The sequence below is a fragment of the Petromyzon marinus genome, chromosome 60 (genome assembly GCF_048934315.1).
Source record: "Petromyzon marinus isolate PM22_M1 ecotype Great Lakes invasive population chromosome 60, UKy_Petmar_22M1.pri1.0, whole genome shotgun sequence".
In the NCBI taxonomy this organism is placed as follows: domain Eukaryota; kingdom Metazoa; phylum Chordata; class Hyperoartia; order Petromyzontiformes; family Petromyzontidae; genus Petromyzon; species Petromyzon marinus.
Window position 1 is genome coordinate 1,755,869 of NC_133726.1, and position 120,117 is coordinate 1,875,985.

General features: G+C 49.9%; 1 protein-coding gene across 3 annotated transcripts; it reads right to left on the reverse strand.

The window, feature by feature from the left end:
• Window positions 1-20,026: 20,026 nt before the first annotated feature.
• Window positions 20,027-74,175, reverse strand: SCMH1 (Scm polycomb group protein homolog 1). 3 transcript variants are annotated; one of them, XM_032976720.2, is made up of 16 exons: window positions 74,057-74,175; window positions 65,975-66,030; window positions 65,485-65,562; window positions 62,774-62,844; window positions 61,654-61,888; window positions 61,201-61,289; window positions 58,894-59,137; window positions 55,584-56,161; window positions 54,440-54,617; window positions 53,310-53,510; window positions 52,166-52,321; window positions 50,576-50,686; window positions 49,002-49,355; window positions 47,768-47,881; window positions 46,984-47,120; window positions 20,027-22,345 (listed from the first exon to the last, which is right to left on the reverse strand). In XM_032976720.2, exons 2-16 carry the CDS (start codon window positions 65,994-65,996, stop codon window positions 22,220-22,222), a joined length of 2,694 nt encoding a protein of 897 aa, XP_032832611.2. In that variant the 5' UTR covers window positions 65,997-66,030; window positions 74,057-74,175; the 3' UTR covers window positions 20,027-22,219. The 3 variants fall into 3 exon arrangements, with proteins under 3 accessions (XP_032832611.2, XP_075909365.1, XP_075909366.1); XM_076053250.1 differs by lacking the exon at window positions 74,057-74,175 and adding an exon at window positions 73,878-74,050; XM_076053251.1 differs by lacking the exon at window positions 74,057-74,175 and adding an exon at window positions 73,759-73,880.
• Window positions 74,176-120,117: the final 45,942 nt, after the last annotated feature.

A 120,117-nucleotide genomic window follows, 5' to 3' on the forward strand; every position in this document is an offset into this window, starting at 1 on the left:
CTGGGGGTCAAAGATTGAATTGTCGTTCTTTCCCTTAAGGCGAGGCACTGCAAGCTACTTTTCGATGGAATTAAATAGTGATTTGTGATTGCGGGCTAATGAGGCAGATTCTATCTCCTCAGCAAACCGCTCCCACCACTCATCCTTAGAGCACCGCACGGCTTTCCGAATCTCTGAGCGAAGGCTGCGGTAAGCCTCCTCATTCTCCGATGTTGGATATTGTAGACGACATGAGTGGGCCTGTCGTCTCTCAACCAGCCGGAACACCTCCTCCTTCAGCTAGGGTCTCTGCAGCCGTTGCAGCTGCATGAGCCGCAGTCCTGAACCTCACCCATTTCCCCTCGGCATCAGGAGGAGGGGGCACGAAGCCAACCCCCAGCTGCAAGCGATGATGAAATTCTCGCCTGCAACTTCCATCAGCTAGCTGAGACCAGGCCACCTTAGGTTGGAATGGGGTCCTGGGTGTACACCCACCACCGGAGCGGAAGAATGGCAGGCGCATCTTACAGATGACAAGTCGATGGTCAGTGGGCAGATCAGCTCCACGGTAGGTCCTGGTGTCAAGGACATGGGCCTGCATTCGCTGGTCCGTAATCATATAGTCCAGCAGATGTTCATGCTTGGACCTGGCGTGCATCCATGATGTTGTGTGGATGCACTGATGCTGGAACAGCGTGTTTGTAATTACAAGCCCACGGGCTGCACAAAAGTCTAGCAGCCTCCTTCCGTTATTATTGAGCTGATCTGGCCCATGCCTTCCAATCACTATAGACCAGGTGCCAGCATCATGACCCACTCGGGCATTAAAGTCAGTCACCGAACAGGATTACTCGACCCCGAGGGGCCACTTTAGCTAGCACCTGGGACAGGAGGTTATAGAAGGCGTCTGACTCATCGGCCTTGCCTGTGTAATGAGAGAGCGCACCGACGGGCGACGGAGGGCTGCATAGGCACTGCTCAATCAGTCATAGCCAATCAGAGCTCACGGTTCCATCTGGCCCAAAGTTAATGGGCGGAGCTCGTTGGTACATGCGGGAACCATCGGGAAGGTTCTGAGGGGGGCGTGGTTAGAGGCGGACCTTGGCTCCGCCGAGAGGGATATAAGGAGAGGCAACGGGAGGACTTGGGGTCGGTGTGGGAGCCTGGAGTCCGGACTGCAGCTCCGCCATCTCGTCACGCCATCGGCCACGTGGCAGCCTCCAGGGCCGAAGCTCTCCCCACTCCCTGAGCGCCGTCAACCAGCGGTGTGCGGGGGAGAGAGCAAGGGAAGCCGCGCGGGAACGGAGGAGCAGTGAGCACGCGCATGCGGCGAGAGAGAGAGAGGGTGACCATCCAGAAAGGGAGTGCGGAGCCGAGCAGTCATCACTAAATAAAGGACGTGAGTCTCAACCTGGAGTCAGAAGTGGTTCTTTTTGAGACAAGAAAATACAACAGAGTGCGAAGATGTCCAAGCATCTCAAGAAGGAGAACCCACCTGTGGCGTCTTCCGACGACGACGACTCAGTCACCCAGGACCTGCCGACCCCGGGTTCCGTGGACCCGGTTACTGGAACCTCGGCTGGTGTGGTCATCGCGCCAGAAATGGCACGGCGGCGGCATCTTCGTCTCCACGTGCGGACGACGGCTGGCAGCGCGTTGCTGAGCAGCTGGACTCGCTCCGCACTGTTTTTGTTCAGCTGGTGTCACTGGTCGCGTCGTCTGCGGTGACGGGACAGCCACAAAAAGTGTCGCCGAGGGGTGACGAGCAGAGGCCTCTACGGGGGACCTCGGAGGGACCCCCTTTGGAATCGACGGCCGCCATTGCGGTCGCGGGAGGACTGTCCGCCATTGCATTCGCTGCGGACGCCACGCGGCAGGAGGCCTCCATCTTGGGCGAGGCTGTTGAGGCACGGTCGGAGCCCGCCATTTCCGCGGAGCCGCGTGGCGAGCCGCCATGCGAGGCTGCTGCTGTCGGATGCAGCGGAGTGGGGCGCAGCCACCGTCTTCCTCACGTCAAGGAATTCATCGCGGCGGGCGGCGATTGGAGCGCTTTCACATGGCACTTTGAGGCGGCATTCCGTTCGGTGCGGTGGTCGGAAGAAGAAGCCTTGGGTGCTTTACCTACCGTGCTTGACAATGATGCACTGGCGGTGTTACGTTCGATTCCTCCAGACAAAAAGAAGACGTTGAAAGACGTGTATGCCAAAATGGCAGAGGTTTATGAGCCGCCTTCGGATACCCAACGGAAGTCCGTGCATCGTAGGCGCGGGAGTTCTGAGTCTCCCCTGGCCTGCCGCAGTGCTTTGCTGGCGGTGGCCGTGGCTGCTTATCCCGACGTCAAGCCTGAAATACTCGACCCGCTCATCTTGGGTAGGATGCTGGCGTTGGCAAAGGACATGGGTGTTACGCTGCCTGTTTGCGGTCACGAGCCGCTGACGTCCCGGTGGGCCGCCAAGTGCCTGAACGCGCGAGACAACTTACAACGTTGGTCCCAGATTGGCTGCTTGGACAGGGGACCCGGCTCGTGACGGTGAGCCTAAAGGATGGTCGCCATCGAAGGTCGTCTACATTCCGGACGATGCGCCGGGGGAAGGGGATCTGGCAGCCGCCGCTCCTCGTTGGGACCCGCGGCGGGGGGCTGATAAACGTTGCCGAGGGTCCTACGGCCCGCGCCGGGGTGACGAGGGGTCTGCTCGGCGGGCAGCTGTTACGTGCTTCAAGTGTGGCCGCTTGGGCCACTTCGCCCGGGATTACCGGAGTCGCCCTCATTCTCCAACGCCTCCTGCAGCGCCAGCTCCTCCGTCAATGGGCCGGCATCCTTCCGTGCAGGCAAGTCGGTACACATCAGACACCCGGCCTCGGTTGTCACCTCAGGCATCTCTTGTCACGCATCGGGTTCCGTAGCATCACGATTCGGATACTGTGGTTGGGGATTGGCCTCTCTCGATAACGCAATGGAGGAAGCAAGCGCGCCGCATTGTTGCTGCAGCGGCGGGATCTTCGACGGTGCCCGGCTCCATATAGCGTGTGGATGTTCGGGTTTTGGTAGACACTGGCGCATCCGCCACTATTATCTCCGGTGCGATTTTCCAGCTCCTATCTATTCCCGTTTCACGGGTCCATCCAGCTTTTGATGCATGCGTTGCTGCCAATGGTGGAAGTATGGGCATCATCGGTCAGGTGGATGCCCATATTGCTATTGGGAATGTCGCTGCGTCAGGGCCGGTCTTGATTTCGAGATCCTTGGCGGTGCCCTGCTTGTTGGGCACTGATTTTCTCAGGAGAATACCTTTTGAAATTCTCGTCGATCAAGAGTGTCTTGAGATGCCTTCCGGACGTAAATAGTTTTTTTGTGCTATCCCCGCTCTTTCGTTCGCCGCCGTGCGCTGCCATCCAGGCGCTGGCGGATGTTACGGTCGAAATTCCTCCGGGGTCCAAGATGCTCGTTCCATTGCGGTATGAAAAAGGGTTCTGCGGCGCGGATACGGTGGCTGGAATCCTTTTGGCTCCCTCGAAAACTGCTACCAAGGGTCTTTCTCTTGTGGGCGCTCAAACGATTGTCCGTTCCGGGCAGGCCCCATTCTTGCAGGTTCTAAATGGCGGCCCGGAAGGGGTTTTGGTCCCTGTTGGTACGGTACTGGCTCGTGCCACTACCACTTTTACGGACCACAACGAGGACGTATCCGGCCGGTTGGTGGGGGCGACTCGTCCGGGTTCATTGTCAAACGACCGTTGGATCGCCGAGCTATGCCGTAAGAATTTATCGTTGGCCGCCGATCAACGCGGGGAGCTGCGCGCGCTGCTGACCGAGTTTTCTGACGTCTTTAGCAAAGATGATTTCGATTTGGGTCGCACGTCGCTTTTGTCCCACCACATTGATACCGGGGTGGCCAGCCCTATTCGGCAGAATTCCCACCGCTTGAGCCCCACGGAAAAGGAACGGGTGCAGAGCGCGGTGAATGATATGCTGGCCGCCGACATAATTTCCCCGTCTAACAGCCCGTGGGGGGCACCGGTTGTTCTTGTCAAAAAGAATGATGGCAATCTCAGATTTTGTGTCGATTTCCGCAAACTTAATAAGGTGTCCGTGGCCGATGCATACCCTCTGCCACGGATGGATGACTCCCTCGATGCGCTGTCGGGAGTGCGGTATTTCTCGACTCTCGACTTGTCTTCCGGGTTTTGGCAGTTGCCCCTGGACGATTCTTCGAAGCCGAAAACCGCGTTCCGCACGCCTCAGGAGCTCTTTCAATTCAACTGTCTTCCCATGGGACTAAATTCCACTCCCGCCACGTTCCAACGCTTGATGGAGCTCGTTTTGGCTGGATTGCAATGGGACACGTGCCTCATATATTTGGATGACATTATTGTGTTCAGTCGCACGTTCGAGGAACACCTTCGACAGTTGCGGGCCGTTTTTGACAGGATGCGCTCCGCTAACCTCAAATTTAAACCCCAATAAATGTCATCTATTGCAACGTTCCGTGTGTTACTTGGGCCACATTGTGAGCTCGGACGGTATCGCCACGGAACCCGAACAAGACGTCTTGTGTTCGTGACTGGGCGACCCCTACTTGCGTTGGGGATGTGCGGAGTTTTGTCTGGTTCGTGTAGTACTACCGTCGGTTCGTCCCACAGTTTGCTACGATCGCTAAACCTCTGCACGTCCTCACTGCTAAAAATCAGAGATTTAAATGGGGACCCGAGGAAGAGGCTGCGTTCGTGGCCATTCGCGATCGCTTGGCTGCTGCACCGACGCTCGATTAGCCTGATTTTTCCATGTCGTTTATATCAGACACCGATGCCAGCGATACGGTTCCCATTGCGGGAACCGTGTGACAATCTGAGCTTGGCTGTGTTTCACTCCTGTGCTGTCCTCGAGACAGTCTGGTCCCTTCACCTGATGAAGGCCGCTTGTGTTGTGGCCGAAACGTCGTGATTTTTGTTTTATTTTTTACCTACGTGACTTTACCGAATAGAACCAAAGAGTATGGATCCTTGCAGTCACGAAAGCTTCAAATATAGAATCCCGTTGCGCATGTTCGTCGGGCACCAATCGATGCACACTAGTCCCTCCGCCTCCCCAACCTGTCATGTCCGCTGTGGCTGATTCCTTGGCGCATGCCAGTCAAGGGGCAGCTGATGGCGTCTTGCTACCACGCTCGGTATGGGTGCGCGAGCAACTGCTGGATGACTCCTTGGTTTCCTTGCAGTGTCGTTCTGACCGCTCACGACTCTTCTGTGTTGGACGATGCAGGACGAGTGGCGTTGCAGGACGGCCTTTTGATATTGAGGGAGGATATGGTTGGCCGATGGTGTGTTGTGGTTCCCGTTGCACTCCGAATTGGTGTGGCTGCTGCATGCTGACAAGTTGTTGCACCGGGGCGTGCAGAAAACCTTGCTCACGCTGCAACGGGATTACTGGCATGACGGCCGAGATCGCTAATGTTATCCGTGCCTGCCCTGACTGCGCTCGGCGGAAACCTCCGCGGAAAAGATATATTCCGCCTTTACGGTCTATTTCAGTTACACGAATTAACGAGCTTGTGGCCCTTGATATCCTGGGCCCATTTCCACCCACCCCCCGGGGCAATACATTCATTTTGGTGGGGGTAGAATATTTTTCCCGATGGCCAATGGCGTGGCCGTTGCCGGATCAATCGGCATCCTCCATTACCGAGGCGTTTTTGAATGTTTATGTTATGGACAAAGGTGCCCCTGAACAATTGCTCACTGATCAGGGCCGTAATTTCTCTTCCAAATTACTGTGCGAGGTTTGTGACGCTTTGGGCACTAGAAAGATCAGAACATCGCCCTACCATCCTCAGACTGATGGGATAGTCGAGCGACTAAATCGCACCTTGACCGCCATGCTTTGCCACACTGTCAGTGAGAAACAGGCCGATTGGGACTTGTATATTCCCATCGGATGGCCCCACATGCTTCCACCAAATACTCTCCATTTTTTCTCATGTATGGACGGGAGAATGTGCCGCCCATTGGTGCGCAATTGGGGACACCCGTGAAGGGCCCTAAACAGACCCTTCCTGACCACGTCCGGGACTCCATACGCCGCATTGCTGAGGCGCGGGAAGCGGCGCGGATTAGCACGGCCAAAACTCAAGCTCGCAATAAGTGTTGTGCACGGAGGTTTGGCCGCGAAATACCGTGGTCTGTGGGTGATCGGGCCTGGCTTCATTGCCCTCAGGTGCCTGTGGGAACCTCTCCCAAATTGCACAGGCCATGGCGGGGGCCTGTGGAGGTGGTTGAGATTCGGCATCCCCAGTGTGTGCGCATCCGGACGGGATCCCGTCGTTGGTTCGTCCACTCGTCCCGGTTGAAACCATTCTTTCCTCCGCTCGTCGTTTCGTCATCTCCAAAGATTGGCTTGCCGGGGTCTGGTGCGTCCGACTCGCCAACCCAGTTGCCGGTTGATCTCCCGAAGAACTCTGTTTTGCAGCCCCACAGCCGCCCAGCAACTGATGACTTCTGCTGCGGACGACTCCGCTCGAGCCAGCCCTACATCGGCTGCATCCGCCGCTGCACTGCTGGCACTTCTACCTCCTGCTGCGTCGGAGCCTGCGAGGCCGCATGTTGATGCTGGGGACGGTCCGGCGTCGCGGACCCATTCCAAGTCGAGCCGATTTCGTTAATCGTTCCTATTCCATGCTGGTTCTTCCGTGTTGTGTTCAATTTTTTATGCATTGTATATTATTGTTGTTATTCTCGTCGGGTTCTGCGGTGTCGCTCCCCCATTATCTGGGTTAACCTCGTTCCTAGCCGGGACCGCTAGTCTTTTTATCCGGGGGGGTGATGTAATGAGAGAGCGCACCAACGGGCGACGGAGGGCTGCATAGGCACTGCTCAATCAGTCATAGCCAATCAGAGCTCACGGTTCCATCTGGCCCAAAGTTAATGGGCGGAGCTCGTTGGTACATGCGGGAACCATCGGGAAGGTTCTGCGGGGGGCGTGGTTAGAGGCGGGGCTTGGCTCTGCCGAGAGGGATATAAGGAGAGGCAAGGGGAGGACTCGGGGTCGGTGTGGGAGCCTGGAGTCCGGACTGCATCTCTGCCATCTCGTCACGCCATCGGCCACGTGGCAGCCTTGAGGGCCGAAGCTCTCCCCACTCCCTGCGCGCCGTCAACCAGCGGTGTGCGGGGGAGAGAGAGCGAGGGAAGCCGCGCGGGAACGGAGGAGCAGTGAGCACGCGCATGCAGCGAGAGAGAGGGTGAGCATCCAGAAAGGGAGAGCGGAGCCGAGCAGTCATCACTAAATAAAGGACGCGAGTCTCAACCTGTCATGGAAGTCGTTTATTACAACTACATCCCTCCACTGATGTTCATCTTCGGTGGGGGTGTAAGCAACCACCACCACCACCATTTCTCGCCTCGTGTTGATGGGGAGGTGAGCCCACAGTAGCCTGGGGCTTAGAGCTTCCCAAACCTCACTGCCACGCTTCCACACCCCCCTTCATTCTTTTGTTCAAAAGAAGTGCCACTCCTTGCTGTTTGGTAGTTTCCTGCCCTGAATGGAGAACTGTCCCACCCCTCATGATGACGGGAGCCAGAACCAGTCCACCAGACCTCCTCTATTCCACAATAGAGGAGTCCATCTCCCGACAGACACAGACTCACAGAGCAATAGACTCACAGAGCAATAGACTCACACAGACACATAGACTCAGAGCAATCGACTCATACGGAGACCCATAGACTCATACGGAGACCCATAGATTCACACGGAGAACCAGACTCACATGGTGACCCAGACTCACACGGAGACCCAGCCTCACAGATTCACAGACACTCATACGCACAATGGCACGGACAAAGTAACAGACTTTTGGGGCAAGGGCTGTTATCACACGGCACACGAGGGACTCGATAGCCAGCACCATGCCCGGCCGTCTTTGTCTCCCTAGTGGCGATGGTTATCACACACCGCACCATGTACTCATTTGAGGGTGAGTCGACCTAGGGAAGGCCCAGGACCGGTTCAGATACTCGTCACTGGTGTTGGCCGTGAGCGGGAATCGAACCTGGGTCGCCAGGTTCGTAGCGCAGTGCACTGACCGCTACACACCATCGCTCCCCCCACCAGGCATACACTCACACACACACTGTCTACTGTTACACGCGAGAGACGCGCCATGTGTTGATAAACACGCTCACACGTGCACATTCCGACATTGGCTTTAAAGGTGAGAGCAGGTGAGCACCTCCTGCAGGAATGATGCCCCCCGATGACAGCTCCGGTGTGCGTGCGCGTGTCTGTGTGTGTCAGTGTTTCTGTGTGTGTCAGTGTGCGTGTCAGTGTTTGTGTGTCTGTCAGTGTGCGTGTCTGTGCTTGTGTCTGTGTGTGTGGGGAGTGTAGTGGTTAGCGCGCTGCACTACGAACCCGGCGACCCGAGTTTGATTCCCGCTCACGGCCAACACCCCAGTGACGATTATCTGAAGCGGTCCGGGGTCTTCCCCCTAGGTAGACTCAGCCTTAAATGAGTACCTGGTGCGGTGTGGAAACATTTCCACTGGGGAGACAAAGGCGGCCGGGCGTGGTGTTGGTCACCCATCCCCTCGCGTGTGCTACAGTGTCGGCCTTCATAGGTGCTACTCGCTAACAGCACTTGGCCTAACAATCTGTTCAATCTTGATTTGAAGCTTTCGTGACTGCAGGAATCCACACTCTTTGGTTCTTTCGGTAAAGTCACGTGGCTATAAAATAAATCACGACGTTTCGGGCGCAACACAAGCGTCCATCATCAGGTGGGAAAGGCTATACGGGGGATCTTTATCTTTGTCAGTGTGTGTGTCTGTGTGCGTGCGTGTTTCTTGCACGCAAAAACGTAAGGGTGTGCACGCACGGTTGTACGTGCATAATGAGTGTGTGTGTGTGTGCATCGCCCATGTGCATTCACATCATGCACCTTCATTATGAATCACCCAACCGGTGATGGTTATCCATTGTGATTTATATTACTACACGAACCCCCTCCCTCCCTCTGGCTTTCGCACCTGATTGGCTCACAAGTAGCGACATCACATTTACCCCCCACCCCACCCCCCGCCGTTAATTTAAGATCGAAACAGGAAGAAGATTTCTCAACAATTCTCTGGCTGTCACCTGACGATGCTGGTTGTTGCTGTTGTAATTACTGGCGAAACGTCACGGTAATTTATTTGTAAATGGAGTGGGTTTACTCTCCAGCACACAACTGGTTAGGGCTGTACTAGTGTACTACACTATAACTGTTGTAGTGGGTTTACTCTCCAACACACAACCGGTTAGGGATGTACTAGTATACTACACTATACACTACACTATCATTGTAAATGTAGTGGGTTTACGCTCCAACACACAACCGATTAGTGCTGAACCAGTAACGAATTGGCACGTTTTATTTCCGTGACAAACTTTACTAATTGGCAGTGTCACGTGGCGGGTTTAACGACATTTATATTTACGCGATATAACCCAAAAACCTCTTATGCCTGTGTATGTCGGTCATAGGTGCTTGCTAACAGCACTTGTCCCAACATTCTGTTAAGGCTATACAGGTGACCTTTGTCTTCATGAGTTATCGGTGCGACTTGTTAATAGCACTTGCCCGAACAGTCTGTCAAGGCTATTGGGGGGATCTTTGTGTAATGAGAGAGTAGACCGACGGACGCCGACCGGCTGGATAGGCTTCGCTGCATCAGTCATAAGCCAATCAGGATAAGTGGGTTAATCTGGGCCAAAGTTCATGGGCGGAGCTCAAGGGTGCTCGTGGGGAACTATCGGGAAGGTTCTAGAGGGGGCGTGGCTAGAGGCGGGGCTTGGCTCCGCGTGAGAGGGATGTAAGAGGAAGCAGGAAGAGGCTCGTGGTCAGTGTGGGAAGTCTGAAAGCGGGACGACGTCTCGCCCCTCGGAACACCAGCGGCCACGTGCCGGTTCGAGGGTCGTCTCCTTGCGCGTCGCCAACCAGCGGTGCGCAGGAGCGGAGAGCGTGAGCGAGCCGTGCGCGGGAAGGAGTCAACACATGCTGCGCAGAGAAGAAAAAGAGCGGTTACCATCAGAGAAGAAGCGCGCAGCTGTACAGCCAACATAGCAATAAATAAAGACGCAAGTCAACGTTCGTCGTCGAAGTGTTTTATTACAACTGGTGCCAGAAGTGGTTCTTGGAACAGGACAACGCGACGTACTGCAAGGATGTCCAAGCATCTCAAGAAAACGAACCCCCCTGCGACGTCTTCCGACGACGATGACGACTCGCTCACTCAAGACCTGCCGACCCCGGGTGCCGTGGATCCGGTTACTGTAACCATGGCTGGCGCGACCATAGCGCCGAGGAAGGACGCCGGGGCAGAGCCGTCTTCGTCTCAGTGTGCGGATGACGGCTGGCGGCGTGTTGCAGAGCAGATCGACTCTCTCCGCACGGTTCTGCTCCACCTCGTGACGCTGGTCGCGTCGTCTGCGGCGCCGGGACGGCCACAGGACGTGCTGCCGAGTGGTGACGAGCAGGGCTCTCTTCGGGGGGCCTCGGAGGGTCCCCTCGTGCAGTTCACGGCCGCCATCACGCCCGCGGAGGGGCCGGCCGCCATTACGACCGCGGTGTGCGCCACGTGGCGGGAGGCCGCCATCTTGGGCGCGGCTGCAGAGGCGCAGTGGGAGCCCGCCATTTTGCCGGAGCCGTGTGGCGCGCTGACGGGCGTGACGGAGCCCGCCGTTTTGCCGGAGCCGTGTGGCGCGCTGACGGGCGTGACGGAGCCCGCCGGTGACGGCGGAGTGGGGCGCAGTCGTCTTCCCCACATCAAGGAATTTGTCGCGGGCGGCGACTGGAGTGCTTTTACATGGCGTTTCGAGTCGGCATTCCGTTCGGTGCGGTGGACGGAGGAGGCGGCTTTGGGGGCTCTACCTACCCTTCTCGACGAAGTGTCGCTAGCAGTATTCTGCTCTATTCCTTCTGACAGGAAGAAGACGTTGAAGGACGCGTTTACCGAGATGGCGGAAGTTTACGAGCCACCTTCAGACACTAAGTGGAAGTTTATGCATCGTAGGCGAGGGAGTAATGAATCTCCCCTTGCCTACCGGGGTGCTCTGTTGGCGCTCGCGATGGTCGCTCACCCCGACGCCAGACCTGATGTGCTCGACCCTCTCACCTTGGCCAAGATGCTTGAGCTGGCGAAGGATATGGGCATTACGTTGCCAGTGTGTGGTCATGAGCCGCTGACGTGCCGATGGGCCGCTAGATCTGGGTCGCACGTCACTCTTGTCCCACCACATTGATACCGGGGAGGCGAGCCCTATCTGACTGAATTCTCACCAGTTGAGCCCCACGGAGAGGGAATGGGTGCGGAGCGCGGTGGATGAGATGCTGGCCGCTGACATTATCTCGCCGTCTAATAGCCCCTGGGGAGCACCTGTTGTTCTTGTTAAGAAAAAGGATGGTAACCTCAGATTGTGTGTCTAAGCCTAATAAGGTATCCATGGCAGATGCGTACCCTCTGCCACGGATGGACGATTCCCTCGATGCTTTGTCGGGTGCGCAATACTTTTCCACTCTCGATCTGTCTTCCGGGTTCTGGCAGCTGCCCCTGGACGACTCTTCGAAGCCGAAAACCACATTCCGCACGCCTCAGGGATTTTTCCAATTTAACTGTCTTCCAATGGGTCTAAATTCCGCTCCCACCAAATTGAAACCTAAGAAATGTCATCTGTTACAACGTTCCGTGCGTTACTTAGGACACATTGTTTGTGACTGGCCGACCCCTACTTCTGTGGGGGTCGTGCGTAGTTTTGTCGGGTTCGCTTCCTACTACCGTCGGTTCGTCCCACATTTTGCTACCATCGCCAAGCCTCTGCACGTCCTTACGGCGAAGAATCAGAGATTTAAATGGGGACCTGAGGAAGAGGCGTTTAAGGATCCTTCGTGACCGCTTGGCGACCGCGCCGACGCTCGATTACCTTGACTTTTCCTTGCCGTTTATCCTGGACACCGATACCGGCGATACACGCATTGGCGCCGTCTTGTCCCAGAATGCCGTGGAGAGGGTTGTTGCGTATGGCAGCCGTGTCCTCTCACCGGCTGAGAGCCGCTATTGTGTGATGAGGAGGGAACTATTGGTCGATCGTCCACTTCGTACGTCAATATCGACCCTACCTGTACGGCCAGGAAATTCGTTGTGCGTACTGACCATGCTGCCCTCCAGTACTCCTTGAAAATCGAACCATCTGGCCAGCTGTCTCGAGACGTTACAGGAATTAACTTACGAGGTCAATTACCATAAGGGTTCTCGGCACAGTAACGCGGATGCGCTCTCCAGATCGGCGCAAGGATCCCCTTTGCGCATGTGCATCAGGCACCAATCGTTGCACACGTCTCCCTCAGCCCCCTCGACCTGTCACTACCGCGGTGGCCGATTCCGCGGAGCGTGCCAGCCCGGGGACAGCTGATGATGCGTTGCACCCGCCGCGCTCGGTATGGGTGCGCGAGCAACTACTGGACGACTCTTTAGTTCCCTTGCGGTATCGGGCATGACGGCTCGCGTGCGTCCTCGGCGGCGGACAACTCGCCGCAAGCGGCGTTCCAAGACGGTCTGTTGATGTGGAGGGAAGATTTGTTGGGCCGTTGGCGTGTGGTGGTTCCCGTCACGCTTCGGCACGAACTGATTCGGGTGTTACATGCTGAGATATCGTTACACCTGGGCGTGCAGAAAACTTTGCTCACGCTACAGAGAGATTATTTTTGGTCTGGCATGACGGCCGATGTCGCTAAGGCTATCCGAGCCTACACCGAATGCGCTCGACGGGAACCGCCGCGCCAGAAATATATTCCACCCTTGAAGTCTATTCAGGTTACACGGATTAACGAGTTGGTGGCCCTTGATATCCTCGGTCCTTTTCCTCCTACGGCCCGAGGCAATAAATTCCTGTTGGTGGGGGTGGAATATTTTTCAAGGCGGCCGATGGCATGGCTTTTGCCCGATCAATCGGCGTCTTCCATTACGGGAGCATTTTTGGATGGTTATATTACGGACAAAGGTGCCCCGGAACAATTGCTTACAGATCAGGGTCGGAATTTTTCGTCATAATTACTACGCAATGTTTGTGATGCGTTGGGCACTAAAAAGATACGGACTTCACCCTACCACCCACAAACGGATGGGATGGTTGAGCGATTGAACCATACCTTGTCCGCCATGCTCTGCCACACAGTGAGACAGGCCGATTGGGACCTACACGTTCCTCGCTTGCTCTCCGCCTATCGTATGGCCCCACATGCTTCCACCGGGTACTCGCCGTCTTTCCTCATGTATGGACGGGAAAACGTACCGATTGGCGTGCAGCTGGGAACGCCCATGAAAGGGCCCAAACAGACCCTTTCCGAACACGTCCGCGACTCCGTACGCCGTGTGGCGGAAGCGCGGGAGGCGCCGCGAATCAGCACGGCCAAGACCCAGGCTCGTAACGAGCGGTGTGCTCGCTGGTCGAATCGCGACATGCCGTGGGTCTGTGGGTGACCGGGCCTGGCTTCATTGCCCCCAGGTGCCGGTGGGTACCTCTCCCAAATTGCACAGACCGTGGGCAGGGGCCTGTGGAATCGATAGAAATTCGACATCCTCAATGTGTGCATATCCGGGCAGGTCCGCGCCATTGGTACGTCCACACGTCCCGGTCGAAATCCTTCTTTCCTCCACGCGTCGATCCGTCATCCCTGCTGGTGTCTGATGCGTCCGACGCGCCACCCCAGTTGCCGGTTGATCCCCCGAAGGGGCCCGTTTTGCCGCCCACAGACGCACGGTCCCCAAGGACTCCTTCTGTTGCTGGCGACCCCGCTCGGGCCAGCCCTTCACCGGCCACGTCCGACGCCGAACCGTCCGCACTCCTGCCTTCCACTGTGTCGAAGCCAGCGGGGCCTCGCGTGAATGCCGGAGATGGTACGGCGTCGCGGACCCGTTCAAAATCGTTCCAATTTCGTTAATTCTTGTTACCTGTCGCCTGTTGTTACGCTCGATGCGTCCGTTTTGTAGATCCTGTTCTTGTTATCCTGTTCGTGATTCGCGGTGTCTCTCGCATTACCTGGGTTACCTCGTTCCTAGCCGGGACGGCTAGTTTTTTACACCGGGGGGGGGGGGGGGGGGGGTGATGTAATGAGAGAGTAGACCGACGGACGCCGACCGGCTGGCTAGGCTCCGCTGCATCAGTCATAATCCAATCAGGATAAGTGGGTTAATCTGGGCCAAAGTTCATGGGCGGAGCTCAAGGGTGCTCGTGGGTAACCATCGGGAAGGTTCTAGAGGGGGCGTGGCTAGAGGCGGGGCTTGGCTCTGCGTGAGAGGGATATAAGGGGAAGCAGGAAGAGGCTCGGGGTCAGTGTGGGAAGTCTGGAAGCGGGACTACGTCTCGCCCCTCGGAACGCCAGCGGATATAAGGGAACGAGGAAAGGGGTTCAGGGCTGTCGTGGGGGGTCGGAGTCCTGGTCGTCGTCACTGTCGTCTTTTGTCATCGCTACGTCATCATCATCGCTACGTCATCATCATCGCTAGTCAGCCAGTGATTGAGTCAAGTCGGCGTCGTCCTAACTACTGTCAGCGTTATATTCCGTGCTACCGGGTCGTAGCCGTGTGAGGAAATAAAGAAGCCTCGACAGTTCATGTCTCCAGTCGTTACGCTACACTTATGTAAAACACTGGTTAGCGGTGGCGCAGTGGTTAATGAGCTGCACTAAACTACTTTTTAAACTATTTATTTTACCAGGTAAGGCCCCGCTGAGCTACGTAGTTCTTTTTCAGAAGCGACCTGGCCACAAATGATAGGTCAACGAAGTGGCTTATCACGTGGTAATTTATGGCAGCCAAATACTCTAAACGCGTGTTTTTAAAGCAGAGGACCCGGAGAAAAATCCCCGCGACCAGAGACACGCAAACTCCAAATTTACAGCAGGCGTCATGGTCGGTATCGAGCCCACAACCACCCTGTATACCAGGCGAGGTATTTATCATCTCCTAGCCACCGTGATGACGATAATGAGAGAGATACATGCAAACTCCGAATATACAGGCAGCAGCAGGCATCAGCGTCGGGATCCAATCCACGACCTCCTGCATACCAGGCGAGGTAAGTAACAGCTCCGAGCCACCGTGATGATGAGAGAGACACGCAAACTCCACATATACAGCAGCAGGCATCAGGGTCGGGATCGAACCCAACACCCTCCTGTATACAAGGCGAGGTAGTTAACATCTCCTAGCCACCGTGATGATGACGATGAGAGAGAGGCATAAACTCCAAATTAACAGCAGCAGACGGGAGCCCAAACACGTGTTAGTGGTGTCAAAACATTCAGCACTCGACATTTCGTTTTTGTTTTTATTGTTTACTCATCTGCTCTGCTTAATCTAACCTCGTCCACCTAACCACCACCCCCCCAGCCCCCCCTATTTCCTCGACTCTCACAACAGTGGAGGGGGGGGGTACCCCCCATCTCTCCCCCGCCATCACCACGGCGGTGACACTAGAATAATACTGAAAAACGAAACAGAACCTCCTTTTAAATATTAAAAAAACGACAGGCACGCTTTGAACTTACAAAACATAAACACCCCCCCCCCCCAAAAAAAAAAAAGTATCCACATTTACAGAACATAACGGACCGAGCTTAATGCATAATTGTGTTTTGACGACCGTCCGGTTATAGCAAAACTTAACCTAGATTTAAAAAAACCCAACAACACAAACGGACGTTAACGCATGTGGGTCATTACAAAAAAACTAACGAAGATAAAACATCGAGAAACGCACGCAGATAGCGAAAGCTGTGTCACAATCTAAGTGTGTCACAATTTAAGTGTCACAATCTAAGTGTGTCACAATCTAAGTGTGTCACAATCTAAGTGTGTCACAATTTAAGTGTGTCACAATCTAAGTGTGTCACAATCTAAGTGTGTCACAATTTAAGTGTGTCACAATCTAAGTGTGTCACAATCTAAGTGTGTCACGGTGGCGGTTTAAGGAACAGCAGCAGCAGCAGCCCGGCAGTGTGATTGTTGTGTACAAAGACGTCGCTCCCCCTCAGTCTAGCCTGTAACAGACTGTCGGGGCAAGTGCTGTTAGCGAGCGCCTATGAAGGCCGGAACGATGGCACACGATGGGGGGGGGGGGGTGGCCAACACCACGTGCGGCCGCCTTTGTCTCCCCAGTGGCGAAGTTTGCACATCGCTCCGGGTACTCGTCTGAGGCCGAGTCGACCTGTTGCGAACACAGACACGTGGTGGTGGTGGTGGTGGTAACGACTTTGCGTCACCCCCGTCTCCCCCCCCGCCCCGCCAGCTACGTACGGTGCGAAAGAAGTTCAACACACACCGTCTGTCTCTAGATCTCTCTCGTGACGCAAGGACAAATAAACAGACAATCAAATGGTATAAAACGACAACATTCGACTAAGGAGCCGTCAACACGCCCTCTTTGCTACTTGCCGCGTGGAACGGCGGCTTTGTTCGATCCCCGCTCCGCGTTCTGTAGTGTCTACTTCAGCCGCAACATGAACGTCACGGGTTTTCCATTGTGTGTTGCTGCTGCTGCTGCTGCAATAGCAGCAGCAGCAGCAGCAACACACAACTTGGTCGCCAGCTCTGTTGACCAAACGGAGCCAGGGCGGGTTGGTGGTGATCGTGGCTGTCTCGGACACGAACACCGATCACGTCATGATCCTCATCTTGCTCCACTCCCCTGCCTCTCCCCTCTCATCGCACTCCTCTACCTCGCCCCTCTCACTCCCCTACCTCATCTCACTACTCTCCTACCTCGCCCCTCTCATCTCACTCCCCTCCAATCGCTTTCCGAATTGAGCCAATCGGTGAACTCGGTAAACCTGTGTACACACATGACAAAGATCCTCCCCGTATGGCCTTTACAGCCATTTGGGGCAAGTGCTGTTGGTGAGCATCTGTTAAGGCCGGCACGACACACGAGGGGACTGGGTGGCCAGCACCACGCCCGGCCGCCTTTGTCTCCCCCATGCTGATATTTACACACCGCACCAGGTATTCATTCGTGTCGGCTGAGTCAATCTGGGAGGGGAGGGGAATTCCGGTACATGTTCAGATAATCGTCGATGGCCTTGGTGGCGGCCGTGAGCGGGATTCGAACTCGAGTCTCCGGATTCCCCCACCAGTTACACACGGACACACACAGACACACAGGCCACAATCAATCAGTGTGTGTGGTCCTCCCTCGCTGCACTGGAGGTGTCCCCCCCCCCCCCCGCCGAAACGTCGCGTGGCCATCTGGGGTGTGCCTCTTCATTCAAACTCATCAACTTCGTCTGGTGAGTCGGGTCTCGCTTTGGTCGCGGTGATGATGATGGTGGTCGCGGTGATGATGATGGTGGTCGCGGTGATGATGGTGGTGGTCGCGGTGATGATGGTGGTGGTCGCGGTGATGATGGTGGTGGTCGTGGTGATGATGGTGGTCGTGGTGATGATGGTGGTGGTCGTGGTGATGATGGTGGTGGTCGTGGTGATGATGGTGGTGGTCGCGGTGATGATGGTGGTGGTCGCGGTGATGATGATGGTGGTCGCGGTGATGATGGTGGTGGTCGTGGTGATGATGGTGGTGGTAGTAGCTGCGATGGTGGTGGTCGTGGTGGTAGCTGTGATGGTGGTCGTGATGAGGACGATGCCGTTGTTGACGACGGTGGTCGTGGGCAGCCCTCGTCACTCTCGCGCGCGATCACCAAGTTCGTCACCGCCGACTCGTAACGAGAACATCGAGGAGAAGGAGCGGCGGCGTCTCCATCGTCTCCGCTATCTGTGGTAGCGACGCGAACCACGGTGGACGCCTCACCAGGCGGCTCCACTCCACTCACCCCTACTCCACTCCACCCCATGCCACTCTACTCCGCTCCCCACCTGCGACAGGTTCTCAGCTCGAATGACGCTCGGCGCAGAGATGGAAAGCGTCGCAACAAATCGTCCATCGCCACCGCCGCACGGATCGACGTTCCCAGAGCCTCGTCTCGTCTCAGACGACCGTGATGAGCGGCAGCATGCCGTAGCGCGCAAAGTTTCTGGGAAACCGGTCGCGTTAAAGTTGCTTCGAAGCCGGCCGCGAGCAAAGTTGCTCGGAAAACGATCACGCGCAAAGTTGCTACGAAAACGATCGCGCTCGAAGTTGCTACAAAGCCGGTCACGATCAAAGTTGCTGCAGTAACCAGTCGCAAGTTGCTACGAGTTGCACGCGATCGATCACCCACGTTTAGCGTGGCGCCTCATCGCTAGGGGGGTGGGGTCACGGAACCCCTTGGGCTTTAGGAACCTCGTCTGGCGAACGACTCCGGGCTCGCGGAGTCGTCACGCGGGGATGGCGCGGCACGCACCGCCATCGGCGATAACTGGAAACGCGTTTGCCAAGACGCTTCGTGAAGTTTAAGGGAGGTGGTGGGGGGGGGGCGGTCAGCGCAGGAGCATTTTTTTTCTTTTCCGATTTCGGTAGAGAAACGAAAAAAACCGCACAAACAACGGCAGCGGCTCGATACTTCGAGAGCCGCAATGCACCGTGGGGGGAATTTGGAGACGCAGGTTTGCCGCGAGCCCCCCCCCGCCGCCCCCTCCCCGGTTGGGCGTCGGCGCGCGCGTCACGATCCGGCCAAAGGCGTTGCGTCATCGTGTTGCCCTCCGCCACCTGACACGGCCAAAACTTAGTAAGCGGCACGCGTGGCAACGGGCGGTTTCACCGGTGCGGGGCCGCCGCCGCCGCTGCCGCCGCCACCTCCGACCGTCTCGGACTCGCACGGTGGAGCTGAAGGTCGCGGGCCCCTTGCGGCCGACGTTCGGCGAAGTTGCAAACCCACCAACTGGATACAACTCCCTTTTTCCCCCGTTCCCATGTACGTACACATACTCACGTGAGCGTACACTCATGTACGTACGCACACTCACGTGAACGTACACTCATGTACGTACACACACTCACGTGAGCGTACACTCATGTACGTACACTCACGCACGTACACGAGTGGACGACCTGCAGAGGGCAGCTCTCCGGCAAACCGGCCGCAGTAACGACGACGCCAGCGATGACGATAACGTGGAGGTGCTCGGTACGCGCGCACAGGCGGCGGCGGGAGAGTGGGGCGATGGGGGTGATGATGATGGTGGCGGTGATGATGGTGGCGATGGTGGGAGAGTGGGGCGATGGCGGTGTCGGTGATGGTGGCGATGGTGGCGATGGTGGGCGGCGATGGTGGGCGGCGATCGATGGCGGTGGTGGTCACCTGCAGCTGTGAACACACAACAGCGACAACAACGCCGTCACGGCCGCCAACTTCATCTGTAAACAACGTAATGGGTGGGGGACGCAGCAGCAGGAAGAACAGAAATTAGTGGCAAACGCGGTTCCTAACACTGCACCGCTGGCACGTGGCGTCCGCAAACAAACCGCGCGGTTCACAATGGCCGTGTCCGAGACAACCAACCGAACCAGCACTGCTGAGATGTTTGGGTTCCAGGACCTCAGTCTCGCGGCGTCAACTGAGCGCAGCGAATCCGGAGGTGCGCGCATCATTCGAAGGCATCTCAGAGGTAGCTCTGAGATATCCGCTTCCCGCGAGCCGTCGTGTCTGGACCAGAGTGCCATTTAGAAGAAGGCACATCAGATGTAGCTCTGCGATATCCGCTTCCATGCGAACCTGATCTCTAACAATTACATCGTCCGAGTGCACTACTTTTGATAACGCAAGGTTTTTAGTAACTTTTAAAGCTCTTTAGAACCATCTTCTAAAAGTTTGATTGTTAAAAAAACAAATCCAACTGACCCGTTGAAAACTCCACATTCCCATGGCGGAAGCCCCCGTTTTACATTAACCTTCCCTTGGAAATGACCACCCGCTACCAATCCCCGGCGCACGTCCGGGACCCGGCACGCAACAGCTCGCCCACTGTCGGACTTTACACGGTCCAATGGCCGTGTCCAAGTAACGTTCTAAAATTAAGAACACAACAGCTATAAAAAAACACATCCACCGCTGTGATTACCAACGGTGTACAAGGCCACGGCCCCCCCCTCCCATCCCCCGCTCCCCCCACCCTCCCCATGCACAGCGCCTGTGCCATGGTGACTCTGAGGCCACGTGAGGTGTCGAAGGCTCGCTGACAGGAGGTGGTCTCGGGACAAACCCAGCAGGTGCCATGGGTTGGCTGCGATGACCGGTAGATGCACACCAGCTGTGCCCCCTACTGTGCCAACTTGCTGCATTTTAGCCACCCGGCACTCTGCTCATTGTTGTGAGCATCGCTCCTCTGCCCTCCGTTGTTGCTGGAGGGCGACTGCCTCGAATTGCCGAGTAGCAGCGTCCTTCACGAGCCTCCTCCATAGAGGCCGATCCTGACACCGCTGGTACCAGTCTCTGGCAAGTCCACTCAGCTCAACGTCCTCCTGTACTGCAGAAGTCCATCACTTCTCCAGCCCATGTCGTGCCCGTTTAGCCCCCTCTAAACGGGCAAACAGAAGCTGCTTGGGCATGCGGTAGCTGGGTATGTGGGCTACATTACCCAGCCAATGCAGCCTCGCCTGCAGGAGGAGTTCACTGATAGGACTGTGTCCAGATCTTTCAAGGATCTGTGTACTTCTTACACAATCAAGCTTGGTTAAACCCAGGATGGATCGTAGGCAGGTTAACCTGGATGTTTAAAACTGGCTCCGATGTTCCTCCATTAGTGGGGTCCACATCTCGCAAGCAGAGAGCAGCGAGGGCATTACTGTGGCCGAGAACACCCGAAGCTTCATGTGGAGCAACAGACCAGGTAGGTTCCACACAGCGTTACGCAGCCAATGAAAAGATAATGCTGCCCGAACTCTGCTGTAAAAAAACGGAGCTGGTCATAAGCACACTGCCTAGGTATGGGAGGGAAACTGTCCAAAACTGCTCCATCATGCCCTCCACCACCACCTCCACCACGACCTCCACCACGGCCACCACCACCACCACGGCCACCATCACGCTACCAAAGGTCTCTCCACCCACCCTCCCGCAAGATCCTGCAAGTGGTGCGACAGCCTCGTCGCAACCACTTGCTCTTAAGACTCGCACGGACACGCGGACTTACACAGAGACTCATAGGCCTGCACGGAGACACACAGAGATCCGCAGACATACACAGAGATCAGCAGAGACCGACAGGCTCACGTGGAGACGCACGAGTCTGCCCTGGCAGTCTTCCGCCAGCGTGTGCTCACAGGCCTTCAACCCCCCCACCCCTTCCCCCCCTGGATTCTCGCCGGACTTGTGAAGTCCGCTGCTGCAACGCCACTCTAGAAAAGTATCGCAATGTCACTGCTGCTGCTGCTGCTGCCGTTACAGGGGGCCAGGGTTCGCAATGGCCAGCTTCGTCCATGACGTGCCGTCTCCCGAGTGCCGACGGCACGGAAACGTGAGAACCGTACAAAAATAAAAAATAACAATAAAAAGGCGAGCGCGGGGCGGGCAGAGAGAGCGAGAGTCTGTTTTTGTTTGCAGATTTTTTGTTTGTCACAGGCGCCGTTGATTGACCTTTGAACCCCTTCCGGGAAAGGGGGGAGCAGGTGGGGGAGGTGTGGGGGGGCTTGGAAATAGGGGCCGTGATGCGTGGTGGGTGGTGGAAGCGAGCGTCTGTGTTTGTGCCGTGTGGCTACGGTGAGGTTCCCACCAAACGTCACCGCAGGAGGAGCAGGAGGTGGTGGTGGTGGGGCAGGGGGGACGGATTCTAACCGCTCCCTTCCGTAGCTCGTGACGTCACTCTGACGTGGTTCCGACGCCGTTCCGACGCCGTTCCGACGCCGTTCCAACGCCGTTCCAACGTCGTTCCAACGTCGTTCCGACGCCGTTCCAACGCCGTTCCAACGCCGTTCCAACGCCGTTCCAACGTCAACTTCCGCAGCCGGTGATGCCGCCGCCCTTAAGCAGCCGCTTGCGCACGGACGGGCGATGCCACGGACGACGCGATCCATCTCACCCCCCCCACCTCACCTCCACCTGCACCTCACCCCGCCACCTCACCTCAACCTCCACTTCACCCCTACCACCACCTCACCCCAACCACAGATCCCAGCCACCGCACGGTAAACGTCTTTAAGTAAACGACCGCCGTGAAGTAGTAACGATAGCAGAACAGAAATAACGACGGCTAATTCGTTCGTCGAGACGAGGAGAGAGGAGAGAGAGAGGAGAGAGAGGAGAGAGAATCGCAGAGCAGAGAGAGAGGCGAGGTTGAGCGGTTGTGTGGTTCAGCGCTTGCCCTGCCGCAAGCGGTCGATGTGGTAGGCCAGCTTGAGCGCCGGGCCCAACTTGAGGCCCATGTACTTCATCATCATCTCGCTCTTGAGCAGCAGCAGAGCCCGGCCATCAATCTCCTGTCGTGGGGTCAGGTGGTCAAAGGGGTCAGAGGGGTCAGAGGGGTCAGACGTTGCCCGAGGGGGGTTCTTGGGGGTCGGTGTGGTGGAGATGCAATGAGATGAGACAGAAACAACGGCAGCTGTCGGGGCACGATGATGACGATGATGATGATCATAACGACGCTGAGGATGACGACGATGACGTCGACGACAACGTTGACAATGACAACGACAATGATGACAACGACAATGACGACGAGGACAATAACGACGAGGACAACGACAATGATGACAACGACGACAATGGCAATGATGACAACGACAATGACAACGACAATGACGACGACAATGACGACGACAATAACAATGACGACAATGATGACAACGACGACAATGACAACGATGACAATGACAATGACGACAATGACAACGACAATAACAATGACGACAATGACAACGATGACAACGACGACAATGACAATGACGACAATGACAATGACGACGACAATGACAATGACAACGACGACAATCACAACGACGACAATGACAACGACAATGACGACGACAACAATGACAATGACGACAATGACAACGACGACAATGACAACGACGACAATGACAACGACAATTATGACAACGACGACAATGACAACAGTGACAACAATGATGACAACGACGACAATGACAACAATGACAACGACAATGACAACGACAATGACAATGACGACAATGACAACGCGACAATGACAACGACGAGAAAGACAACGACAATGATGACAACTACAATGACAACGACAATGACGACAATGACAACGACAATGATGACAACGATAATGACAACGACGACAATGACAATGACGACAATGACAATGACAATGATGACAACGACGACAATGACAACGACAATGATGACAACGACAATGACAACGACGACAATGACAATGACGACAATGACAACGACAATGATGACAACGACGACAATGACAACGACAATGATGACAACGACAATGACAACGACGACAATGACAATGACGACAATGACAACGACAATGATGACGACGACAATGACAACGACGACAATGACAACGACGACAATGACAACGACGACAATGACAACGACAATGATGACAACGACGACAATGACAAAAATGACAACGACAATGATAACGACGACAATGACAACGACGACAATGACGACAATGATGACATCAACAATGATGACAACGACAACGACAATGACAACGACAACGACAATGATGACAACGACAATGACAACGACGACAACGACAATGACAACGACAATGATGACAACGACAACAATGACAACGACGACGATGACAATGATGACAATAACAACGACGACAACGACAATGACAACGACGACAATGACAACGACGACAATGACAATGACGACAATGACAACGACGACAATAACAATGATGACAATGACAACGACGACGATGACAATGATGACAACGACAATGACGACAATGACCACGACAATGACGATAACGACGATGACATTGACGACGATGACAATGACGACAAGGACAATGACGATAACGACAATTACGACGGTGACGACGACAATGACAATGACGACAATGACAACGACGACAATGACAAAGACAATGATGACAACGACAATGACAACGACGACAATGACAACGACAATGACAACGACAACGACGACAATAACAATGACGACAATGACAACGACGACAATGCAACGATGACAATGACGACAATGACAAGGACAATAACAATGACGACAATGACAACGACAATGATGACAACGACAATGACGACGAGGACAATGACAATGATGACAACGACGATAATGACAACGATGACAATGACAACGATGACAACGACGACGGTGACAATGATGACAACGACAATGACGACAATGACAACGACAATGACGATAACGACAATGACAACAACGACAATGACGAAAATGATGACAAAGACAATGACAATGACAACAACGACAATGACAATGATGACAACGACAATGATGACGACAATGACAACGACAATGATGACAACGACAATGACAATGACAACAACGACAATGACAACGACAATGATGACAACGACAATGACAATGACAACAACGACAATGACAATGACAATGATGACAACGACGACAATGACGACAATGTCAATGATGACAATGACGACGATGACAATGACGACAACGACAATGACGACAATGACAACGACAATGACGATAACGACGATGACAATGACGACGATGACAAGGACGACAAGGACAATGACGATAACGACAATTACGACGGTGATGACGACAATGACAACAATGACGACAATGACAACGACAATGACGACAATGACAATGACGACAATGACAACGACGACAATGACAACGACGACAATGACAAAGACAATGATGACAACGACAACGACGACAATGACAACGACAATGACGACAATGACAATGATGACAACGACGACAATAACAATGACGACAATGACAACGACGACAATGCAACGACGACAATGACAACGACAATGACAACGACGACAATGACAACGACGACAATGACAATGACAATGATGACAATGACAACGACGACAATGACAATGATGACAACGACGACAATGACAACGACGACAATGACAATGACAATGATGACAACGACAATGACAACGACGACAATGACGACGACAATGACAACGACGACAATGACAATGACGACAATGACAACGACGACAATAACAATGACGATAATAACAATGACGACAATAACAATGACGACAATGACAACAACGACAATGATGACAATGACAACAATGACAACGATGACAATGACGACAATAACAATGACGACAATGACAACGACAATGATGACAACGACAATGACGACGAGGACAATGACAATGACGACAACGACGACAATGACAATGATGACAACGACAATGATGACAACGACAATGACGACGACAATGATGACAACGACGACAATGACAACGATGACAATGACGACAATAACAATGACGACAATGACAACGACAATGATGACAACGACGACAATGACAATGACGATAATGACAATGACAATGATGACAAAGACAATGATGACAACGACAATGACAACGACGACAATGACAACGACGACAACGACAATGATGACGACGACAATGACAATGACGACAATGATGACAACGACAATGATGACAACGACAATGACAACGACAATGACAACGACAATGACAACGACAATGATGACAACGACGACAATGACAACGACGACAATGACAACAACGACAATGACAACAACGACAATGACGACAATGACAACGACAATGATGACAACGACAATGACAACGACGACAACGACAATGACAACGACAATGATGACAACGACAACAATGACAACGACGACAATGACAATGATGACAATGACAACGACAATGATGACAATGATGACAATGACAACGACGACGATGACAATGATGACAATGACAACGACGACGATGACAATGATGACAATGACAACTACGACAACGACAATGACAACGACGACAATGACAACGACGACAATGACAACGACGACAATGACAACGACGACAATGACAATGATGACAATGACAAGGACGACGATGACAATGATGACAACGACAATGACGACAATGACCACGACAATGACGATAACGACAATTACGACGGTGTCGACGACAACAACAACGACGACAATGACAAAGACAATGATGACAACGACAATGACAACGACGACAATGACAACGACGACAATGACAACGACAATGACGACAATGACAATGATGAGAACGACGACAATAACAATGACGACAATGACAACGACGACAATGATGACAACGACGACAATGCAACGATGACAATGACGACGATGACAACGACAATAACAATGACGACAATGACGACGACAATGATGACAACGACAATGACGATGAGGACAATGACAATGATGACAACGACGATAATGACAACGATGACAATGACAACGATGACAACGACGACGGTGACAATGATGACAACGACAATGACGACAATGACAATGACGAAAATGATGACAATGACAATGACAACAACGACAATGACAATGATGACAACGACAATGACGACGACAATGACAACGACAATGATGACAACGACAATGACAATGACAACAACGACAATGACAACGACAATGATGACAACGACAATGACAATGACAACAACGACAATGACAATGACAACGATGACAACGACGACGATGACAATGACGACAACGACAATGACGACAATGACAACGACAATGACGATAACGACGATGACAATGACGACGATGACAATGACGACAAGGACACTGACGATAACGACAATTACGACGGAGATGACGACAATGACAACAATGAGGACAATGACAACGACAACGACGACAATGACAATGACGACAATGACAACGATGACAATGACAAAGACAATGATGACAATGACAACGACGACAATGACAACGACAACGACGACAATGACAATGATGACAAGGACGATAATAACAATGACGACAATGACAACGACGACAATGCCACGACGACAATGACAACGACAACGACGACAATGACAACGACGACAATGACAATGATGACAATGACAATGACAACGACAATGACAACGACGACAATGACAATGATGACAACGACGACAATGACAACGACGACAAAGACAATGACAATGATGACAACGACAATGACAACGACGACAATGACGACGACAATGACGACGTCAATGACAACGACGACAATGACAACGACAATGACGACAATGACAATGATGACAACGACGACAATAACAATGACGACAATAACAATGACGACAATGACAACAACGACAATGATGACAATGACAACAACGACAATGATGACAACGACGACAATGACGACATTAACAATGACGACAATGACAACGACAATGATGGCAACGACAATTTACGACGAGGACAATGACAATGACGACAATGACGACAATGACAATGATGACAACGACAATGATGACAACGACAATGACGACGGCAATGATGACAACGACGACAATGACAACGATGACAATGACGACAATAACAATGACGACAATGACAACGACAATGATGACAACGACGACAATGACAACGACGATAATGACAACGACAATGATGACAAAGACAATGATGACAATGACAATGACAACGACGACAATGACAACGACGACAACGACAATGATGACGACGACAATGACAACGACGACAATGACGACAATGATGACAACGACAATGATGACAACGACAATGACAACGACAATGACAACGACAATGACAACGACAATGATGACAACAACGACAATGACAACGACGACAATGACAACAACGACAATGACAACGATGACAATGACGACAATGACAACGACAATGATGACAACGACAACGACGACAATGACAACGACAATGACGACAATGACAATGATGACAACGACGACAATAACAATGACGACAATGACAACGACGACAATGCAACGATGACAATGACGACAATGACAAGGACAATAACAATGACGACAATGACAACGACAATGATGACAACGACAATGACGACGAGGACAATGACAATGATGACAACGACGATAATGACAACGATGAAATGACAACGATGACAACGACGACGGTGACAATGATGACAACGACAATGACGACAATGACAACGACAATGACGATAACGACAATGACAACAACAACAATGACAATGATGACAACGACAATGACGACGACAATGACAACGACAATGATGACAACGACAATGACAATGACAACAACGACAATGACAACGACAATGATGACAACGACAATGACAACAAAAACAATGACAATGACAATGATGACAACGACGACAATGACAACAACGACAATGACAATGATGACAATGACGACGATGACAATGACGACAACGACAATGACGACAATGACAACGACAATAACGATAACGACGATGACAATGACGACGATGACAAGGACGACAAGGACAATGACGATAACGACAATTACGACGGTGATGACGACAATGACAACAATGACGACAATGACAACGACAATGACAATGACGACAATGACAACGACGACAATGACAACGACGACAATGACAAAGACAATGATGACAACGACAACGACGACAATGACAACGACAATGACGACAATGACAATGATGACAATGATGACAATAACAATGACGACAATGACAACGACGACAATGCAACGACGACAATGACAACGACAATGACAATGACGACAATGACAACGACGACAATGACAATGACAATGATGACAATGACAATGACAACGACAATGACAACGACGACAATGACAATGATGACAACGACGACAATGACAACGACGACAATGACAATGACAATGATGACAACGACAATGACAACGACGACAATGACGACGACAATGACAACGACGACAATGACAATGACGACAATGACGACAATGACAATGACGACAATGACGACAATGACGACAATGACAACTACGACAATAACAATGACGACAATAACAATGACGACAATGACAACAACGACAATGATTACAACGACGACAATGACAACAAAGACAATGACGACAATAACAATGACGACAATGACAACGACAATGATGACAACGACAATGACGACGAGGACAATGACAATGATGACAACGACAATGATGACAACGACAATGACGACGACAATGATGACAACGACGACAATGACAATGATGACAATGACGACAATAACAATGACGACAATGACAACGACAATGATGACAACGACGACAATGACAACGACGATAATGACAACGACAATGATGACAAAGACAATGATGACAACGACAATGACAACGACGACAATGACAACTACGACAATAACAATGACGACAATAACAATGACGACAATGACAACAACGACAATGATTACAACGACGACAATGACAACAAAGACAATGACGACAATAACAATGACGACAATGACAACGACAATGATGACAACGACAATGACGACGAGGACAATGACAATGATGACAACGACAATGATGACAACGACAATGACGACGACAATGATGACAACGACGACAATGACAATGATGACAATGACGACAATAACAATGACGACAATGACAACGACAATGATGACAACGACGACAATGACAACGACGATAATGACAACGACAATGATGACAAAGACAATGATGACAACGACAATGACAACGACGACAATGACAACGACGACAACGACAATGATGACGATGACAATGACAACGACGACGACGACAATGACGACAATGATGACAACGACAATGATGACAACGACAATGACAACGACAATGACAACGACAATGACAACGACAATGATGACAACGACAACAATGACAACGACGACAATGACAACAACGACAATGACAACGACGACAATGACGACAATGACAACGACAATGATGACAACGACAATGACAACGACGACAACGACAATGACAACGACAATGATGACAACGACGACAATGACAATGATGACAATGACAACGACAATGATGACAATGGTGACAATGACAACGACGACGATGACAATGATGACAATGACAACGACGACAACGACAATGACAACGACAATGACAACGACGACAATGACAACGACGACAATGACAACGACGACAATGACAATGATGACAATGACAACGACGACGATGACAATGATGACAACGACAATGACGACAATGACGACAATGACCACGACAATGACGATAACGACAATTACGACGGTGACGACGACAACGACAACGACGACAATGACAACGACGACAATGACAAAGACAATGATGACAACGACAATGACAACGACGACAATGACAACGACAATGACGACAATGACAATGATGACAACGACGACAATAACAATGACAACAATGACAACGACGACAATGATGACAACGACGACAATGCAACGATGACAATGACGATGATGACAACGACAATAACAATGACGACAATGACGACGACAATGATGACAACGACAATGACAATGATGACAATGACGATAATGACAACGATGACAATGACAACGACGACGGTGACAATGATGACAACGACAATGACGACAATGACGACAATGACAACGACAATGACGATAACGACACAATGACGAAAATGATGACAACGACAATGACAATGACAACAACGACAATGACAATGACGACAATGACAACGACAATGACGACAATGACAATGACAATGATGACAATGACAATGACAACGACAATGACAACGACGACAATGACAACGACGACAATGACAATGACAATGATGACAACGACAATGACAATGACGACAATGACGACGACAATGACAACGACGACAATGACAATGACGACAATGACGACAATGACAACGACGACAATAACAATGACGACAATAACAATGCCGACAATGACAACAACGACAATGATGACAACGACGACAATGACAACGATGGCAATGACGACAATAACAATGACGACAATGACAACGACAATGATGACAACGACAATGACGACGAGGACAATGACAATGATGACAACGACAATGATGACAACGACAATGACAACGACAATGACGATAACGACACAATGACGAAAATGATGACAACGACAATGACAATGACAACAACGACAATGACAACGACGACAATGACAACGACAATGACGACAATGACAATGACAATGATGACAATGACAATGACAACGACAATGACAACGACGACAATGACAACGACGACAATGACAATGACAATGATGACAACGACAATGACAATGACGACAATGACGACGACAATGACAACGACGACAATGACAATGACGACAATGACGACAATGACAACGACGACAATAACAATGACGACAATAACAATGCCGACAATGACAACAACGACAATGATGACAACGACGACAATGACAACGATGGCAATGACGACAATAACAATGACGACAATGACAACGACAATGATGACAACGACAATGACGACGAGGACAATGACAATGATGACAACGACAATGATGACAACGACAATGACGACGACAATGATGACAACGACGACAATGACAATGATGACAATGACGACAATAACAATGACGACAATGACAACGACAATGATGACAACGACGACAATGACAACGACGATAATGACAACGACAATGATGACAAAGACAATGATGACAACGACAATGACAACGACGACAATGACGACGACGACAATGACAACGACGACAATGACGACAATGATGACAACGACAATGATGACAACGACAATGACAACGACAATGACAACGACAATGACAACGACAATGATGACAATGACGACAATGACAACGACGACAATGACAACAACGTCAATGACAACGACGACAATGACGACAATGACAACGACAATGATGACAACGACAATGACAACGACGACAACGACAATGACAACGACAATGATGACAACGACAACAATGACAACGACGACAATGACAATGATGACAATGACAACGACAATGATGACAATGATGACAATGACAACGACGACGATGACAATGATGACAATGACAACGACGACAACGACAATGACAACGACAATGACAACGACGACAATGACAACGACGACAATGACAACGACGACAATGACAATGATGACAATGACAATGACGACGATGACAATGATGACAACGACAATGACGACAATGACCACGACAATGACGATAACGACAATTACGACGGTGACGACGACAACGACAACGACGACAATGACAACGACGACAATGACAAAGACAATGATGACAATGACAACGACGACAATGACAATGACGACAATGACAATGATGACAACGACGACAATAACAATGACAACAATGACAACGACGACAATGATGACAACGACGACAATGCAACGATGACAATGACGACGATGACAACGACAATAACAATGACGACAATGACGACGACAATGATGACAACGACAATGACGACGAGGACAATGACAATGATGACAACGACGATAATGACAACGATGACAATGACAACGACGACGGTGACAATGATGACAACGACAATGACGACAATGACAACGACAATGACGATAACGACAATGACAACAACGACAATGACGAAAATGATGACAACGACAATGACAATGACAACAACGACAATGACAACGACGACAATGACAACGACAATGATGACAACGACGACAATAACAATGACGACAATGACAACGACGACAATGATGACAACGACGACAATGCAACGATGACAATGACGACGATGACAACGACAATAACAATGACGACAATGACGACGACAATGACGATAACGACGATGACAATGACGACGATGACAATGACGACAAGGACACTGACGATAACGACAATTACGACGGAGATGACGACAATGACAACAATGAGGACAATGACAACGACAACGACGACAATGACAATGACGACAATGACAACGATGACAATGACAAAGACAATGATGACAATGACAACGACGACAATGACAACGACAACGACGACAATGACAATGATGACAAGGACGATAATAACAATGACGACAATGACAACGACGACAATGCCACGACGACAATGACAACGACAACGACGACAATGACAACGACGACAATGACAATGATGACAATGACAATGACAACGACAATGACAACGACGACAATGACAATGATGACAACGACGACAATGACAACGACGACAAAGACAATGACAATGATGACAACGACAATGACAACGACGACAATGACGACGACAATGACGACGTCAATGACAACGACGACAATGACAACGACAATGACGACAATGACAATGATGACAACGACGACAATAACAATGACGACAATAACAATGACGACAATGACAACAACGACAATGATGACAATGACAACAACGACAATGATGACAACGACGACAATGACGACATTAACAATGACGACAATGACAACGACAATGATGGCAACGACAATTTACGACGAGGACAATGACAATGACGACAATGACGACAATGACAATGATGACAACGACAATGATGACAACGACAATGACGACGACAATGATGACAACGACGACAATGATGACAACGACGACAATGACAATGATGACAATGACGACAATAACAATGACGACAATGACAACGACAATGATGACAACGACGACAATGACAACGACGATAATGACAACGACAATGATGACAAAGACAATGATGACAATGACAATGACAACGACGACAATGACAACGACGACAACGACAATGATGACGACGACAATGACAACGACGACAATGACGACAATGATGACAACGACAATGATGACAACGACAATGACAACGACAATGACAACGACAATGACAACGACAATGATGACAACAACGACAATGACAACGACGACAATGACAACAACGACAATGACAACGATGACAATGACGACAATGACAACGACAATGATGACAACGACAACGACGACAATGACAACGACAATGACGACAATGACAATGATGACAACGACGACAATAACAATGACGACAATGACAACGACGACAATGCAACGATGACAATGACGACAATGACAAGGACAATAACAATGACGACAATGACAACGACAATGATGACAACGACAATGACGACGAGGACAATGACAATGATGACAACGACGATAATGACAACGATGAAATGACAACGATGACAACGACGACGGTGACAATGATGACAACGACAATGACGACAATGACAACGACAATGACGATAACGACAATGACAACAACAACAATGACAATGATGACAACGACAATGACGACGACAATGACAACGACAATGATGACAACGACAATGACAATGACAACAACGACAATGACAACGACAATGATGACAACGACAATGACAACAAAAACAATGACAATGACAATGATGACAACGACGACAATGACAACAACGACAATGACAATGATGACAATGACGACGATGACAATGACGACAACGACAATGACGACAATGACAACGACAATAACGATAACGACGATGACAATGACGACGATGACAAGGACGACAAGGACAATGACGATAACGACAATTACGACGGTGATGACGACAATGACAACAATGACGACAATGACAACGACAATGACAATGACGACAATGACAACGACGACAATGACAACGACGACAATGACAAAGACAATGATGACAACGACAACGACGACAATGACAACGACAATGACGACAATGACAATGATGACAACGATGACAATAACAATGACGACAATGACAACGACGACAATGCAACGACGACAATGACAACGACAATGACAATGACGACAATGACAACGACGACAATGACAATGACAATGATGACAATGACAATGACAACGACAATGACAACGACGACAATGACAATGATGACAACGACGACAATGACAACGACGACAATGACAATGACAATGATGACAACGACAATGACAACGACGACAATGACGACGACAATGACAACGACGACAATGACAATGACGACAATGACGACAATGACAATGACGACAATGACGACAATGACAACTACGACAATAACAATGACGACAATAACAATGACGACAATGACAACAACGACAATGATTACAACGACGACAATGACAACAAAGACAATGACGACAATAACAATGACGACAATGACAACGACAATGATGACAACGACAATGACGACGAGGACAATGAGAATGATGACAACGACAATGATGACAACGACAATGACGACGACAATGATGACAACGACGACAATGACAATGATGACAATGACGACAATAACAATGACGACAATGACAACGACAATGATGACAACGACGACAATGACAACGACGATAATGACAACGACAATGATGACAAAGACAATGATGACAACGACAATGACAACGACGACAATGACGACAATGACAACTACGACAATAACAATGACGACAATAACAATGACGACAATGACAACAACGACAATGATTACAACGACGACAATGACAACAAAGACAATGACGACAATAACAATGACGACAATGACAACGACAATGATGACAACGACAATGACGACGAGGACAATGACAATGATGACAACGACAATGATGACAACGACAATGACGACGACAATGATGACAACGACGACAATGACAATGATGACAATGACGACAATAACAATGACGACAATGACAACGACAATGATGACAACGACGACAATGACAACGACGATAATGACAACGACAATGATGACAAAGACAATGATGACAACGACAATGACAACGACGACAATGACAACGACGACAACGACAATGATGACGATGACAATGACAACGACGACGACGACAATGACGACAATGATGACAACGACAATGATGACAACGACAATGACAACGACAATGACAACGACAATGACAACGACAATGATGACAACGACAACAATGACAACGACGACAATGACAACAACGACAATGACAACGACGACAATGACGACAATGACAACGACAATGATGACAACGACAATGACAACGACGACAACGACAATGACAACGACAATGATGACAACGACGACAATGACAATGATGACAATGACAACGACAATGATGACAATGGTGACAATGACAACGACGACGATGACAATGATGACAATGACAACGACGACAACGACAATGACAACGACAATGACAACGACGACAATGACAACGACGACAATGACAACGACGACAATGACAATGATGACAATGACAACGACGACGATGACAATGATGACAACGACAATGACGACAATGACGACAATGACCACGACAATGACGATAACGACAATTACGACGGTGACGACGACAACGACAACGACGACAATGACAACGACGACAATGACAAAGACAATGATGACAACGAAAATGACAACGACGACAATGACAACGACAATGACGACAATGACAATGATGACAACGACGACAATAACAATGACAACAATGACAACGACGACAATGATGACAACGACGACAATGCAACGATGACAATGACGATGATGACAACGACAATAACAATGACGACAATGACGACGACAATGATGACAACGACAATGACAATGATGACAACGATGACAATAACAATGACGACAATGACAACGACGACAATGCAACGACGACAATGACAACGACAATGACAATGACGACAATGACAACGACGACAATGACAATGACAATGATGACAATGACAATGACAACGACAATGACAACGACGACAATGACAATGAAGACAACGACGACAATGACAACGACGACAAAGACAATGACAATGATGACAACGACAATGACAACGACGACAATGACGACGACAATGACGACGTCAATGACAACGACGACAATGACAACGACAATGACGACAATGACAATGATGACAACGACGACAATAACAATGACGACAATAACAATGACGACAATGACAACAACGACAATGATGACAATGACAACAACGACAATGATGACAACGACGACAATGACGACATTAACAATGACGACAATGACAACGACAATGATGGCAACGACAATTTACGACGAGGACAATGACAATGACGACAATGACGACAATGACAATGATGACAACGACAATGATGACAACGACAATGACGACGACAATGATGACAACGACGACAATGATGACAACGACGACAATGACAACGATGACAATGACGACAATAACAATGACGACAATGACAACGACAATGATGACAACGACGACAATGACAACGACGATAATGACAACGACAATGATGACAAAGACAATGATGACAATGACAATGACAACGACGACAATGACAACGACGACAACGACAATGATGACGACGACAATGACAACGACGACAATGACGACAATGATGTCAACGACAATGATGACAACGACAATGACAACGACAATGACAACGACAATGACAACGACAATGATGACAACAACGACAATGACAACGACGACAATGACAACAACGACAATGACAACGATGACAATGACGACAATGACAACGACAATGATGACAACGACAACGACGACAATGACAACGACAATGACGACAATGACAATGATGACAACGACGACAATAACAATGACGACAATGACAACGACGACAATGCAACGATGACAATGACGACAATGACAAGGACAATAACAATGACGACAATGACAACGACAATGATGACAACGACAATGACGACGAGGACAATGACAATGATGACAACGACGATAATGACAACGATGAAATGACAACGATGACAACGACGACGGTGACAATGATGACAACGACAATGACGACAATGACAACGACAATGACGATAACGACAATGACAACAACAACAATGACAATGATGACAACGACAATGACGACGACAATGACAACGACAATGATGACAACGACAATGACAATGACAACAACGACAATGACAACGACAATGATGACAACGACAATGACAACAAAAACAATGACAATGACAATGATGACAACGACGACAATGACAACAACGACAATGACAATGATGACAATGACGACGATGACAATGACGACAACGACAATGACGACAATGACAACGACAATAACGATAACGACGATGACAATGACGACGATGACAAGGACGACAAGGACAATGACGATAACGACAATTACGACGGTGATGACGACAATGACAACAATGACGACAATGACAACGACAATGACAATGACGACAATGACAACGACGACAATGACAACGACGACAATGACAAAGACAATGATGACAACGACAACGACGACAATGACAACGACAATGACGACAATGACAATGATGACAACGATGACAATAACAATGACGACAATGACAACGACGACAATGCAACGACGACAATGACAACGACAATGACAATGACGACAATGACAACGACGACAATGACAATGACAATGACAATGATGACAATGACAATGACAACGACAATGACAACGACGACAATGACAATGATGACAACGACGACAATGACAACGACGACAATGACAATGACAATGATGACAACGACAATGACAACGACGACAATGACGACGACAATGACAACGACGACAATGACAATGACGACAATGACAATGACGACAATGACGACAATGACGACAATGACAACTACGACAATAACAATGACGACAATAACAATGACGACAATGACAACAACGACAATGATTACAACGACGACAATGACAACAAAGACAATGACGACAATAACAATGACGACAATGACAACGACAATGATGACAACGACAATGACGACGAGGACAATGACAATGATGACAACGACAATGATGACAACGACAATGACGACGACAATGATGACAACGACGACAATGACAATGATGACAATGACGACAATAACAATGACGACAATGACAACGACAATGATGACAACGACGACAATGACAACGACGATAATGACAACGACAATGATGACAAAGACAATGATGACAACGACAATGACAACGACGACAATGACGACAATGACAACTACGACAATAACAATGACGACAATAACAATGACGACAATGACAACAACGACAATGATTACAACGACGACAATGACAACAAAGACAATGACGACAATAACAATGACGACAATGACAACGACAATGATGACAACGACAATGACGACGAGGACAATGACAATGATGACAACGACAATGATGACAACGACAATGACGACGACAATGATGACAACGACGACAATGACAATGATGACAATGACGACAATAACAATGACGACAATGACAACGACAATGATGACAACGACGACAATGACAACGACGATAATGACAACGACAATGATGACAAAGACAATGATGACAACGACAATGACAACGACGACAATGACAACGACGACAACGACAATGATGACGATGACAATGACAACGACGACGACGACAATGACGACAATGATGACAACGACAATGATGACAACGACAATGACAACGACAATGACAACGACAATGACAACGACAATGATGACAACGACAACAATGACAACGACGACAATGACAACAACGACAATGACAACGACGACAATGACGACAATGACAACGACAATGATGACAACGACAATGACAACGACGACAACGACAATGACAACGACAATGATGACAACGACGACAATGACAATGATGACAATGACAACGACAATGATGACAATGGTGACAATGACAACGACGACGATGACAATGATGACAATGACAACGACGACAACGACAATGACAACGACAATGACAACGACGACAATGACAACGACGACAATGACAACGACGACAATGACAATGATGACAATGACAACGACGACGATGACAATGATGACAACGACAATGACGACAATGACGACAATGACCACGACAATGACGATAACGACAATTACGACGGTGACGACGACAACGACAACGACGACAATGACAACGACGACAATGACAAAGACAATGATGACAACGACAATGACAACGACGACAATGACAACGACAATGACGACAATGACAATGATGACAACGACGACAATAACAATGACAACAATGACAACGACGACAATGATGACAACGACGACAATGCAACGATGACAATGACGATGATGACAACGACAATAACAATGACGACAATGACGACGACAATGATGACAACGACAATGACAATGATGACAATGACGATAATGACAACGATGACAATGACAACGACGACGGTGACAATGATGACAACGACAATGACGACAATGACGACAATGACAACGACAATGACGATAACGACACAATGACGAAAATGATGACAACGACAATGACAATGACAACAACGACAATGACAATGACGACAATGACAACGACAATGACGACAATGACAATGACAATGATGACAATGACAATGACAACGACAATGACAACGACGACAATGACAACGACGACAATGACAATGACAATGATGACAACGACAATGACAATGACGACAATGACGACGACAATGACAACGACGACAATGACAATGACGACAATGACGACAATGACAACGACGACAATAACAATGACGACAATAACAATGCCGACAATGACAACAACGACAATGATGACAACGACGACAATGACAACGATGGCAATGACGACAATAACAATGACGACAATGACAACGACAATGATGACAACGACAATGACGACGAGGACAATGACAATGATGACAACGACAATGATGACAACGACAATGACAACGACAATGACGATAACGACACAATGACGAAAATGATGACAACGACAATGACAATGACAACAACGACAATGACAACGACGACAATGACAACGACAATGACGACAATGACAATGACAATGATGACAATGACAATGACAACGACAATGACAACGACGACAATGACAACGACGACAATGACAATGACAATGATGACAACGACAATGACAATGACGACAATGACGACGACAATGACAACGACGACAATGACAATGACGACAATGACGACAATGACAACGACGACAATAACAATGACGACAATAACAATGCCGACAATGACAACAACGACAATGATGACAACGACGACAATGACAACGATGGCAATGACGACAATAACAATGACGACAATGACAACGACAATGATGACAACGACAATGACGACGAGGACAATGACAATGATGACAACGACAATGATGACAACGACAATGACGACGACAATGATGACAACGACGACAATGACAATGATGACAATGACGACAATAACAATGACGACAATGACAACGACAATGATGACAACGACGACAATGACAACGACGATAATGACAACGACAATGATGACAAAGACAATGATGACAACGACAATGACAACGACGACAATGACGACGACGACAATGACAACGACGACAATGACGACAATGATGACAACGACAATGATGACAACGACAATGACAACGACAATGACAACGACAATGACAACGACAATGATGACAATGACGACAATGACAACGACGACAATGACAACAACGTCAATGACAACGACGACAATGACGACAATGACAACGACAATGATGACAACGACAATGACAACGACGACAACGACAATGACAACGACAATGATGACAACGACAACAATGACAACGACGACAATGACAATGATGACAATGACAACGACAATGATGACAATGATGACAATGACAACGACGACGATGACAATGATGACAATGACAACGACGACAACGACAATGACAACGACAATGACAACGACGACAATGACAACGACGACAATGACAACGACGACAATGACAATGATGACAATGACAACGACGACGATGACAATGATGACAACGACAATGACGACAATGACCACGACAATGACGATAACGACAATTACGACGGTGACGACGACAACGACAACGACGACAATGACAACGACGACAATGACAAAGACAATGATGACAATGACAACGACGACAATGACAATGACGACAATGACAATGATGACAACGACGACAATAACAATGACAACAATGACAACGACGACAATGATGACAACGACGACAATGCAACGATGACAATGACGACGATGACAACGACAATAACAATGACGACAATGACGACGACAATGATGACAACGACAATGACGACGAGGACAATGACAATGATGACAACGACGATAATGACAACGATGACAATGACAACGACGACGGTGACAATGATGACAACGACAATGACGACAATGACAACGACAATGACGATAACGACAATGACAACAACGACAATGACGAAAATGATGACAACGACAATGACAATGACAACAACGACAATGACAACGACGACAATGACAACGACAATGATGACAACGACGACAATAACAATGACGACAATGACAACGACGACAATGATGACAACGACGACAATGCAACGATGACAATGACGACGATGACAACGACAATAACAATGACGACAATGACGACGACAATGATGACAACGACAATGACGACGAGGACAATGACAATGATGACAACGACGATAATGACAACGATGACAATGACAACGACGACGGTGACAATGATGACAACGACAATGACGACAATGACAACGACAATGACAATAACGACAATGACAACAACGACAATGACGAAAATGATGACAACGACAATGACAATGACAACAACGACAATGACAATGATGACAACGACAATGACGACGACAATGACAACGACAATGATGACAACGACAATGACAATGACAACAACGACAATGACAACGACAATGATGACAATGACAACGATGACAACGACGACTATGACAATGACGACAACGACAATGACGATGACAATGACGACGATGACAATGACGACAAGGACAATGACGATAACGACAATTACGACGGTGATGACGACAATGACAACAATGACGACAATGACAACGACAATGACGACAATGACAATGACGACAATGACAACGACGACAATGACAACGACGACAATGACAAAGACAATGATGACAACGACAACAACGACAATGACAACGACAACAACGACAATGACAATGACAATGACGACAATGACAATGATGACAACGACGACAATAACAATGACGACAATGACAACGACGACAATGCAACGACGACAATGACAACGACAATGACAACGACGACAATGACAACGACGACAATGACAATGACAATGATGACAACGACAATGACAACGACAATGACAACGACGACAATGACAACGACAATGACAACGACGACAATGACAATGATGACAACGACGACAATGACAACGACGACAATGACGATGACAATGATGACAACGACAATGACAACGACGACAATGACGACGACAATGACAACGACGACAATGACAACGACAATGACAACAATGACAATGATGACAACGACGACAATAACAATGACGACAATAACAATGACGACAATGACAACAACGACAATGATGACAACGACGACAATGACAACGATGACAATGACGACAATAACAATGACGACAATGACAACGACAATGATGACAACGACAATGACGACGAGGACAATGACAATGACGACAACGACGACAATGACAATGATGACAACGACAATGATGACAACGACAATGACGACGACAATGATGACAACGACGACAATGACAACGATGACAATGACGACAATAACAATGACGACAATGACAACGACAATGATGACAACGACGACAATGACAACGACGATAATGACAACGACAATGATGACAAAGACAATGATGACAACGACAATGACAATGACGACAATGACAACGACGACAACGACAATGATGACGACGACAATGACAACTACTACAATGACGACAATGATGACAACGACAATGATGACAACGACAATGACAACGACAATGACAACGACAATGACAACGACAATGATGACAACGACGACAATAACAATGACGACAATAACAATGACGACAATGACAACAACGACAATGATGACAACGATGACAATGACAACAATGTCAATAACGACAATAACAATGACGACAATGACAACGACAATGATGACAACGACAATGACGACGAGGACAATGACAATGACGACAACGACGACAATGACAATGATGACAACGACAATGATGACAACGACAATGACGACGACAATGATGACAACGACGACAATGACAACGATGACAATGACGACAATAACAATGACGACAATGACAGCGACAATGATGACAACGACGACAATGACAATGATGACAACGACGACAATAACAATGACGACAATAACAATGACGACAATGACAACAACGACAATGATGACAACGATGACAATGACAACAATGACAATGACGACAATAACAATGACGACAATGACAACGACGACAATGATGACAACGACAATGACGACGAGGACAATGACAATGACGACAACGACGACAATGACAATGATGACAACGACAATGATGACAACGACAATGACGACGACAATGATGACAACGACGACAATGACAACGATGACAATGACGACAATAACAATGACGACAATGACAACGACAATGATGACAATGACGAAAATGACAACGACGACAATGACGACAATAACAATGACGACAATGACAGCGACAATGATGACAACGACGACAATGACAATGATGACAACGACGACAATAACAATGACGACAATAACAATGACGACAATGACAACAACGACAATGATGACAACGATGACAATGACAACAATGACAATGACGACAATAACAATGACGACAATGACAACGACAATGATGACAACGACAATGACGACGAGGACAATGACAATGACGACAACGACGACAATGACAATGATGACAACGACAATGATGACAACGACAATGACGACGACAATGATGACAACGACGACAATGACAACGATGACAATGACGACAATAACAATGACGACAATGACAACGACAATGATGACAACGATAATGACAATGACAATGATGACAACGACGACAATGACAACGACGACAATGACAACGACAACGATGACAACGACAATGACAACGACGACAATGACAACGACAATGACGACGAGGACAATGACGACAATAACAATGACGACAATGACAACGACAACGACAATGATGACAACGACAATGACGACGAGGACAATGACAATTACGACAACGACGACAATGACAATGATGATGATGATCATAACGACGCTGAGGATGACGACGATGACGTCGACGACAACGTTGACAATGACAACGACAATGATGACAACGACAATGACGACGAGGACAATAACGACGAGGACAACGACAATGATGACAACGACGACAATGGCAATGATGACAACGACAATGACAACGACAATGACGACGACAATGACGACGACAATAACAATGACGACAATGATGACAACGACGACAATGACAACGATGACAATGACAATGACGACAATGACAACGACAATAACAATGACGACAATGACAACGACAACGATGACAACGACGACAATGACAATGACGACAATGACAATGACGACGACAATGACAATGACAACGACGACAATCACAACGACGACAATGACAACGACAATGACGACGACAACAATGACAATGACGACAATGACAACGACGACAATGACAACGACGACAATGACAACGACAATTATGACAACGACGACAATGACAACAGTGACAACAATGATGACAACGACGACAATGACAACAATGACAACGACAATGACAACGACAATGACAATGACGACAATGACAACGCGACAATGACAACGACGAGAAAGACAACGACAATGATGACAACTACAATGACAACGACAATGACGACAATGACAACGACAATGATGACAACGATAATGACAACGACGACAATGACAATGACGACAATGACAATGACAATGATGACAACGACGACAATGACAACGACAATGATGACAACGACAATGACAACGACGACAATGACAATGACGACAATGACAACGACAATGATGACAATGACGACAATAACAATGACGACAATGACAACGACAACGACAATGATGACAACGACAATGACAACGATGACAATGACGAAAATGACAACGACGACAATGACAATGACAACAATGACAACGATAATGACAATGACAATGATGACAACGACGACAATGACAACGACGACAATGACAACGACAACGATGACAACGACAATGACAATGACGACAATGACAACGACAATGACGACGAGGACAATGACGACAATAACAATGACGACAATGACAACGACAACGACAATGATGACAACGACAATGACGACGAGGACAATGACAATTACGACAACGACGACAATGACAATGATGACAACGACAATGATGACAATGACAATGACGACGACAATGATGACAACGACGACAATGACAACGATGACAATGACGACAATAACAATGACGACAATGACAACGACAATGATGACAACGACGACAACGACGACAATGACAATGACGACAATGACAAAGACAATGATGACAACGACGACAACGACGACAATGACAATGACGACGATGACAATGACAATGACGACAACGACAATGATGACAACGACAATGACGACAATGACGACAAAGACAATGACAATGACGACAATGATGTAGACGACGTCGATGTCAATGACGACAATGACGACGATAAGGACGACGTCGACGACTACAATGACGACGACGCCGATGATGATGACGACAATGACCGCGACGATGATGACGACAACAATGACGATGGTAATGACGATGTCGACAACAATGACGACGTTGACGACAATGACGACGATGTTGACGACAACGTTGATGACAATGACGACAATGACGACGACAATGACGACGATGGTGACGATGACAATGACGATGATGACGACGGTGACAATGACAATAACGACAATGACGATGAGAACAATGATGATGACGACAATCACGATAACGACGAACGCGCGAGGGAGCATGGTGGGGTGAGTGAGTGCGAGTGTGAGCGATAGTGAGCGAGTGTGAGCGAGTGTGAGCGAGTGCGAGCGAGTGCGAGCGAGTGCGAGCGAGCGTGGGTGAGTGCGAGCGAGTGCGAGCGAGTGCGAGCGAGCGTGGGCAAGCAACTCACGTGCTTGCGGAAGAGCTCCGCGTGGGGGGCGAGCGCCGTGGGGTCGGCAGTGCGGATGAAGCTCATGACGTCGTCCACGCTCCACCCCGAGGGGTCGCGGCTCGTCCCCTCCGCGTCGGCGCCGGCCGCCACCAGCACTGAGCACGGCAAGCAGACAAAGGTCCCCCGCATAGCCTCAACGGACTTTTGGGGCAAGTGCTGTTAGCAGAGGGAATCTGCAGGTGCCGCAGCGTGCGTATGAGAGTGGGGAGCGATGGTGCAGCGGTTAGCGCTACGCTGCGCTATGAACCTGGCGACCCGGGTTGGATTCCTGCTCACGGCCAACACCGGTGACGATTATCTGAACCGGTCCTGGGCCTCCCCTAGGTCGACTCAGCCTTAAATGAGTACCTGGTGCGGTGTGCAAACATCGCCACTGGGGAGACAAAGGCGGTCGGGCGTGGTGCTGGCCACCCACCCCCTCGTGTACCGTTCCGGCCTTGATAGGTGCTTGCTAACAACACTTGCCCCTACAGTCTGTTAAGGCTATACGGGGGATCTTTGTCTTTGTATGAGAGTGCGAGGGAGCGAGTGAGAGAGACTGTGATTGAGTGAGTGTGATTGACTGTGAATGAGTGTGAGTGACACACGTGGGTCTGCGGGTGTCGCTGTGTGTGTATGAGAGTGTGAGAGCGAGAGTGAGTGAATGTGAGAGTGTGAGTAAGCAAGAGAGTGAGAGAGTCTGTGGGTGCCGCTGTGTGTGTATGAGTGTGAGTGAGTGAGCGAGCGAGCGAGAGTGACGCACGTGAGAGTCTGCGGGTGCCGCTGGTGCTCGAGGAGGAGGAGGAGCGTCGCCCCGCTGCATTCTGGGAGGGCGAGCACGGGCTGCCACGGCCGCCCTCAAACTGTCCTCCCGAGCCTGCAACACAACAACATAACAACACAACAACACTGGGTGACACAACGCAGGGTGACATAACACACGGTGAAGTAACACAGGATGACACAATGTGCCACAATATACGTTGACACAAAGTGACACGGCACAGTGTGACACAAAGTGACGTAACAGGACACAACACGCCACACGGTGACACATCACGGGGTGGTTGAGCGTCTGGGTCAAGTGAGTGGGTGAGCAAGTGAATGGGTTGGTTAGTGTGTGAGGGACTGTGTAGGTTAGTGAATGGGCGAGTGAGCGTGTGGGTAAGTGAGTGACTGGGTGGGTTGGTGACTGTGTAGGTAGTGAATGGGCGAGTGAGCGTGTGGGTGAGTGAGTGACTGGGTGGGTTGGTGGCTGTGTAGGTTAGTAAATGGGCGAGTGAGCATGTGGGTGAGTGACTGGGTGGGTTGGTGATTGTAGGTAGTGAATGGGCGAGTGAGCGTGTGGGTGGGTGAGTGAGTGACTGGGTGGATTGGTGACTGGGTGGGTTGGTGACTGTGTATGTTAGTGAATGGGCGAGTGGGCGAGTGAGCGTGTGGGTGAGTGAGTGACTGGGTGGGTTGGTGACTGTGTAGGTTAGTAAATGGGCGAGTGAGCGTGTGGGTAAGTGAGTGACTGGGTGAGTTGGTGACTGTGTAGGTAGTGAATGGGCGAGTGAGCGTGTGGGTGAGTGAAGGGTGGGTTGGTGACTGTGTAGGTAGTGAATGGGCGAGTGAGCGTGTGGGTGGGTGAGTGACTGGGTGGGTTGGTGACTGTAGGTAGTGAATGGGCGAGCGAGCGTGTGGGTGAGTGACTGGGTGGGTTGGTGACTGTGTAGGTTAGTGAAAAGTCAAGTGAGCGTGTGGGTGAGTGAGTGAGTGAGTGGGTTGGTGACTGTGTAGGTTAGTGAATGGGCGAGTGAGCGTGTGGGTGAGTGGTTAGTGAATGGGCGAGTGAGCGTGTGGGTGAGTGAGTGACCGGGATAGTTCAGCGATTAAGCCGGACTACGGCCGCCTTCCTTCAATGACGATCGCCCTGCCCTGCAGGAACCCCCCTCAATAATATAACAACCACCACCAACACAACAATTCAGTTTTTATTAAATCTCATCGGTCACCTGACCCGGACGAGCCCTGCCGGGTCAGCTTGCCTCCATCCCGCAGGAGGAACCCTTCCTCTCGCCTCCGCGTCGCCAGGTGCAGCTGCTGCCGGTGCTGATGATGGTGCTGATGACGGTGGTGCTGCTGCTGCTGCTGACGGTGGAGCTGCTGCTGCAGGTGGTGGTGGTGGTGGTGGTGCCGTGGAAGGAACTGCCTCTGCAGGAGGCGAGGGACGTCTAGCGAGGAGGGAGGCGCGGGGCGCCGCCGCGGGGCCTGCAGCACGGCCAGGGCGTTGAGGGCCGAGTCCTGCGTCTCCAACGAGGGCCGCTGCAGGCTGTCGCCCGTGAGGCCCTCGGCCACGCGCGGCTCTCCTGGAGGTGGTGGGTGCGGGACGGGGGGAAATAGCGACACGGGGGCAAGATGTTAACTACCTCGCCTGGTATGCAGGAGGTTCGTGGGTCCGATCCATACCCTGACACCTGCTGTATATTTCGAGTTGGCGTCTCTCTCTCATAATCATCATCACGGTGACTAGGAGATGTTAACTACCTCGCCTGGTATACAGGAGGTTCGTGCGTCCGAACTATACCCTGACACCTGTTGTATATTTGGAGTTGGCGTCTCTCTCTCATCATCATCATCACCGTGGCTAGGGGATGTTAACTACCTCGCCTGGTATACAGGAGGTTCGTGGGTTCGATCCCCATCCTGACGCCTGCTGCCGTATATTTGGAGCTTGCGTGTCTCTCTCTCTCACTGCGGTCACATCTTGGAATAATTCGCTCAGAGGAGTATTTGGCTGCTATAAATTTCCCACGCGATGATGAGCTACTTCGTTGAGCTATCGTTAGGTGTGGCCAGGTCACTTTTGAAGAAGCGCTATATAGTTCAGGTGGGCCTTACCTAGAAAAATAAACAGTAAGAAAAAAAATTAATTCTGGCCACTCCTTGTCCGGTATACAGGTCGTGGGTTCGATCCCAACCTTCAAGTAGGATTTTGTCTCGGGGCCCTGTAGTTTTTCCCTCCAAGTTAAAAATCAACGTCACGCATTCAGAGCATTTTTGCCTGCTATCAATTTTCTACTTCAGCCACTTTGGTGAGCTATCGTCTGTGGCTTTCCACTATCGGAAGGAAGAGGGCTCGTTGCAGTGAGCGTTGCATGTCTGCCTACACATACACGCATGCATTCTTACACACACACACACGAAAAAAATCCCCACATAGCCTAAACACAAACACACGTGCCTACACGCACACACGCGCATTCCTAAACGCACACACGCATGTGACGAACGCCCGCTGGCAGGAGGTCACGGGACAGACCCAGCAGGTGTCATGGGTCGGCTGACTGAGATGACTGGCACCACCTGTGCCAACTTGCTGAGCTTTAAGCCACCCGGGCGCTCCGCTCGTTGTTGTGAGCGTCGCTCCTCCGCCCTCCGTTGCTGTTGGAGGGCGACCTTCCTCCAGCTGCCCAGGAGCAGCGTCCTTCACGAGCCTCCTCCACAGAGGCCGATCTTGACACCGCTGGTACCATCATGCCTACACACACACACACTCGCACATGTACGAACCCACGTGTGCACGCACCTTCGGAAGGCAGGTGTTGGAGTGGCCGAGGCCGCTTTGGGGAGAGCGGGGAGCTGAACGGCTCCTGTGACGGACGCTTGATCCCCCGGGCCAGGTCAACGTCGTCACGACCTACAAATACAAAGATCACCCGTATAGCGTCGACAAGCCTGCTGGGGAAAGTTCCGCTAGCGAGAACCTACAAAGGGGGGGGGGGGTGTACTCATTTGAGGCCGAGTCAACTTAGGGGAGGCCCCGGACAGCTTCAGATATTCGCCATCGGTGTTGGTGGCCGTGAGCGGAAATCGAACTCGGGTCGTCTGGTCCGTAGCGTAGCGTGGCGCTAACCACTGCGCTACTGCTCCCCATAGCAACAGCAACAACTATAGCCGCCATTCGCCACTAAGTGGCAGTGACGTCACCACGGCGACTGTGCCAGGCCAGGTGCATGTTGAGGCCCACACAGGTACGTACACAAACGCACGCTAACAACTAACGCATCCAATAACCAAACCCTACTTTGACTCAAACCGTGCCAAAAACCTAACACCCGGACCCCCTTTCACTCATCCTAACCCTACCCTAACCCAACCCTAACCATAAACCCACCTTCACAGAACCCTAACCGAAAGCCTAACCCCATCTTAACCTTAATCCTATCCTAAGCTTATCAAAACCTTACCGTAACCTCACCGTAACCCCACCGTAGAAACATGCGTCTGGAGCATTTGGCTGCTACAAATTTCCACACGATGACGACGACGATGATGATGATAAGCCCACCTCGTTGAGCAATCATTTGCGATGGCCACTTCCCGAAATAAAAGAGAGCTACACAGCAGCTCGGTGGACCTTACCTGGTAAAATAAAAACAGCTGAGTAACTTTACTGTAACCTCACCGTGACTCGACTCAAACCGTCACCCTTTAATAATTAGAATGATCATAACACCCAGCTCCAACCCGACCACAACCTCCGGAGTAGACGTGTGGAGGGGGAGGAGCGTGGATATACGATGGCGAGGATGGCGACAACGACGACGATGACAATCAGAATCTTTGTACTGGAGGAATCCGATGAGCTATGAGGCTCTTTGTTTCACAGATGTTCAGTCGGGGCACGGGGTCAGAGAGTTGCAACAGGAAACGATGCAAAAGCACGATAGGAGTGAAAAGTACAAGGGTAAACAAAGCACTTGAAAAGCCATACAAATAAAACTAAGCTATGTTTTATCTGACCAGGTAAAACCCACTGAGGTCTGAACTTATGTTTCACAAGCGACCTGGCCACGAATGATAATAGCTCAGCAAAGCAGCTTAATCATCACGTGGAAATGTGACAGTGGTGATGATGATGATGCCGGTGATGACGATGCCGGTGATGACGATGCCGGTGATGACGATGCGGGTGATGACGATGCGGGTGATGACGATGCCGGTGATGACGATGCCGGTGATGACGATGCCGACTGTGATGACGATGCCGACTGTGATGATGATGATGATGACGCTGATGATGATGCTGGTGATGATGACGGTGATGCCGACGATGCCGGTGATGCCAACGATGATGATGATGATGATGCCCGCCGGTGACGCCCGCCGGCGGTACCTGGCAGCGCGTTGCCGCTGGCGAGGCATGCCGGCTGGCTGCTCAGGAGGTTGTCGCACTCCAGCGAGTGGCAGAGCTTCTCCAGGAAGCGCAGCACGAAGGAGGCGCTGCGAACCGACGGCAGGCGGAGCGAGCGCACCTCGCCGTCGTACCGGGCTGCTCACGCGCCAACAACAGACAAAGATACCCCGGGTAGCCTCAGCAGACTGTTGGGGCAAGTGGTGTTAGCGAGCGGCGCCTGTGAAGGCCGGCACGGCACACGCGGGGGGTGGGTGGCCAGCACCACGCCCGGCCGCCTTTGTCTCCCCAATGGTGATGGTTAATACACACCGCACCGGCCAGCACCAGTGACGATTCCCTGAACTGGTGCTGGGCCTCCCCTAGGTCGACTCAGCCTCAAATGAGTACCTGGTGCGGTGTGTCAACATCGCCACTGGGGGAGAAAGGTGGCCGGGCGTGGTGCTGGCCACCCACCCACTCCGTCCGCCGTTCCGGCCTTCACAGGTGCTCGCTAACAGCACTTTCCCCAACAGTCTGTTAAGGCTATAACGGGGATCTTTGTCTTTGTGGTGTGTGTACATATGTACAAGTGTGTGTGCGTCTACATGTGCGTGTGTATACGTGCGGGAATGTGCGCGTGTATGCGTGTATGCGTGTATGCGTGTATGCGTGTATGCGTGTATGCGTGTGAGCTCACGCGTACTGGTGATGAAGGTTGGGCAGCGTGGCCAGCACGTGTGGCGAGCGCAGTCCACGTGTGTGAGTGCGTACTTGAGTGTGTGTAAGTGTGTGTAAGTGTGTGTAAGTGTGTGTAAGTGTGTGTAAGTGTGTGTGTGTATGCGTGCGCGCTACGAACCTGGCGCTTCGAGTTCGATTCCCGTTCACGGCCAACACCAGCGACGGTTATCTGAACTGGTCCTGGGCATCCCCTAGGTCGACTCGGCCTCAAATAACTATCTGGTGTGGGTGTGTAAACATCACCACTGGGGAGACAAAGGCGGCCGGGCGTAGTGTTGGCCACCCACCCCCCTCCTCGTGTGCCGTGCCAGCCTTCACAGGTGCTCGCTGAAAGCACTTGCCCCAACAGCCACGCAGGGGATCTTTGTCTTTGTGTGCGTACGTGCGTGCGCGCGCGCGAGCGTACCGGTGACGATGGTGTCGCCGTCCCCGTTGGGTAGCCTGGCCAGCACGTGCGGCGGGTGGCGAGCGCAGTCCACGCAGGCCTGCACCGCCAGCTGCAGCACAGCCGGCGCCGCGCCGGGGCCGAAGTGCTCGGGCAGCAGCTGCACCTTGCGCCGGTCGAGGAAGGGGCCCGCGCCGGCGCGCTTGTTCACGTACACGCACACTGCGCAGCGCACGCACAGAGAGAGAGAGAGAGATCCACACGTGTAGCCTCAACAGACTGTTGGGGGCAAGTGCCGTTAGCGAGCGGCACCTGCGAAGGACGGCACGGTGGCACACGAGGGGGTGGGTGGCCAGCAAGCACACGCACGCACGCACGCACACACACCGCACTCGAGCACACACGCACAAAGACAAAGATCCCCCGTATAGCCTTAACAGACTGTTGGGACAAGTGCTTTTAGCGAGTAGCGCCTGTAAAGGCTGGAACGGCACAAGAGGGGGGTCCGGTGGGTGGCCAGCAACACGCCCGGCCGCCTTTGTCACCCCGGTGACGATGTTTACACACCTCGCCAGCAACTTATTTGAGGTTGAATCAACCTAGGGGAGATCCAGGACCGGCAACACTTGCCCCAACAGTCTCACAGGCAATACAGGGGATATTTGCCTTTGAGTGCGAGTAACTGCGTGTGAGTGTGAACGAGTGCGAATGAGTGCGAGGGGGAGTGTGTGTATGCGAGTCAGTGAGCACGAGCGAGCGAGTGATTGTGTGCGAGTGGGAGTAAGTTAGTGTGTGCGAGTGTGAGTGAGTGAGCGATTGTGTGCGAGTGTGAGTGAGCGAATGTGTGCGAGTGTCAGCGAATGTGTGCGAGTATAAGAGAGCGGGTGATTGTGTGCGAGTGTGACGAGTGAGTGTGAGCGAGCGATTGTGTGCGAGTGTGATGAGTGTGTGCGAGTGTGAGTGAGCGAGTGTGTGGGCGAGTGTGAGCGAGCGACTGTGTGCGAGTGTGAGCGAGCGACTGTGTGCGAGTGTGAGCGAGCGACTGTGTGCCAGCGTGAGCGAGTGTGTGCGAGTGCGAGCGAGTGTGTGCGAGTGCGAGCGAGCGAGTGTGCGCGAGTGTGCGCGAGTGTGAGCGTGCGCGGAGGCCTCACCCGTGGAGAGGCCGGTCTGCATGGCGGAGGGGGCAGGCGTTCGGGCCGGGAGGCCCCTCACAAGGGACGGGCCCAGGGGGTCAGGCACCGAGGGTCCGGCGCCCCCTCCGCCGATGGCCAGAGGCCCGCACTGGGGGCCTGACACGGTCATGGCCGGCTGAGGAGTCCCACGCCTTCTCTGCACCCACCACGGACACGCAGAGACGCCGGCAGACGCCTGCTGCTGTATATTTGGAGTTTGCGTGTCTCTCATCATCATCACGGTGGCAAGGAGATGTTAACTACCTCACCTGGTATACAGGAGGTCGTGGGTTCGATCCCGACCCTGACGCCTGTTGTATATTTAGAGTTTGCGTGTCTCTGTCTCTCTCTCTCCCTCTGTGTGGTCACATTCTCTGGGCCCTCCGATTTTTTCCCCTCCACGATTCGAATCACGCGTTTGGGAGTATTTGTCTTCTGCTATACATTTTCACGTGATGATGATAAGCCACTTCCAAAAAAGAGCTACATAGCTCAGTGGCCCTTGGTGAAAGAAAAATTGTTCAGTTTAGTTTTTGAAGGCCGGCACAGCACACGAGGGGGGGTGGGGGCTGCCACCACCATCATGCCCGTCCACCTTTGTCTTCCCAGTGCTGACGTTTACACACCGCACCAGGTACTCATTTGAGGCCGAGTCGACCTCGGGTTACGCTTGGTGACCGATTAGGATATTCGCCACGGCCGGTTGTTGGCCGGGAATCGAACTGGGGTTGCCGGGTTCATAGCGCGGTGTCCTAACCGGTACGCAGCCGCTCGCTCGCCTTAGGGACATCAATACCCCCAACTCTCCCGGCCCTCCCCATGGACCCCCCCCACTCCCTTCGTCAAATCACACCTCAACCTCCACTCCCCACCACACCTCCCCTTCGGATCTCCCTCTAATCCTGTACCCCCTTCGCCCGCACCGGCTCCCTGCAGTCCACGGGGGAGACCCATCATCAACCCCCATCATCCCCCTACACCACCGGCACCCGTCACTGCCATCACCATCGCCCGGGCCACCACCACGGCCACCACCACGGCCACCACCGCGGCCACCACCACCGTCACCGCTGCCTCCACCATCACCGCCGCCACCATCACCACCCCCGTCACCGCGGCGTACCCGTGTCCCAGGCTTGGGCCCGCGCTTCTTGTTGTTGCTGCTGTGCAGCCCGCCGCGTACGGTGGCCCACAGCATCCCAGCACCAACACCGCCGCCGCCGCCGCCGTGCAACGGTCGCTCCAGCGGCTTCGCCTTGTTGCGCGAGCCGGGGGGGCGGCCTGGTTTCCGGCGCTCCTTCACCACCTTGCTCCCCGGCAGCGCGGCGCCGCCCGAGTTGCCGGTGGCGGTGGCGGTGCCGCCGCCGCCGCCCGCCGTCGTCGTCGTTATCGCGGCGCCGCCGCCGCCGCTGTTGGTGACGGCGGAGGAGTTGCTACCTCTGCCCTGGACGGCCGCCGCCGCCACCGCCGAGTGCGATGCCGATGACGCCGACGCCGCCGCCGCCGTTGCCGCCGTCGCCGCCGATGCCGCCGAAGCCGACGCCGACGCCGCCGCCGACGCCGCCGACACCGCCGACGCCGAGGTTGTGAGCGTGGTTGCCGGGAGAGCCGAGTCGCGGTTGTTGGCCGATGGCGGGGTGGCCGGGACGGTTTCTGTGCGCACGGAGCGGATCACCGGAGCCGGCTTCGGGGTGGGGGCCACTGTGGGGGGAATGGAGGGGAGGGGTTGTCACGTACAGTGCATGCGCGTGTGCGCTACACTTCTTTCGCACCGTACGTAGCCAACCGTGCTGATCAAAGGTGCAGGGGAAGGACGACAACACGAAACACAATTCAGCGAGATCCCCAGAGAACCACCGTTTTTCCAAGCCATGATTTCGAGCATCCCGCATGGTACTGTGCACTTCGTTTTGCCAACCACAGCTTCGCGTAGCCACGGTTTGGTTTATCTGCTACCCGCCGTTTCACATCTCCAGCCGTGCTCAAGCGTCCGCGCCACCGGAGGCGCATCAAGCGCGTCTCCCGGACATCCGCGAAAAAGAGCTTCACGGCTCATCAGATTCCTCCAGTATGAATCATTATTCTTGATCCTTCCGATTCCGGTCGGCGTACCCACGCTTGCCCGCGTACAGCACTCGTCCGCGTCGTTCAGTTGTAGTCGTCATCATCATCGTCGTCGTCGTCACCGTAGTCGTCATCATCGACGATGATGACGACATCGTCATCATCATCATTATTGTCGTCGTCATTATCACCGTCGTCGTCTTCATCGTCGTAATGTCATCGTCACTGTCAACGTTATCAATACCAAAGGTAATTAACAGTATTTTTGTTCACTATAAATATTAAAGGTATTTTTGTTCACGCAGGATACTCTAGATTCTGCAGTACTGGACATGATTCTCAAGTTCAATGGGTGCATAGGATGCGGGAGTTAGGCTTCTATGAGAGCATTAGCCGTGGCCACGCGGAGCCTAACCCCCAATTTTCCACGAGCCTTGAGCCTTTGCCAACCACGGCTTTGCCCACCAGGGGGGTTTTTGGAAACCTAACCAACCCTCCCAAGGTAGGCGAGGGACTGCCTGTACGCATAAACAACGCACGTGCGAAATAAGCATAGAATATCATTTGTTTGGCTCCGTCCACTGGCGGAGGGTTCTACAACACAGACATGGCCAGAACGTGAAGCGGCCTAGCCGCCCCCCAGACTCGATTACGTCTCGTGCCATCTGCTGAAAACATCCTGGGACGCGCATTGTTAAGTTTAGACGTTGGAGACGTTAGAACGACGAAATCTAGCGCCCCCCCCCCCCCGACAAAGAACCCCCGTGTAGCCTTAACAGACTGACGGGGCAAGTGCTGTTAGCGAGCAGCACCTATGAAGGCCGGCACTGTGGCACACGAGGGGGTGGGGGGGGGGCATGTTGCCAGCACCACGCCCGGCCGTCTTTATTTAACCAGTGGCGATGTTTACACATCGCACCAGGTACTCATTTGAGGCCGAGTCGACCTAGGGGGAGGCGCAGGACCGGTTCAGATAATCGTCACTGGTGTTGGCCGTGAGCGGGAATCGAAACAGTGTCGCCGGGTTCATAGCGCAGCGCGCTAACCGCTGCACTACACGCACAACAACCGCTGTTCGCCACTATAGCAGCGCTGATGTCACCACGGCGCTTTTTGCCAGGCTGTGTGCACTTAAAGGCCATCTCAAGTCTGGCAAAAACAAACCCCGACCTCCTTGATTGTGCCGGACAGTGACGCTGTGGTGGATGTTAGCAATGCCATGGGGGGGTGGGGGAAGGCCGATTCAATCGGCTGATCCCTTCATAGCGCTTGTAGCCACCATAGCAGCTAACGGGGGCTCTGGACGGGTGCAAGGGGCTGTCTAACCCCTCCACCTTCAATTTATCAACAACCGCCATTCGCCACTAAGTGGCGGTGACGTCACCACGACACTTGTGCCAGGCCATGTGCGCCTTGAGGCAACGTGAAGTGTCGAACGCCCGCTGGCAGGAGGTCCCGAGATAGACCCAGGTGCCACGGGTCGACTGACTGAGATGACTGGCTGATGCACCACCTGTGCCCCCTACTGTGCCAACCTGCTGTGCTTTAGCCACCTGGCGCTCTGCTCGTTGTTGTGAGCGTCGCTCTACCGCCCTCTGTTGTTGTTGGAGGGCGACTGCCTCCAACTGCCCAGAAGCATCCTTCACGAGCCTCCTCCACAGAGGCCGGTCTTGACACTGCTGGTACCAGTCATCGGCAAGTCCACTCAGGTCCACATCCTCCTGTACCACATTACTTAATCTCTTCTCTAGCCTGTGCCGCGCCCATTCAGCCCCCTCGATACGGCCGAACAAAAGCTGTTTGGGCATGCGGTGATTAGGCATGCGGGCTACATGGCCCAGCCAACGCGGCATTGCCTGCCGGAGGTGCTCACCGATGGGACCTTGCCCAGATCTTTCAAGGATTTGTGAGCTCCTCACACAATCCAGCCTGGTTAAACCCAGGATTGATCGTAGGCAGGCCAGCCGAAATGTTTCTAACCGGCGAAGATGTTCCATTAGGGGGGTCCACGTTTCGCAAGTGTAGATAAGGGAGGGAATGACCGTGGCCGAGAAGACCCGAAGCTTCGAGCGGAGCGACAGACCAGGTAGCTTCCACACAGCGTTCCGCAACCGATGAAAAGACTTTGCCGCTCGACTGATTCGGTGCGAGACCTCTGCTGTTAAACCGGAGCTGGTCATGAGCACACTGCCCAGGTAAGGAAAACTCTCCGCTCTCTCCACAACTGGTGGCGTGTCCGATGCTACAAAATACTCAGGCAGGTGCTTAGTTTTGGTGGGGCTCATTGTTAGTCCCCACAACACACACACACACACAGACACACACAAAGACAAAAGGTGCCATAACGTAGCCACACATGGCACGCGCACCTTTGTGCCCTGGCGGTTGCAGGTTGTCTCCGGACGCCTGGCACCACCCGGCGGGGAAGATGTCCCTGCTGTCGTGCCGGCACCAGTAGTCGAAGGCGCCCCTCCAGCCGTCGAACGTCACGAAGATCTCATCGCCGCGCACCTCGCCCACGGTCGCCGGGCAGATTAGGTGCGGGTTCTTGCGATCGACCGCCTCCAGCTTCATGCCCACGCGGAACCCGTTCTGAGTCGGGCTCGGAGGCTCCTGGGGCAATGAACGGAGAGGGAGGAGGAGGGATGGAGGAGAGGAGAGAGAGGAGAGGAGAAAGGGGAGCGGGGGGAGAGGGGGGAGAGGGGAGGGAGAAGCAGCGGGGAGGGAGGAGCAGAAGGCGGAGAAGGGGGAGAGAGAGGAGGGGGGAGAGAGAGGAGGGGGGAGAGAGAGGAGAGGGGAGATAAATGAGAGGAGGATGATCTAACGCAGTGTCATCATCATCATGGGACTCAGTCATCACGGTCATAAACTAAACTATTTTTTATTTTACCAGGTAAGGCCCACTGAGCTATGTAGCTCTTTTTCAGAAGCAATATGGCTATCACAAACAGCAGCTCAAAGAAGTGGCTTATCATTATCATCATCGTGGGGAAATTTATAGCATCCGAATTCTCTAAACGCGTGACGTTGATTCTAAACGTGGAGGGAAAAACCGGAGGACCCGGAGAAAAATCCACCACACGACCACGGGGAGAATATGCAAACTGCGAATATACGGGCATCAGGGTTGGGATCGAACCCACGATCTTCTGTATACCGGGAGAGGTAGTTAACATCTCCTAGCCACCGTGGCGCCACTGCTAAGATGGGTGCCATGGTGGCGAGATGTTACCTACCTCGCCTGGACAAATTTTCACGTGATAAGCAACTTGGTTGAGCTATTGTTTGTGATAGCCAGGTCGCTTCTGAAAAATAGCCATACAGCTCATTGGGCCCTACCTGGTGAAATGAAAATGAATTTTTTAAAATAAAAATTTGCATCTTATTTCATATCTATGGAGCCCCTTAGCTCAAGGCGCTTCATGTAGTTTAAAAGCGGTGACATTTATAGAGTGGTTGAGCTGGCAAGGGAAGTGAAAAGGGTCGAGGAATGAGTGACCGTAACAGAGGGCACATGGCGGTCACAGAAGGGCAGCAGGGGAGGGACGGGACGGAGTGGAGGGGATGAGGAAGGGGATGGGCGATGGAGAAGAGGTGAGGCTTTGAGAGAGGAATGAAAGGAGGTTAAGGAGGTGGATTGCAAAATTTACAGAGGCATTTCAGAGTCTATAGGTAGTGTTGAGCATATGGACAGTGTTGAGTCTATAGGTGGCAGTGTTGAGTCTATGGGCAGTGTTGAGTCTATGGGCAGTGTTGAGTCTATGGGCAGTGTTGAGTCTATGATGCAGTGTTGAGTCTACGGGCAGTGTTGAGTTTCCGGCAGTGTAGAGTCTACGGGCAGTGTTGAGTCTATGGGCAGTGTTGAGTCTATGGGTAGTGTTGAGTCTACGGGCAGTGTTGAGTCTATGGTGCAGTGTTGAGTCTACGGGCAGTGTTGAGTCTACGGGCAGTGTTGAGTCTATGGGTAGTGTTGAGTCTACGGGCAGTGTTGAGTCTATGGGTAGTGTTGAGTCTACGGGCAGTGTTGAGTCTATGGTGCAGTGCTGAGTCTATGGGGCAGTGTTGCAAGGACCGAACACGGGGGGGGGGGGACAGAGCACAGGGAGACAGAGACAGAGTGACGGAGACAGAAAAGCTTGGGGACAAAGGGGACGTGAAAGGAGATGAAGAGAGGCGAGACGACGAGGTGGGGACGGCAAGAAGGGCCACGGAGATAATGAATGGCTGGTGTTGGCAATTTGAAAGGCGGGCGGTGTATCCGAGTCGTGTGCAACGTAGGGACCGCGTCGTCTTGGTGTGTGGGGCCTGGGACTCCGTTTGCCGTTGTTGTGCTGCTTCGCCCAAGGCCTGGAAATTCATATCCCTATGCAATCTCTGAACTCACTAAGTTCGTAATTTCGTGATTTTCTCGCCAAACTTTTTCCTATACTTTCCACTCTCATCGGTGTTTTGCTGCAATGTTTGTTGGCGCAACTTGTTGACCCCCGTGTCCCCTTAGTGGACAACTGTGAAAAGAAGAGAGAGAGATAAAAGAGAAAAAAAAGACCCTAGCAGAATCGTCGGATCCCTCCCGGCTAAATAAAGCAGATCGTGATGATGCGAGGCTGTCATCGCGGTGGGGAGAGTTGGACTCCAGGACAGGGGGGGAGTTTGGGGGCGGGTGGCGGGAGTCTCACCGGGTGGAATATCCGCCCAGGAGCCATCTCAGCGCCGTTCAGCGTCTTCAGCAGGAACATCGGCCACGAGGAGGCGTTCATGCGGAATCCTGAACGCGGAGAGAGCACGGACAAGCGTACAACACGTGGAGAGTACAGCACGCAGAGAGTACAGCACGCGGAGAGTACAGCACGCGGAGCGTACAGCACGCACAGCATACAGCACGCAGAGCATACAGCACGCAGAGCATACAGCACGCACAGCATACAGCACGCAGAGCATACATCAAGCATAGCTTGCTGCACGCGGAGTGTATAGCACGAGAAGCGTACATCACGCATACAGCACCTCTTCACTACTGAACCTAGCGGGTGAGAGATGAGGGGAGAGAGGGGGGGGCGCCTTCGCGCCCCACCCCCCCATACCCCTCACCCGCCATTGTCGTCATCACCCCCCCCCCCACCGGTTCGTACCTAGGGGGGGCTGCAGCATGCCCCCCGCGCGCTCGCAGGCCCCCACGGGCCGCAGCTCGGCCGAGTCGACGAGCCTCCAGAAGTCGTTGGCGTTGTCGGAGCCGTCGAGGCGCAGGCGCAGGCGCGAGCCGGTCACCGACACCACGCTCGCCACGCACACCGAGTTGGGGTTCCGAGGGTCCCGCGCCTCCAACTTCATGCCGCCCGCAAACTCGTTCCGCGGCGGGGAAGGACGCTGCCGTGGAGGGGGGCGGCGGAGTTGCGAGTGAGGGTCACCAGCGTCGTCCGTCACCCCCATCGTCGTCGTCGCCGCTATCGTCACCCCCGTCGTCGTAACAACCGTCATCACCGTTACCATCGTCAAAGTCATCGCCTTCATCGTCACTGTTGTCACTGTTGTCGTCGCCGCCGTCATCACCTTCATCGTCATCACCTTCATCGTCATCACCATCGTCACTGTTGTCGTCATCACCGTCGTCATCACCGTCGTCATCACCATCGTCATCACCATCGTCATCACCATCGTCATCACCATCGTCATTGTTGTCGTCATCACCGTCGTCATCACCGTCCTCATCACCGTCGTCATCACCGTCGTCATCACCATCGTCACTGTTGTCGTCATCACCGTCGTCATCACCGTCGTCATCACTGTTGTCGTCATCACTGTTGTCGTCATCACCGTTGTCGTCATCACCATCGTCACTGTTGTTGTCATCACCATCGTCATCACCATCACCATGGTGACCGTGAACGTCACCGTGGGCATCACCTTAGTCATCACCTTTGTCGTCACCGTAGTCGTCACCGTGAACGTCACCGTGGGCATCACCACCGTTGTCACCGTTATCGTCACCATCATCACCTGTGCCCCCTACTGTGCCAACGTGCTACGTTTTATCCGCCCCCGGCGCTCCGCTCATTGTTGTTGTGAGCGTCGCTCCTCTGCCACTCCACTGTTGTTGAAACAAGTTCAATGTACATACACACGCGTTTGTGCGTGCGTGCGAACGTACGTACACACGCGTGTGTGTGTGCGTGCGAACGTACGTACACACGCGCGTGTGTGTGCGTGCGAACGTACGTACACACGCGCGTGTGTGTGTCACGAGGTATGAACCTGCTTAAAGCAAGAAGGAGGAGCAGAAATCCCCCCGGTCTCCTTGAGGTAGTCATCCCAGCTGAACCGATCTGCAAAGGCAAAGACACAGATTCTATTTAAAACTAAACTATTTTAATTTCAAGGGGTAAGGGCCCCACTGAGCTGCTAAGTGGCTCTTTTTTAGAAGCAACCTAGCAAGCACAAATGATAATGAAGCGCGCTTATCACGTGAAAATTTACAGCAGCAGACAGATACTCTGAACGCGTGATGTTGATTCTAAATGGAGGGGAAAAACCGGAGGACCAGAAGAAAAATCCACGCAACCATGGGGAGAGACACAAAAACTCCAAATATACAGCAGCACGCGTCATGGTCGGGATCGAACCCACGACCTCCTGTATACCAGGCGAGGTAGTTAACATCGCCTAGCCACCGTGGTGATGATGATGATGATGAGAGACACAAAAACTCCAAATATACAGCAGCACCCATCATGGTCGAGATCGAACCCACGACTTCCTGTATACCAGGCGAAGGTAGTTAACATCTCCTAGCCACCGTGGTGATGATGATGAGAGACAAGCAGACTCCAAATATACAGCAGGCGTCATGGTCGGGATCGAACCCACGACCTCCTGCATACCAGGCGAGGTAGTCAACGTCTCCTAGCCACCGTGATGATGAGAGACACGCAGACTCCAAATATACAGCAGCAGGCGTCAGGTTCGAGATCGGACCCATGACCTCCTGCACACCAGCGAGGTAGTCAACATCTCCTAGCCAACGTGGCGCCCCTGCCAGCAACTTATTTTTGAGCTGCCGAGTTAACGTTCGGCTCTCCGATGCAGACTTACAGACGGCACACGGACGTTGTCTTCGTCGTCATCATTGCCAGTCAAGATCTGTCGAGGCTCGTGACAATGATGATGGTGAATGGAGTGCTCCCTGAGCCGCCCTGACCGCTCACCGTCTCGCAATGCAATCATTCGTCTGGTTCCTGCACACGAGCTGATTTCGTCGCTGCATCTGAATGCAGTGTTTGAGCGTGATATTGTGTGTGTGGTATTGTGTGTTGTTAATTGTTGCGTGCGATGCTGTGTGTTTCGGTGACACTGCATTTGTGGGTGACACTGTGTGTGTGTGAGTGACACTGTGAGTGACACTGTGTGTGTGTGAGTGACACTGTGTGTGAGTGACACTGTATGTGTGAGTGACACTGTGCATGTGTGGGTGATGCTGTGCATGTGTGAGTGACACTGTGTGTGAGTGACACTGCATGTGTGAGTGACACTGTGCATGTGTGAGTGACACTGTGTGTGTGTGAGTGACACTGTGTGTGTGACACTGTGCGTGTGTGAGAAACACTGTGTGTGACACTGTGCGTGCGTGAGTGACACTGTGCATGTGAGTAACACTGTGCATGTGTGAGAAACACTGTGTGTGACACTGTGCGTGCGTGAGTGACACTGTGCATGTGTGGGTGACACTGTGTGGGTGACGCTGTGTGGGTGACGCTGTGTGGGTGACGCTGTGTGGGTGACGCTGTGTGGGTGACGCTGTGTGGCGTGGGTGAAACTGTGCATGTGTGGGTGATGCTGTGTGGGTGTGGGTGACGCTGTGTGGCGTGGGTGATGCTGTGCGGCGTGGGTGACGCTGTGCGGCGTGGGTGACGCTGTGTGGCGTGGGTGACACTGTGCGGCGTGGGAGTGACGCTGTTTGGGTGACGCTGTGTGGGTGACACTGTGTGGCGTGGGTGACGCTGTGTGGGTGACACTGTGTGGGTGACGCTGTGTGGGTGACACTGCGTGGGTGACACTGTGCATGTGTGAGTGACACTGTGCGGTGTGGGTGACGCTGTGTGGCGTGGGTGACGCTGTGCGGCGTGGGTGACGCTGTGCGGTGTGGGTGACACTGTGCATGTGTGGGTGACGCTGTGTGGCGTGGGTGACACTGTGCGGCGTGGGTGACGCTGTGTGGGTGATGCTGTGCGAGTGACACTGTGCATGTGTGGGTGACGCTGTGTGTGTGACACTGTGTGGTGTGTGTGACACTGTGTGGTGTGGGTGATGCTGTGCGGCGTGGGTGACGCTGTGCATGTGTGGGTGACGCTGTGTGGCGTGGGTGACACTGTGCGGCGTGGGTGACGCTGTGTGGGTGATGCTGTGTGAGTGACACTGTGCATGTGTGGGTGACGCTGTGTGTGTGACACTGTGTGGTGTGTGTGACACTATGTGGTGTGGGTGATGCTGTGCGGCGTGGGTGACGCTGTGCATGTGTGGGTGACGCTGTGCGGCGTGGGTGCACTTTGGGTGTGGGTAACTGTGGGTGTGTGGGTGACACTGTGGGTGTGTGGGTGATGTCACCGCCACTTAGTGGCGAATGGCGGTTGTTGTTGTTGTGTGGGTAACGGAGGGTGGAGGAGCGACGCTCACAACAACGAGCGGAGCGCCGGGTGGCTAAAGCACAGCAGGTTGGCACAGTAGGGGGCACAGGTGGTGCATCAGCCAGTCGTCCCAGTCATCTCAGTCAGTCGACCCGTGGCACCTGGGTCTGCCCCGTGACCTCCTGCCAGCGGGCGTTCGACACTTCACGTGGCCTCAAGGAGCACATAGCCTGGCACAAGCGTCGTGGTGACGTCACCGCCACTTAGCGGCGAATGGCGGTTGTTGTTATTGTTGTTTGTTGTTGTGTGGGTGACCGTGTGAGCGTGATTGCTGTGTGGACTCACGGCTGGGCGAGTTCTGCGATTTTGGGTGTCTTCCTCGCCGCTTGTGAGATTTCTCTCTCTTGATCTCCGGTCCCTCCCCTGGAAAGACATCACCATCACCTCATTCACCATCGCCGCCGCCGCCACTATCGCCACCATCACCACCAACAACAACAACATCACCACCACCACCACGACTGCCATCATCACAACCACCGCCACCACCAGCAACAGCACCACCCGATCATGACTACAAACACCATCACAACAACCACCACTACCACCATCATCTCATTCACCATCGCCACTTTCGCCACCATCACCACCAACAACAACATCACCACCACCACTACCACCATCATCACCACCACCACCAACAGCACTACCGTCAAGTGTTTTAGCCCTTTCCCCCCGCTACCTCCGATAAGCACGGTTGGCTATGTACGGTGCGAAAGAAGTTCAACACAAGGGCGTACAAGCAGAACGCGTAATCCGTAAATGAGTAACGGACCTTTACTCGGTGTTCTCTTCATGTTTTGAGCTCTCGTGGCGAACACCTCTAGCGGACTGCGATGAGGAGGCACACCAAGACACACACAGAGAGGGGCACACAGAGATTCATGCAGAATTACACACACAAGCAGAAACACAGACACAAAGACACACACATAGAAACAGAGAGATACACAGAGACACACAGAGAGAGACATACAGAATATACACACATACGCAAACAACAGACACAAAGACACACAGAGAAACAGACAGAGACACACAGTGAGACACAAAGAGAGACACAGAGAGGCAGACAGAGACACAAAGAGAGACAGAGAGACACAGAAAGACACACACGCAGACACACAGAGACACGCACAGAGAGATAGAGACAGAGAGACACAGAAAGACACACACACATGCAGAGAGACACACAGAGACACAAACGGAAAGAGTCACAGAGAGACACACACAGGCACAAAGACACACAAAGGCAAACACACACACACACACAGAGACACGCACAATCAGAATCGTTATTTAGAATGGAGGAAGAATCCGATGAGCTGTAAAGCTCTTCCTTGACAGACGTCCAGTCGGGGCACGGGGGTCAGCAAGTTACAACGCTACAAACTCAAGCGGTAGCGGTGCACAACAGAGAACGAAAACGACGTTAGTGAGCAAAGACGAATCAAGTCGAGTAACACCGGCGCTTCACGTGTTCCCGAAAAGGTTGCGACGACGAATATCGAAACGACGCGAATCAAAGCAGTTTCGCAATCAAGAGTATTCATTTATAGCGGAGGAATCTGAAGCGCTATAAAGCTCTTTTTTCACAGGCGTCCACTGGGAGGGCCACAGGGTATGAGCGTACAAAGACAAAACACACGATAGGAGTGTAAAGTATAGGAAAGGTAAACAAATCACATCAAATTATTTTTGTTTACAGATACAAATAAACAATTGTTTTATCTTACCAGCTGAAGCCCAATGATTGACAGGGCAGGTAGAGGCAAGGGCCATGGTGGCGAGGATGTGTTAACTACCTCGCCTGGTATACTGGAGGTCAAGGGTTCGATCCCGACCCTGACTCCTGCTGCTGTATAGTTGGAGTTTGCGTGTCTCTCTCTCATCATCATCACGGTGGCTAGGAGATGTTAACTACCTCGCCTGGTATACAGGAGGGCGTGGGTTCGATCACAACCCTGACTCCTGCAGCTGTATATTTGGAGTTTGTGTGTCTCTCTCTCTCATCATCATCACGGTGTCTAGGAGATGTTAACTACCTCACCTGGTCTACAAGAGTTCGTGGGTTCGATCCCAACCCTGACGACTGCTGAATATTTGGAGTTTGCGTTTCTCTCTCTCTCATCATAATCACGGTGGCTAGGAGATGTTAACTACCACGCCTGGTATACAGGAGGTCGTGGGTTCGAGCCCAACCCTGACGCCTGCTGCTGTATATTTGGAGTGTTTTTGACAAATGTGTTTAAGGAGTCTTTACCATGTCTGTGCGTGTCACCGACTCCTCTGTCTCCAAACTAAAACCCATTGAAACATTTTGTATTTATTGTTACCAGGTGTAAGCGCCTCACTGAGCTACGTAGATCTATTATCATAAGTGACCTGTCCATCACAAATGATTGCTCAACGAAGTTGACTTAGCATCATCATCATCATCACGTGGACATTCATAGCGGCAGCGAAATGCTCTCTAAGCGTGCGACGACGATTCTACATGTGGAGGGAAAACCATACGACCACGGGGAGAGAGACACGCAAACTTCAAATATACAGCAGCAGGCATCAGGGTCGGTATCGAGCCCATGACCTCCTCCATACCAGGCGAGGTAGTTAACATTTCATAGCCACCGTGATGATGATGATGAGAGAGACACGCAAAGTGGCACCAACGGTTGTGCGTTGGAGAGTAAACCCACAACATTGACAATTTGATTACAGTGACGTGTCCGCTGGTTACAACTGTTACTCAAGTTGTAAAAGGTAGTGGATTTTACTCTCAAACGCACCAGAGTCCTGAAACAGTAACTAAAATTGGCACGTTTTTATTTACGTGGCAAAAACCTCACCGATTGGCTGCTGGTCGGGTGGTGGCGGGTTACACGACGCATCCAACCCAAAAAAACTCACTTTATTGTCAAGGTAAGAAGATACGGGCGACGGTTTGCGGGAAATTGTTTTTTCGTTGTCGCAAAGATAACGGACACACGGGAGACCCGCGGATTGGCGTGAAGACAAAGAGTCGCATTGAGACTCCCAGACTTACAAAGATATCATTCATAGGCGAGCAGAGACCAGGAGAACCGCATCAAGAACCACAGACTAGAACGACGCGTAAACTTGCATAGAGACCCAGACTTGTCGAGCAGAGAGACAAACTAGACGCAGAGACCCCACAGATTCACATGGAAGAACGTAGTCACACAGAGACCCATACTCTCAGGCAGACCCACATACTCGCCCAAAGACCCATAGACTCACACATAGGAGACCAAAACACTCACACATAGGACCCATACGTAGACTCACACGTATAACCGGACTCACACATGGACTTATACACTCACAGAGACTCAAACACACTGGGAAACAGACTCACACAGAGACTAAAATAATCTCAGAGAACCAACATAGAGTTAGACTCAGAAAGACCAAGAAACTCAGAAAACAAAAGAATCACAAATAGAACCCAACTACTCACACAGAGACCCCAGCCACTCGCACAGAGAACCCAGCCACTCGTACAGAGAACCCAGTCACTCGTACAGAGAACCCAGCGACTCGCACAGAGAACCCAGCCACTCGTACAGAGAACCCAGCCACTCGTACAGAGAACCCAGCCACTCGTACAGAGAAGCCAGTCACTTGTACAGAGAACCCAGACACTCACACAGAGAACCCAGTCACTCGTACAGAGAACCCAGCCACTCGTACAGAGAACCCGGCCACTTGTACAGAGAACCAGGCCACTTGTACAGAGAACCCAGCCACTCGCACAGATAACCCAGCCACTCGTACAGAGAACCCAGCCACTCGCACAGAGAACCCAGCCACTCGTACAGAGAACCCAGCCACTCGTACAGAGAACCCAGTCACTTGTACAGAGAACCCAGACACTCACACAGAGAACGCAGTCACTCGTACAGAGAACCCAGCGACTCGTACAGAGAACCCAGTCACTCGTACAGAGAACCCAGCCACCTGCACAGAGAACCCAGCCACTCCTGCAGAGAACCCAGCCACTCGTACAGAGAACCCAGTCACTCGTACAGAGAATCCAGACACTCGTACAAAGAACCCAGCCACTCGTACAGAGGACCCAATCACTCGTACAGAGAACCTAGTCACTCGTACAGAGAACCCAGTCACTCGCACAGAGAACCCAGACACTCGTACAGAGAACCCAGCCACTCGCACAGAGAACTCAAACACTCGTACAGAGAACCCAGTCACTCGTACAGAGAACCCAGTCACTCGTACTGAGAACCCAGCCACTCGTACAGAGAACCCAGTCACTCGTACAGATAACCCAGTCACTCGCACAGAGAACCCGGCCACTCGTACAGAGAACCCAGCCACTCGTACAGAGAACACAGTCACTCGTACTGAGAACCCAGCCACTCGTACAGAGAACCCAGCCACTCGTACAGAGAACAGTCACTCGTACAGAGAACCCAGCCACTCGTACAGAGAACCCAGTCACTCGTACTGAGAACCCAGTCACTCGCACAGAGAACCCAGTCACTCGTACAGAGAACCCAGCCACTCGTACAGAGAACCCAGCCACTTGTACAGAGAACCAGGCCACTTGTACAGAGAACCCAGCGACTCGTACAGAGAACCCAGTCACTCGCACAGAGAACCCAGTCACTTGTATAGAGAACCCAGCCACTCACACAGAGAACCCAGTCACTCGTACAAACAACCCAGTCACTCGCACAGAGAACCGAGCCACTCGTACAGAGAACCCAGTCACTCACACAGAGAACCCAGCCACTCGTACAGAGAACCCAGCCACTTGTACAGAGAACCCAGCCACTCGTACAGAGAACCCAGCCACTCGTACAGAGAACCCAGCCACTCACACAGAGAACCCACTCACTCGTACAGAGAACCCAGTCACTCGTACAGAGAACCCAGTCACTCGTACAGAGAACCCAGTCACTCGTACAGAGAACCCAGTCACTCGTACAGAGAACCCAGCGACTCGTACAGAGAACCCAGTCACTCACACAGAGAATCCACTGACTCGTACAGAGAACCCAGCCACTTGTACAGAGAACCCAGTCACTCGTACAGAGAACCCAGTCACTCGTACAGCGAACCCAGCCACTCGTACAGAGAACCCAGAAACTCGTACAGAGAACCCAGCCACTCACACAGAGAACCCACTCACTCGTACAGAGAACCCAGTCACTGGTACAGAGAACCCAGTCACTCGTACAGAGAACCCAGTCACTCGTACAGAGAACCCAGTCACTCACACAGAGAACCCAGCGACTCGTACAGAGAACCCAGCCACTCATACAGAGAACCCAGTCACTCGTACAGAGAACTCAGTCACTCGTACAGAGAACCCAGTCACTCGCACAGAGAACCCAGCGACTCGTACAGAGAACCCTGCCACTCACACAGAGAACCCAGTCACTCACACAGAGAACCCAGTCACTCACACAGAGAACCCAGACACTCGTACAGAGAACCCAGTCACTCACACAGAGAACCCAGCCACTCGTACAGAGAACCCAGCCACTCACACAGAGAACCCAGCGACTCGTACAGAGAACCCAGTCACTCATACAGAGAACCCAGTCACTCGTACAGAGAACTCAGTCACTCGTACAGAGAACCCAGCAAATCACACAGAGAACCCAGTCACTCACACAGAGAACCCAGTCACTCACACAGAGAACCCAGACACTCGTACAGAGAACCCAGCTACTCACACATAGAACCCAGTCACTCACACAGAGAACCCAGTCACTCACACAGAGAACCCAGTCACTCGTACAGAGAACCCAGCTACTCACAGAGAACAAAGCGACTCGTACAGAGAACCCAGTCACTCGTACAGAGAACCCAGTCACTCACACAGATATCCCAGCGACTCGTACAGATAACCCAGTCACTCACACAGAGAACCAAGCCATTCGCACAGAGAACCCAGACACTCGTACAGAGAACCCAGTCAATCGTACAGAGAACCCAGCCACTCGTTCAGAGAACCCAGTCACTCACACAGAGAACCCAGTCACTCACACAGAGAACCCAGCCACTCGTATAGAGAACCCAGTCACTCGTACAGAGAACCCAGACACTGGTACAGAGAACCCAGACACTCGTACAGAGAACGCAGTCACTCGTGTAGAGAACCCAGTCACTCGCATAGAGAACCCAGTCGCTCGCACAGAGAACCCAGTCACTCGTACAGAGAACGCAGCCACTGGCAAAGAGAACCCAGCCACTCGTACAGAGAACCCAGTCACTCGTACAGAGAACCCAGACACTCGTACAGAGAACCCAGTCACTCGTACAAATAACCCAGCCACTCGCACAGAGAACCCAGTCACTCACACAGAGAACCCAGACACTCGTACAGATAACCCAGTCACTCGCACAGAGAACCCAGTCACTCGTACAGAGAACCCAGTCACTCGTACAGAGAACCCAGTCACTCGTACAGAGAACCCAGACACTCGTACAGAGAACCCAGTCACTCGTACAGAGAACCCAGTCACTCGTACAGAGAACCCAGTCACTCACACAGAGAACCCAGACACTCGTACAGAGAACCCAGTCACTCGCACAGAGAACCCAGTCACTCGTACAGAGAACCCAGTCACTCGTACAGAGAACCCAGCGACTCGTACAGAACCCAGACACTCGTACAGAGAACCCAGCCACTCGTACAGAGAACCCAGCCACTCGTACAGAGAACCCAGCCACTCACACAGAGAACCCAGTCACTCACACAGAGAACCCAGTAACTCGTACAGAGAACCCAGTCACTCGTACAGAGAACCCAGCCACTCGTACAGAGAACCCAGCCACTCGTACAGAGAACCCAGTCACTCGTACAGAGAACCCAGCCACTCGTACTGAGAACCCAGTCACTCGTACTGAGAACCCAGTCACTCGTACAGAGAACCCAGCCACTCGCACAGAGAACCCAGTCACTCGTACAGAGAACCCAGTCACTCACACAGAGAACCCAGACACTCGTACAGAGAACCCAGTCACTCGCACAGAGAACCCAGTCACTCGTACAGAGAACCCAGTCACTCGTACAGAGAACCCAGTCACTCGTACTGAGAACCCAGTCACTCGTACTGAGAACCCAGTCACTCACAGAAAACCCAGTGACTTGTACAGAGAACCCAGACACTCGTACTGAGAACCCAGTCACTCGTACAGAGAACCCAGTAACTCGCACAGAGAACCCAGTCACTCGCACAGAGAACCCAGTCACTCGTACAGAGAACCCAGACACTTGTACAGAGAACCCAGTCACTCGTACAGAGAACCCAGCCACTCACACAGAGAACCCAGTCACTCGTACAGAGAACCCAGCGACTCGTACAGAACCCAGACACTCGTACAGAGAACCCAGCCACTCGTACAGAGAACCCAGCCACTCGTACAGAGAACCCAGCCACTCACACAGAGAACCCAGTCACTCACACAGAGAACCCAGTCACTCGTACAGAGAACCCAGTCACTCGTACAGAGAACCCAGCCACTCGTACAGAGAACCCAGTCACTCGTACAGAGAACCCAGTCACTCGTACTGAGAACCCAGTTACTCGTACTGAGAACCCAGTCACTCGTACAGAGAACCCAGCCACTCGTACAGAGAACCCAGTCACTCACAGAAAGGTCAGTCACTCGTACAGAGAACCCAGTCACTCGTACTGAGAACCCAGTCACTCGTACTGAGAACCCAGTCACTCACAGAAAACCCAGTGACTTGTACAGAGAACCCAGACACTCGTACTGAGAACCCAGTCACTCGTACAGAGAACCCAGTAACTCGCACAGAGAACCCAGTCACTCGCACAGAGAACCCAGTCACTCGTACAGAGAACCCAGACACTTGTACAGAGAACCCAGTCACTCGTACAGAGAACCCAGTCACTCACAGAAAACCCAGTCACTCGTACAGAGATCCCAGACACTTGTAGAGAGAACCCAGACACTTGTACAGAGAACCCAGTCACTCGTACAGAGAACCCAGGCACTTGGATAGAGAACCCAGTCACTCGTACAGAGAACCCAGTCACTCGTACTGAGAACCCAATAACTCGTACAGAGAACCCAGCGACTCGCACAGAGAACCCAGTCACTCGTACTGAGAACCCAGCGACTCGTAGAGAACCCAGTCACTCGTACAGAGAACCCAGCCACTCGCACAGAGAACCCAGTTACTCGTACAGAGAACCCAGTCACTCGTACAGAAAACCCAGACACTTGTACAGAGAACCCAGACACTCGTACAGAGAACCCAGTCACTCGTACTGAGAACGCAGTCACTCGTACAGAGAACCCAGCCACTCGTACAGAGAACCCAGTCACTCGTACAGAGAACCCAGTCACTCGTACAGAGAACCCAGCCACTCACACAGAGAACCCAGTCACTCACACAGAGAACCCAGTCACTCGCACAGAGCACCCAGTCACTCGTACAGAGAACCCAGCGACTCGCACAGAGAACCCAGTCACTCGTACTGAGAACCCAGCCACTCGCACAGCGACCTAATCCACTCGCACAGAGAGACCCACAGAAGTCACCACCAGCACCAGCACCACCAGCCCCGCTGGCACCACGACGAGGCAGGCCTGTGTTCTAGTCGAGGCCGCGCACTCGGCCCCAGCGCTCTCGGCCTCCGTGGCCTACCGACCCGGGGACTCCGTGCATCCGAAGCCCGCGGGACGAGAGAGGTCCCCTCGGTGAGGGTGCGTGCGGTGAGCGTGGCTTTCGGGGGTGAGGAGAAGGGGGGTTGGTGTTGGTGTTGCGTCGGGTGAGCGTTCAACACAGCCGCGTTCGGACATTGCCAGCGAGCGAGGCGGCCGCGCTCACCTCCCTCCCTCCTGCTGCTGCTCAGCCTCAGCCGCCGCCTCCTCCTCCTCCGCCGCTGCTGCTGCCTCTGCCGAGGCTGAGCGAGGGGAGGGGAGCGCGGGGTTGGGGGGGAGGGGCAGTCTTTGTGTTCGCGTGGTGCCCCCGCCCCCCTTACCCTGCCCCCGCCCCCCTTACCCTGCCCCCGCCCTCCCTTACCCTGCCCCCCAGCCATACACCAGCGCGCGCGCACCCTCCGCCAACCCCCCCCTTAGCGCCCTCCCCCCCCTTACCGCCCTCACCCAAACACCCTCGCGCGCGCACACCCCCGCCCCTCACCCATCCACCCTCTCAACTCCGCCCCCTTTACCCCCCTACCCCTCCCCTCACCCAAACACCCCCCGCGCGCACCCCCCCGCCCCCCTTACCCCCCCTCCCCTGCACAATCGCGCGCGCGCTCGCGCGCGCCCTCGTCCGGGTAGCAACGCGAGGCAGGGGGCCTGTGTTTTGGTTCCGGAGGTCTTGTGTGTGGGTGTGTGCGCGTGCAACGTTGCAGGGTGTGTCCGCGTGTACACACATACACACTTAACGGTATTAATTGGTTCCACGAAAATGATCGTGAATTGAAATAATCGAATATTAGGCAATGCATGCTTAGAGGGGCTAAATTTTTCTCCAAGTTGATCGGAAGTTAACACTTTTCACGCTAAGAACATAGTATTATAACATTTCAACACGCAGTTTTAATAAATACACGATATAAGAACATAAAAGTATTGATTTTAATAAATAATGAATAAACATAGCATAAAAAGGTGCACAAATTGAGCATGACATAAATATTCTTACCTTAGGCCAGTGGTTCTTAACCTTGTTGGAGGTACCGAACCCCACCAGTTTCATATGCGCATTCACCGAACCCCTCTTTAGTGAAAAATAAAATGTGATTTTTTTCAAATTCAAGACATATATGTTTTTTACTGGTACACAAAATGAGCCGTGCATGAACATTACCTTGTTCAAAGAATAAAACCAACACAATGCATAAACTCACAACAAATTACATACCTGGAAATCAATGTGACTTCTGCTGTTGCCTTTGAGAGATCAGTTCAGATATGCGTGGCTTCACCTTGGCAAGTGCCACTCTCATGTCATTTTCACAGCAAAGTCTGTTCCTTTTCTTCGTTTTTATGTCCAGCATCCTCGAAAAGGATTGCTCACAAAGATATGTTGTAACAAATGGTATAAAAAAATCCAGGGCTTTCTTAGCAATAACTGGATACTTGTTCATTTGTCGACACCAAAACGTTGAGAGCGTTGTTGTTCTGAAGAGTTGCTGTTGAACCTGGCTCTGCTGAATTTCAATGATTTCGTCGAGGAATTCATCATTGACATCTGCTGTTTCAACAGCAAACGTGAACGGCTGTCTCACCCATGCTGGATATGACTCTCTTGTAGGGAAATATCCGTCGAGAGACTTTGCAAGCTCATCTAAGTGCGTGGCAATTGTTTGCTTCAGTTCCGTGGATACAGAAATATCTCCGATTCCAGACACATCTTCGATCTTACTTGCACAGTCGTCCAGAAGCGGGAAGTTTGCGAAGTTATTGTTCTCTGTTCGTCGTTTCCATAACGGTAGCTTTTTTTGAAAAGCCTTCAGGTGTTCTTCCGCTTCCATGATATTGACTCCACCACCCTGCATCTGCTGATTGAGATGATTGAGAGCTGCGAATATATCAGCCATGTACGCTAAAATGAGAATGAACTCAGGATTTTTGAAGCAATCTGCATGGCAGTGTTGGTGCTCTTGCAAAAACAGGGCTAATTCCACACGCATGGCAAAAACACGATTCAGCACCTGTCCCCGGGATAACCACCGAATATTAGAATGGAGCAGAAGTACCTCAAATTCAGAGCCCATTTCTTTACACAGCTCACTGAAGATGCGGTGCCTCAGAGCACTTTTTCGCACATAGTTCACACATTCCACCACAGTTTTTAATACTTCTGTCATTTTTGGAGGTAAGGTTTTTGTTGCCAACGCATGCCTGTGCAGAATACAATGCGTCACAATGATGTGTGGTGCATCGGCCTTTACTAGCGCACCAAAACCAGACTTTCTTCCCAGCATGACTGGAGCTCCGTCCGTACAAACTGCAGAAACCATATCCCATGAAAGATTGTTGTCTCTGAAGAAGTCATCCACAAGCTTCTTCACATTGGCTGCCTTCGTTGTTGTTGTAAGAGGCTTACAAAATAAAAACTCTTCTTTTATCATGTCGTCTTTCACATAGCGTACAAAAACAGCAAGCTGGCTTAGATCAGAAACGTCTGTGGTTTCGTCGAGTTGAAGGCTGAATTTTGCCGGGCTTGAAATCAGATCCGCGACTACTTGAGCCAAGATGTCTTTACTCATGTCTTCTATTCTGTCACTGACGGTGTCATTTTAAAGGGGAATTTGGGATAATTTACCTTCGGCCGCTGTTCCGAGTATCAGATTCGCCATCTTTAATGCAGCTGGTTTCACAAGTGTTTCACCAATGGTGTGTGGCTTGCCCTGCTTTGCGATCAGGTAAGCAACTTCGTACGATGCTGTCAGGATCGGTTTGTTAACAGGTACAAATCCAAGAGCAGGCAGAGTGGCCCTTTCATCGAATCTGGCTCTCTTCACCCTGAATTCAGCAAGTGTTGTGTTCTTGTATTCCCCGTCTCCATGCAGCTTCAAGAAGTGTTCCCTTAGTTTTGCCGGTGCAAGACTAGAGTTGCTCAACTTGGCGTTGCAAATCATGCAGATAGGACGCTCACTCCCATCACGTTCCGTGATACATGAGAATCCATGTTGTACATATTCGTCCGACCACTTTCCTCTTTTGCCCGACATAGTTAGTATGGATAAAATATTAAAGAAATCACACGACGTACAACAACAACAGTCACACGTTGACTACTGAGTACGCACTAAATTCCCCGCAGCGCTGATTGGCCAAGCAGTGTAGCATGATCATCTGCAGCCTGTGATGGCCAAGCGGGCCGTGTGTGTCATCACAAATTTACACAATAATTCAAGTGTGTCCGGACCTCCGTGGCGGGGGCTCTGCCGAACCCCTGAGATCGACTCACCGAACCCCTGGGGTTCGATCGAACCCAGGTTAAGAACCACTGCCTTAGGCTAAGAAGATGGGTGGCTTAAGGGGTTCATTTTCACACTAATTGTTTTCCACACTTAGCTTTCTTCACATTAATTTTAGGGGCCATTGCCATTACCATTGACCTTATTTAATTGTTAAGTAAAAAAAAACCACGCACTAAGTATTCAAGAGAGCTGTTTCCATAAGCATCGTACGATCAGCAAACATTTGAAGAGGAGTTGGAGACTGGTTAGGCACTTCTTTATTCTTCAGACCACCGCCACGCTTGCTTTCTCAAACCAACCCGAGCACCCGTTTCACAGCCCCCGTTTAAATCCCCTATCTCAGCCCCACCTCCCAATCAACATCTCCGTCTCGCGCGCCGTTTGCTTGCGACGTCGGTGACCTTTAACCCTTGACCCCCGTCCAGTGGATTCCCCGTGCGTTTAACCTTTGACCCCCGCATAGTGTATTCCTGTGCGTGTGATTGGTGTGTGCTATGTTGGGTGCGGAGATTATGTGTCTGCGTGGTGCGAGTGTGTGAGGATGGCTCGGACATCCCCTACATCACCCCCCTCCCCCCCCTCTTTAAGACAGAGCCGTCCTCGGCTCAAACAACTGTGTGCCTCGGCCGGTCAAACCCAAGCGCGGCTAGGCGCATGTCATTTCAACAAACAACAAAAATGTGCAATAAAGGCTAAAGTAACACAACAACACAATTCCACCATTGCCCCCTTGTCAATGCCGCTGTTACCGGAGGCATCGAAACCGAAACCGAAATTCGGTGCCGAAATTTGGCAAATGGTCTCTTTCGGCATAGTTTCGGTTTCGGCTGAAAGTCATTTTTTTACTTTCGGTCTGGTTACGTTTTCGGCCAAAACCAGAAATTCAGTTTCGGTTGACCTCCATCTGTCACAGACTTTACCCATGATCCGACCCCTTGACCGAACACTACAGGGTTCCAGGGATGTCCAGATCCACAGCTGCGACGAGGCGGCATGAGCGTGAGCGGGTTAAGGGTCTCCGTCCTGTGGCCAAGTTCTCGGCCGATGCTGCGGTTGCGTCTTCAGCCACGGACGCCAATGGATCAGGTGCTGGCATCTCTGTCACCCGTAGTCCTGCAGGATGGACAGTAGCTGCATTGCAAGTCGGTCGTGTAGCCGGCCGATAGTGTTACAACCTCCTCCCACCTGGCCGAAGTGACGATGAAGGTGGTGAAGGTGACGATGCTCATAGGGGCAGCTCGGCCGCGACGTAATGTTTTAGCCTAGAGGGGTGAACGTACCGCCTACGTTTGCCCAACTGAATTCGAACACATTGAGGTCGCAATACCTGCACCACTGTGACCGGGCCCTGCCAGAGCCGGTGCAGTTTCGCTGATGTACGTAACGGTACCTGCAGGCAGTGCAGCCAAGCCAGGTCACCCACCGCAAAGGGATCCGTGACCGGCGGCTTAGCCCGCAAGCGCTCGTTCCTAGCCTGCACAGAAGCGGATGCTGCCGAGGTTGCCTCGCGAGCCTCGCGCAAATACTTGAGCGAGTGGCGGAACGCAGCTGGCCAATCTCCCGACCGCGACGGGACAGGTCGCAACTGTGCCTCAATCGGAGGGCTCGGCTCGTGCCCATACATCAAGAAAAAGGGTGAGTATCCCATTGATGCATGCGGCGTCGAGCGATATGCTGTCAAAACCCCGGGGATGTTCAAATCCCAGTCCGTCTCCTGGTCATTCACCAAGTGACATAGCATCCCCGAGATCATGCGGTGAAAGCGTTCTACCATCCCATCTGTTTGTGGGTGTGGTAAGGGGACGTCCGCACCTTCTTGACACCCAGCATGTCACACACCTCCTGCAAAAGCTTGGAGGAAAAATGTCTGCCCTGGTCCATCAGCAGCCGCTCAGGAGCCCCCTTGTCAGCTACATACACATTTACAAAGGCATTCGCTATGGAAGCCGCAGTCTAGTTGACAGGCAAAGGGCCAGCGTGCAAAATATTCCATCCCCACCAGTAGTTATCCACTTCCTCGAGGAGTGGTAGGGAAGGGGCTCAAGATATCGAGGGCCACAAGCTCGTTTACCTGGGAAACTTGAATGGACTGCAGGGATGCGCTTTACACGACCGGCAGGGGCTTCCTGCGCGCACACTCCGTGCACACGACACCCCACGGCGGATATCGGCGGACATGCTCGGTAAAAAATAGTGAAGGCATAGCGTAGTCTCAGTCTTACAGTTACCGATATGGAGCAACTGTCGGGCGTGAACATCGGAGCATACCTGACTCCGCAGGGAAGAGGACACACCACCAGGACTTTACGGTTCACAGCCACGTCCCAGCGCATCAACAAGCCTTCCCACATAAGGAAAAACTTCCCCTACGTGGGGAGATCGGCACCATTTCGCTGGCGAAACGGTGCCAATGCCGCGTCTGTCTGCTGCCGAACCCTCCATTCCCACAGGGTGAGCCTCAAGTCGCTATCAAGCGATACCGGCGATTGCGCCGCGGCCGGCGGTCTACAGCGCACGGATCTGTCGCTGCAGGCACACTTAACGGGGGCTGTCAACCGGGATAATGCATTCGTATGCCTGATTCCTTTCCGATGCACCACTCTATACTTATACTCTTGCAGCCGCTACACCCATCGGGCCATCTGACCGGTCGCTTGGTCAATGCGGATTGAGTACTGCAATACCGCATGATCCGTCCGAAAAGTGAAGTCGCGGCCGTACAGGTAGGGCCGTAATTGCTGAACAAAGTGGACGACGACGAGCAGCTTGCGGCGCGTAACGCAATACAGCTGCTCGGCTTGCGACAAGACATGACTTCCGTAAGCAATGACAAGCTCTCTACCCTCCAGAATCTGGGAGAGAATGGCCCCGATGCCCTACGTCGCTAGCGTCCATATCCAGCAGGAAGGGAATCGAATAATCGGGGTATGCTAGGGGCGGCGCTTCTGTCAGACGCTGGCGCAGTGTCAAGAACGTGTCAGTCTCGGCCTGGCCCCAATGAAACGACTGTCTTTTTGTCGTAAGCGCATGCAAGGGCTTAGCGATGGTAGGAAAGTTCTCGACAAAACGGCGCTAATAGGACCCCACAAGTCTGCGGACTTCAGGCACGGACGTAGGTGTTGGTCGATCACGGATGCATGCCGTTTTGTCGGGATCTGTCTCGACCCCCCTGTACTTTATGGAGGAGCAAACCAGATGACACTTGGAGGGTTTTAACTTGAGGTTTGCGTCACGAATTTTCGAAAATACCTGTGGCAACTGGGTTAAGTGCTCCTCGAATGTGTGAGCAAATACGATTACATCGCCCAGATATGAGACACGACTCCCACTGCAACCTCGCAAGTACCAACTCCAACAATCGCTGGAAAGTGGCGGGAGCCGTTTGTAAACAGTTGAAATCAAAGAGACCTTGAGGCATTTTGAAAGCCATTTTCGGTCTGGATTCGGCATCTAGTGGTAACTGCCAGAATCCCGCCAAAAGGTCTAGTGTGGAGAAATATTTTGCTCGTACGAGTGCATCCAATGAGTCATCTATGTGCGGGAGCGGGTAGGCGTCCGCCAAGATAACTTTGTTCAGCCGCCTGAAATCTCCACAAAACCGCAAGGATCCATCCAATTTCTTAACCAATACAACTGACGGCCCTGTGGGGCCGTCAGTTGTCAGACTCCATCATCTCCTGCACTGCCCGCCACACATGCTCCTTCTTGCTAGGACCCATCCTATAGGCGTTCTGCCGAATGGGTGGCGCATTGCTCGTATTAATGTGGTGCTTTAACAGCGTCGTGCGACCAACATCGTAGGGACCCTTACTGAACACGTCTGTGAAGTCACACAACAAAGTCCTGAGCTCCCCCGATTACTTTGCCGACAGATCAGTGTTATTCATGACATATCCTCTGCGATGACCGATGGACCGTCCAAATGCACATTGTTGATGGTCTGCGCCTCAGGGTCAGAATGCATCGGACTGATATTTGCAAACAAGGTCCCTTCCTGAACCGTAATGGGTGTGTCAGTCGTGGTAAGGACCTGCAGGAATAGAGGATGATTCCTGCACACGAGCATGTCAGCTGCTAAATTTCGATTTAAAGCTTTCGTGACTGCAAGGATTCATCTTCTTTGGTTCTTTCGGTAAAGTCACGTAGAATGAGAATAAAATAATAAACTAAAACAATAAAATTCTCACGACGTTTCAGCCACAACACAAGTGGCCTTCTTCAGGTGAAATGTAGCTCTGTCGTCCCGACAGGTTGTTCCTTTCACCTGAAGAAGGCCACTTGTGTTGTGGCCGAAACGTCGTCAGAATTTTATTGTTTTATTTTATTATTTTATTCTCATTCTACGTGACTTTACCGAAAGAACCAAAGAAGATGTCAGCTGCTTCTAAGCAATGGCGACCAACCACCGACGGCACCACATGGATGATGAGCGGCGCATCCGACCAGGAAGTGATGAGCGGGGTGCGATATCGAAGCGGCACCAAGGGCTGTGCACCAGGCCGGATCGAGACCATAGTCCCTACCAGTGCCTGACCTCATGGAAGCTGCTTCCGATCCCCGTCTGGACGCAAGAAATACATGCGACCCCCTGACGGGGTTTCGATGCAGCCTTCGTCCGTCAGAATTCGAAGGGGCATGTAACTCAACAGGTCCGTGCCCAGCAAGCAGGGAACCGTGAGCACACTGGAGACCAGTACCGGAGCCCGTACCTCCAGCTCTCCGATGCGGACCGGCACTACCACTTGGCCTATGATCCCCATACCTCTCCCTTTCGCGGATATGTACCTTGCCTGAACCGGCGCGAGATGACGCTGTCCCTCTGGTAACAAGTCAAAGATGCACAGGGATATCATGCTGGCCGACATACCCGTGTCAACCAACATGCGGACGCTAACCCCTGCCACCGAGCCTACCAACACGAACGTCCCGGCTGTGGCCGCCACCACCTTCTGACCAAACTAGACCATTTAGTAACTGTTTCTGGCCACGTGCCCGGACGGGCAGCAGGAATCTTCACCGCCGTCCCCGAGGAATGAGATGCGTGATGGGGTGAATATGGGATGGATGGTTCTCGCCAGGTGTCCGAGGTGTCAGCACTCGCCTGAGTCGGAACGACCGCGGACCAAGGCTGACGATCTCGGCTGGTCATCCCCGGTGCACTTGTCCTGCTGCGGCATCCGCAGGTGATGTGTCCCTCGCGACCGCAGCGATGGCAGATTACTTCTTTCATGACCAGAGGATGCTCTCCTGCCTCACGAGGTGCCCAGCGCCGTGGTCGGCACTCTGCTTCTCGCGGGATCCTCGGATACCGCCGCAGGGTCGCCACCATCTATCCTTTGTCCTCCTCCACCAGTGGCGTGTGTCTGGTTGGGGGCCGTGGCAGCCTCTCGACGTCACCAAGATTCCCTGCAACGTGTGCCACACTTCGCACAGAGCTATTGTGCGACCCATAGCGAAGTGCGGGCTTCCTCCTCCACCACCGGCAGTATCACTCCCGCCTTCTGTGCCATGCCAAAGAGCTGCTCCACTGTCAGCGAGTCCAGGCCTGGCTCGTTGAGCCGCGGGAATGCGGCTTCTGCCAGCATCAACAATTCTGTCCGGTAGACCAGGAGCGATTCGGACGCTTCCCGCTGGCGGTTTTTAAACTTTTGGCATGCCCCGGACGGAGAGTTGAACACCTCCGTCATCTCCTTGTAGACCCCCTGCAGGGATCCTCTTTTTGCAGGCAGAATTCAGTCTAACATTGCCAGCGTGGGGTCGTCTAACAAAGTGGGAAGTATTGTCAGGGCATGTTCCTCCGTTCAACTTCAGTGCCCGGGTGGCCATCTCGAACCGGCAGACGAAAGCGCGCCATTCTCCCGATCTGGACGCAAACCTCTGTACTGTGCCCAGCTGGCGGTTCCATCCTGGTCCTCCCTCCGCGGGTTGCCTCAGCCGAGTTTTGGGCTAAATCTCGCTCCCGCCCTGTGCTATTGCCACTTGCCTGGTAAGCTGTTCTCCGCTGTGGTCCGGTCGTTCATGTCCCCCAGTTGCTGCTGCTATGGGCGGATATTGGGTCCCGCGCGGGACGCATGGTCGGCGGCATCGCTGGTGCTGCTCCATCCCCTGATAGCTGCTGTGAAGTGATAGGTCTGGAAGGCTGACCGTGGCTCCTGTCCCTTCGCTGGGGAAGCGACACGGCTGAAGTTCCCCTCGCTCGTTCGATCTCAGGATCTGCACCACCGGGTTGGTGGAGGAAGGTGCCCACCCGGGGCGAACAGCTGCCTCGGATCCCGCCGATGAGCTGGGGGATGAATCCCGACTCGGCGGTTCCGTTTCCGAGCAATTCTCATCCTGGGCACTTAGAGCGTCTTCTGGCTGAGCTAAAATAAAGATGATATGATTTCTTAACCATTGTAGTTATACTGTGCTTTTGTGATGCAAAAGTCACTTCACCACAAACATAGCAGAAGTTGATTTGAAACTTTCGTGACTGCAGGAATCCATACTCTTTGGTTCTTTCGGTAAACTCACATAGGTAGAAATAAAATAAAATAAATCATGACATTTCGATTGAAACACAAGCCAATGTCATCAGGCGGAACCGATACAGCAGGACAACTGCTGATTTCGGAGAAAGATCTGCTAACAACAACAGCTTATAAAGGGTTTTGGTGGGCTCAAGCCCAGGGGTAAGTGGGCAGAGCTAGAGAAGGAAGAAAGGAGGGAGGCAAGGAGGGAGGCAAGGAGGGAGGGAGAGGGGAGTTGGGCACGGGTAATAGATGGAAGGTAGAGAGAAGCTGGGTTCGTGGTGCTAATGTGAGAAAATTAGCATGTCAATGATACAGGATGCTGCAGCGTTGGCTGCCGTGCTGTGAGAAAGGGGGGGGGGGGCAAGGAGGGAGGGGAGGGAGTTGGACACAGGTAATAGATGTATAGTGGATTAACACGCGCATACAGGGGGGAATGGTAAAGACGCGCGAGTTATGGACAGTGGGGTTACGTCGGGCCGGCCAGGTGTGGCGGCGGGAAACTGTGCGGTAATGACGGGCCAATTAAGCTGGAGAGCGATGTACGGCTGTGATTGGCTGGGGTTGTTGTCAAGGGCGGAGTGGCGCCGGAATGTCTGGGAATAAAGGGGGCAAGTAACAGGTGCGGGGGGACGCTGGGCGTCGGGGGCACGCGGCCTAATTAATTGGTTGGTAATGAGAACGGGGATATATTCGGGAGAAGGAAAGAACGAGTGGGGTTGTCGCTGGGACTGGAACGAAGCAGGTTGGGGAGAACCGGAGCGAAGACATAGGAGACAGAACAGGCTAGCAGTAGAGTAGAGACAAACAGACACAAGCAGAGACAAGCAGAGAGAGACAAAAAGAAGCAGAGACAAGCAGAGACGAGCAGAGACGAGCAGAGATACAGCGTGAGACAGAGACAGAGAGAGACAGAGACAGCGGGAGAGAGACAGAGATACAGCGTGAGACAGAGACAGAGACAGCGGGAGAGAGACAGAGATACAGCGTGAGACAGAGACAGAGAGAGACAGAGACAGCGGGAGAGAGACAGAGATACAGCGAGAGACAGAGACATCGAGCGACGGAGAGAGACAGAGACATCGAGCGACGGAGAGAGAGGGAGACATCGAGCGACGGAGAGAGACAGAGATAGCGAGTGACAAAGAGAGACAAGGACGACGCAGAAGGACAGAGAGGGTTAGGGGAGGAAGGGGAGTGAGCGAGATGGGCAGAGCGCGGCAAGCGAGCTGCGGCTAAGCGGAATGACAGAGTCACAGACGTAATGTGAAGAGTTGTAATAAAAGTGGTGTCGGAGAAAACAAGAAAGTTGTCCGCGTCAAGTCGACCACTACAGATGTAAGGTAGAGAGAAACTGGGTTAGTGATGCTAATGTGAGAAAATTAGCATGTCAATGATACAGGATGCTGCAGCGTTGACTGCTGCGCTGACTGCCGCGCTTTGAGATAAGGGGGAGGCAAGGAGGGAGGGAGGGGGAGTTGGGCACAGGTAATAGATGTAAGGTAGAGAGGAGCTGGGTTAGTGATGCTAATGTGAGAAAAATAGCATGTCAATGGTACAGGATGCTGCAGCGTTGGGTGCCGTGCTGTGAGAGAAAAGCATGTAACGGGGATATGATGGCTGAGCCAGTAAGACAAACAGCCCATGAACAAGCAAGACCCATCGAAACATCGAAAGATCCAGGCCAAGGGAGCAAAAGGAGGCCATGTCAGTGATACCCCAGCCCGTTGAAGCAAGGGCATCCAACAGGGTAACACAACTCAGAGAGTTGGAGGGTAACAGTATAAACGGCAGGCAGGATGAAAGTATCACAGCGAATTCTGACCAACCTGGTTGATAACGTCCTTCCAATGGTTGCTTAGGTTATACCCATCTTCCCGGTTGAAATTAGTTCTGTGTTTATGGATGGCTTCATTGACAAATCTTTGAAGGTAGCCCGACAGCTTGCAGAGCATCTTGGTCTCGGAAAAAAAACAATATCATGCGAGCCCACAGCGTTATAACGATGGTCAGCTATGGCATTGATATTGAAACTTGCCATGTTTCATTTTCGCCTTGTGTTCGCATACCCGGTCCGAGACATGTTTAGTTTCCTCAATGTTGCTGCTACCGCAGGTACAACTCAGTTTGTAGACTCCAGGGTATTGCATGTCAGGAATGACCTCCTTCACAGATAGGATTAGATCACGGATTTTGTGTACTGTATTGAATCGGACCTGGATCTTGTGTTTGTTTAAGATTTTGGAAATCTTTTTGGTAACACCTGTTATGTATGGTAGAGTCATGGTTTTGATTGGATTCTCAGGTGGTTGTTTCTACATGGTTGGAGACACAGCATTGCGAATAGAACGGTCCGAGTATCCATTCATCTTGAGGGCCTGATGTACGTGTTCAAGTTCACTGGCTAGGTGGTGTTGGTCGGAGATGCAACGGGCCCTATGGTGTAGTGTTTTGATGAGGGAATTCTTCTGGGTCGGATAGTGGTGGGAATCAGGCTTTAGATAGGAATCCGTGTGGATGGCTTTCCTGTAGACAGAATGTCCCAAAGAGCCATCAGGTCTCTTTTCACTCAAAACGTCCAGGAATGGTAGCTTACCCTCGTTCTCAACTTCCATGGTGAATTTGATGGATGGGTGTATGGAATTTATGTGGTTGAGAAATTATGTCAGTGCTGGCAGGCCATGTGGCCAAATGACGAAAGTGTCATCTACATATCTCTTCCACAAGGAAGGACGTAGGGTGGATGCCTGGATGGCATCTCTTTCAAATTTCTCCATGAAAACATTTGCTATCACTAGTGATAAGGCGGAACTCATGGGGGTACCTTCATTTTGTTTGTAGAAAGTGTCATTCCAGGTGAAGTAAGTGTTGGTAAGGCAGTGCCTCACCAAAGTTGGTACATTCGGATTCAGTCCATGTTGGACCAAGTCTTCAATTATTGCGAAGGTGTCAGGTAAGGAACCTTCGTGAACAGAGAAACTACATCAAAGCTGACAAGTAAATCGTCTGGAGACAGTGAGATGCCCTTGATTAGAGAAACAAAGTGGGCTGAATTAAGTACCGCTGAGGAAGTCTTGCCTGTGAATTGAGCATTGTCTGTATCGGTTCTGCCTGATTACGGTCGCTTGTATTGCGATCGAAACGTCGTGATTTTTTTAATTTTATTTCTACCTACATGACTTTACCGAAAGAATCAAAGAGTATAGCATAATTTATCTGCTTTGTTCACGCAAACACGATGCATCTCTGCTCACTTTGGCGAAGCAGAAATGTGTCCCTTTACAAAATCGAACACTTACAAATAAGAGTGCACGACACTGTATGATTTCTAGAGCTGATATAGGGCAATTTGTTCAGCAGAGGGATGTAAGCCTAGTTATGATTGCATCATCCATGACTTCTAGGAATAAATGATGCAATTCATATCATGTATGATGCAATACCAGGTTCAGATTGCATCATTCATTGTTCTGCTCAAAAAGCAAGTACTGTCCAAACCCAGTAATATATTTATTCATAGATCCAGTCAATTATGTATTTTAGTCATTTCTGGTTTAAATTGAGATCCCTTCCCTTTATAACTCACTTATCCTCCGCCATTCCCAAGTCAAGGGTCGTATATATTGACCTAGTAGCATATCTTGAAACCAGAGCCAATTAACAATTTAAGCGGACATGATTCCTTATAAAAGCAGTTTTTTTGTTGCCATAAAAAAGTGGAAAAAACCTCTTCTCATATTTTGGTACTGGCAAAGGAGGTCCCATGATGTAGATGCTCACCCCGAGCTCTCATTACTGTGACAATGCATTGTCTTTGTGCTGTGTACGCCTTTTGGCGTCCTCTGGTCTAACACCGTTTGAGACGGGGCTCTAAAGAAAGCTGTCTCTATACTCTTTGGTTCTTTTGGTAAAGTCACGTAGGTATAAAATAAAATAAATCACGACGTTTCGGCTGCAACACAAGCGTCCATCTTCAGGTGGGAAAGCATGGTCTGCTGCTGAGGCTGACTCGTTTAAAAGGTTTGAAATGGGTGTAGCTCAAGGGTCATAAAGAAGTGGCCGGGGCTAGTGATGTTAATGTGAGAGATTAGCATGTAACTGTGAGATAGAAGAGCGGCCTCCTAAACGAGGGCACCGAAGTGGCTATGTTAATGTGAGAGATTAGCATGTAACTGTAGAAAAGAAGAAGAGCGGCCTCTTAAATACACCTTCCCCACCGAGGGGCGGGGCTGCGTGGGATCCTGGAACACCCCGCAGCCCCCTCCCGTGGGGAGGGGCAGCGGGGGTCCCAGAACACCCCGCAGCCGCCTCCTGCCTTTGGGCTGGGCAATGCAGCAACTCCCTTGCTGGTACGAGGTACCGCCCTTGATCGGCCCTGTTGACCACTGCAGGTAAGTGTGGCCCATCCCCGGCGCTACATATGCAGCGAGGGAAAAAAGTGTTTGATCCCCTGCTGATTTTGTACGTTTGCCCACTGACAAAGAAATGATCAGTCTACAATTTTAATGGTAGGTTTATTTGAACAGTGAGAGACAGAATAACAACAAGAAAATCCAGAAAAACGCATGTCAAAAATGTTATAAATTGATTTGCATTTTAATGAGGGAAATAAGTATTTGACCCCCTCTCAATCAGAAAGATTTCTGGCTCCCAGGTGTCTTTTATACAGGTAACGAGCTGAGATTAGGAGCACACTCTTAAAGGGAGTGCTCCTAATCTCAGCTTGTTACCTGTATAAAAGACACCTGTCCACAGAAGCAATCAATCAATCAGATTCCAAACTCTCCACCATGGCCAAGACTAAAGAGCTCTCCAAGGATGTCAGGGACAAGATTGTAGACCTACACAAGGCTGGAATGGGCTACAAAACCATTGCCAAGCGGCTTGGTGAGAAGGTGACAACAGTTGGTGTGATTATTCGCAAATGGAAGAAACACACTCACACACGAGCACATGCGCACACAGAAACAAATGTGTTTTTGAATTATTATTACACACTTTTGATTAACTTTGCTGTATCCTCAAATCTTGTAACTCAATTTTAACCCACTTCCCAATGTGATATCGACTGCAGATTTGGTATGCTTATGTCATACTGATGACAATACTATATTCTATCGTTAAAAATAATATATCTATTTTTAAACATTATTTTTTACATGTTATGTTTCGGCTTGGGTCTAATTGTCCACGCTCAACTGACGTTGGCTGTAAATCACCACGGCCCCCTTACGTTGTGGCAAGCTTCGGGGCCACTTCCTGGAGTAGTGGAGTTCTTCCATTACTAGTAATGTACATTTCATTAAAGCGTGTTAAATGTTTGTTGTATTACTTACTGTATTTTAACACTGAGTTAATAATGTTTAATTGTAATTAGTATGCTTCGTTTAATTGATTGATCAATTAGTTTTGTATATACATTGTTCTTTTTTTGGTGTCGTTTTTATACAAGCCCTCTTGGGTTTCCAACCTCACCTGCACACCTTTTTCAATGGGTGTGTAGTGACATAGAATGGGTCCGAATGGAGCATAGCACTGGTTGCTGGCATCTGCGATCGCAGCAGCCCTGTCTGTCAGCAGGTCACGTGATAAGCAGAGAGGGGGATGTAGGGCACAGGTGATAGAGGGGGCACGTGAGGTAAGCCCGGGAACCCACTCGTTGGTTCCAGAAGGGGGGCGTGGCCGGGGGCGGAGCGAGGCCACGCCAGGAGGATAAAAGGGGACCCCGAGCGAAGGTTCGGGGCTGTTGCTTGGAGTGGAATCCCGCCGGGCTGCCGGAGTCTTCGTCACCGTCTCCACCTTCTCGGCGTCGTCAGTGAGGCAGTCTGTGAGCTGTCCTGACTGAGAGTTGAGTTACCCCTTGTACCCTGTGAAGGCTGTAATAGAGTGCCTCCTACTCCTAGTGTCTCTGAGTGTATCAATACAGGTGTATAGATTGATGATGTTAATGATGATGATGGGTATATAAATTGATGACATTGAAAATTATGGGTGTATAGATTGATGGTATTAATTATGGCTGTATGGATTGTTGTTGATAATGTTAATGATGATGGGTGTACAGAATTATGATATTGATTAAGTATGCAATGATGATGATGTTAATAATAATGGGTGTATAGATTGATATTGATTACGGGTGTATGGATTGATGATAATGTTGATGGGTGTATGGATTGTTGTTGATGGCGATGGATATATGAATAGATGATGTTCATGATAATATTCTTGGTTCTTTCGGTAAAGTCACGTTGAAGGGACTGCCGCGACTTATGGCCTGTGGTAACGACCTTGAGCCATCGGGGGGCAGAAGGGAAGCCGATGGAGATGAGTGAGGCCGTTAGGCCAAGGTAAACCCCAGTGTAGCTCGGGACCAGGGGTACAGACCCCAGACCCCCAAGAGGGGGGCTGCGGGATAACGTCACGCTCCAGGCCCCTCCAGACGGTTCCAGAAGGGAGGAGTGGCTAGGGGCGGAGTGAGCCAGAAAACGGTGTAAAAGCCGGTCACCCTGAACGGGACCGGCGGCCGTCGTTTACCTGAAGACCGAAGAGCCATCCCAGAGACCTAGAGCTCCCACCTGGAAGACAGGAAGAGAAGAACCCGAACCCCTGGCTAGGGTCGGGACAAAAGTTTAACCAGGGTAGGGTCAGAGTTTAACCAGTGTGAGGGTCAGAGTTTAACCAGTGTGAGGGTCAGAGTTTAACCAGTGTGAGGGTCAGAGTTTAACCAGGGTACGGTCAGAGTTTAACCAGTGTGAGATCAGAGTTTAACCAGTGTGAGGGTCAGAGTTTAACCAGGGTAGGGTCAGAGTTTAACCAGTGTGAGGTCAGAGTTTAACCAGTGTGAGGGTCAGAGTTTAACCAGTGTGAGGGTCAGAGTTTAACCAGTGTGAGAGTCAGAGTTTAACCAGTGTGAGAGTCAGAGCATAACCAGTGTGAGGGTCAGAGTTTAACCAGGGTAGGGTCAGAGTTTAACCAGTGTGAGAGTCAGAGTTTAGCCAGTGTGAGGGTCAGAGTTTAACCAGTGTGAGTGTCAGAGTTTAACCAGGGTAGGGTCAGAGTTTAACCAGTGTGAGAGTCAGAATTTAACCAGTGTGAGAGTCAGAGTTTAACCAGTGTGAGAGTCAGAGTTTAACCAGGGTAGGGTCAGAGTTTAACCAGTGTGAGAGTCAGAGTTTAACCAGTGTGAGGGTCAAAGTTTAACCAGTGTGAGGGTCAGACTTTAACCAGGGTAGGGTCAGAGTTTAACCAGGGTAGGGTCAGAGTTTAACCAGTGTGAGAGTCAGAGTTTAACCAGGGTAGGTTCAGAGTTTAACCAGGGTAGGGTCAGAGTTTAACCAGTGTGAGGGTCAGAGGTTAACCAGGATAAGGTCAGTGTTTAATCAGGGTTGGGTCAGAGTTTAACCAGTGTGAGGGTCAGAGGTTAACCAGGGTAGGGTCAGAGTTTAACCAGTGTGAGGGTCAGAGTTTAACCAGGGTAGGGTCAGAGTTTAACCAGGGTTGGGTCAGAGTTTAACCAGGGACGGGTCAGAGTTTAACTAGGGTAGGGTCAGAGTTTAACCAGTGTGAGAGTCAGAGGTTAACCAGTGTGAGAGTCAGAGGTTAACTAGGGTAGGGTCAGAGTTTAACCAGTGTGAGAGTCAGAGTTTAACCAGTGCGAGGGTCAGAGGTTAACGAGTGTGAGAGTCAGAGTCTAACCAGTGTGAGGGTCCGAGTTTAACCAGGGTAGGGTCAGAGTTTAACCAGTGTGAGAGTCAGAGTTTAACCAGTGTGAGGGTCAAAGTTTAACCAGTGTGAGGGTCAGAGGTTAACCAGGGTAGGGTCAGAGTTTAACCAGGGTAGGGTCAGAGTTTAACCAGTGTGAGAGTCAGAGTTTAACCAGGGTAGGGTCAGAGTTTAACCAGGGTAGGGTCAGAGTTTAACCAGGGTAGGGTCAGAGTTTAACCAGTGTGAGGGTCAGAGGTTAACCAGGATAAGGTCAGTGTTTAATCAGGGTTGGGTCAGAGTTTAACCAGTGTGAGGGTCAGAGGTTAACCAGGGTAGGGTCAGAGTTTAACCAGTGTGAGGGTCAGAGTTTAAACAGGGTAGGGTCAGAGTTTAACCAGGGTTGGGTCAGAGTTTAACCAGGGACGGGTCAGAGTTTAACTAGGGTAGGGTCAGAGTTTAACCAGTGTGAGAGTCAGAGGTTAACCAGTGTGAGAGTCAGAGGTTAACTAGGGTAGGGTCAGAGTTTAACCAGTGTGAGAGTCAGAGTTTAACCAGTGTGAGGGTCAGAGTTTAACCAGTGCGAGGGTCAGAGGTTAACGAGTGTGAGAGTCAGAGTCTAACCAGTGTGAGGGTCAGAGTTTAACCAGGGTAGAGTCAGAGTTTAACCAGTGTGAGAGTCAGCGTTTAACCAGTGTGAGGGTCAAAGTTTAACCAGTGTGAGGGTCAGACTTTAACCAGGGTAGGGTCAGAGTTTAACCAGGGTAGGGTCAGAGTTTAACCAGTGTGAGAGTCAGAGTTTAACCAGGGTAGGGTCAGAGTTTAACCAGGGTAGGGTCAGAGTTTAACCAGGGTAGGGTCAGAGTTTAACCAGTGTGAGGGTCAGAGGTTAACCAGGGTAGGGTCAGAGTTTAACCAGGGTTGGGTCAGAGTTTAACCAGTGTGAGGGTCAGAGGTTAACCAGGGTAGGGTCAGAGTTTAACCAGTGTGAGGGTCAGAGTTTAACCAGGGTAGGGTCAGAGTTTAACCAGGGTTGGGTCAGAGTTTAACCAGGGACGGGTCAGAGTTTAACTAGGGTAGGGTCAGAGTTTAACCAGTGTGAGAGTCAGAGGTTAACCAGTGTGAGAGTCAGAGGTTAACCAGGGTAGGGTCAGAGTTTATCCAGTGTGAGAGTCAGAGTTTAACCAGTGTGAGGGTCAGAGTTTAACCAGTGCGAGGGTCAGAGGTTAACGAGTGTGAGAGTCAGAGTCTAACCAGTGTGAGGGTCAGAGTTTAACCAGGGTAGGGTCAGAGTTTAACCAGTGTGAGAGTCAGAGTTTAACCAGTGTGAGGGTCAAAGTTTAACCAGTGTGAGGGTCAGACTTTAACCAGGGTAGGGTCAGAGTTTAACCAGGGTAGGGTCAGAGTTTAACCAGTGTGAGAGTCAGAGTTTAACCAGGGTAGGGTCAGAGTTTAACCAGGGTAGGGTCAGAGTTTAACCAGGGTAGGGTCAGAGTTTAACCAGTGTGAGGGTCAGAGGTTAACCAGGGTAGGGTCAGAGTTTAACCAGGGTAGGGTCAGAGTTTAACTAGTCTGAGGGTCAGAGTTTAACCAGGGTAGGGTCAGAGTTTAACCAGGGTTGGGTCAGAGTTTAACCAGGGACGGGTCAGAGTTTAACTAGGGTAGGGTCAGAGTTTAACCAGTGTGAGAGTCAGAGGTTAACCAGGGTAGGGTCAGAGTTTAACCAGTGTGAGAGTCAGAGTTTAACCAGGGTACGGTCAGAGTTTAACCAGGGTAGGGTCAGAGTTTAACCAGGGTAGGGTCAGAGTTTAACCAGTGTGAGGGTCAGAGGTTAACCAGGGTAGGGTCAGAGTTTAACCAGGGTTGGTTCAGAGTTTAACCAGTGTGAGGGTCAGAGGTTAACCAGGGTAGGGTCAGAGTTTAACCAGTGTGAGGGTCAGAGTTTAACCAGGGTAGGGTCAGAGTTTAACCAGGGTTGGGTCAGAGTTTAACCAGGGACGGGTCAGAGTTTAACTAGGGTAGGGTCAGAGTTTAACCAGTGTGAGAGTCAGAGGTTAACCAGTGTGAGGGTCAAAGTTTAACCAGTGTGAGGGTCAGACTTTAACCAGGGTAGGGTCAGAGTTTAACCAGGGTAGGGTCAGAGTTTAACCAGTGTGAGAGTCAGAGTTTAACCAGGGTAGGGTCAGAGTTTAACCAGGGTAGGGTCACAGTTTAACCAGGGTAGGGTCAGAGTTTAACCAGTGTGAGGGTCAGAGGTTAACCAGGGTAGGGTCAGAGTTTAACCAGGGTTGGGTCAGAGTTTAACCAGTGTGAGGGTCAGAGGTTAACCAGGGTAGGGTCAGAGTTTAACCAGTGTGAGGGTCAGAGTTTAAGCAGGGTAGGGTCAGAGTTTAACCAGGGTTGGGTCAGAGTTTAACCAGGGACGGGTCAGAGTTTAACTAGGGTAGGGTCAGAGTTTAACCAGTGTGAGAGTCAGAGGTTAACCAGTGTGAGAGTCAGAGTTTAACCAGGGTAGGGTCAGAGTTTAACCAGTGTGAGGGTCAGAGTTTAACCAGTGCGAGGGTCAGAGGTTAACGAGTGTGAGAGTCAGAGTCTAACCAGTGTGAGGGTCAGAGTTTAACCAGGGTAGGGTCAGAGTTTAACCAGTGTGAGGGCAGAATAGTCCAGAGGGAATACTCCTTTAGTGTATGGGGTAGAAGGGGCCGTAACCCCCTTTGTGTCATGTCAATGTTAAATAAACGTGCTGCCTCCAGAATAGAGAAGTCTCCTCAAGTTTTGTACCCACTACAGTTGTATGGATTGATTTTGGAGATTGAAAACTAATTTATTTACAAGTGCTTGTTGTTGTTGTTGTGTTTAGTTTGTTGTCCGGTTGGCTACGACAGCGCGAAAGAAGTTGAACATCCCTACGTAGAGATCAATGATCAGCTCAAATGAAAATCCGAATAAACATAACGAGATAATTAACATAACGACCAATTCAAATATCATCTCTCCCTTAGCTGCATCTCTCTTCTCTCCGACTCTTGTCTACATATCTTCTATATAATCTCATCTCAAGGGTTAAGGGGCCAGCTGGCATAGACCACGACGGGCGCCAGGGTGGCTAGGAGATGTTAACTGCCTCACCTGGTGTGCAGGAGGTCGTAGGTTCGATTCCGACGCTGACGCCTGCTGCTGTATATTTGGAGTCTGCGTGTCTCTCTCTCATCATCATCATCACGGTGGCTAGGAGATGTTAACTACCTTGCCTGGTCTACAGGAGGTCGTGGGTTCGATTCCGACGCTGAGGCCTGCTGCTGTATATTTGGAGCTTGCGTGTCTCTCTCTCATCATCATCATCATGGTGGCTAGCAGATGTTAACCACCTCGCCTGGTATACAGGTGGTCATAGGTTTGATACAAAACCTGATGCCTGCTGCTGTACATTTGGAGTCTGCGTGTATCATCATCATCACGGTGACTAGGAGATGTTAACTGCATCGCCAGGTCTACAGGAGGTCGTGGGTTCGATTCCGACGCTGACGCCTGCTGCTGTATATTTGGAGCTTGCGTATCTCTCTCTCATCATCATCACGGTGGCTAGCAGATGTTAACCACCTCGCCTGCTATACAGGAGGTCATAGGTTTGATACAAAACCTGATGCCTGCTGCTGTATATTTGGAGTGTGCGTGTCTCTCTCCCCGTGGTCGCGTTGATTTATTTTCTCCGGGTCCTCCGGTTTTTTCTCTCCACGTTTAGAATCAACATCACGCGTTTAGAGTTTTCGGCTGCTGCTGCTGCTATACATTTCCACGTGGTGACGATGATGATGATAAACCCACTTCGTTGAGCTATCATTTGCGAGAGCTACATAGCTCAGTGCAGCCTTACCTGGTAAAATAAAAAGTTTATCGTAAATGACGAATGTCTTAAATAATAACAGCAGGTGGCGCTATAACATCAGCCAATCTTCATTTAGGACGAGGTGATGATAATATAATCAACACATACGGTGTACCCGTATTCTTGTACAGGGAAATTGAGTTTCCAGGTCCATACGGCGTACAGCCGTTTCAATACGGGCAATATAAAAAAAAAATGTTTGTCTATTTGTTTGTGTGTTTCTCCCTTGTGATGGGACTTTGTAGGATGAACGTTGAGATTTATAAGGGGGAACGGGATGACCAACGAGGTCTGAATTGGTCTGCAATACGACAGGGCACCGACAAAGGGGTTGACAAGTATGTAAACGCATTCCCACGAATACCGACGTCGCGGGGAGCGAGTGCCATCAGCGAAGCAACCCATCAAAGGGCCCGCGGGCGCGATCCACGGAATCATGGAGTGTGGCCTTGCCCGCCCTCATCATCGCAGCCCGCGCGCCCGTCCGCCTCTCGCGTTTCGTTTTTGTTGTTTTTTTTTACCACCAGCGGCGATGTGAACGCGCAACCCCCCCCCGCACCCGACCGTTTTACACTTTAAGGCTGAGTGGACCTAAAGGGAGGGGGGGGGAGATAACGCGACAACAATAACAACAGCAGCAGCAGCAGCAGCAAGAACCCCCCCAAAAAAATAAAGTCGGCTCAGATATTCGTGGTTGATTTTGGGTTCGGTTCGGTCGGTCGCTCGCGAGCGGGAATGGAACTCGGGGTCGGCCGCGGTTCGTGGCGGTGGCGCGCTAACCGCTGCGCCACCGCTCCTACACCCCCAATCAAGCGCCCGTAAAAAAAAAAAAGACGCGTCCCAAAACTCGCATCGCAAGCGCGATAATGAACAAACACCCCCTTCTGCTGGACGAAAAAAAAATAACACTTCAATGGTCCCCCGTGAGTTATCGGCTGGGCCGGATTAACCCAAATGTCAATAAGGTCCTTAGGCCGCTCGCAATATAAACAATACAACTTTTGTATTTTTCGATTTAAAGCTTTCGTGACTGCAAGGATTCATCTTCTTTGGTTCTTTCGGTAAAGTCACGTAGAATGAGAATAAAATAATAAATTAATAAAACACAATAACACAATACAATTCTCACGACGTTTCGGCCATAACACAAGAAGAAGGCCACTTGTGTTGTGGCCGAAACGTCGTGAGAATTTTATTGTGTTATTTTATTAATTTATTATTTTATTCTCATTCTACGTGACTTTACCGAAAGAACCAAATAAGATTAACTTTTTATTTATTTGTTAGAAGGCAAGGCCCCACTGGACTGCTACGTACAGTAGCTCTCGTTTTCAGAAGCGATCTAGCCATCGCAAATGACAGCTCAACGAAATTGCTGACCTTTCATCATCATCATCATCACCACCACCACTTGGAAATTTGTAGCAGCAGCCAAAGACTCTAAACACGCGTGACGTCGATTCGAAATGTGGAGGGAAAAACCGGAGGACCCGGAGAAAAATCCACGGAACCACGGGGGGAGAGAGACACGCAGACTCCAAATATACAGCAGGTGTCATGGGTTGGGATCGAACCCACGACCTCCTTCATACCAGGCGAGGTAATTAACATCTCCTAGCCACCGTGATGATGACGAGAGAGAAGCAAACTCGAAATTTACAGCAGGCGTCAGGGTCGAGATCGAACTCACGACCTCCTGCATACCAAGCGAGGTAGTTAACATCTCTCGTTGCGTGCGCTTTTCAACGTCATATTTTGCACGATGTGGTTTGGGGGGGGGTGAGTTGAAGGTGGTGGGGGGGGGGTGTCGCCAAACGTGAACCGGTTTTTGTGAATTTCCTGCCTGAGTGGTGCTCTGACGAGAAGGGCCGCATTCCTGCAACAAACCCTCTCTCTCTCTCTCTTGCCGTCTCTCTCTCTCTTGCCGTCTCTCTTGCGGGAACGCGGCTCGCGTGACGAGTTCGTGCGGCACGGCCCTAGCGGGTATTGAGAGAGAGAGAGTCGCTTGTACCCCTGGGTGACAATTCCCCCCCTACCCTCCCCCCCCTCCGCCATCAAACCGGGCTACGATTGTTGGTCGTGTGTTCAGAGAGATGTTTTGCGCACGCTTCGGAGCAGGTTTTGCAAGGGCATTTGAGCTCTCCCGTATCTCACTCTACTCAGTTGTCTCAGTTTATTTATTTTGGTATAGCCCTGTGAGCGATTCGGCTCTTGAATCGGGTGCAACCACAACAAACAAACAAAAACTAAAACACGAACAGGGAAAACATCTTAAAGTGACTATGTGTGACTGTGCAAACGGAAAATCCATGAAAAAAAAACAGCTAAATATTTATGAAAAAAGCACCGTACACCAACGCTGTGTGCAAAAAATCCCAGTGGGATGCAAGTCAAACAACAACAACAACCACAAGAAAACTTAGATTAAGGCCATCAGTCTAACTCCGTACTACAACAAAATAAACATGTCCAAACCAAAAAAGTTTTCGAAATCGCCAAAAAATAAAGCCATAATTGCAACGTAACAGTGATCACAGGGACTGTAACCGAATTTGTACAATAAACTACATAAATAACGTGTAACACCAAATTCTAGAGCCATAGCTGGCTGCATGAGTTACTCCACAACAATAGAAGCATCAGTCGGAGCATCAAATTTTTCAATGCACCTTTAAGATCAGCACGCGAAATCAAAATACAGATAATACTTCATTGTTTAAACAAATTGCATGGAGCGGTTGCGTAAAAGAATTGTTGAACACGCAGCAGGAGGCTATCGCGACCAATATCATCAATAAGAGGTTGTTTTTTTGTTGGGTTAGATCGCGTAAATATATAAATGTGTCGTTAAACCCCGCCACCACCCGACACAACCAACTAGTAAGGGTTGTCACGTAAACAGAACGTGGCCAATTCGTCACTAGTACAGCACTAGTGTATAGTGTAGTGTATAGTGTAGTATACTAGTACAGCACACCGGTGTGTTGGAGAGCCAAGCCACAACATTTACAATCACAGTACTACGTTCCACCAGTAATTACAACCGACATCATCAGGCGGATAGCCAGCAACGAATTTGCATGTTCTCGTGACAAACTTTGCTAATTAGCCGTGTCAAGTGGTGGCGGGTTTAACGAGCCATTTTAATTTACGCGATCTAACAAAAAAAAATCACCATATTATGCACAAATATTGTTTTTATATCTTTGGAGACAGAGCCGTGTATGTTACTCTTGCAGCCCGGCTCGGTCGCGCTAACTATTACGCACACAGAGCGCTCGCCAGAGATGAACCACAGCAACACACCTAGCTGCCGACCCCGTCAAGGAAGAAGCATCGCAAACCACCACCACCACCACCACCACGTGACACTCCAGTCGTCATCCTTGCAGCAGCGCCAGCTTTTGGCTACGCTCTACACCGAATGAATGAATGCTACGCTCTACACTGAATGAATGATACGCTCTACACCGAATGAATGAATGCTACGCTCTACACTGAATGAATGAATGCTACGCTCTACACCGAATGAATGAATGCTACGCTCTACACTGAATGAATGAATGCTACGCTCTACACTGAATGAATGAATGCTACGCTCTATACTGAATGAATGAATGCTACGCTCTACACTGAATGAATGCTACGGTCTACACTGAATGAATGAATGCTACGCTCTACACTGAATGAATGAATGCTACGCTCTACACTGAATGAATGAATGCTACGCTCTACACGGAATGAATGCTACGCTCTACACCGAATGAATGAATGCTACGCTCTACACTGAATGAATGAGACGCTCTACACGGAATGAATGAATGCTACGCTCGACACCGAATGAATGAATGAATGCTACGCTCTACACCGAATGAATGAATGCTACACTCTACACTGAATGAATGAATGCTACGCTCTACACTGAATGAATGAATGCTACGCTCTACACTGAATGAATGCTACGCTCTACACTGAATGAATGAATGCTACGCTCTACACGGAATGAATGAATGCTACGCTCTACACTGAATGAATGCTACGCTCGACACCGAATGAATGAATGCTACGCTCTACACTGAATGAATGAATGCTACGCTCTACACTGAATGAATGAATGCCACGCTCTACCCTGAATGAATGAATGCCACGCTCTACACCGAATGAATGAATGCTACACAATACGTTACACGCTACACTACGCCATACATAAATGTGTTTGGGGTTAGATCGCGTAAGTAGAAATGTGTCGTAACCCTCCACCATCCGACAGTCAGTAAGGTTTGTCACGTAAACAACGTGCCAATTAGTTGACTACTTCAGCCCAACCGGTGTGTTGGAGAGTAAATCCACAACATTTTTCAAATTTCAGTACCGTAACGTTCCGCCGGTAATTACATCAACCAGCAACATCTGGCGATTTGCCAGAATCGTGAAGCAATATCACCTGTTTCGGGTCTTAAATCGTGAAGCAATATCACCTGTTTCGGGTCTTAAATAGAGCAGCAGCATCAGGACGACGTCATCACTGAACCCATCAGGTGCAGAGATCAGAGGCGGAGGAGAGTAGGGGGGTTATTGTAATTATATAATATATTAGTAATCAGTTAATTAGCGTGCGTTTCCTCTATAAGGAACGCAGCTGTAAGACGTATAACTTAATAATACGCTTCCAGGCTATAGTTTTGGAAAAACTAAAAAATCAGAGTAAGATTTGGCACGGCACACAACATTTAACAACTCGTTACTTTGTACTGAGATGAATTGCCTAAGTTATCAACAGCAGGTGTGTATCGGATTAATTATGTTGCAGATGCTGCATTGGACAGACGGGGACTTAACATTGGCGTTTGACTAAAAGAACAAATAAATATTACGTACTCTCAAACACAACTGTCGGCAGTTGCAGAACACGCTTTTGCCAACAAAGGACACTCAATAGATTTTGATAACCGTTGACGTGTCGTGTAAAACTAATAATTACTGGCCAAGACTAATTCGCGAATCCATTGAAATTGAGAGAAATACTAATAATTTTAACCGCTCTGACAGCTACAGCCTGAGTGCGGCCTGGAAGCGTATTATTAAGTTATACGTCTTACAACTGCGTTCCTTATAGAGGAAACGCATGCTAATTAACTGATTACTAATCTTGATTTAAAGCTTTCGAGACTGCAGGGATTCATATTCTTGGTTCTTTCGGTAAAGTCACGTAGAAGGGAAACAATAAAAAAATATAAAACAATAAAATTCTCACGACGTGACACTTTACGTGACTTTACCGAAAGAACCAAGAATATTATTACTAATCTATTATATAATTACAATACTCCCCCCCCCTCCTCCGCCTCTGATCTCTGCACCTGATGGGTTCAGTGATGACGTCGAATTCCTGCTGCTCTATTTAAGACTGGAAGCAGGTGGATATTGCTTCACTATTCTGGCAAATCGCCCGATGTTGCTGGTTGATGTAATTACCGGCGGAACGTTACGGTACTGAAATTTGTAAATGTTGTGGATTTGGGCTGAAGTTGTAAACTATTTGGCATTTTGTTTACGTGACAAATTCCTTACTAATTGCCTGCGTTGGGTGGTGGAGGGTTATGACACATTTATACTTAGGGGCCGTCCATAAATGACGTCACGTGATTTTGGACGATTTTTGACCCCCCCCCCTCCCCCCTTCGTCACACGGCGTCACAAAAAGTCATACCCCCCCCCCAAATATGACGTCACAAAGCTCTGCCCCCCCCCTCCAAAAAAAATAAACCATGCTTCAAATCTCTTTAAACTATTGTCATTGTAGTGCGTATTTAATGTGGCGCTGCACTCTGATGTTGTAGGAGAAAACATTTATTATAAAGTCTATTTAATTAAGTAGAACGTGTTGTCTATATTTATTTAAAGTTGCGCATTTTGGTGTGACGTCACATTTCTCACCCCCCCCCCCCCGTCACACATCGTCACAAATGTCTGACCGCCCCCCCCCCCAGGTGCGTGACGTCATTTATGGACGGCCCCTTAAGCGATCTAACACAAAAACCTTTGTTATGAATAATATTGGTCGCGAAAGCCCACGTGTTAAGCACTACTCTATATACTACACTACACACTAGACACTACGCTATACACTGATATACACTACGCTATACACTGCTATACATAGCAGAAATCTGCAACAGGAGCAGCTGCTGCAGCCGCTGCTGCTGCTGTATTTCGGATTAAAGCGAAGAAAAGCGAATATTTCGCTGACAAGGTATGCGCGTCTGCCTACCAACTTAAGTACCGACGCATTTACTGAATAAACCCGCGGGTCATTGCAACAACGCGCGCGCGTCTGCGATTTCTTTCTCGCACTACAAAGACAAAGATCCCCCGTGTAAGACTTGAACAGGCATTCGCGACAAGTGCTGTTGGCGAGTCCCAAATGTGAAGGGTCCCATGTGAAGGCTGGCACGGCGCACTAACGCTCTTCCCTTCCGACGTGAGGAAGACGCTGCTGCAGCTATGCGCACTTTTAAATCCCGATTGGAAACTCGATTTCTTCACAACGGCTCCTTTGCCTTACACTCTTTGGTCCTTTCGGTGAAGTCACGTAGGTGTAAACAATTAATAATAATAATAACAACAAAAAATGAGAATAAAAAATGGAAACGGTGATTTAAGTTGATTATTTATATATATTTTTTTTTCACCTACGTGACTTTACCGAAAGAAGCAAAGGGTATGGATCATTGCAGTCACAGAAAACTTCAAATCTTGAATACGGTGCGAAAGAAGCTCAACAAACACATAGAGACCCAGAGGGATACTTAGAGATGCATGTGCCACGGTCGTGTTAATGTGACCGCGCTACCCAAACTGTGGACCATACAGCAAACCCACAGAGACGCACAGAGATGCATGGCGACTGAAATAAATGCGTAGAGACCATGGAAATACATGTAGATACATTGAAGACCGCACCTCCGAGTAGCACGGTTGTCTACGTACGGTGCAAAAGCAGTTCAACAGTCCATACTACTATACACTACACTACTATACACTACACTACTATAAACTACACTATAAACTACACTACTAGAAACTACACTATGCACTACACTACGATACACTACACTATAAACTACACTACTATAAACTACACTATAAACTACACTACTAGAAACTACACTATACACTACACCACCACAAACTACACTATACACTACTCTATACTACTATACATTAAATACTATACTACTATACACTACACTATACAATACACTACAATACACTACGCTATACACTACACTATATGCTACACTACTATACACTCTACTACGATACACTACACTACACACTACATACTACACGACTATAGACTACACTACTATACGCTACACTATATACTACTATACACTACATTATACACTACATACTACACGACTATACACGACACATACAAAGGGTACACGCAGGCTGGGTGGGGCTGTGTCACCTCGCCCGACCAACGGATGCGAGCTGATGGGCGGTCTTTAATCTGCGTGGTCGGGGCGATGTGGAGGAGTTCTTGACGGTAGCCTGGAGTTTGTTGTTGCTGGCATCGCTATCGGGAGAGTGTGAGCGTGTGTGAAAGGTGTACATTACTTCAAGCCAGTAATAGCCCTGGCGTGGTGTGCAGTGAGCGAGCGTGCGGCGAGTGGAGTCAGAGCGTCCGAACTCCGTGGTTGTTTTTGATGAGGCAGAGAGGGGTGTATGGGTGCAGGAGGAGACGAGAGAGTGTGTCAGAGCAGAGGACGAGTCTTCCGTCTTTTTGTTTCATCTCCTGTACGAAGAGCCCGGCCCCCGAGTCGCCGTGGATATTTTAAAATTAAAATCTCCAGTCACCCGCGAACAGTGAAACTCCGCGTCGAGAGGATATCACCACCCATCGTGGTCGTGTCAAGAGGATATCACCACCCATCGTGGTGGTATCAAGAGGATCTCACCACCCATCGTGGTGGTGTCAAGAGGATATCACCACCCATCATCATCGTCGTCTCTTCGTCTCCTCCTGCAAAACCCATCGCATATATCGAGGGACTACTTGCGAATAAGCGCAGATCAGCAGCAGTGGCAATAGTAGCTAGCAGTAGTAGGAGCAATATACCAGCAGCACCAGTGGCAATAGTAGCTAGCAGTAGTAGTAGCAATATACCAGCAGCACCAGTGGCAATAGTAGCTAGCAGTAGTAGCAGCAATATACCAGCAGCACCAGTGGCAATAGTAGCTAGCAGCAGTAGCAGTATACCAGCAGCTGCAATAGCAATAGTAGCTAGCAGCAGTAGCAGTATACCAGCAGCTGCAATAGTAGCTAGCAGCAGTAGCAGTATACCAGCAGCATCAGTGGCAATAGTAGCTAGCAGTAGTAGCAGTCGTAGTAACAGCAGCAGAAGTAGTAGCAGCATTTCTAGCAACAGCAGTAGCAGCAATAGCAGTAGCGGCAGACCAGTAGCAGCAGCAACTTGGATCCAGGCACGTCTTTGAGCCCTAAAATCGAATTCCGAATCGCGGGTTCTGCTTGTCGTTGTCATTTGAGAGAAATCGAGAGAGACAGCACGGAGAGATATACGGAGAGAGTAATACATATTTGTGTTTAGTTTACATCATAGTAGTAGGACTTTCGCGACCGATATCTATAATAAAGGGTATTTTTTGGGGGTTACATCGCATACATACAGATGCGTCGTGAAACCCGCCGCCACCACCCGACACGGCCAATCCGTCTAAGGTTTGTCACGAAAAAAAAGGTGCCCAATTAGTTTACTACTTCAGCAGCACTTACTGATTGTGTGTTAGAGATTAAACACCCAGAACAAACAACAACAACCAGGTTCATCAGGCGATTACCCATAATTGTGAAGAAAGCATTCTTGTTCTGATTTTAAATAGAGGCAATCATCAACTTACGAACACCCGCACTTACAAACACCCGCACTTAATAACACCCGCACTTAATAACACCCGCACTTAAGAACACCCGCACTTAAGAACACCCGTACTTACGCACACCCGCACTTAAGAACACCCGCACTTAAGAACACCCGCACTTAATAACACCCGCACTTAATAACACCCGCACTTAAGAACACCCGCACTTAAGAACACCCGCACTTAAGAACACCCGTACTTACGCACACCCGCACTTAAGAACACCCGCACTTAAGAACACCCGCACTTAAGAACACCCGCACTTAATAACACCCGCACTTAAGAACACCCGCACTTAAGAACACCCGCACTTAAGAACACCCGCACTTACAAACACCCGCACTTAAGAACACCCGCACTTAAGAACACCCGCACTTAAGAACACCCGCACTTAAGAACACCCGCACTTACAAACACCCGCACTTACAAACACCCGATTTAAGAACACCCGCACTTACGAACACCCGTACTTACGCACACCCGACTTACGCACACCCGACTTACAAACACCCATACATAAGAACACCTTACTTACAGACACCGGCACTTACAAACAACCGCACTTACGAATACCCGCACTTATGAACAACTGCACTTATGAACAACCGCACTTATGAACAACCGCACTTATGAACAACCGCACTTATGAACAACCGCACTTATGAACAACCGCACTTATGAACAACCGCACTTACGACAACCCGACTTAAGAACACCCGACTTACGAACACCCGCACTTACAAACCCAACAACAACGTCTACAATTCGAGGAGCTGCGTGACTTTTCACCGGTGATCAAAAAAAAACATCAGGCGGTTCGCCGGCATTGCGAAGAGAAGATCGCCCCGCGCTCCACCAATCGCCGTTCGCGATTAACTTCGACATGAGGTTGCACGCTCAGCGCGTGAAGGCCGCCATCGTCTTCCTGATGGGCAGCTGCGCGTGGCTGCTGCTCCTCAGCCTCGTTTGGACCTCGCAGCTGCAGCCCAGGTGAGGACGGTTTTTGTTCGTTCCGTTCGCGTTCGTGCTCGCGTCACTACGTGAAAGACGCGTGATGTGGTGGGGGTGGATGATGCCTGTTTGTTCTTCCAACCTCTCTTAAATTCGCATCATCCCACTGCACAAACCATGGCAGCGGCAGCAGCGGATACCCTAATGGTGCCACACATCATGGGGAATTAAGAATTGCCTCCGGCAGGTAGAGTGTGTGCGTGACCGCGGCTCATCCGGATACCCTGATGGTAATTACAGCAACCAGCATTATCGAACTTCTTTCGCACCGTACGTAGCCGACCGTGTGTGTATGTTGAATTTCTTTCGCACCGTACGTAGCCAACCGTGTGTGTATGTATGTTGAACTTCTTTTGCACCGTACGTAGCCAACCGTGTGTGTATGTTGAACTCCTTTCGCACCGTACGTAGCCGACCGTGTGTGTATGTTGAACTTCTTTCGCACCGTACGTAGCCAACCGTGTATGTTAAACTTCTTTCGTACCGTACGTAGCCGACCGTGTGTGTATGTATGTTGAACTTCTTTCTCGCCATACGTATACCACCGTGTGTCTATGTACAGTGAGGGAAAAAAGTATTGGATCCCCCACTGATTTTGTACGTTTGCCCACTGACAAATAAATGATCAGTCTATAATTTTAATTGTAGGTTTATTTGAAGAGTGAGAGACAAAATAACAAAAAAAAATCCAGATAAACGCATGACAAAAATGTTATAAATTGATTTGCATTTTAATGAGGAAAATAAGTAATTGACCCCTCTGCAAAACATGACTTAGTACTTGGTGGCAAAACCCTTGTTGGCAATCACAGAGGTCAGACGTTTCTTGTAGTTGGCCACCAGGTTTGCACACATCTCAGGAGGGATTTTGTCCTACTCCTCTTTGCAGATATTCTCCAAGTCATTAAGGTTTCGAGGCTGACGTTTGGAAACTCGAACCTTCAGCTCCCTCCACAGATTTTCTATGGGATTAAGGTCTGGAGACTGGCTAGGCCACTCTAGGACCTTAATGTGCTTCTTCTTGAGCCACTCCTTTGTTGCCTTGGCCGTGTGTTTTGGGTCATTGTCATGCTGGAATACCCTTCCATGACCCATTTTCAATGCCCTGGCTGAGGGAAGGAGGTTCTCACCCAAGATTTGACGATGGCCCCGTCCATCATCCCTTTGATGCGGTGAAGTTGTCCTGTCCCCTTAGCAGAAAAACACCCCCAAAGCATAATGTTTCCACCTCCATGTTTGACTGTGGGGATGCTGTTTTTGGGGTCATAGGCAGCATTCCTCCTCCTCCAAACACGGCGAGTTGAGTTGATGCCAAAGAGTTCCATTTTGGTCTCATCTGACCACAACACTTTCATCCAGTTGTCCTCTGAATCATTCAGATGTTCATTGGCAAACTTCAGACGGGCATGTATATGTGCTTTCTTGAGCAGGGGGACCTTGCGGGCGCTGCAGGATTTCAGTCCTTCACGGCGTAGTGTGTTACCAATTGTTTTCTTGGTGACTATGGTCCCAGCTGCCTTGAGATCATTGACAAGATCCTCCCGTGTAGTTCTGGGCTGATTCCTCACCGTTCTCATGATCATTGCAACTCCACGAGGTGAGATCTTGCATGGAGCCCCATGCCGAGGGAGATTGACAGTTCGTTTGTGTTTCTTCCATTTGCGAATAATCGCACCAACTGTTGTCACCTTCTCACCAAGCTGCTTGGCAATGGTCTTGTAGCCCATTCCAGCCTTGTGTAGGTCTACAATCTTGTCCCTGACATCCTTGGAGAGCTCTTTGGTCTTGGCCATGGTGGAGAGTTTGGAATGTGATTGATTGCTTCTGTGGACAGGTGTCTTTTATACAGGTGTTGAGGCGTAAATGATGACTCGGAGGCAGATCTTCGTGTAGGGGCTTGCGCCAGTTGTTTTATTAAAGACCTCTCTTCGCACACGACTCCGTGCACTGCACGCTCACTGCCTACACTCCACACCCCAGGGGAAAGGTACTGGGGATTCCCTAGCACCCGCAGGCTACCCTAGCGGGTGTAAATTTCCCCCTACCCCGGGGTCCCATCGCTCCCCCGGGGGAAGGGTACTGGGGATTCCCTAGCACACCCACAGGCTACCCTAGCCTGGTGCCAATTTCCCCCTACCCCGGGGTCCCATCGCTCCCCCAGGGTAAGGGTACTGGGGAGATCCCCAGCACACCCACAGGCTACGCTAGCCTGGTGCCAATTTCCCCCTACCCCGGGGTCCCATCGCTCCCCCAGGGTAAGGGTACTGGGGAGGTCCCCAGCACACCCACAGGCTACGCTAGCCTGGTGCCAATTTCCCCCTAGGCTGGGTCCCATCGCTACCCCAGGGGAAGGGTACTGGGGAGGTCCCTAGCACACCCACAGGCTACCACCCTAGCCTGGTACTAATTTCCCCCTACCCTGGGTCCAGACTTTCACCCTTCACGTTCCCAGACTCTCCAGACGACCCTGAACCCGTGACGGGTTCCAGCTTAAATCCCCCAGGGGGACATGACGTCACCGTCCCGCCCCCTGTGCATGACGTTACCATCCGTGCTGTCATCGTACCAGAGGGTGAGCGTGACATGACGTCACTAACTCCTACTCTACACAGGTAACAAGCTGAGATTAGGAGCACTCCCATTAAGAGTGTGCTGTTAATCTCAGCTCGTTACCTGTATAAAAGACACTGGGAGCCAGACATATTTCTGATTGAGAGTGGGTCAAATACTTATTTCCCTCATTTAAATGCAAATCAATTTATAACATTTTTGACATGCGTTTTTCTGGATTTTGTTGTTGTTATTCTGTCTCTCACTGTTCAAATAAACCTACCATTAACATTATAGACTGATCATTTCTTTGTCAGTGGGCAAACGTACAAAATCAGCAGGGGATCAAATACTTTTTTCCCTCACTGTATGTAGCCAACCGTGTATGTAGCCAACCGTGTATGTATGTTGAACTTCTTTCGCACCGTACGTATCCAACCGTGTGTATGTTTACGTAAAAACTTCTTTCGCACCGTACGTTGCCAACCGTGCGTTGTTTTGGTGTGGTCTGGGTCTGTTTTTTGTTGTGGTTTTGCTGCCTTGCACCAAGCTTGCATCTGGCTTTGAAGTTTTCGTGACTGCAAGGATCATTATTCTTTGGTTCTTTCGGTGACGTCACGTCACCTACGTGACTTCACCGAAAGAACCAAAAGAATAACTTGCATCTGGTGTTGACAAATCGTCGGCAAATGTCGTACTTTTGTGCCTTTCCCTTCCTACGCTCTGGACTCCTGTCGATGCGTTTTGGTCTTTGCGTTTGTTTGCTGAAACTTTCTGAGCCGTCTCCTCCTGGAAACAAGTACTTCACAGCTCATGGGATTCCGGCTACTGGAGACGCGTTACGTGCGTACGCACATTGAACTCGACAAACGCTGCACACTGTGAAACCACGCAACCGACGAGTTCACTGAGATCTTCGCATCGGCTTCTTCAGAGTACTACCGAGGACAAAGGCTCTGTTCCCTGGGCTTTTGACACTTTGCAGGTGCCAGACTGTGGAAAACAACACCACCACGGTGGCTATGAGATGTTAACTACCTCGCCTGGTATGGAGGGGGTCATTGGTTCAATCCCGAACCTGACGCCTGCTGCTGTATATTTGGAGTTTGCGTCTCTCTCTCTCTCATCATCACAGTGGCTCGGAGATGTTAGCTACCTCGCCTGGTATGGAGGAGGTCATTGGTTCGATCGATCATCATCATCATCACGGTGGCTAGGATATCTCAACTAACTCGCCTGGTATGGAAGAGGTTGTGAGTTCGATCTTGACCCTGATGCCTGCTGCTGTATATTGGGAGTTTGCGTGTCTCTCTCTCATCATCACCACGGTGGCTAGGAGATGTTAACTACCTCGCCTGGTGTACAGGAGGTCGTGAGTTCGATCTTGACCCTGACGCCTGCTGCTGTATATTGGAAGTTTGCGTGTCTCTCTCTCTCATCATCATCACGGTGGCTAGGAGATGTTAACTACCTCGCCTGGTGTACAGGAGGTCGTGAGTTCGATCTTGACCCTGACGCCTGCTGCTGTATATTGGAAGTTTGCGTGTCTCTCTCTCTCATCATCATCACGGTGGCTAGGAGATGTTAACTACCTCGCCTGGTGTACAGGAGGTCGTGAGTTCGATCTTGACCCTGACGCCTGCTGCTGTATATTTGGAGTTTGCGCGTCTTTATATCTCATCATTATCATCACGGTGGCTCGGATATCTCAACTACTTCGCCTGGTGTACAGGAGGTCGTGGGTTCGATCTTGACCCTGATGCCTGCTGCTGTATATTTGGAGTTTGCGTGTCTCTCTCTCATCATCATCACGGTGGCTAGGAGATGTTAACTACCTCGCCTGGTGTACAGGAGGTCGTGGGTTCGATCTTGACCCTGACGCCTGCTGCTGTATATTTGGAGTTTGCGTGTCTCTCTCTCATCATCACGGTGGCTAGGAGATGTTAACTACCTCGCCTGGTGTACAGGAGGTCGTGGGTTCGATCTTGACCCTGACGCCTGCTGCTGTATATTTGGAGTTCGCGTGTCTCTCTCTCTCTCTCATCATCATCACGGTGGCTAGATGTTAACTACCTCGCCTGGTGTACAGGAGGTCGTGGGTTCGATCTTGACCCTGATGCCTGCTGCTGCATATTTGGAGTTTGCGTGTCTCTCTCTCTCATCATCATCACGGTGGCTAGGAGATGTTAACTACCTCGCCTGGTGTACAGGAGGTCGTGGGTTCGATCTTGACCCTGACGCCTGCTGCTGTATATTTGGAGTTTGCGTGTCTCTCTCTCATCATCACGGTGGCTAGGAGATGTTAACTACCTCGCCTGGTGTACAGGAGGTCGTGGGTTCGATCTGGACCCTGACACCTGCTGCTGTATATTTGGAGTTTGCGTGTCTCTCTCCCCGTGGCCACGTGGATTTTTCTCCGGGCCCTCCAGTTTCCCCCCCCCCCCCCCACATTTAGAATCAACGTCACGTGCTTTGAGTATTTTTTTCACGTGCTTTAAGTATTTGTGATAGCCAGGTCGTTTCTGAGAAAGAGCGACGTTTTTGCTCAGTGGGGGCTTTACCGGGTTCATAGTTGTTTGCAGTCTAAGTAGAAACGTAAGGTCCCGCGCCTCAAAATGTTCCACATTTTTGTTGCCCGACTCAGTGATTGATGGCATTTTTAAAATTGCCAATTGCCGAGAAAGTCTGAGCTGACAGTGACTCAAAGCCCGCCTCGAGGCGGAATAAACTCTGCACTGGGGGGTGGCAATGAACCGCCTCCTCTGAGAACCTGGGTTAGAGCCCTAGGTCATGGTGTCCAATTGGTCTCTCATAGGGTCATAATGGCCGTGGCCACAGACATTGAGCAACTTACTCTGTGTACATGGGTTCGAGCCCTGGGTATGGCTATCCTCTCTGTCCCTCATGGGGTCATAATGACCTGCCACAGACACTGAGCCAGCTCCTCTGATAACCTGGGTTCGAGCCCTGGGTCTGGATGTCCGCTCTGTCTCATAGGGTCATAATGTCTGTGCCTGAGACACTCAGCCAGTGATGACAACGTAACCGTAGTGACGTAAACTTCGGTCATCCTCAAAGCAGTGGATTTTGGCTCGCCACCGAACAAAGACGGTGGTCACCGCGTCGCGCGCTTTCAGATGCGCTTCTGTGGCCGCCTGGAACGCTCTTTTCTACCGATATTATGAAGCCACGGGGAGATATGCTGCACTTTAAAATCATCATCTAGATTTATTGAAAACTTATTTCTTTAGAACTGATTTTTTGTGTTTCGTTTGTTGTCCTTCCCCCGCACCTCCGATTAGCACGGTTGGCTACGTACGGTGCGAAAGAAGTTCAACATACATACCAAAGGCACAAAAAATAAACACATTTTTTTAAAATGTTACAACTTAAACGATGAAAATAATGCACGTACATACATTACCCCATGCAGAGTCTTCGAGACTGGAGCGGTAAGTACATTACAGTAAATACGGTAAATTTTAAAGGTAGGATATTTATGTTTGTCTATTTGTACGTTTACCTATGCCAATTTCACATCGTAAAAACATTGAAAACATGGAAAAAAACGTATACTCAACACCTAAAAACACAATGTCGTGCAAGAAAGTAACAAAAATAAGCAATTTTTAACTAGATTCGAAGCTTTCGTGACTGCAGAAATTACTCGTTGGCTCTTTCGGTGAAGTAACGTATAAAGAAAATAAATTAAATAATAATAGAATACAACGTTTCGATTGCAACACAAACAACCATCATTAGGTAAGAATGAATGAGAAAAACAAACATCGTAAACTTAGAAATATAATGTAATACAACACAGAGAATAGGGTGTTGACTGTTGTGTTAGTCGGCTCTCTGTGATGGTTGCTTGTGTTGCAATCGAAACGTCGTATTCTATTATTACTAAATTCATTTTCTTTCTACGTGACTTCGCCGAAAGAGCCAAAGAGTAAGCTATTTTAAATCATAATGATTTCGTGATTATAATGATGATTTCGTGATTATAATGATTTCGTGATTATTCGTCGTTTTATTTTTTGTACCCGGTGCTTCCTTCCTCCCTCCCTTCCCCGCCCACCTGCCTGGCGAAGCCGCCGGATAATCGATGATCGACCGCGATAGGTTGACGGGGATCTTTGCCTTCGTCACCTTTTTTTTTTTTGGAGCGTCCACCTGGAGTTTGGGGCAGTGCACGTGGTTACGCGAGCTATGGCGGGCGCCCCCGGTTGGGTGCTGCATCGTATCGTGCGTGCCTCGCTCCGAGCGGCGCTGCCGATGAAGGGGACATCTGAGAGGTTAGGGAAAGGCATGCGCGGTGACGCAAGGTGGTTAGACGCACCTGCTGAGCTGGCAACTGTCCGTACGTTTGATAAATAGTTTTGATTTTTTTTTTTAAAAGTTGGATCGTGTAAATATAAACGCGTCGTCAAACCCGCCCACACCCGACGCGGCCGGTTAGTAAGGCTTGTCGTGTAAGCTGCAACGTGCCAATTAGTTACTAGTTCAGTACCACCGGTTTGTGTGTTGGAGATTAAACCCACAACATTTACAATTCGAGTGCCGTCACATTCCGCTGGTGATTACAACAACAGCAGCCAGCTTCATCAGGCGATTTGCCAGATTTGTGAAGAAAGTCTTCCTTCTGTTTTGGTCTTAAATAGAGGCAGTCCTCGAATTACCAACACCCGACTTACGAACACCCGACTAACGAACACCCGCACTTACGAACAATAGACTTACGAACACCTGTCTTCTAAGCACTCGACTTATTGCCCAACTGACTTACGAACACCCGTCTTACGAATACCCATCTTGCACACACTCGTTTTACGAACACCAGATTTACGAACATCTGCACTTACGAACAGCCGCACTTGCGAACACCTGCACTTATGAACACCCGCACTGACGAACAGCCCCACTTGCGAACACCTGCACTTATGAACACCCGCACTGAGGAACGCCTAACTTACGAACATCCGCATTTACAAACACCCGACTTACAAACACACACACTTGCGAACATTTGACTTACAAACACCAAACTTACAAACACCCGCACTTACGAAACAGCTTCCATAAAATTTTTTGATTAAAAATTACATTGACTTAAAACGCAAACTTTGCACTTGCAAACTGGACCGCGAAACTACTATTTTGCTCAGCCGAACAGGCTGAGACCACCAATCCACACGGCACTCGATCACATGTGGCTATGCGGCTAAATCCAGGCTCTAGGTATTTGCATAGCTCCAAGTGGATTCCTAACATCTCCTTTATTTTGATTCTGTACTATGCCATCGTGTTTTATGCCGTATTTGCAGTACAATTAATATGGAAGATTAAAATGAGTATGTTTTATAAAGCGTGCTAATTTGATAATAATTAATCCATATTTCACTTATTTTTCTTGAAATCTATATATATTTTTAATATTGCGATAATGATTTTCCATGTATTATTTTGCGTATCTGTTATTGTTCATTTATTTCACTGTGACTTGTTGCATATGTTTGGGAATTGGTGTTGTTGATGAAACCCGATTTAAGAGCTTATTAGCTCACAGGGTAATTAAAAATAAACTGACCTAAACTTTTAATATGAGGAAGCCACTGCCTACAGCATCCCACTGTGCAAGAAACGACAACTCTGTCTCGGCCTCGCTGTGCGCTGCGTTGCACCACTATCTGAGTAGTCAGCCTCGCATTCAATAAACCTTCAGAGCCAGGGTGAACATCCGACTCCAAACGTATTAAATTAATTGAACGAGGTAAAACTGATGGAAACACACAGCACAAAATACAGCATCTATACTCTTTGGTTCTTTCGGTAAATTCACGTAGGTAAAAATAAAAATGAAGGTAATCAAATCACGACGTTTCGGAGGCAATACAAGCTTCCGTCATCAGGTGGTAACAGTCACAGCAAAACTACTGTGGTGAGTAGAGAGAGAGCTGTTTGTGACGTGAGATTATATAGGGTAAGAAAGAGGGAGGAGCCAGGGAGGACAGATGCAGGGTGGGGGGGGGGGGTGTGGATGAGTAGTGGGGGACAGGGATTAGAAAAGCTCCTGGGCATGGTACTCATTTACCACGGATGGAGGGGGGGGGCGAGGGGCGGGAGAGAGTGGGATGGGAGACAACTTTTCACGATTGAAACATTGCAAGTCAAGTATCCTAGTGATGGTAGTGTGTAAGGCTGGGAGTAAAAGACCGGAGATATGGATACTGATGTAAACCCGAAGGCAGCTAAACTTGAACATGGTTCATAACATCTTTCCAATGATTGCTCAATTTGAATCCATCCTCTCGGTTGAAGTTATGTCTATGTTTGTATATCTGTATGGCTTCATGGACAAATCTTTGGTGGTATCCAGACGGCTTGCAGAGTACCTTGGTATCGGAGAAAACAATATCATGAGAACTCACGGCAGAAGAATTCGTCCTACCGTGTTTCAAATTTGACTTGTGCTCGCGAACGCGGTCAGATACATGTCGTTTCGTTTCCCCAATGTAACAATCACCACAAATGCAACTCAGTTTATAGACACCAGGGTACTGTAAGTCAGGGATGACATCCTTTACGCATGGGATCAGATCACGGATTTTGTGTACTGTACTGAATCGGATCTGGATCTTGTGTTTGTTTAGAATTTAATAAATATTTTTGGTAACGCCTGCTATGTATGGTAACGTGATGGTGTTGATAGGATTCTCAAGAGGCTGTTTCTCCATGGTAGGAGAAACAACTTTGCGGATAGTATGGACAGGCGTACGTGTTTCAATTAACTGGCCAGGTGGTGTTTGTCAGAGATGCAGTGGGCCCTATGGTGTAGTGTTTTGATAAGGGAATTCTTCTGGGCCGGATGGTGGTGGGAATCAGGCTTCAGATACGAGTCTGTGTGGGTGGCCTTCCTGTAGACAGAATGTCCCAAAGAGCCATTGGACCTCCTCTCAAACAGAACATCCAAGAATGGTAGCTTGCCATCCTTCTCCACTTCCATGGTGAAATTGATAGATGGGTGTATGGAGTTAATGTGGTCGAGAAATTGGTTCAATGCTGGTAGACCATGTGGCCAAATGACGAAAGTGTCACCCACATATCTCTTCCACAGGGAGGGATGTAGGGTGGATGTTTGGATGGCGTCCATTTCAATACAGCATCTGTTAATACTTGTAATATCAATACAATGAATGAACACTGCAGCATCATAACATTGTCTTAGATAATATGAAACTCAACAATAGGTATTGGATGGACCAGGCACCTACATTAGCACTGATTAGCTATACAAGAGAATAAGCTACTGTGTTAAATAAGGTAACTTCGTGTAATCACCATACTGCAGCCTGAATGTACATAACACTGAACTGTGGATGAGATACTTCTTTATCCTTGCTCTCAAGATCGCATTAAAGTTACATGGGTACAAATCTGACTCGATTTATTCAATTACAACTAACATTCACAATAATGCAAGTGGTAGGCTTCGTTGTTAACTAGGCCTCATATTTATCATAACAATTTAACAGCATTATAAAGGCATTTACAGCATTATAATGACAATCCTAACATTATAACAGCATTCCCAGTATTATAAGAACATAAAACAAACTTACAGAGAATGCTTCTTAAAGTCCCACAATGAACAGATGCATCTGTCTTCACTGAGATGCTATTTGTGCCTCCATTTTGTACTCTGAGTAATGGCTGATACCCTGCCTCATGGCTTAGAGAATGTCAAATCATAACTTCCTGGTCACGTGACCAAACTCAACATCATATCAGAAAATTCCTGTGTATGCACACCTCCACACCTGCTGTGAGGCAGAACGGACTCACTGCAGCATTAGTTCGGAGGTTCGGTAAATGCTCTTCCTTCCGAAATTTAGAAGCCACGAGGAGCCATGCATTTTTAAATAATCTAGGTGGACAAACTCATTTCTTTATAATTGCTTTATGTGTTTAGTTTGTTGTCCTCCCCACTGCACTTCCGATTAGCGTGATTGCCTATGTACAGTGAGAAGAAGCTCAACTTACATACAGTGAGGGAAACAAGTATTTGATCCCCTGCTGATTTTGTACGTTTGCACACTGACAGAGAAATGATCAGTCTATAATTTTAATGGTAAGTTTATTTGAACAGTGAGAGACAGAATAACAACAAAATCCAGAAAAATGCATGTCAAAAATGTTATAAATTGATTTGCCTTTTAATGAGGGAAATAAGTATTTGACCCCCTCTCAATCAGAAAGATTTCTGGCTCCCAGGTGTCTTTTATACAGGTAACGAGCTGAGATTAGGAGCACACTTAAAGGGAGTGCTCCAATTTCAGCTTGTTACCTGTATAAGAGACACCTGTCCACAGAAGCAATCAATCAGATCACAAACTCTCCGCCATGGCCAAGACCAAAGAGCTCTCCAAGGATGTGAGGGACAAGATTGTAGACCTACACAGGGCTGGAATGGGCTACAAGACCATTGCCAAGCAGATTGGTGAGAAGGTGACAACAGTTGGTGCGATTATTCGCAAATGGAAGACACACAAAAGAACTGTCAATCTCCCTCGGCCTGGGGCTCCATGCAAGATCTCACCTCGTGGAGTTGCAATGATCATGAGAACGGTGAGGAATCAGCCCAGAACTACACGGGAGGATCTTGCAAATGATCTCAAGGCAGCTGGGACCATAGTCACCAATAAAACAATTGGTAACACACTACGCCGTGAAGGACTGAAATCCTGCAGCACCCGCAAGGTCCCCCTGCTCAAGAAAGCACATATACATGCCCGTCTGAAGTTTGCCAATGAACATCTGAATGATTCAGAGGATAACTGGCTGAAAGTGTTGTGGTCAGATGAGACCAAAATGGAGCTCTTTGGCATCAACTCAACTCGCCGTGTTTGGAGGAGGAGGAATGCTGCCTATGACCCCAAGAACACCATCCCCACCGTCAAACATGGAGGTGGAAACATTATGCTTTGGGGGTGTTTTTCTGCTAAGGGGACAGGACAACTTCACCGCATCAAAGGGACGATGGACGGGGCCATGTACCGTCAAATCTTGGGTGAGAACCTCCTTCCCTCAGCCAGGGCATTGAAAATGGGTCGTGGATGGGTATTCCAGCATGACAATGACCCAAAACACACGGCCAAGGCAACAAAGGCGTGGCTCAAGAAGAAGCACATTAAGGTCCTGGAGTGGCCTAGCCAGTCTCCAAACCTTAATCCCATAGAAAATCTGTGGAGGGAGCTGAAGTTTCGAGTTTCCAAACGTCAGCCTCGAAACCTTAATGACTTGGAGATGATCTGCAAAGAGGAGTGGGACAAAATCTCTCCTGAGATGTTTGTAAACCTGGTGGCCAACTACAAGAAACGTCTGACCTCTGTGATTGCCAACAAGGGTTTTGCCACCAAGTACTAAGTCATGTTTTGCAGAGCGGTCAAATACTTATTTCCCTCATTACAATACAAATCAATTTATAACATTTTTGACATGCGTTTTTCTGGATTTTGTTGTTGTTATTTTGTCTCTCACTGTTCAAATAAACATACCATTAAAATTATAGACTGATCATTTCTTTGTCAGTGGGCAAACGTACAAAATCAGCAGGGGATCAAATACTTTTTTCCCTCACTGTATAGAGATATCTGGATGATATATTCGTGGTCTCGCCACATGGCAAAGGTACACTTAACCAATTTCTAAATCATCTCAACTCACAAAACCCATCCATTCAGCTTACTATGGAAGTGGAAGTTGACAGAACTCTTCCATTTTTGGATATTCTGCTTAGACGCAGCCGAATTGGTAAAATAACACGTTTACCGAAAGAAAATGCACACTGACGCCAAGCTGAATGCAGAGTCACTCCGTCACCCTGCACAGAAATCCTCTCTCATAGAGACGCTCATACATTTGTCTAAGAAAGTGTCAGATGGTGAAAGTCTGAGAAGTTAGATTAAACATGTTAAAGAAGCACTGCGATTGAACGGTTACAATGATTCACAAATCAGCAGAACACTGAATGCCAAAACCAACATCAAATAGCACAAGTGTTTAAACTGACCAAGGAATTAGAACTATTAAAATACCGTGCATTGCGGGAGTAACTGATAAACTAGCCAGATTTTTGGAATAAGAAATATCCCACTCACACATACACACACAGTTAACTGAGGGCAACTGAGGGCAAACAGGTACGCGTGTGCAACATGGGGTGTGCACGGACAAACCGCCAGTTGTTAAGGGGCGAAGCAGGTGCAAGCGGGGTCGACCGGTTGTGCACGTTAAGACCGGAGGTGTTGCCAGGGAGATGGGAGATAAAAGTTGATTGATGGGCCAACAGGCGCTAGCCTGGCGAGAGCCTAAAAGACACACGAGAGGTCTTGGATAATTAGCAGAGGGATATAAGGGTGTGGGTGTGAGCGGAGTGGGAGTTGTTGCGGGGAACCAAGAGTGAAGACATCTCGACGCTGCCACTCATGCCGTCGCCGGCGAAGGGCAGCGGCGGAGATGGGGAGTTGCTGTGTGTGAAGCTGCTGTATGCGGAGACGCTGCGTGCGGAGACGCTGTGTGCGGAGTCGCTGAGAGCAGAGCTACTGAGTGCAGGATCAGCGAGGTGAAGGGAAGATAAGAGTAGGGAGAAGTTAAACACAAGTGACTGTAGAGATAGTTATAGGAGTGCCTACAACTGGTGCAAGAATAGGTGAATAAATTGTAAGCAGGTAACTTGTTACAACGTGTTGGTGTGAGCAATTTTTGAAGACACTACATATATATTACCGAAACTATCAACAGAAGGTGTGTACCGGATTAATTGCTTCTGTGGCAAATGCTGTGTTGGTCAGACAGGACAAATAATCAGCATGAGACTAAAAGAACACCAATGGAATATTAAGTATTCCCAAATAAAACTGTCGGCAGTGGCAGAATACGTGTGTCAGGGACACTTAATTGATTTTGATAATGTTGAAGTTATGTGCAAAACTGGTTACTACTGGCTAAGACTAATTAGAGAATATATCTAAATTGAGAGAAACAAAAATAATTCTAACGGTTCGAATAGCTATAGGCTTAGTGCTGCTTGGAAACGAATCAAGTGATACACTGTTTAACTGCATACCTATACAGGTCAACCTACACCAATGGTAAGTAAATGAGCAAACAGGTACTTCGATTTATGTGTACACAAACAACGGCAGGATGTATGAGCACAATGTGCATTCATAATGTATGTTGATTATATTATGAATAACCAAACTGACAATGGTTATCCATTGTAATGTATATGCATACATTAACCCCCCCCAATCCTGGTCTTCGCACCTGATTAACTCACAAGTGGCGACATCACATTTATCCCCCCTCTATTTAATAACGAAAGAGGGGAAGGATTTATGCGCAAATCTGGCTGTTAGCCTGATGATGCTGGTTGTTGTTGTAATTACTGGTGAAACGTCACGTTACTCAAATTTTAAATGTTGTAGTGGGTTTTCTCTCCAACACACAACCGTTTAGTGCTGTACCCATGCAATGACAACTTGACACACTTATTTTGAGATGGGACTTTATTGAAGATACGTTCTCTTGACATCAGGAGGAGACCCCACTGCAACAGCCCCGAGTCTCCCACGCATCTCCCTTATATACCAATCGCTGACTCTGGAGGCTCGCTCCACCGGCAGACTCTACCATCCTCTTCCGTCACGTGACCACGCTCGCTTCTCGATCATTCCCGTAGCCACCAGTCCCTTCGCACTCACAACTCATACCCCTGTCATTACCTCCCGTAGCCACCAGTCCCTTCACACTCACAACTGACTCCCCTGTCATTACCTTCCGTAGCCACCAGTCCCTTCGCACTCACAACTGATACCCCTGTCATTACCTCCCATGGCCACTAGTCCACTTACAGCGCATGTCGGCTCTACTGTCATTACACTAGTATACTACACTTTCTACTACACTATACACAACACTAAAATTGTAAATGTTGTGGGTTTACTCTTCAACACAACCGGTGTGCTTTACTAGTAACGAATTGGCACGTTCTGTTTACATGACAAGTCTTACTAATGGCCTGTGTCAGGTGGTGGCGGGTTTAATGACTCATTTATATTTACACGATCTAACCCAAAAAACCTTTATAATTGATACATATATACCATCACCACCTCATCATCACCTCATCATCAAGCCACATCAGCCATGCACTTTGAAATCTAGATTAAAAACACATTTCTTTAGAAACTGCTCGTTGTTGTGTTTAGTTTGTTGTCCTTCCCCCACACCTCCGATGAGCACAGCTAGCTACGTACGGTGCGAAAGAAGTTCA

Bases quoted from the DNA above. Each gene is read 5' to 3' on its own strand.
- SCMH1 (XM_076053250.1), bottom strand. The intron at 61,290-61,653 runs GTACGAACCGGT...CTCCGCGTTCAG, and splicing joins CATGCTGCAGCCCCCCCTAG to GATTCCGCATGAACGCCTCC. The intron at 53,511-54,439 runs GTGAGGCCTCCG...TGCGCTGCGCAG, and splicing joins GCAGACCGGCCTCTCCACGG to TGTGCGTGTACGTGAACAAG.